Source organism: Sus scrofa, chromosome 6 (assembly GCF_000003025.6).
Source record: "Sus scrofa isolate TJ Tabasco breed Duroc chromosome 6, Sscrofa11.1, whole genome shotgun sequence".
NCBI lineage: Eukaryota > Metazoa > Chordata > Mammalia > Artiodactyla > Suidae > Sus > Sus scrofa.
This window is the reverse complement of record NC_010448.4, coordinates 44,540,261-44,668,390: the sequence shown is the minus strand read 5'-3', so window position 1 is coordinate 44,668,390 and position 128,130 is coordinate 44,540,261. Positions and strand designations below refer to the sequence as shown.

At 53.8% G+C, this 128,130-nt stretch overlaps 6 protein-coding genes and 1 long non-coding RNA gene across 15 annotated transcripts; 3 read left to right on the top strand and 4 right to left on the bottom strand.

Annotated features, from left to right (window-relative positions):
* LGI4 (leucine rich repeat LGI family member 4) lies at positions 4,517-12,770 on the top strand. Its single transcript, XM_021097157.1, is given in 10 exon segments — positions 4,517-5,316; positions 5,319-5,337; positions 5,704-5,775; positions 6,037-6,108; positions 7,388-7,459; positions 7,582-7,653; positions 7,890-8,059; positions 10,260-10,424; positions 10,514-11,019; positions 11,789-12,770. Coding segments are annotated over 10 exon segments (1,623 nt in total). The 5' UTR covers positions 4,517-5,156; the 3' UTR covers positions 12,104-12,770.
* On the bottom strand, positions 14,014-20,620 carry FXYD3 (FXYD domain containing ion transport regulator 3). 3 transcript variants are annotated; one of them, XM_005664469.3, is made up of 8 exons: positions 20,468-20,620; positions 17,443-17,602; positions 15,896-15,928; positions 15,755-15,778; positions 14,827-14,901; positions 14,707-14,743; positions 14,341-14,378; positions 14,014-14,220 (listed from the first exon to the last, which is right to left on the bottom strand). In XM_005664469.3, exons 2-8 carry the CDS (start codon positions 17,480-17,482, stop codon positions 14,201-14,203), a joined length of 267 nt encoding a protein of 88 aa, XP_005664526.2. In that variant the 5' UTR covers positions 17,483-17,602; positions 20,468-20,620; the 3' UTR covers positions 14,014-14,200.
* HPN (hepsin) lies at positions 40,347-60,315 on the bottom strand. 4 transcript variants are annotated; one of them, XM_021097151.1, is made up of 14 exons: positions 60,247-60,315; positions 59,541-59,943; positions 58,920-58,989; positions 52,599-52,700; positions 52,469-52,510; positions 46,352-46,481; positions 46,154-46,276; positions 45,966-46,006; positions 45,572-45,737; positions 45,280-45,470; positions 41,787-41,882; positions 41,452-41,594; positions 41,113-41,277; positions 40,347-40,692 (listed from the first exon to the last, which is right to left on the bottom strand). In XM_021097151.1, the coding sequence occupies exons 3-14, from the start codon at positions 58,933-58,935 to the stop codon at positions 40,654-40,656; spliced, it is 1,254 nt and encodes a 417-aa protein (XP_020952810.1). In that variant the 5' UTR covers positions 58,936-58,989; positions 59,541-59,943; positions 60,247-60,315; the 3' UTR covers positions 40,347-40,653. The 4 variants fall into 4 exon arrangements, with proteins under 4 accessions (XP_020952810.1, XP_020952809.1, XP_020952808.1 ...); XM_021097150.1 differs by lacking the exon at positions 60,247-60,315 and having other exon boundaries at positions 46,154-46,481; positions 59,541-59,723; XM_021097149.1 differs by lacking the exons at positions 58,920-58,989; positions 59,541-59,943; positions 60,247-60,315 and adding an exon at positions 52,799-53,578.
* On the top strand, positions 58,996-64,899 carry LOC110261282. The gene is made up of 3 exons (XR_002345329.1): positions 58,996-59,146; positions 63,878-64,010; positions 64,688-64,899. It is a non-coding gene; the product is annotated as an uncharacterized LOC110261282 (long non-coding RNA).
* On the bottom strand, positions 60,903-70,930 carry SCN1B (sodium voltage-gated channel beta subunit 1). 2 transcript variants are annotated; one of them, XM_021097212.1, is made up of 6 exons: positions 70,528-70,930; positions 68,703-68,869; positions 67,509-67,749; positions 62,204-62,345; positions 61,636-61,707; positions 60,903-61,544 (listed from the first exon to the last, which is right to left on the bottom strand). In XM_021097212.1, exons 1-5 carry the CDS (start codon positions 70,565-70,567, stop codon positions 61,641-61,643), a joined length of 657 nt encoding a protein of 218 aa, XP_020952871.1. In that variant the 5' UTR covers positions 70,568-70,930; the 3' UTR covers positions 60,903-61,544; positions 61,636-61,640. The 2 variants fall into 2 exon arrangements, with proteins under 2 accessions (XP_020952871.1, XP_020952870.1); XM_021097211.1 differs by lacking the exon at positions 70,528-70,930 and adding an exon at positions 69,727-70,144.
* GRAMD1A (GRAM domain containing 1A) lies at positions 74,223-94,502 on the bottom strand. The gene is given in 23 exon segments (XM_005664473.3): positions 74,223-74,679; positions 76,647-76,767; positions 76,850-76,957; positions 77,296-77,307; positions 78,081-78,168; positions 78,278-78,451; positions 78,541-78,603; positions 78,606-78,643; positions 79,278-79,420; positions 79,507-79,625; positions 81,431-81,445; positions 81,448-81,573; positions 82,731-82,929; positions 83,424-83,527; positions 83,530-83,573; positions 83,733-83,845; positions 86,442-86,522; positions 87,274-87,369; positions 87,467-87,570; positions 87,698-87,782; positions 88,208-88,228; positions 88,317-88,527; positions 94,336-94,502. Coding segments are annotated over 23 exon segments (2,166 nt in total). The 5' UTR covers positions 94,344-94,502; the 3' UTR covers positions 74,223-74,586.
* Positions 94,339-109,024, top strand: LOC102159288 (translation initiation factor IF-2-like). Of its 3 annotated transcripts, none has more exons than XR_001309060.2 (4): positions 94,339-94,701; positions 95,296-95,622; positions 102,939-103,021; positions 107,456-109,024. XR_001309060.2 is itself a non-coding variant. In XM_013998299.2 (4 exons), exons 1-3 carry the CDS (start codon positions 94,346-94,348, stop codon positions 102,981-102,983), a joined length of 510 nt encoding a protein of 169 aa, XP_013853753.2. In that variant the 5' UTR covers positions 94,339-94,345; the 3' UTR covers positions 102,984-103,021; positions 107,456-108,126. The 3 variants fall into 3 exon arrangements, 2 of the variants coding, with proteins under 2 accessions (XP_013853753.2, XP_020952883.1); XM_013998299.2 differs by lacking the exon at positions 95,296-95,622 and adding an exon at positions 99,168-99,276 and having other exon boundaries at positions 107,456-108,126; XM_021097224.1 differs by lacking the exon at positions 95,296-95,622 and having other exon boundaries at positions 107,456-108,126.

The following is a 128,130-nucleotide window of genomic DNA, read 5'->3' as shown; positions in this document are numbered from 1 at the left end:
AGTGAGGAGAACGGGGAAAAAAATCCCCTTTGCCTGTCTCTGGGTGACATCTTTCAACAGTGGACAACACCAGGCGAGTGACAGGAGGCCCAGGCCAGCAGGGCTGAGAGACCCAAGGCAGATGCCTGGGGCCGGGGCGCACTCACGCATACATGCACGCGCGCACAGTGGGGCTGGAGTGGAGACAACACCCACTCCCCAAACTTCTGGTTGGAGCAGGACTCAGGGTGGAGCCACAGGCACACAGTACTCCTCATCTGGGCCTCCCGGGGCCCCCAAACAAGGACGCAGCCCGAGCTACACACGTGAGTGTCCAAACCGCACACCCAGCCAGGGTGCACACGCAGCCACAGGCGAAAGGAGGAGCTGCACCCACACTCCCACCCCTGGGGGAGCCCCAACGACCCAAACACACACCCTTCCTCTTGGGTCTGGCCTGCCTGGGCGCCACTTCTGCTCCCAAAATAGGCTCCCGGCCAGGCCAGGGGTGAGGCCTGGAGGGGAGGGGGGGACGCTCACCCCAGTCAGGCTGTCCCCTGCTGGAAGAAGGCCCCCAAACGGCCGGCTGGACCCCCTGGCCCTGAGCTGGACGCGCCGCCCTCAGCGGTGTCCCCTCCCAGCCCCACCCCACCCCTCCCCTCCCCAGCCAGCAGCTGTAACTGGAGCCGGGCTGGAGGGGGGCCAGGGGGCGGCCCCCAGCCCAGACCGCCCTGGCCCGCTAGGTTAACTCTCTCAGCTCAGACGGAGGAACGGAGGAACGGAGCGGCAGCCGCCCGCCTTGGGGCAAAGCTGGGGAAAGGAGGTGCCTGCGGGGAGGGCTGGACTGCAGGCGCACGCACACACACTCGCACACACACTCACACACACGCTCACACCAGTCTGAGCACACCTCAGAGAGCTTAGGAGCTGGGGAGGGAGGGTGCACGTCAATGATTTTCTGCACTGTTCCCTGGAGACGGGCCCAGCCAGGGCTTAAGGTCGCCCAGCCCGAGAGCCTAGGAGTCCACCGACCCCTGATCCCAGGGTTCTGCGGACCCTTGTCAGCAGCACAAGGCCGTTCAGAGGGGCATTTCAGTGTGGGCATTTGTTGTCTGCTGCTGACTGTGAAGGCCCCGGAGTTGTATGCCACACACACACACACACACACACACACAGAAACCCAAAGACCCAGAAACACAGGCGCAAAACATGACAGATACATGTATGCACATACGTACAAACTCAGAATAACCCCCCCATAGAGAAATCCAAAGACACACATATACCAGCAATTCTTATACCTGTCACAAAACACCAGGATAAACGCATTTGTGTACACACACAACACTCACATATTCATTCAGCTGGATGCCTGTACAGAAACACGATCAAAGACACAGCCACATAACTGTCCACTCTTAGAAAGAGTCACAAAGATACATACCCTCGTGAGGACAATACTAACATCTATACAGAAACCGACACACACACACACTACACTTAAATACATTCAAAGGCATAGACACAGCCAGCACTGTTGCACAATCTCAGCCAAGTAAAGACACACAGACTGTATATTATTTTTCCAGACACACACACACACACACACACATTTGTGTGGGCTCACAGAGAAGCCGAAACACTGTCAAAACACAGCCATCCAAACATCCAACCACACTATGGTTTCATAACCACACACACACACACACACACACACACACACACGCTAGTGTCACACCCTCATGCACAGGCAAAGAGGCACACAGCTGGCCACGGACTTGCAGTCATAGGCCTACACATTGTATCCACACTGACACCACCAAACATGCTGATGTGTTTGGCCCATAATCTCCCCATCCTTGAGCCCATGTGGCCCCCAGAACCCCCTGGAGGACAATACACCTAGCGTCCTCATGGGTGGCCGAGGTTCACAGGTACAGGTGACAGAGAAATCGGGGATCCACCCTGAGATCTGCCACTTCCGGTTGTGAGACCATGCGCAGCCCAAGGGACCTCTCTATGCCTTGGTTTCCCATCCTATAAAATGGAGAAATCACTAAGGTCCTACCTGTCACCCTGGGCCAGGCTCAGAGGTCTCTGAACCCGACATTGTCTTATGATTAACTCCCTTTGAGAGATACACAAGGTTTAGCAAGTGGAGAGAATGCTCCCATGGGCCCCCTAGTGGTTGAAGCCAGAAACTGCCCCCAGCTGAAAGAGCCAGGCCCAGTCTCCAGGCTCTGTAGGGCACAGACCCAGGGCAGGTGGACACACTCACACTCAGGCACAGGCAGCCTGGACACACACACACCACACACACACACACACGCTTGTGCCTGTGGCCTCAGAGGCCTTGAGAGCCTCCCCATCCCTGTCTGAGCCTGCCCCTCAAGACCCTGTACCCCAGGGTCACCAGCAATCCCCAGTTAATGATAACCCTGATGTTTATGTAGCCCTGGGGAGGGGTGATGGAGGAGCAGGAGGTGAGCATGGAGGGGGTGCCTGGGCAGCTCCAGCCAGTGCTTGGCTTCCTCCCCTCTTAGAGCCAGCTGCTCCAGAGTGGAGAGGCCAGGCCACTTTCTAGCTGGGTGATGGGCAATGACTTATCCTCTCTGTGGCTCAGTTTCTCCTCCTGTAAAATGGAGATAATAATAGTATTCAGCACAGAGGCAGGTTGGGATGCTTATCTGAAATGACTTGTGGAAAACATTTAGAACAAAGCCTGACACACAGTAAGTGACAAAATAACTAACTAACTAAATAAAGAAAGAAAGAAATAAAGGGGTAGCTGTTATCATCATTGTCCTTATCACCCACATAAACAGCAGGGAGAATCCTGCTGGCCTGGCACTCTGTGAGTATGGATTTAGGCCTGTCTGCCTCTCTTCTGTGTCCCTGGCCCTAAACGCTTTATCCATCTTTTCAAAGACTCTGTAAAGCAGTTTATCATCCCTGCTTTACAGCTGAGGCAATCAAGACCCAAAGGGCCTTGCTCAAAACTCAGAGCCATTCAGGTGCAGAACACGCACCTGGATCCAGAATCTACCCCCGGCTGTGGGGCCCCCACCATGCTCTGAACCCCCAAGCAGGGGGCCTTGCCTCCCTCTTCTCACTGAGTTCTCTACACGTCTGAAAAGCGAGTCCCGCGACTGCCCCATTTGACAGATGGGCAAACTGAGGGTCAGGACCCAGATCTTGGTGCTGTTAAGCCCCTGGTCCTCCCTGTGTTCTGGGTGTGTGCAGCAGTGCCAAGAGGGGCTGTGTGTGTTCCTTAGAGGCAGCGGAGAATGGGTAAGTTTCTTCCTTTCTCTCTCTCTTTTTTTTTTGTTTGTCTTTTTAGGGCTGCATCCTTGGCATATGGAGGTTCCCAGACTAGGGGTCAAATAGGAGCTGCAGCTGCCAGCCTACACCACAGCCACAGCAACATGGGATCCAAGCCATGTCTGCCACCTACACCAGAGCTTGCAGCAATGCTGGATCCTTAACCCAATAAAGGAGGCCAGGAATCAAGCCTGCGTCCTCATGGATACGTGTCGGGTTTGTTACCATTGAGCCACGACGGAAACTCCTATTTTTTCTTTCTTTTTTCTTGGCTGCATCCATGGCATATGGCCGTTCCCTGGGACAGTGATCAAACCTGCAACACAGCAGCAATCCGAGCCTCTGTAGTGACAACATCGGATCCTTAACCTGCTGCACCCCAAGAGAACTCCCAGAGCGTGGGTCAGTTCAGATCCACCCAGTGTCATGAAGCAAATTGTTTAACTTTTTCCTGCTTCTGTTTTCCCATCTGTAAGTGGAGATTAGTAGCACTCCTCCCCTCACCGGGTTGCTGGGACATCTAAGTAAATTCAAGTCAAGACTGGTGCACCTTGAGTGCTCAGTGACTATTATCGCTGCTATTTCAGGTGGGGGAACATATGCCATTTATTTATTTTTCTTATTGAGTGGGCAGAATCTAGCCAAATTGCTCAAAGCTTAGTCTAAATGGAAACAACCAATCTCTCTGGCTTCTGATCTCCAAAGGAGGAGTACAAAGTCCTGCGGAGAGGCTTCGTGGGCTTGAGCCTCGGCCCTGGCCTTGCTCGGGTGGCCTCGATCTCAAATGACCTCCTCAGGTATTCTTGGAGGGCCGTAGGGAGGTCAGCAGACGCTGGTAGGTGAACGTTAGGACAGGGCGTGTGCAGAGTCAGGCATCAGCATCATCCTTTTTTCCTTGGGTTGGCTCCCTCCCCCCAGTGGGTGCCAGGCACCCAAGGGGTTAATTGCGGGAGCCTGCGGGAGGCTGTGGATTCGGGCAGGGCCGCTGCCCTGCCGAGGATCGCCAGCAGAGGGAGCAGCTGGCCCTGAGCTCGTCCCTTCAAGCCTCCAGAAGAGAGCCCACCACACCCTCCAGAAGCCGGGGGAGGGGGCTGACTGGGAGGGGCCAAGACGGCTCCAGCCTTTAGTGGTCTCTCCTCCCGCACCCCTCCTGCCGCAGAACCAGCGGGTCCCCACCCTGGTGACTACCTCCTCACACTCCGTGAGTGGGGCGGAGTGGCGGATCTGGGGAGGGGGCTGGCGGGGAGGAGCCGGGGCAGCTCCAGCCCTCAGTGGCCCCTCCCCGCCCAGGGGGCCCTCTTGGCCCCTTCCCCAGGGCTGCGCTTCCTATGGCCTCTGACCCCCCTCCTCCTCCTCACCCGGCTTTGCCGGGAGCACCCGGTGCCCAGCGAGTCCCTTTCCCAAACCTCCTGGGAGAAGAGACGTGGGAGGAGGGGAAGAAACTTCCAAGGAGTGGGGCGGGGGTAGGGAGACAGAAATAAAGACACCAGACAGAGGGAGACACACTCACACACACAGAAACAGAGGCCAACAGACAGAGACAGACAGAAAGAAACAGGAAAAGAGACAGAGACAGCGAGACAATTCAGAGAGAAATAGAGACAGAAAGTGGGGAACAGATGAACTCTTGGGAGTCAGAGATTTAAAAAAAAAAAGTGGAGAGAGATTGACAGATAGGGAAAGAGAAATAAACGAAATAAACAGAAGATTAGACACCAAAGAGGAAGAGAGACGGACTGAAGTGAGGCCGAGAGGGAGGAGAGAGAAGCCGGGTGGAGCGTGCCAGCTGGCGTCAAGGAGGGTCGCCTGGCCTGGGAGATGTAGTGGCTGCCATCTGGGGGCGGGGGGCAGGGGGCATGGGAGGGGCAGGCCTGCTGCTGCTGCTGCTGCTGCTGCTGCTGGCTGGGGTGGGGGCGGGGGAGGCCTGGAGACCCCCAAAGGGAAAGTGTCCTCTGAGATGTTCCTGCTCCAAAGACAGCGCCCTGTGCGAGGGCTCCCCGGACCTGCCGGAGAGCTTCTCCCCACTCTGCTGTCGCTGTGAGTGTCAGGCCCTCTAGGGCCCAAGGCTGGGGAAGGGAGGCCCATTGGGACCTTGGGAGGTGGGCAGCAAAGGATGTCGGGAAGCCTGGCAAGGGGGCTGCTGGGATCTGGCAGGGAGTGGGGATTCCAAAGGGCCGGGGCCACATGGGGGCCTGGGAGCGGGGCGAGCTGGGGGGTGGACTGAGCACTGCCAGGACCCTTGCCGAGCAAGAAGGGCAAGTGCCCATCTCCCCTGGGGTGCAAGGAAAGCCATGTACCTGGGGTCAGGTGGCAGGGCAGGGTCCCCCGCACAGGAGGTGGCTCTGGATGGGACTGGCGCACTGGAGCGGTTTTCTCCTCACCCACCATTGCCCACGTCCCCAGCTCACTCGTTAGGACTGGAGTCACCCAGCTGAAGGCCGGCAGTTTCCTGAGGGTCCCGTCACTGCACCTGCTGTGAGTGGAGCCGGCTGAGTGATGACTCGCTCGAGGGAATGGGGGTCCACGCACTGCATGGGGAGTGTGTGTGCACACGTGCGTATGAGCATCTGTGAGAGCGTCTGGGTCATGCACACACTCACACTGCTTCTGTGTGTGTGTGTGTGTGTGTGTGTGTGTGTGAGACGGTGCCCTTGTGGGCCGGGGGTGGGGGCAAAGTCAAAATGGCAGATTGGGAGCAGTGACTCTGGGAACATGTCTTTCTTGCTTCCTTGCCAGCCTCTTCACCTCCAACTCCTTCTCCGTGATTGAGGACGATGCGTTTGCAGGCCTGTCCCACCTGCAGTACCTGTGAGTGAGGCCAGGGAATGGGGGCAGGAATGGGGGCCTGGGAGAGGCAGGAGGGGCCCCTCTGCAGCCGTGGGGAGGAAGTGTCAGGACAGGGGACCGTCCTGGAGGAGCAGGAGGCCTGGCCTCTTAAGCGGGGTCAGCCTTCCTGCTCAGGGATGTGATCTCAGCCTGCTCCACTGCCCTCCTGGTTTCAAGATTCTCTAAGGGCCTGGATAACCATGACTATTTCTGGTCCTACTTGACTTGCAGGAGGCCAGGGAGGGTACAAAGAGGCCAGAGATAAGGAAGTGTTTCACACTGAGAGCTAACAACGGAGTTACATGGTGGTGGTGGTGGTGATGGCGCTACTGAGGGTGGCGCTGGTGATGACAGTATGTGACCTCGGTGTCGATGCTAACAGTTGTCCTGTCGCAGCCACTCACGGGGAAGTGGTGGCGTCTAGAGGATGATGGAGTGGGGATGATTTTGATAAAATTGGCGACCCCAGCCACGATGGTGCTCTCGGTGATACAAATGATGAAGCTTGAAGGGATGGTGTTCGTGACAATTATCAGCATTGTGGGCACTGGGGATTACGGTGTTGGTGTTGGTGATGGTTCGGGATAAGATATTGGCATTGGTGTGATGGTGGTGGTGTTGGCATGGGGTGTGGCTGTGCTGATGGAGGTATTCGGATGTGTGGAAATTGCGGCAGGAGTGGTGCCGATGGTGGGTGAAGATGTGCGTGCTGGGGGTGACGGTGATGCTATTGGCATTGGCTGTGCTGGAGTTGGTGCTGATGCCGGTGCTGATGGCGGCGGTGATTTTGGTGTTGCTTGTGGAGGCTGTGTTCTTGGTGAGGCTCACTGGTGTTGCTGGTGTGGGGGTTGGTCATGACGGTGTTGGCGTTGGTATGGATGAGAGGAATGGGTGGTGACGGCAGCGTGGGCAGATGTGATAAGGGCAGTTACTGGCACTGGGGTTAATGCCAGAGGTAGAGGCATGGGTGTTGTCCAGAGGATGATGGTGGAGGTGTTGGTAATATTGGTACTAGTGCTAGTGTGGGTGGCCGTGGCGGTGACAATGACTGCAGGGTCAGGTTCCGGGCTCCTGGGATTGGAGGCTGGGGCCTTGGGGAGGAGGGGTTCTTAGGAGGTGTTCCCTGGGATTCTGCAAGGTGTCAGGGTAGAATTCCGCTCTTTCCAGGGGCCTATGGCTTCCATGGGGTGCATTGCCCCAGGCACCCGGGGGCCACAGCAGGGAACTGGGGCGTCCCTCTGACCCCATCTTCCCTCCACAGCTTTATCGAGGACAACGAGATTGGCTCCATCTCCAAGAACGCGCTCAGAGGACTTCGCTCACTCACTCACCTGTGCGTGCCCGGAAGGCTTCAGCCTCCGCCGCCCTGCGCCCCGCGCCCCGCGCCCATCACCCCAGCACACGGCGGGTCCTGGGAGCGGCTGCTGATGGTCCCTGCTTCTCCCCCTGCACCAGGAGCCTCGCCAATAACCATCTCGAGACGCTGCCCAGATACCTGTTCCGAGGCCTGGAGACCCTGATTCATGTGTGAGGCTCAAGGGGGCTGGGAAGGTGGGCGGGGGGTGGAGGGAGCAATGTTTGGGGGGAGGGGACATCTGAGCCCACTTTCCGTTGGCACAAATGACTGACTGCGATGGTTCTTATGTATTTTCCACACCCCTAGTGGGGCCCTATCCTGAATCCCTGCCTTGGGAGGGGTGGGGAGCGTGGCCTCCAGGGGGTGGAAGCCGGGTCGCAGCCCCCTCCCCGGCCTCTTGCCCCAGGGACCTCCGCGGGAACCCGTTCCAGTGTGACTGCCGCGTCCTCTGGCTGCTGCAGTGGATACCCACCGTGAACGCCAGCGTGGGCACTGGGGCCTGTGCCGGCCCCACCGCCCTGGCCCACATGCAGCTCCACCACCTCGACCCCAAGACGTTCAAGTGCAGAGCCATAGGTGGGGGCTTTCCCGGCGGGGTGGGAGGGACCGCAGGGGTTCCCAGAAGAAGGCGGGCCAGCAGGGAAAGGCTCCCAAGGCTGAGGGGCTCCCCTCCCTCTCTGCTCTGTCGTTTCCGGGCTGTGAGTCTTCTGAGCAAGCAGCATCGCCCCCCTGAGCCTCAGTTTTCTTATCTGTAAATGGGGGTAATAGGCGTTCCTGTTGTGTGGCTTAGCAGTTAAGAACCCGACTGGTATCCATAAGGACGCAGGTTCGATCCCTGGCTTCGCTTGGTGGGTTAAGGATCCGGCGTTGCCGTGAGCTGTGGTGTAGGTCACAGACTCCGCTCGGATCCCTCGTTGCTGGGGCTCTGGTGTAGGCCGGTGCCTACAGCTCCCATTAGACCCCGAGCCTGAGAACCTCCATATGCCGTGGGTGCGGCCTTCGAGAAAGGCAAAAAAAAAAAAAAAACTTCCCATGATCATTTTGCCTTTCCACAAATGTATTTTGGTACCTTTATGGATACTGGGCCAAGCAGAGAGCGCGGGAGTGATGAAGACAGCCCTGGGTCTTGCCCTCATGGGGCCCACAGCCAGAGAGAGGCAGGCAGAGAGGGGCAGCCTGGAATGATGAGGCCGGGATGCTCGGAGCACAGAGTGGTCAGGGCCGGGATGGCGGACGGTTTCCAGAACTGCAGGAGCCTGGAGCAGAGGAGAGGGCAGGCGCAGCGGGAGGGTCAGGGAGGAGGGGACATTCGCGTTCCAGCCTGAAGGCCGTTACTAATGTCATTGTCATCCACATGTAAGACTTGTTTGGGGCTGTGGGACTCAGAACAAGGCAATTTAATGAGGGGCCACATTCAACACACACTCACTGAGGCCCCCTCGGTCCCTAGCCCTGTCTGTGACCGAGATCACCCTGGCCTTGGCCTCTCGGGGTTGTGGTGCTTGGGGTGGGGAGACAGACATTAAATCACACACTGCAGCAATAAATACAGGGTACACACTGTGATCAGCACAGGGGGCGAAGACAGAGATGGGGGCAGTCCTACCTCTCGAAGAGGTGGCGTTGGATGTGGATTTGGCTAAGTGGAGGACAGAGAAAGGGGACAGCATGTGCCGTGACCCGAGGCAGCACAGAGCTTGTCCTGACTGCAGATCAAAGGGAGGCAGGTCTGGCGTGGGGGCCTGGGGACGGCAAGGACACAGATGAGGCAGAAGGCGCGAGGACCTCCTCTGCAGGACTCTTGAAAGCCACTGAGAAGAGAGCCGACTTTATCCGGAGGGCTGTGGGAAGCCATAGAGGGTTTTGAGCAGGGAGTGACATGATTTGATGGCCATTTTTACAAGATCCCCTTCGGAGGGGCATCCTTAGTGGTTTGGGTCATGGCTTCAACCCTGGTCCCTAGAAACAGGGCCTGGCATGTAGAGTGAAGTATTGTGACCTGGAGTCCCCTGCGGGGTTCTACCACCACCACACTGGGCGGTGTGGGTGCACCATGACCATAAGTGCTAAGTGTCTGACACCAAGAGGCTCTGAGTACCGTGACTTAAATAATGCAGAAGGGGCTGAGGGGAGCAATCCAGGCCGGCGGGGCAGCCCTTGGGTATTATCCTGCTTCCCATGGTTGCAACCCAACTGTGGCCCGTCCATCTGGCAGTTTGCAAGGAGAAGGGGAGAGGGACCAAGTCCAGGATAAGCTGTCTTTCCACAAGCAAGGCAAGCATTACAACCATCACTCTGCTTTTGTCCCACTGGGAACATGATCTGGTCAGGGCCACACCGGACCTCAGAGGGCAGGGGGTGGGTGACATGGGGGCGTTCTGGGCTATCGTGGCCTCTGTCTGGGCAGCTTTGTGCCCAGCTGCAATCCTACTCATGGAAGATGGGGAAAATGGATGTGGCCGGACAGCTGGCTGCCTGTGCCTCTTAGCCTCCATTTCCTCATCTGTAAAGTGGGTATAGTAACAGACTCTACCCCGCTGGGATCTTGTGAAGTAAATGAATGAATAAATATGCTGTTTCTAAGCAATTATTTGATGATGCCATGCCGCTTAGAAAATAAAGCATTACTTAGAAAATAGTAACATCCGTAGATCAAAAGATTCAACTCTCTGTCCCTATGAGGTCATCTCATTTCAAGACATGCAAACTGAGGCTCAGTGATGCAAACTTGGGGCTCCCCTGGGCCTGCCTGACTCTCTCCCGCCCCCACCCCCAGAGCTGTCCTGGTTCCAGACCATCGCAGAGTCGGCGCTGGGCGTAGAGGCTTTCTCCTACCAGGGGGAGCCCCACATCGTCCTGGCACAGCCCTTTGCCGGCCGCTGCCTGATCCTCGCCTGGGACTACAGCCTGCAGCGCTTCCGGCTGGAGGAAGAGCTGTCTGGTAAGCCCCCTGCCACCCTCCCGCCTGCCAGGTTGCCTGCCCAGCTGGCCTGATGGGTGCCCCTCCGCTCCTGCCTCCACCCCCCACAGCGCCCTCCGTGGTGTCCTGCAAGCCGCTGGTGCTGGGCCCGCGCCTCTTCATGCTGGCCGCCCGCCTGTGGGGAGGCTCGCAGCTGTGGGCCCGGCCCGGCCCCGACCTGCGCCTGGCCCCGATGCAGGCCCTGGCTCCGCGCCGGCTGCTGCGGCCCAATGATGCCGAGCTCCTGTGGCTGGACGGGCAGCCCTGCTTTGTGGTGGCCGACGCCTCCAAGGCGGGAAGCACCACGCTGCTGTGCCGGGACGGGCCGGGCTTCTACCCGCGCCAGAGCCTGCACGCCTGGCACCGGGACACGGACGCCGAGGCCCTGGAGCTGGACGGCCGGCCCCATCTGCTGCTGGCCTCGGCCTCGCAGCGGCCGGTGCTCTTCCACTGGTTTGGGGGCCGCTTCGAGAGGCGCACGGACATCCCAGAGGCCGAGGACGTCTACGCCACCCACCACTTCCAGGCCGGCGGGGATGTGTTCCTGTGCCTGACACGCTACATCGGGGACTCCATGGTGAGGCTGGGCCCCGTCACATGGGACAGGCAGCCGCGGCCTCGAGCCAGGCCTGCCGGGCAGCTGACTCCCACTTGGGGCTGGCCTTTCAGCACTGACCCCACTGCGCACACTGGCCTCGAAACTCTGACCCGCCTCATGTGCTGATCTTGACTGAACTGACTCCAAGACTCTGATCTCTTGAGGCCAGCTGACCCCAAGCCACTCTCCATCCCCCAACAAGGTCCCTGGCCCCAAGATTCTGATTCTGTCCCCAAACTCTGACACACTCCAGCACACTCTGAACCCCCAAAGTGGATGGGCCATCCCCTCCAGCACCCCTCTCTCTGGAGTGAGGCAGGGCTCTGAGCCTAGAAGGCACTGATCAGACGGAGGTGATCCCAAGGTGTCTGCATGGGGAGCAGACTATGGGCACAGGGTGACCAGGGAGGAGGTTGCTGTGACCATCCAGGAGGGAGGTGACCATGGCTGGGCTGGAGTGTCTCCAGAGGAGATGGGAGAAATGTATACCATCATAGATACAACTGACAGATTCGGGGCTGACAGACTTTGGGTGGTGTGAGAGAAAGAGAAAGGCCCAGAATGATGCCAAGTCTGTGGCCTGAGCAGCTGGATGGTGACATTTATGAAGCTAAGAGGGCTGGGGGAGTCTGGAGACCTCCAAGCCTCTGTTTCCAAGCTGTTGGAAGTCCTCCAAAGCCCAGAGGACCCCTGACTGCAGGCCTGGCGCTTCTGGACCCCAGTCCTAGCTAGTGGTCACCCTTTGCAGGTCATGCGCTGGGATGGCTCCATGTTTCGCCTGCTACAGCAGCTTCCCTCACGTGGTGCCCACGTCTTTCAGCCACTGCTCATCGCCAAGGATCAGCTGGCTATCCTGGGCAGCGACTTCGCCTTCAGCCAGGTTTTCCGCCTTGAGCCTGATAAGGGGCTCCTTGAGCCACTGCAGGAGCTGGGGCCCCCGGCCTTGGTGGCCCCACGTGCCTTTGCCCACCTCACCATGGCCGGCAGACGCTTCCTCTTTGCTGCTTGCTTCAAGGGCCCCACACAGATCTACCAGCATCACGAGTTAGACCTCAGTGCCTGAGACTAGAGGGCACCCTGGACGAAGCTGGCAAAGGGCCAGCATGGGGAGTCCTGGGCCTCTGGACGCCCTCTTGACTGGCCTCCTGGCCCTACTCAGAGGTGACAGCTGGTCTAGTGAGCTGCTGACCACAGGCCAAGTTCGAGGCAAGAGCTGCCCTTCCAGTTTTAAACATCTCGATTGGGGGGCAGATAGCCCCTGCCCCTTCTAGGGTGACTTGGGGGGCTCAGGCTGGGGTCCCGCTGCACGGAGCCAAAACACAAAAATCATGTGGGGAAGATATGCAGAGCTCATGAAGTCTGGAAGCACCCCCCTCAACCTACTCCCACCCGTCCTGTTCCATGTTACTCAGTTTCAAATTACTGAGGAGGAGACAGCTTCCTTTCCCTTTTAAACTCAATCCGACCAATCGCTTTTAGCGCCCGCCTCTCTGACGTCAGAGTCGCTAGGCAAATTTCCCTGTCTGGCTCTCTTAACTTCCTCCGCTGCTTGTGCGCCTGCGTGTTGCCGAGGCGGAAGCGCAGCGTGCCTTCCCTCTTGCGCGTGCGCAGGAAATAGGTGGTCAAGTGAGAGTTTAGTGCCGGGGATCTTCGAGTAACTCTCACAGTCGGTGGCGAGGGCGAGGACGGAAAGTGTATGAGCTCAATAAATGCGCTGTGCACCCGCACCACTCATTGTTGTGGGGTCATTGGAAGAGGTGTGTCCTCTGGCAAGGGGGCGGCGGGGGGAGGGGGCGGAGTGGTGTCCCAGGAGCCGTATTATGGAGGGGAGGGGTTGTCCCTGGGTGCATTTCGGGTGCCCCTGGTGAGTTTTCACGAGGTTTCCAAGGAGTGCGGGCTCATGATTATGGGGGGCCTCGGGTGGGATGTTTAAGGGCTATCAGGGCAGTGTTAGGGGACAGGTTACAGGCTTATTGTTGGTCTCGTGTCTGACTTATTGGGGATATTCTGGGAGTGTTTTGACGAGTTTTAGGCATTTGTATGGCCCTTGGGGACATTTTGGAGGTCTTACTGGGTATTGGAGACTGTCTCAAGGGAGTTCAAGGCTTGTTGGAGGTTCTCACACCATGTGGCCATTAAGTATTTTTAGAGGTTTAGGGGTATTATCGGGAATAATTTAAAGATCTCACAAGGAATTTGGGGTGTGAAAAAGGACCTTTTTTTTTCCCCTATGGCCGTACCTGTGGCATATGGAAGTTTCTGGGCTAGGGGTCAAATCAGAGCTGCAGCTGAGGCAGCAACATCAAATCCGAGCCATGTCTGAGACCTACACTGCAGCTCATCACAATGCCGGATCCTCAACCCACTGAGGGAGGTCAGGAATTGAACCCGCATCCTCATGGAGACTACATCAGGTTCTTAACCTGCTGAGCCACAACAAGAACTCCCAAGAAGGGTCTTTTAGGCGCTCCCTGGTGACTTAGCAGGTTTAGTATTCTGGGTTATCACTGCTATGGCTCAGGTCACTGCTGTGGCATGGATTCAATCCCTGGCGCAGGAACTTCCGTATGCCATGGGTGCAGCCAAAGGGGGGGGGGCGTCTTTAATAATAAAGTGGAGTCTCAGGTGAGTGGGGGGTGTCATAGAGGTCTTCCTGTTATATGTTATATGCTATCTGGGTACCCCCATCATGATACGAGATCCCACATCCTAGTTTTCCCAGGATGGTCCCAGCGTCCACCTGGCTAGAGCTTCTTTTCACTCTCCAGAGGGTCCCCCATGTGGCCACTAGAGCATCAAATTGCACAGGTGGCTTTCATGGCCATGGAGGCAGAGGGCAGCCCCATGGGATCCACCAGGTCGTGAGGAAGCAGGCCTCAGCTGCCAGCTTCCATGCCAGACCCCGTGCACATCCACCTCCTCCTGGCGCCCCCAAACTCACCCTATCGCACACAGAGGGAGTCTTGAGGCTGCTTGGGCGGGAGGCAAGATATTTTAGAATGAAAATTGAATAGAGAGACCCCTCCATTGAGAGGTGAGATGGAGCCCTGGTGGTGGGGAGGGGAGGGAGCATTCCATCCTGGAGTTCAGGCCTCTGGGCAGAGCCAGGACTGGGGAAAGAGAGAGGCCCTTTCCCTGTGTTCTTTCTGCTGATCCGTCCTCAACAGTCATGGGCCGAACCTGGGAGAAGTGACCCAGTCAGCATGTGAGAGTGGATCAAGTTATTTCTCCCCGCATTAACCCCCACCCCAAACACACACACCCTGTGTTCCCCTCAGCCCCATTCTGGCCCTGTCTTACCTGGGGTGATGAGAGGGGGGGCATCCCCTGGGCGGTGGCTATGGAAAGAAAAGTGATGAGGTCTGTGTGGACCCCCGTTTTTTTCTCTCCCTCAAGGCTAGAGGGTTTTCAGCTCGCCCTGGCATAGCTTCCTGGCTAGGTTTCCATGGCAGGGTTGCACCATCCCAGAGACCAAAGCGTTTGAGGACTAGGAGCCCTCTGAAGCTTTTCATGGCTCTGAGGAGTAAACCTGGAACATCTTAGTAGCCGGATTCCTCCAGGGCAGGGCCCGGACCCCTGGCCTCTTTCTGGAGTTTTAACACTTCACCCCTGAAAGGTGTCTGTCCAGCAGGAGGACACAGGCAAGGTGCCTGGAACCCATCTTACCTGGACTTCTGGCTGAACTTGCATTTGCATTTCCCACCTGTCAGGGGACGGGACCGTCAGGGGAGGACAACCCATGGCCCTGCCCTACCCACCACCCCGCCCGCCTGCCCCTCCGCTCACTCAGGAGGATGATGATGCCAAGGGCACAGAGAGTCCCTGCGCAGATGAGCCCGCCAACTCGGAGGCTGTGCCAGTCTAGGAGAAACCCAGAGGGGGAGTTCAGTGCCAGCCCTGGCCCTCCGCATCCAAGCCCCCATCCCCTTGATAACATGCACTGGGTACCTCAGATGCAAGAAACCACCCTGGAGAGAACAGACAGCTCCCCAACCCCTCTGTGCTCACCTTCTAATTTACACAGAGAGAAGTAACAGCGGGTCAAGGAGAGAGAAGCAGTCTGAGATCAAATAAGCAGGGCCAGGGGACAGAAGGGCAGAGGGCACCTCTTTAAGGGAGAGGGGTCTGGGAAGGCCCCTCTGAGGAGCCACCTTTGAGCAGAGGCCCAAGGAGGGGAAGGAGGGAGCTTGGAGCGATGTGGAAGAAAGCGTTCCAGGCAGAGGGATGGAAGCTGGAACCATCTGGAGGCTGGGAGTGTGTCTGCTGTGCCTGAGCAACAGCGGGGAGGCCAGTGTGGCTGGAGCAGAGTCGGGCAGCAGAGCAGGAGGTGGGGGGAGAGGGCAGAGGGTTGATGAGGAACAGGTCAGGTGGGACCTGGAGGCTGCAGGGAGAGTTGGACCATTTCGCTCCCCTCCTCCAGCCCCCTTCCTCAAGTCACCCCCTCGCCCAGCAGTGGATCCGCACTCCAGCCATGGCTTCCTTCCTATGCGCATCCAACTATCTTGCAGCAGGAGACTCTTCCCAAGGATCCCGCTGGTGTGTCTCCTCCTCTTAATCCACTGTGTTCACTGTTCTGCACCCCAGTCCTCGCCCAGGGTCACCCCCCTCAGGCCCTCACGAAACCCTGGGGAGGACCCTTGGCCCAAAATAGGGATGAGGGATGGGGCGGGAGTGCAAGGGGCGGGAGTGAAAAGGGCGGGGCACAGGCTCTCACCATAGTAGAAAGGACTGTTCTTATCTGCAAGGAATGAGAAAAAAAAAAAAAAGAACATGGATTCCGGGACAAGAGCCAGGATGCAGGAATCCTGGGGGAGAATTTGGGGGTGGGACTGGGGGGGGAGTCAGTCGGACTCACCTTCTGGGTCGTTGGCATCCAAAGCAGAGAGGCCTGGGGGGCGGGGGGAGGAAGGCAAGAGCTGAGGGTGGGGCTGCAGAGCCCCGGGGGCCTCAGCAGAGGGTCCCCTGAGGGGCCTTTCCCACCTCCTCCTGAGGGCACAGGGGTCTAGCCCCAAATGAGCTGCCTCTGCACGTCCACCTTTGCAGCCTTTGCAAATGCAGGTTCCCTCACTCAGCCCCACACCTGAAACACGCTCTTAACCTGGGTGGCTTTACGGCCGCCCTTTGGTCTAGGACTTCTAGACACAGAGCGAGGGTCTCGTCAAGGTGACAGATGGCTTCAGCTCCCAGGCGAGCTCAGCCCTCATCTTCTGGTTCTGCCACATCCACGTCCCACCCGTCGGGTGTTTGCTCACCATTCCCCTTCAAGGACTCACTAATTATAAACTTAACATGCTTTCTTTAAAAATGCCACTTTCTATCACTACCCTGAATGCAACACCAGCTTCGCCTGATGTAACAAACACAGTGAAAAGCAGACAACTAGCATTGCATTCTGGCAAGAAGCAGTGGCTGCCTTTGCTCTGGGTCTAAGCCCTATTCTTTCTTTGTTAAAAGGAGATTCATATTTTTAAAAATTATATTTAAAGCACAAACACATGGTGCTTACTCTGTCCCAGGCACTATTCTTTTTCTTTTCATTGTTTCTTTATTTTTTAAATTTTGGGGCCAAAGGTACGACATATGGAAGATCCCAGGGTGGGGGTGGACTGGAGGTGCAGTTGCCAGCCAGCCAGCCACAGCCACAGCCACAGCCACAGCCACAGCCACAGCCACAGCCACATCCATGCCAGATCTGAGCCGAATCTGCGACCTACATTGCAGCTCACGGCAACACTGGATCCTTAACCCACTGAGGGAGGCCAGGGATCAGACCCACATCCTCAGGGATACTAGCTGGGCTCTTAACCCAGTGAGCCACAAGAGGAACTCCTCATAATAAAATGTTAAAGACCCGGTAGCACAGACCTGAGCCTTTTCCTTGACGTCATCAAGGGGACATCAAGACCATGACTTTCTAGCTGTGTGTGCCTCTATTGTAAGAGGTCCTCCTTTTTTTCTTTCTTTTTTTTTTTTTTTGGTCTTTTTAGGGTGGAACTTGCAGCATATGGAGGTTCCCAGTCTAGGGGTCCAATCAGAGCTATAGCTGTCAGCCTACACCACAACCACAGCAATCAGGATCTAAGCCGCGTCTGCGACCTACACCAGAGCTCTTGGCAACACCAGATCCTTAACCCAGTGAGCGAGGCCAGGGATCGAATCCGTGTCCTCATGAATACTAGTCAGGCTCACTACCACTGAGCCACAATGGGGACTCCCAGAGGTCCTCCTTTCGGAGTCCCTTGAAATCACCAGGGTGACACTTCCTATCCTTGAGGAGATGCTGACAGAGACCCACCAGCCCACGGGGGCAGCAGAAAGGAAAGCGTGACTGAGCCACACACAAGCATGGTCATCACTTGGCCAAGGGGATCAGGGGAAATCAGCCCAGGAACGGGCACTCACCTGCCAGGAGGATGAGCACGCTCAGGGCCACCTCGTGCATGTCGGTTGGAGTACTGGCCTGGAGGGGCCTGGGGGGAGGGTCCACTGGGATGTCTCTGGTTCCCAATCCCGGCTACAGCTCCCCCGGGGGGCAGAAAGGCTGGCCTAGAGACTCCCTGGGCTGAGAGATAAGGAGTGCAGTGTGGGCTGGGTGAGGGAGCCCAGCTGGAGAGGAGCAGCAATAGCAACTCCCTGGCCGTGGACTTGAGACTTTAAGTGAATCGCCCTGGCAACCAAACAAGGAAGGCATTGCCCACTGTCATCCCTGCCTTACAGATGGGGAAACTGAGGCTCCAGAAAGTGAAAGTGGGTGCTTGAGGTCACCAGGCCAGGAAGAGGATTTTTTTTTTTTTTTTTTTTTTTGGTCTTTTTGCCTTTTCTAGGGCCACACCTGTGGCATATGGAGGTTCCCAGGCTAGGGGTCTAATCGGAGCTATAGCCGCCAGCCTATGGCCAGGGCCACAGCAACGCGGAATCTGAGCCGCATCTGCAACCTACACCACAGCTCAGGGCGACACCAGATCCTTAACCCACTGAGCAAGGCCAGGGATCAACCCCAAACTCATGGTTCCTAGTCAGATTCGTTAACCACTGAGCCATGATGGGAACTCCTGGGAAGTGGAATTTAAACCAGATCTTGCTCTGTGGAGGCTGTTCCCAACTGCGACCTCTCTCAGGGCCTCAGGATGGTTTGGGAAATGGGGTGCCGGGAGCCAGGTGGCAGGAGGCCTGGTTCCGGGAGTGTCTCCCCCAGACAGCTCGGAGCCTGCCCGCCCTGCCCAGAATTTGCAGGCCTCGACTGGGCCAGGGCTGGGCACTGAGCTGGCTCCTCTGGCTGCTCAGGGCAGGATGTGGGGAGGAGAGAACTCGGTGGGGGCAGGGGAGGGAGGTGGAGGGCAGGCCTGGGAGCAGCCTCAGCTTCACCTTCTGTCCCACTCTCCCCCTGAACCCCACTGTCCCGCTTCTGCCCTCCCCCCACCCATCACTGCCCCCCACCCAGCCCCTGCCCCTATAAACTCCTCTGGCTGCAAACACTTCCTCCCTCCCCAGGTCGGCCTGCCCAGCTTGAAGAACACTCTGCTGTCCCTGTCCTGCTCCGGTATCTATGCGTCCCCTGGCCCCGCCCCGCTGCCACAGCGTTTGTTGTCCCAGTCTTGATAGCAAGAGCTAACACTTAGATCCACCCTGTGCTGGGCACTGCCAGATGGTCTTGCCAGTTTTCGTTCATGTAATCCTCCAAGAATCCCAGAGGTCATCGGTTATAGGGCCCATTTCACAGAGGACAAAACATATACCCTCCCTGGAGTTCCCGCTGTGGTGCTACGGGGACTGGTGGCGTCTCTGCAGCACTGGGACGATCCAGTGGGTCGTGGGTGCAGTGGGTTTAAGATCCCGCGTTGCCTCCGCTGCGGCCAAGGCCGAAACTGTGGCTTGGATCTGATCTCTGGCCTGGGAGCTCCATGAGCCGAAGGGCAGCCAAACAAGAAAACAACCACCACAACAAAACATATATCCTCCCTAAGCCTGGTGAAAAGCCCTTTGACCTTCCCAGCTCTGTCTCCTGTCTGCAGCCGGAGAAAGGGTCCCGTTTCACTCTCTCTCTAGCCTCTATGGAGCCCCCACCCTGCATGTCTCTGTTTCCAGCACATTCTCACAGACCCTTCCATCTCCCTGTGCCCACCCCAGATCCAGGGAATCCTCTTAGCTTCCCAGTTCATCCCACATTCCAGCCTCACGACTTTAGTTTGAGCATCCATTCCCTGCAGGAAGAGGGCGCGTAGCTTTGGGGAACACTAGTAAGGTGTTCAGGAACCCCCCCAGAACTGGGGGCGGGGGGGGAGAGCTGGAGTGGGTGTGTGGGCAGGACAGCCTAGCGGTTCCCAGCGCAGGTCCATAGAAGGACCACTTGTGGTCACAAGGGAACACGTGTGGCTTTGTCACCCCGCGATAACACTAATACCAGTAATAAGAGCTGGTGGCGATTGAGTGTTGCCCCACGCTGGGCTCTGTTCTCGGCTCTTCTCACTTATTCACACATATAATCTTCGCAGCTTGATGGGGTTGGCTCTGTGATTAGCTCACGTCGCAAGCCTGTAAACGCTATGAATCCAGCTTAATGCTGCCACCTGGAGCTCTGAGTCCCAGCACTTAAGCCTCTTTCTATGAGAGTCTCCAAGCCCCCTGGCCCATGAGGGCTCCAGGCACCCCATCCCCAGGCATTTCCCAGCATCCCCAGCACAGGGAGCACTGATGGATGGTCTCAGCTGCCCCCCCCCCCAATTTCCACACGACTGTCCGTTGGTGCGGGCTGCTGGGAGCTGGTGTCTGGACACCTGCTCTCCCCTTCCCTGTCTAGGAAGGCCCCCAGGCTGCTCCGGAACTGACTGCAGGTGGCGTGAAGGCTTGGAGAGGAAGGCAGCCTGCAGATGGAGGCTATGCCCCCCACCCCTGCTCTTACCTGAGTCCTCAACTCTGGTGTAAGCACTGTTTTCACATCCAGCCCTACTGCTTCTCTCCCATGATGGGGGCCAGGCCCTTCCGGTGTGAGCAAAATGCCTCCCTCGTGTCCCTGAAATCTCCCCACCTCCCCATTATGCAGCTCCCCCAGGAAGCCACCAGACCCTTTTCCTAGAGGGTCCTCCTGTCCCCAGTCCCTAGACAACCCAAGTCCATGAAGTCACCTACCCATCCACTCGGATCCCCAACCCAGACACTTCTCTTTACTCAGAAACAACGATCTACCCAGACCCACCAGTCTCCCAGACACCCCAGTCCCATCTGGGGCCGTACCCTCATCCCAGCGGCTTCACCCAGCCCCCTAAGAAGAGAATGATGGGGAGGGGGGGCTTTCTCTGGTCAACACCCCCAGAAAAAGACCTCGAAGGGGGAAGGCACTAGGAGTCATTAACAGGGAGCACTAGAGGGAGGGGCAGGGATAGTTTGCGGGCAGAGCCAAGAAGGGGGTGGAGGGAGGGGACCCCCTCACCTGCGTGTTCCTGGGGCTGCACAGAGGTTCCAGGTTCCAGGAGAGAGCGGGCTGGGGCTGCTAAGCCAACTCCTGCCTTTATCCGTAGCTGCCACGCCCTAAGCAAACCTGGGCAGGTAGAGAACTAGTCAGACTCCTGAAGCTCAGGGGCGCTCTCGCCCGGAGCCTGCTCTTAAAGAGACAGTCCCCCATCACCACCACCACCACCACCAGTGGGAGGGAGCATCTTCGTGTCTCCAAGGTCACAGCAGCTTAGGTGAGGCAGAAGGAGAATAGGATGAAGGCTGTAACTCTGCCTCTCCCATCTGGGGCGGGGGCTTTCTCCCATCTCCCACCCCTCAGAAGAAGGCCTGGAGGAGGAGAGGCTCCGGTCTTTCACAGGGAGCAGCAGTGGGGAAGGCCATGCCTTGGTGTCATAACCTAATTTCTTTTACTTAGATGGTGTGTTGTCCTTGGAGGAAGGATTGGTGGCCATCGTGGGGGATCTAAAGTCCTCTTCTGGGCCACTCGTTCCCGTTGACACAGTTTGAGGGTCAGCGGAAGCTGATAGGACCAAGGTCATGAGGTGGGGGCGGGGTGTAGTGGGGGATTGGGTGAGGGGGTGGGGGGTGGCTATTGGGCCTCAGACCATGACCTCTTCCCCATTGTGCCCGTCGTGGCCTAGAGAGACTGGGAACTGGTTCTCAGCACCAGGCAGACTTTCCCAGCCTGGGCTCTTCCTAAGGGTGCCAGGAGCTGGATGTCTACACCACGGGAGTGGGCGCAGGGGCTGCCCCTTACCCAGATAAGGCCATTGCACTCTGCAGGCTCCCCTCCCTGCCCTCCTCCCTCTCCTGCCCCTCCTCCTTGCGGCATTCCTTCCTTCCGGATGGGGTCTGTACAGGCCCCCACTTGGTCCCCGTTGGGGTGCCCCCTCCCCCCAATTCTGCGTTTTTTAGACAGAGGGACTTTTGTCTGGGGGCTGGATGGAGAACAAGGCGCCTTTGAGTGGCTGGCGGAGGATCGGGGTCATGGGGAGGGGCAGGGCCAGGAAAGGGGTGGCTGTGCATGGCCACCAGCTGGACTCCAGGCGACCCCCGACACCATCGCGGGGGTGGGGAGGGGGCCTGCAGGAGCCAGGCCAGAGAGAGGGTTCTAAGGGGAGTGTGGGGTGTAGGGCAGGGAAAGGCAGTTTCGAGGTCAAGGCTCTGCTGGGGGCGGTCTGCTGGGGGTGGAGAAAAAGGACCCCCCACTTCAGAGCCGGAGGGATGGGTTGGAGGGTAAAGAACATTCATCCAGATACAGCTTTCTTTATGTGAATCCCTGGGGCAACTTCTCAATCCCGGGCCTAGAAGGGAACAATGGCTCCCCCAATCCCCATTAAGGAGGGGCCTGCCAGTCCCTAAGAGGAGGGTGCTCAGGGTGGGGCCCAGTCACAGCAGGAGGTTCAGAGGGAGATAGAAACAGAGACAAGGAAGCCTGGTGGTTGAGGAGCCCAGTCCAACCGAAGGGGGTCTTTGTGTCTGGGCAGGTAGCATCTCTTGCCCAGACATTTCAAGACGGCCCTGTCCCCTTTAAGACCCCTTTGGTGGTCTTGGGGGTGGAGTGGTGTCTCCCTCTGCTGGGAAGTTCAGAAACTTCATGCATCCAAGAGCAGAGAAGGGACCAGTGCTGGGTGACTGCGCAGGATGGTCTGTCCTTCACCTGGGCCCAAGTCTGCACCCTCAGATGCCAAAGGGGTGAGGCAAGAATCATGAATGGGCAAGCAGGACAGGCATGAGACTATAAGGCATGGTGACAACTGGGCAAATAGGAAAAATATTGTCCTGTCTAAAGGGCAGCCACCAAAAAGCCTGGATCAAGTTCATGTGGACAGATATGGAAGTATTTGCCAGGTATCTGGCCATAGGAGAAAAAAGGCAGAATGTAGAGAAATACGCTACCATTTGTAAGGGGAGAAATAATGTATGTGCCGATATAAAGGAATGAAAACTCTGGAGATGGGCACCCATGTTTGCTTCTGAAGAAGGGGACTGAGAGAGGCAGGGGATGGTGTGCAAGGGAGGCTCCCCTATCATCCTACACCCTTTTGTACCTTCTGAATTTTATATCCTGCAAATATACTACTTTGAAAAAAAGTTTAAAGGAAGAATTTAAGGATAACCTCTAAACAGTTCCAGCTAATTGCTTCTATGCTTTCAATAGATGTCAGAAACCTGAATCTTTATGCAGGAGCCCCTGTATTAAAAGTTGGTTTGGGAATTCCCTGGTGGCTTAGCATGTTAAGGATCTGACGTTGTCACTCCTGTGCCTCAGGTTGCTGCTGTTAGCGTGGCCGATAAAAGGTTGGCTTGGATTTTTTTTAATTATGCAGGTCATGGGGGTTCCCATCATGGCTCAGCAGAAACCAATCTGACTATCATCCATGAGGACTCAGGTTCAATCCCTGGCCTCGCTTGGTGGGTTGAGGATCTGGCCTTGCCATGAGCTGTGGTGTAGATCGCAGACATGGCTTGGATCCGGCTGCAGCTCCGATTCAACCCTTAGCCTGGGAACCTCCATATGCCACAGGTGTGGCCCCCCAAAAAAGACATGAAATAAAATAGAAAAAAATTATCCAGGCCAAACAAAACACATCTAAGAGCCGGTTTCAGCCTGGGGGGACACCAAGTAGAGCCTTTTGCCAACTTCATTCCCTGAATCTTTAATCTGATGGGCTTGCATTTGGATAGACAGACAGTTATAAGGCTTGTACCCAACATAGGCCAACTGTGAATTCGTTCTAGGGCTGGACCAGAACATACCCCATCTGAGTGGGTGTTGGCCTGAGGCTTGGGGCCAGGAGAGGCAGGACTTGAGACCGCTGTGTGGACAGGAGCAGAGGTGGATGCTGAGACCCCAAGGAAGGTCTGCAGGGGGTGAAGTGCGTGCAGCTGATTGCATCCTGTTGGGGGTTGACTCTCTTTGGGGCGAATCTTCCAGGCTGATTTGACTTCGGTCATATTTAATGTGTCCATTTATTTATATACATATATGTGCTGTGTGTATGTTTATATATAAATATATATAATCATATTAAATGGATAACACAGCCATCTGAAATATTACATAGATTTAAAGCCATTTGAAACATTCCCCCTTCATTTTGCTTTTGAAATGATTCGTTGACGCTGAGATGGGCTGTGATTTCTCAGTATCCTGGGAATTTTTGCGAAATGAGAAAAACCAAACCTACAGATAGATTCTGAGCATCACAGCGTTTTTCAGGAATGAGGGATTGAAATACAAAAAATCAAGGCTGTGGGGTGTTAGGTAGCCACCGATTCAAAGTTTTATTAAATTGGTTTGCCACTTGCTTTTAACGTTCTTCTCTCAAGGCTGTGAGGTTTCCTCAGCTCCTGGCAGATGTTTAGGCCCTGAGTGGGCCAGCCTGGGGTGTGGGAGCCAGAGGCACCCGGATGCATGAGAAGGGGTCTGGCTGAGCTGGGGCCTCACTGTTCCAGGCAGGGGCTGAGAGCCCGGGCTGGGACACTGGAGGTGTGGTCCCAGCGCTGTTCCAGGATCCGACCTCCAGGGACACCCATGGGCAGAGGAGGTGCCTCCTGATGCTCTGTGGAGCTGCTCCCTGTGGCCTCGGAATTCAGCACCTACGGGAGAAGAGGGAGAGCTGGCAGGTCCTGCCGCTTTGCAGGGGTGGGGGGGTGGCTGTGGGCATGTCGCTATCTGCCTGACTTCCAGAAGTCACATGAGGTGCCACCCAGGGCAGCCTAGGTATAGATACCCCTTGAGATCTGCCTTCTGTGCTGCTCTGACGTCATCACCCACCAAGACAAGCCGGAAAGTTTGATTTTTATGATGAAATCTCCAGATTTTTTCTTTCTTTTTCTTTTTTGGCTGCCCCAAGGCCTATGGAATTCCAAGGCCAGGGATCAGATCTGAGCGCAGTTGTGATCTAAGCCACAGCTGAGGCAACACCAGATCCTTAAGCCACTGGACGGGCCGGGGATCAAACCTGCCTCCCAGGGCTACAGAGACACCGTCCATCCCGTTGCACCATAGCCGGAACTCCAAACTTTTTAATTTTTACTATTACTATATATATATATATATATATATATATATATTTTTTTTTTTTTTTTTTTTTTTTTTTTTGTCTTTTGTCTTTTTAGAGCTGAACCTGCGGCATGTGGAGGTTCCCAGGCTAGGGGTCAGATCAGAGTTGCAGCTGCCGGCCTACATCACAGCCACAGCAACGCCGGATCTTTAACCCACTGAGCAAGGCCAGGGATCAAACCCATCACCTCGTGGTTACTAGTTGGGTTGGTTAACCACTGAGCCACGACGGGAACTCAAATTTTTACTATTGCTATGAATCAACAGCTAAACCCATGGTGTATGGAAGTTCCTAGTCCAGGGGTGGCACGGAAGCTGTGGCAATACCGATCCTTTAAGCCACCTCGCCTTGGGCTGGGGATTGAACTCACCCCTCCTCAGCCACCTGAGCTGCTGCAGTCGGATTCTTAACCACTGCACCATCGCAGAAGCTTGAAATCTCCTGATTTTGAAATGTTGGTAACTGACTTTTCCTTTCCCTAACACTTTGGGGACCAAATGAAATGTGTCCAAAGTTGGATCAGGCCCTGGGGCCACCAGGGTAAGTCCCCACCTTAGGGACCAGGCAAGCTTCAGTCAGGCGCAGGACTCCACCTCCACCTCCCCAGTGTCACTCTGCTCCAGGCACCTCGACCTCCCCCTATTCATGGAACACTCCAGGCGAGTTTCTGCCTCAGGGCCTTTGCAACAGCTGTTCCCTCTGTCTGGGATTCTGTTCCCACACGTCAGCATGTCATTCTTTTACCATCTTTAAGTCCTGGCTCAAACCCTGCTTTCTCACCTGACCTTCCCTGACCACTGTATTTAAAAGCACATCCACCCTCTCCCTTTCTAGTCCATTCTGACTTATCTACCTTCAAAGCATATTCTAGGAAACTTATCTTTGCTTTTTTGATTATCTGCCTCCCCTGCTGACATGTCAGCTCCTCCCCTAAATTTTCCTCCCCTGAATTATGTAGAGAACAAGACCTGGCAGGCAGTGCTGCTCTAAGTATTTCTTTTTTATTTTTTCAAGGTTTTGGGGGGTTTTTTTGCTTTTTTTTTTTAGGGCCACACCCGCGGCATATGGAGGCCCAATCGGAGCTACAGCTGCTGGCCTATGCCACAGCCACAGCCACGTCTATGACCTACACCTCAGCTCCCAGCAATGCCAGATCCTTAATCCACTGAGCAAGGCCAGTGATTGAACCCATGTCCTCATGGATACTAGTTGGGTTCATTACAGCTGAGCCACAACTTCTCTTTTTTTTTTTTTTTTTTGGTTGCACCCATGGCATTCAGAAATTCTGGGACCTGGGATCGAACCTGTGCCATAGCAGTGACAACACTGGCTCCTTAACCCACTGAACTACCAGGGAACTCCTAAGTATTTCTTAAGTAATAAGAGAAAAGTGCTTTTTTTTTTTTTTTTTTCCTGTCCTTTTAGGGCTGCACCCATAGCATATGGAGTTTTCCAGGCTAGGGGTCTAATCAGAGCTCTAGCCACCAGCCTACGCCACAGCCACAGCAACACTGGATCTGAGCCACATTCCCGACCTACACCACAGCTCATGGCAATGCCAGGTCCTTAACCCACAGAGTGAGGCCAGGAATTGAACCCGAACCCTCATGGTTCCCAGTCGGATTTGTTTCCTCTGTGCCATGATGGGAACTCCAAGAAAAGTGTTTTTATCCCTCCTCTCACCATCCCAGAGGCGTTGCCAGGTGAGGCAGGGTAGTGAGGGGAGAGCTGCTGATGGGGGCAGGTGGGCAGGGGGACCACATTTGCTGAGTTTGCTCATCACTGGGGGCGGGGGCTTGGGCTGATGGCCAGGGCTCCTGAGTGTGAGTAGGAATTACAGAGACACAGGAGAGGTACTGGGGCTTTGAGCGAGGAGCCCTGCAGCCTCCGTCTCAGTCCCTGAGACAAGGATCTCAAACTGGCCGCCCCAGGGCCAACCCAACTGTGGTTCATGTTTCCTTTCGTTTCAAAGAGTGTTGCAAAAATTCATAATGGCCAACATTTAAACATCAGGATATTTCAACATAACAAGCTGCATTTTCAGCTTCTTGCGGAAGATCAGGCCTAACTGGGCCACAGTCTCCCTTGGCATGGGTCGTTGGCGAGGCAGGGCCTTGTTCTTGGGGTCATGCAGGCCCATCTTCCTCTGGTTGGAAGCTTCGTGCGAGGGGGGAGGAAGAGGGAGACCCACAGTTGCTCTGGCCCCAGGCCTGCTTCCTGTCACCAGCACAGACCCTGGACACAGGCATCCTGGGGGGGGTATCCTGGGGTGCGTGGGGGTGTGGTTCATGCAGGAAAGGTCCCCAGGACCGTCCTCCAGCGTGGGCTAGTGATCGGGGTAAAGGTACGATTACAGAAAAGCTTGGTCATATTTTGTGACTCCCTCCCTGAAAGGCTTGGACAGGCAACATCAGAAAAAACCAAGCCTTGTGAAAGGCCCGCGCATAGAGGGACAGGGCAAGCATCTGAGACGCAAGAACTCCGAAAAAAATTATAACTATAGGTAAAGATAGAGGTAAAGCAGATGAAGCAAAATACTACAAATTGGTGAATCACCCAGAAGGGTGTTTGGGTTCATTGTACTGTTTATGTAACTTTTCTGTGGTTAAAAAAAAAAAAAAAAAAAAATTTCAGGAGTTCTCACTGTGGCTCAGCAGATTAAGAACCCGATTAGCGTCCATGAGGACTCAGGTTGGCTCCCTGGCCCCTCTCGGTGGGTTAAGAATCTGGTGTTGCTGTGGCTGTGGTGTAGGTAGGTGGCTATGGCTCTGATTGGCCCCTAGCCTGGGAATCTCCATATGCTGCAGGTGCAGGCCTAAAAAGACAAGAAAAAGAAAGATGGGGAAGGAATTCTCTTGTGGCACAGTGAGCTAAGGATCTGGTGTTGTCACTGCAGCAGCTCAGTCTGCTGCTGGAGCATGGATTTGATCCCTAGCCCAGGAACTTCCACATGCTGCAGCATGGCCAAAAAAAAAAAAAAAGTGGGAAATATCAATAAAAATTATAAAGTTTACACAAAATAAGAAAACACAAGGTTAAACACAAGGTTTAAAAAAAAAAACAGCAAAAGAATGGAGGGAAAAATAAATTCAGAACTGGATTACCTAAACATTAATTAAACAGAATATTTTTCTTTTTAGAACCACACCCACGGCATATGGAAGTTCCCAGGCTAGGGATCAAATCAGTGCTGCAGCCGCCAGCCTACACCACAGCCACAGCAATGCAGGATCCAAGCCACGTCTTCGACCTACGCCACAGCCACAGCAACTCGGGATCCGGAAAGGCTCAGCGGAAAGGAATCTGACTAGCATCCATGAGGATTCAGGTTCGATCTTTGGCTTCGCTCAGTGGGTTAAGGATCTGGCATTGCCGTGAGCTGTAGTGTAGGTCACAGACATGGCTCGGATCTGACATTGCTGTGGCTGTGGCATAGGCTAGTGCTACAGCTCCAATTTGTAGCCAAGGGAGATTGTGGCCACAGCTCACAACCCTGATCCACTGAGCAAGGCCAGGAATCGAACCCACATCCTCATGGATACCAGTCGGGTTCGTTTCTGGGGCACCACAACCAGGACGCCTATGTAGAATTTTTTAATTGGACTTTGGATATCATGTATATAATAATCTATTATTTAGTATTGTTGTATGTGTAGATACAATTATTAATATATTATTAATGGTCTAATTATTGAATATTTATTGTATGTGTAGATATTTAAATATTTTCACCTTTTAGATAAAAGCCTGTGTTCTTTTTTTGCCCTCCCATGTGTCTTTCTTCTCTTCTCTCAGATCAGTTGCCAGTGCCTGACCCCTTGGTCCCCGCTCTGCCCCTCCCTAGGGTGGCACGGTGATGCCTGGGGACAGGGGGAGGGTCCCTGAGCTCCGAGGCTGAAGCTAGGGCTGGCAAGTTCCTGCTTGGCTGCAGGGGCAGGGACATGAGTCTGCAGTTCTCAGAGCTTGGCTGGCACCCGTGGCCGTGGGGAGGCACTGACCCAGCAGAGCAGCCTGCTGGCAGCCACGGCCCCTGAGATCTCAGCCTTCCCATCCCCCTTCTGCCTGCACCCTGGCATCCAGGAAGATGGTGCTGAGAGCCAACTCCACCCCCTGTACATCCCTGAGTCATTTCTCTGCTATTGCGAACTGCCTCTCTCTATTGTCAGCTAATAAGCCTGCAGTGTGCACGGCGGCAGGACTTAACCTGCTGGGCAGGCATGATTCTCCCCGTGGAGGAAACTGGCACAGAGGGGCTTGGTCACTTATTTCAGGGTCAAAGTTGGGATGCCAAAGCAGCTCGTCTGTCTCCACACCCCAGGCACTGGGGGCGGGGCGCGTTGGCAATACGGGTGAGAAAAAGACACAGGAACCCCATAACATGAGGGTCCCAAGAACAAATGGAAGGTTAGAAGAGGGAATTAGACACCAGAGAAGATTTCCAGAACCAACCATTCCTCCGCCGCCGCCCTCACCCCCGCCCCTGCCTTGGCCCAGCCTCCATCCTCTCCCTCCTGGACCATGGCACAGCCTCCTTCCTGGTCGCCCTGCCCCTGTCCCACCCCCCAGAGTCTGCTCCCCACACACAGCCCAAGGGAGCCTGTGAACCTGGGTCAGATCAGAGCCCTCCTGGCTCAGAACCCTCCTCTGCTTTTCCCCTTACTCCTGGTAAAAGCCAAGATTCTCACCAGGATACACAACCAGTAAGTCAGTCCTCTCTCTGGTCCCCCATCCCTTCTCTGAGCTTCTCATCCCCTCGCCCTCAACCCCTTGCACGGACTTCCAGCCACACTGATCTCCCTGATGCTTCTCCAACCCCCAGCCCCAGGACCTTTGCACTTGCCATTCCCTCTACTACAAACTCTTCTCACAGGTCACGTGGACCCCTCCCTCACCTCCTTTCTTCAGGGTTTTGCTCAGACATCACCTTCTTGATGCATCTTACCTTGACAGCTTGATTTAAAGCCACATCTTCCATCTGGAAACCACTTTGCCCCACCTTCTCTATTTTTTTTCTGTAGCACTAGCATATATCACCTCCCGACATACTTACATTATATTTTTCCTCCCTCCCTCGTGTCCCATTGTGTCAGCTCTGAGAGGGAGGGACCTTCCTTGCCTCTTCCATTCCCTCTGTGTCCCAGCACTGAGCACCAGGTCTGGCACATAGTAGATGCTCAGGAAATATGTGCTGAGCAAATGAATGAAAACCAATCATAAGAGTTACTCTACCCAGATGCCACAACTTATGAATCAGGTACCCCTCTTGCCTTAAGGAGATCACACTTTGGGGGCACACAGGTAACGAAGGAACTCAGAGCCACAAAGCCTGGGTTCAAATTCTGGCTCCACCTTCTTCTCACTCTGTGACCTCAGGCAAGCAACTCTTCCTTCTGGGCCTCAGTTTCCCCATCTCAACAATGGGGATAAGAATAGCACTCACCCTGCAGGGCTGCCCTTTGGATTCAATGGGGTTGTTGTGTGGGAGGCTGACAGCATGACTAATCCTGAAAGCTGGTTCCCTTCCTGGAAGGGGGTGGGGTGGGAGGGGCACGACTGTGTTTTCCAACAGCCAACAATGGAACTCTTGTAGGCAGGGGCCCTCGGGCATGGAAAACACAGCCACCCCTGTGGGTTTCAGACAAAAGTCTCAGGTCTCAGAAGGGAGGTTTTCCAGGGCATTTACATTCTTTGAAGATTGTTGCAACGAGAAATACAGGTTTGAGGATGTCAGCCCACTGGAGTGGGCCCCCTTTTTATCCGTCTCCCTACAGTGAGCAGCTGTGAGGGTTGGAGGGATCTTTCCTACACACAGCTCCTGAGGCTGGGACTAGATAGGGCCTAAGACAATTCTCTGGGTCACAAGGATTGGTTCTGTGGGGTCCCATGGAAGGGAAGCACAGAAAGTTTTTTTAGTTAATTGAAGGAAGAAAAGATTTGGACAGTGGAGAAAGGACTTTTGAGGCCTGGAAGTTGCAGTCATTTCATGACCACAAGAAAAGCCAGCCTGAGGACAAAACGAATGCTATAGAGGACTACAGACCAAGAGAAATTCTGATCCACAGAGTCTGCACCCTGATCAAGCCATGCCTGACCTCCCTCTGGAATTTTCAGCTATACAATCTAAAATTTTGACTTGTTTATGTTAGAGTTTGGTTTTGTTTTTGGCTACCCCAAGGCATATGGGATTCCTAGGCCATGACTCAGATCTGAGCCACAACTGCGACCCAGGCTGCAGATTTGGCAATGCCAGATCCCCACCATGGGGCAAGGCCGGGGATCAAACCCATGTCTCAGTGCTCCAAGACACTGCTGATCCCATTGCACCACAGTGGGAACTCCTATTTGTGTTAGTTTTCCTGTTTTTTGTGAATAAAAACAAACAAACTGATCTGAAAAATTCTGCAGACGCAGAATCACTGTACCTTCCTTAGGATATGTTACAAGATTTTTGCTTAGAGCCAGAGCATTCCTTTTAGCTTCAGCCAGTTCAAGCACCTCCAGGGGCCAATGAGTCTTACCTTGGCCAGGTCAATGCATGTCTCTATAAAAGAATCTGGGCCTCGTTCACTTGCATAGACATCTTTGAAATGGACCTGTGCTCTTTCCCAACTTTCGTTCTGGAAAAACAGCATCAGCCAAAGGAGGCAGAAGAAAGGACTTCTGAGATGAGGGAGGCGGTGGGTGCCATTTGACAGCGGGTGCCGTCAAAGCCACTGACGGCCAAGCAGGACACAGACAGAGGATTGACCGCTGGATGGGGGACCTCAAGAATGTGACATGAACTTGAAAGGAGACAAAATGGCTCAGTGGTTAAGGAATCCAACTAGGAACCATGAGGTTGCAGGTTCGATCCCTGACCTTGCTCAGTGGGTTAAGGATCCGGCGTTGCCATGAGCTGTGGTGTAGGTCACAGACGCGGCTAGGATTCCGTGCTGCTGTGGCTGTGGTGTAGGCCAACAGCTGTAGCTCCAATTTGACCCCTAGCCTGGGAACCTCCATATGCCGCAGGTGTGGCCCTAGAAAATACAAAAAAAAAAAAAAAAAAAAGCCTGTTGGGAGATCATTCAGGAGACTGGAGAGCGAGGGCCTGGAGGCAGTGAGAGACAACCCTGGTGGGTATTGGCTGTAAAGGGCATTTAAGAAGATGGGCAAGGGCAGGAGGGCGGGGAGCTTTCTTAGGACGGGGCAAATCGGAGCCTCTGGATTCAGGTGAGAAGGATCCAGTAAAAAGGTGTGGACTCAGATCAGGGGGTCCCAAACTCAAGTGTGCATCAGAATCCCCAAGAGGCTGGTTAAAACAGACTGCTGGATCCCACCCCGAGTGGTGATGGGGGTGCCACCCAAGAATTTCCCTTTTTTTTTTTTGTAAGGGCCGCACACATGGCATACAGAGGTTCCCAGGTTGAATCGGAGCTACAGCTGCCGGCCTACACCACTGACCTACCCCACAGCCACAGCCACAGCCACGCGGGATCTGAGCCATGCCTGTGACCTACACCAGAGCTCACAGCAACGCCGCCAGGGATGGAACCCTCAACCTCAGGGTTCCTTGTCAGATTTGTTTCCACTGTGGAGCTACTGGCAGCTCCAGAATTTCCATTTCAAAGGAGTTCCCAGGCGGTGCTGTGGCGGCAGGTCCGGGTCCCCTTTGAGAACCACCGATGCAGGAGAGGGAGCAGGAAGGGGGGCCGCATTCGGGAGGAGTCACAGGCGGGGCTCAGTTGGGAGCACAGACTCTCCTCTATCCCCGCTGCCTTCCAGGCAGCGGGGCCCAGCGGCAGGGAGGGCTGGGGAGGGAGGCCTCACAGAGCATTTCTGCCCGTCTTTCCCTGTGAAATGAGAATCATCACCTCCGAGAGAGGTGATTTGTTCTGAGCAGGGAGAGGAAACCGGAACTGGTCATCGTCCAGGAGAGGGGACCGGTGGAGGTACCAGGGGGCTGGCAAGATGCCTCTTCAAGTTCATGATCCCAGGCCTGAAGGTGGCCCTGGGGTGTTCAGCTGCCCAGGGGTGGGTGCAAGAGGCGAGGGGACGGGGTTCCTGTCGTGGCTCAGCGGTTAAGGAACCCAGCAAGGATCCATAAGGATGAGGGTTGGATCCCTGGCCTTGCTCAGTGCGTTAAGGACCTGGCATTGCCATGAGCTGTGGTGTATGTAGGTTGCAGATGCGCTTGGACCCCAAGTTGCTGTGGCTGTAGTGTAGGCCAGCAGCTGCAGCACCGTTTCTACCCCTAGCCTGGGAACCTCCATATGCCATGGGTGCAGCCCTAAAAAGAAAAAAAAAAAAAAAAAAAAAAAAAAAAAAGAGGAGGCCCTGGGAGACTCCATCTCTCCTGTGACTATCCGCCTGCCCCAGGTGAGCCCATCGAGCCATTTACCCTCTGCCTACCACATATCCACCTGTCCGTCTGTCCCCCTGACTTCTGTCTCATCAGCTCTTCTGTTCGTTCTTTTTGTTTTTCCATCAGCCTGACACTCTGTCCATCGACCTGTCTATGCACCTAACCATTCTATCCTCCTCTTCGTCTGTCTGTCCATCTGCCTCATGGTCTCCTCTTGTCTGTCTCTCAGTCTGCTTGTCCATACGCCCTTTGATTCTCTGCCCCCCAGTCTCTTTGACAGCCTCGGGGACTGCCAGTTCATCGGACTGTTCCTGTCACTCTTGGGGAGCCCCACCCCTGCTCTACCCTCTAGCCCAGCCCCAGCCTCACGTGCCAGCATGAGTCCTGTTGGGCCTTCGGACCTCAGCACCACGTCCTGGCCGTGGACCACCAGACACACAAGGATCTCTGGCTTTGGGGCTCCCTGACCCGGCTCCACCTCCACGCAGATGCCAGGGAGCAGGGCCAGGACAAAACAGCCAGGCTGGAGCCGCAGCTGCTATGCAGAGTATGTGCAGATGGCCCTGGCGCCCGGGTGGCAGCCTGGGGTGATGAGCAGGCACACGCTGCCACCCCACCCAGCAGCCCTTCAGCCAGAAGTGCACCCGGCCTTGATGCCCACAGTGGCCCCGGCGGCTACAGGCACTGCTCCTCCAGAAAGAGGCACCAAGGGCTGGGAAGAGAGTGGAGCTGGGGCCTGGAATCCCGGTCCTGAGAGAGGAGGGACCAACAGTCTTGTCTCCTAGGTCTGAGGATGGAATGAGCTGGAGAACCGGACCTCTGGATCCCAAAGGAGGAGGAGGCTGGGGCCTCAGGCTCCCAGTCCCCGTGGGCTTGGGTCTGGGGTAGGGGCCCACTGCCTCACCACTGTGGGCACAGTCATTAGGAACCGCAAAAGCATGGGTGTGGAAGGCCCAGACCCCTGGGACGTTGCTGGTGTCTGCCGCGCGCAGGATGTCGGGGGTCCTGGAGCCATGGTGAAGTGGTCCCTCTGCTGGCCGCTGTTGAAGCCCATCTAGGGTGTGAGTCAGGGCAGGTCAACCAGGCATCTTCTCACCTCCCTGAGGACCCGGCAGCCTCTGCTCTTTCCCCACCCTCCTGGGCCATAACACACCCGCCAGGCCACTGTGGGAGCTCTGTCAGCAGCAGATCCTCAGAGACACCATCATTCTCTGGAGGGAGGGCCCCTTCCCCAGGGGTACAGGAGAGAGGCTAGGGACACCAAGACCACCGAGGCCCCTCCAGCCCCACCAGGGCAGGGCCGTGTCCCCTCAGACCCCTATGGCCCTCCCAGCCTCCCCCCAGTCCTGTCCCCTCATCAGGTTGGGGGGGGGGCACACGTCCAGCCTCACCTTTGAGCTCCTCACTCCAGGGCACTTGTTTCTGTAGGACTAGGCGAGGGGGTTTTCTGCTAAGGGTTAGGGTCTACCCACCACAGCTGACCCTTTTCTGGAACCCCCGACCCCACACACCCACCAGCAGTACCAGAGAAGCCCCATCTTGGCCCCATGGACTGGCTGCTGCCCTGGCTTCTACCTGGAGCGGTTCGTGGATCCAGGGGGCCTAGGAAGCACCCAGGGGTCTTGGGCCAGGCCTGCAGGTGGGGGATGGGAGGGCAAGAGGAAACAGATGGCCTCTAGGATGGCTTTCCCAGTGGGCACAGTTATCACAGGCAGCCAGGGCCCAAGAGGAGCCTGAGCATGAGTCAGGGTCCCCAGGTGGATTAATCCATGCGGATGGACTGAGCGCCACTGCAGCTGGAGAGCTGATGGCACAGAGCGCTTCTCTTCCAGGACCCAAACTCCTCATGGGGAGTTTCCAGTTCTCTCCCCAGCAGGTTAAAGATGCACTCACAGGCACCCGGGACCTCAGTGAGCATGCACGGAGGGGGCTGTGGAGATGGCACCTGGGAAGCTGAAGGGACACGGAGGGATGTCTGCAAAGAATGAAGGCAGGGTGTGTGGGAGAGACTCAGAGCTGGGCATTTGGGAACCTGACTGGGGGACATACCGGCAGGAGAGCTTCCCCTGGAAAGACGAATGAGGGACAGGTGAAGGGGGCTCAGACTGCAGAACCACCCTGGCAGAGGAGGTGCAGAAGTAGGCAGTGGGGACTCCATCTTCAAAGTGGGGGTCCCCACGTCACCACTCTGTCTCCCCAAACCCAAGCTATCCCTTCACATGTTAAACCCAGGTGGAACAGAGGGGCCCCTGGCCAGGCCAATTTGCAGGCTCCTTCCCACCCCAGAAGAAGTGAAGCTGACCCTCAGCTTCCTCTCACTCTGAGCAATCCTTGGGTAAGAGCTCCCATCGTCATCCCCAGGAGGCCCCAAGAACCCAGAGACACAGCCTTCCCTGGGGGTCCAGGGAACCCCAGGGGGGCAGCCTGGTCCTCTGAGAGAGTGGTCGCCAGAGAGGGAGCAGACCGCTCAGTCCCCTCTCCTGTGATGTCCCAGTCACCATCCCAGTCCCAGCTTCGCCCCCTCAGAAGTGCCACCTTGAGCAGGTTCACAGCCCTCCTGGCTCATATGAGGATTAAACCCAGAGAGTGGCACGTGGGCTGCCAACGAGGGAATTCCAGGACCACGACGGAGGGCAGTGAAGAAGCATTCATTATTATTTTGCTAGTATTTGGTTATCTAATATGTTTTAGTGTATTGGAAAAAGTATGCCACTGCCACGTGAAGCCTACACTTTCATAAAGAGTGTTGCTCAAGGCTTGGAGTTCCTGTTGTGGTGCAGCAGAAACAAATCCAACTAGTAACCATGAGGATGCAGGTTCGATCCCCAGCCTTGCTCAGTGGGTCATGGATCTGGCGTTGCCATGAGCTATGGTGTAGGCTGACACCTGTAGCTCTGATTCCACCCCTAGCCTGGGAAATTTCCTATGCTGTGGATGTGGCCCCCAAAGCAAAAATAAATAAATAAATAAATAAATAAATAAATAAGAAGACCACATTCAGAAACATCTGAATTGGGGCAAATTCCAAAGTAACACACATAAAACTCCCAACAGTGCCTGGCACATAGTAAGTGCTCAAAAAATCTTCACGGGGAGTTTCCATTGTGGCTCAGGGGTAATGAACCCGACTCGTATCCATGAGGACATAGATCCGATCCCTGGCCCCGCTCAGTGGGATATAATCTGGCGTTGCTGTGGCTGTGGTGCAGGCCAGCAGCTGCAGCTCTGATTTGACCCCTAGCCTGGGAACCTGGGAACTTACATATGCTGCAAGTGTAGCCCTAAAAAGCAAAGAAACAAAACAAAAAACAACTTGATAAATATATCTATTATTATTATCTAGAGGTATAGCAAAGGGGCACTCTAGCCAAATGCTTGTATGCCGAAAGCTGAACATCATCATCATAAAATGAATTTCTGAGATATAAAAAAAAAGATCTGAAAATGTGTTAAAAATGTATCACTGTTACAATTTTATTACCCACAATTGCCAGGGGCAAATCTCCCAAGTTGAACACTTTAGCGAGGGACAATTTCCAGAGTTCTTCTACGATCAATAAGTTCCGGCGGCAGCTCTAAAACACAGTCCTCAGTGTTTTCACGAGCCTCCCACCGTGAGGTGAGGCTCTGTCTCTGCCTCCTCTCCTTGAGGCTGAGCAATTTGGTGACGGCTTCGACCAGAGAACAGAAAAGAAAGGAGGCTGCTGTGTAAGAGGAAGCATTCGCTGGAATACTCCCTCGGAGCCCTCGGCCACAGAGAAGCCTGCGTGTCCTGAGGCGGCCATGCTGGGAGGAAGCCCAAGCCACTCCCGGCTGAGCCCTGCTTCAGAGCCGGTCCAGTCCAGACACCGGACCGTGAGGAAAGCAGCCCCTGTTCACCACATCACTCCCTACTCCAGAGCTTTTAGCTAAGGACCTGGACATGATGGAGCAGAGTTGTCCCTGCACGTCCCCTTTTTGGAGCCACAGAATCCAGGAGTGTAATAAAATAGTTGTAACTTTACACCACAACGTTTGGGATGCTTCCTTATGCAGCAGTGGAACTGGGACAGCTGCTCAGGACATCACTGCAGTATTGATACAGTATTAGGTTTGCTGCAGAAGCTGAAATCCACCCTCTACTTGCAGCACTATGTGAACATTGACAATAATTATTTCTGAATGCAGAATTAACGGCCGTCACAATCATTGCTAATTAGGGTGGCAATTTACTTGCAGCATAACTCTGGTGGAAAAATAACTGTACATTTCTCCCTCAGCTTGACTGGGAGAATGCCAACTTACGAACCCCATATGGAGTTTTCCATTCCGAGTTACATCCAGGAGGCTTTCTATATTTGAAAGCGAATATTCAGATATAAACATTCACTATGAACGCAAAGCCTTGCTTGTATTCCTGAGATGGTTACATAAATTAGAAAAGATGGGCCAAATGCTTCTGGCTCGGAGATACCCAGCAATGACATGGAAGAAAGAGTTTTGATATTCGATCTTTCTGAAGACCAAAATCCACGTAGAGCTTCTAAGCAAGGCTGTGATCCTTATTATTATTTGTCTAGTGTCTGAGTGGTCCTTGTGTGTGTGGCAAGGTTAGAGGGAGCAGGAGGAGAAACAGAGGCCCACCCAGCCCTGTCCAACCAGAGACTAGTGAATGGCTGTGAGTGACTCACAATCCCCCACCCCAAGAGCAATAATTCAGGCAGAACACAGAGTGGCCTCCTCATTAACACCTTCCCAGCCGATCTTGGCTTTCTTTTTGGCCACACCTGAGGCATGCGGAAGTTCTCAGGCCAGGAATTAAATCCAAGCCACAGCAGTTACCCATGCCACAGTAGTGACAACACCAGGTCCTTAACTGCTAGGCCACCAGGGAACTCCCTATTGGCTTTTTTTTTTTTTTTTTTTTTTTTTTAGGGCCACACCTGCAGCATATGGAAGTTCCCAGGCTAGGGGTTGAATCAGAGCTGCAGCTGTTGGCCTACACCACAGCCACAGCAATGCCAGATCTGAGCAACGTCAACGTCTGTGACCTATACCACAGCTCCCAGCAACGCCAGGTCCTTATCCCACTGAGCGAGGCCAGAGATAGAACCCACATCCTCATGGATACTAGGAAGACTTGTTTTCACTGAGCCACAATGGGAACCCAGGTTTTTTTTTGAGAAGTCTCTTGATTTTTATTTTTTAAAAAAATTTTTGGAGTTCCCATCGTGGCTCAGTGGTTAATGAACCTGACTAGGAACCATAAGGTTGCAGGTTCGATCCCTGGCCTCGCTCAGTGGGTTAAGGATCTGTCTTTGCCGTGAGCTGTGGTGTAGGTTTTGCAGACGGGGCTTAGATCCCGTGTTGCTGTGGCTGCGGTGTAGCCTGGTGGCTACAGCTCTGAGTAGACCCCTAGCCTGGGAACCTCCATATGCCATGGGTGCAGCCCTAGAAAAGACAAAAAATTTTTTTTAATTAAAGTATAGTTGATTTTGGAGTTCCCGTCGTGGCGCAGTGGTTAACGAATCCGACTAGGAACCATGAGGTCGCGGGTTCGGCCCTGCCCTTGCTCAGTGGGTTAACGATCCGGCGTTGCTGTGAGCTGTGGTGTAGGTTGCAGACGCGGCTCGGATCCCGCGTTGCTGTGGCTCTGGCGTAGGCTGGTGGCTACAGCTCCGATTCGACCCTAGCCTGGGAACCTCCATATGCTGCGGGAGCGGCCCAAGAAATAACAACAACAACAACAACAACAACAAAAGACAAAAAAGACAAAAAAAAAAAAAAGTATAGTTGATTTACAATGTGGTGTCAATTTCTACTGTATGACAAAGAGACCCATTCAAATATATATATAACTTCTTTTTCTTATATCATCTTTCATCATGTTCTATCACAAGACATCAGACATAGTTCCCTGTGCTATACAATAGGAGCCCTATTGGCTTTTTTTTTTTTTTTTTTTTTTTTTTTGCTTTACAGGGCCGCACTTGTGACACATGGAGGTTCCCAAGGGTTGAATCGGAGCTGCAGCTACCAGCCTGCAACACAGCCACAGCCACACCAGATCCAAGCCGCACCTGCAACCTACACCACAGCTCACGGCAACGCCAGTTCTTAACCCACTGAGTGAGGCCAGGGATTGAACCTGTGTCCTCATGGATACTAGTCAGATTCGTTAACCGCTGAGCCATGACAGGAACTCCAGGTGCTGTATTTTTTTTTTCAGCTGACAATAATGCAAAATTTGACAGTCCCATCCACATAACAATTCATTTCTAATAAAACAATGTGCGAGTCAAGTCTTGAAGTAGATCTCCAACACAGCGCAGAACTGCACAGCCCATGCAGGCGGTTGTAAGACTGAGTGGAGATATGCAGCTGGGGAGTTCCTTATGGACAAAGCCATGGTGGAGACCCCCAAATCCTAGGGGACTTGTCCAGGGAGGGATGCTTGGAGCACTTTCTATACAGACAGTCTGTACAGTAGTCAAAGGCGCTTCCTGTGTCTGTTTATATTTTAAAAAATTGCTCCGGGGCTTGTAGTGGATGGACAACACGTTATAATTTTCATTACTGGAAGTCGGGAAACAGGCACCTGGTGGGCTTCCTGTGGAGCATCAGGTGTCCAGCCACACCTGGACCACAGGAGCCAGGAAACACCTTCACTTCTTGTAGTTTAGGGGGGCAGTGGTGCCCCCTGGTGGCCAAGAGAGTCCCCACAAGATCTGCAGATGCTCTGGCCCAGATGAAGAGATGGGAGTAGGGGTCTCAGGTATGTTCACAGGGCCTGGCTCTTTTGCCTCCACCCGGCAGGGCCTTGCTTCCTGTATTGATCCATGGTGGATGTCTTTTTTTTTTTTTTTTTTTTTTTTCTCACTGGGCATTTTTTTTCTGGAAACAGGACCTCATTTTCCTTTGAGGAATGTAATGCATATAGTCCTTGAGGCTCAAACCTCCGCCCCACCCCAGGCACAGGTGCATAGAGATTTGATGAGGGATGAGCACGTGACCCAAATCTGTCCAATGAGATCCAGGCCCAGGACTTTTTTTTTTTGGCTGTAGATAAGCAACAAGAAGGGAAGAAGCAACCTTTTTCCACTGGGGCTGCTAAGTGGTCTGTGGCATCTAACTCTAGAGTGTGAGTGGGTTGGGAGGACCTCTCTGACTCTGGTTGTGGGGCGCCCTGCTTGAAACGAGACTGACACAGAGAAAAGCAGATGTGAGCGAGGAAATGAGGCACAGTTCTGATGAAAATATGTGAGCAGCTGGATCCAGCAGTACCTGAAGCCAGAGGTGTCAGGGCATGTCCAATTAAATGAACCAATTAAGATCTTTTCTCTTAAGCCAACAGGAACTGGAGGATCACAATCCCTGCCTGATGTGTGCCGGGCCTTAATGGCTCTCTTCCCTCCCCAAAAAACGTCCTCATTTGCCGCTATACCTTTGCAAACCCAGAGACCATGTTAATCAAAACCATCTTTATTATTTAAAGAGCATCCTGTCATCAGGGGCACTAGATAGGGGCCCCCAGATGGCAGAACAATATTTACATGGGGGTCAGGAGGGTGAGGCTCGGGTGATGCCAGGGCTGAGTGGGCCCGCCACTGTGGAAGAGAGGACCTTGGAGGGAGGGTATCCTTGGACCTGTGGGCTGGGCCCAAGAAGAAAAATGTTCTATCCCAGGCCCAGGGTGAACCCCATCATGAGGGGCTGGAGCCACCTGGATCAGCTTGGGCCCTGGAGGCGAGCGCAGCGAGCAGAAGCCGCAGGTCAGAGCTGGGTCACCATGCCGCTGGCTTCGGAGTGAGTCTGGGGAGAGACAACTACGGGCTTCTGAGGTCTGACAGGCTTCCCCCTAAAGGCCCATGGCTGACCTCCCCTTCCCAGGAGCCCTCTGAAATGCACCTGTCTTTCAAGCCGGAGCATAGGTTTCCAGAAAACCCTGCCTCCCTTTCTCCCTTATTGATTTATTTTAGGGCTACACTTGTGGCATATGGAAGCTCCCAGGCTAGGGGTTGAATTGGAGCTGCAACTGCCAGCCTACACCACAGGTGGAAGCAACTTTGGATCCTTAACCCACTGAGTGAGACCGGGGATCAAACTAATATCCATCTTCATGGCTATTAGTTGGGTTCTTAACCCACTGAGCCACAGTGGGAACTCCCCCCTTTCTTGCTTGGTGTCCCAAACCCTCCTGCCCTCTGGCTCCCATCTGGACTCAAGTTTCACCTTTATGGCCTGGAAGATCCACTCCCGGAAGTCACTGACTTTGGTGTAGACGCCTGGCTTTTGGGCCAGGGCACAGCCGGTGCCCCAGCTCACGATGCCACACAGCCGCCAGCGTGGCGTCCGAGAGATGCTGTCCTCACACACGAAGGGGCCACCACTGTCACCCTGGTGGGGGAAGGAAGGCCAGGCTGGAGGCTGACACAGTTGGCCTGGAGGCCTCCCTGGAGGGCCATCGGCTGAGAGCCCTCCGGCCCTGAGATAGGGAGCCCAACCGCCCACTGCCCTGGGTCTCCATCCTTGGAGAGGCCAGGGACAGGCCTGCCCCACACAGTCCCTCACCTGGCAGGCGTCAATGCCACCCTCAGGGTAGCCGGCACAGAACATCTTGGGCTTGATCTGGTTTCCGTAGAAGTCGGGGCCATTGCAGACATCATTGCTGATTATGGGGACTCGGGCCTCCTGGAGCACCCCAGCCTGTTGGCCTGGGGGTGTGTGGGCAAGGCTGGCCGAAGCTGGGGAGCATGCACACCTCCCTCCCCTCCTGGTGCCCACCCGGGCTCCTCAGTGTCCCTACACCCTCAGGACAAGAGGCATTCAAGCCACCCGACCGCCCTTCCCCAGCCTGGTTCAGAATCTCCCTAAGGGTGGCTTCACAGGCAGAGGACAGGACTCACCGTAGTACTGCGTGTTGCCCCAGCCTGTCACCGTGCAGATCTTGCCGTCCACCAGGGCTTGGCCGGCAGCCGGGAGGCACACGGGCTGGATGTATTCTGTGGGAGAGACCACGCCAGTCCCGGCCCACCCCACCTGGCACAAACGTCCGTCCGGCAGCCTCCAGGGCCCCTGGCCCGTTTCCTCTGTTCTTTTGCAACAACCACAGCCGAAGCTGCCTTCTCCTGAGAGCTCACAAAGTACTAGGTACCTTCCTGGGGCAGTTCCTTTAATAGCCCATCAGCCTAGCAGAGTTCCCGGGTGGCTCAGCCGGTTGAGGATCTGGCATTGTCACTGCAGTGGCTTGGGTTGCTGTGGTGGGGCAGCTTCAGTCCCTAGTCTGGGAACTTCCACATACCTTGGGTGTAGCTAAAAAAAAAAAAAAAAAAAAAAAAAAAAAAGAGGAGTTCCCGTCGTGGCACAGTGGTTAAGGAATCGGGCTAGGAACCATGAGGTTGTGGGTTCGGTCCCTGCCCTTGCTCAGTGGATTAAGGATCCAGCGTTGCCGTGAGCTGTGGTGTAGGTTGCAGACGAGGCTCGGAGCCCGCGTTGCTGTGTCTCTGGTGTAGGCTGGCGGCTACAGCTCCGATTAGAACCCTAGCCTGGGAACCTCCATATGCCGCGGGAGCGGCCCAAGAAATAGCAAAAAAGACAAAAAAATAATAATAATTATAAAAAAATTTTAAAAAAATTAAAAATAAAAAAAAGAGAGCGAGAGAAAGGAAGGAGGGAGGGAGGGAGGGAAGAAAGAAAGAAAAAGGAAGGAAGGAAGGAAGGAAGGAGGGAGAAAACAAACCACAACCAAATATCCCCTCAGCCCAGGAGATGGGAGCTATTATTACCCCGTTTAAAGACAGGGAAATAAGGCCCCGTCACTTCTCCAAAGTTTCAGAATGAGCCAATGACAAAGCCAGAATTTGAACCCAGGTTGGCTCAATTTCCAAGCCTGTGGGGCTGCCCCTGCCAAGAGGGTGCCTCTGTGAGAAATCAAAAAGCCACCCTGTCCTGAGATATTGACTTCCACCTGTCAGAAAATGCCAATAAACATGCCAGTCTGTCCTGTTCCCAGTAAGAGGGGCGTCCCGGAGACAGGACATCCTTGTATGATGCACAACCCACCCACACAAGCGGCCCTGGCAGCCCAGCCTGCTGCCTGCCTGCTGGTGACTTCATCTGCCTGGGCTCAGAGATCCCAGGTGGGAAATGAAAATAACCATCTCCCCCCAGAGGTGTATCTTGAGAAATCGATGAGGCGGGGCACAGCATGCCTGGCTGATGGGAAACGCTCACGTAATTAGTAAGAGTAATAAACAACAATAGCAATGGTCGTTCATATTAACTGAGTGTTGGCATTGCTCTGGGCTCCTGACTCAGATTAACCCTTTCCATCATCTCAGTCATCTTCAAACGTCCTTAGAAAGATGAGAGACACTGAGGCACGGAGAGGCGAAGCCACATGCCCAACGTGGCAGAGCTGGCCTTGTTTGGTTCTAAAGAAAAACATGTACCACCCCCTTAAATGGAAAACCAGGAATCATGGATGATTAAGAAGAAAATAACCAGAAAAATCAGTATAATGCAAACCACAAAATGGTACCGACTCCCCTGGCAGCACAGCTGGGGGGCTTACAGGCATGGGTTCCAGCGTCAGGTGGCCTGAGCTCAAATCTTTGTCATTTGCCAGTTGGGGGCATTACTTACCTTCTCTGTGTTGGCACCTCTCCCCCTTGGGGGAAAACAGGATCATTAGAGAACCCACTCTTCCGGGGCTGCTGTGACAGCGAAATGCGTGCGTGCTGGGGACAGGCTGAGCGCGGTAGCTGCACACAGGGGGCGTGTGCAAGTGTCGGTGGTCATCCTATCACCGTTATTATTGTATTTTTCATCATTATTATTATCATACCACTGCCCGCGGAAGGCTCACCATCATCACTATTATTATTTTTTTAATATCTATTTATTTATTTAGTCTTTTCAGGCCCACACCTGCGGCATATGGAAGTTCCCAGGCTGGAGTCTAATCAAAGCTACAGCTGCCGGCCTACACCACAGCCACAGCCACACCGGATCCGAGCTGCGTCTGCGACCTACACCATGGCTCACAGCAATGCCGGATCCTTAATCCACTGAGCGAGGCCAGGAATCGAACCTGCATCCTCATGGATACTAGTCAGATTCGTTTCTGCTGAGCCACGACGGGAACTCCTTTTTTTGTTTTTGCTTTTGGTGTAGCCTTTGATTATTTTTATTACTCACTACTACTACGCTGTGGTTTTCCAAAAGCTGAAGCCCCACCGCCTGCTCTTTGACCAAAAGGCATGTGTTGGGCAGAAGTCCAAGATACATCGGCACCCAGGTGAGTTTTTCCTCATTGAGAACGAGGAAATACTCTGGAGAACTGTGGAAGGAATAACCACGGACTTCCTGACTCGTTCATATACTTTCCTTTTTCTTTCTTTCTTTCTTTTTGGTAACAGCTTTCCTGAACTAGAATTCACATATGTTCACCCACTTAAAGTGTACAGTGGTTTTTAGAGGGGTTTTAGGTACAGGCGTGCACCTGTCTTGCTGTAGGAACGTGCCACCACCACCACAACTAATTTTTAGGACAGTTTCGCCCTCTTCTTTACCTACGACCTCTCAATGTCCCCAGGCCGGCCCCACCTCCAGGGAACCATTAATAAACCATCTAACTCTACAGGTTTGCCTCTTCCAGACACGTCATATAAACGGAATCATGGAGCGTGTGGCTCTGTGCCCGATTTCTTTTGTAGCACATTGTGGCCCAGGGTCATCCACTGTGTAACCTGAATCAGCACTTCATTCCTTTTTATGGCCTGTTACCATTCCACCGGGTGGATCTAACACACTTTGTTTATTCCGCGTGTCAGATGGTAGACATCTGGGGTGTCTCCATCTTTTTTTTTTTTTCTTTTTTCTGTCTTTTGTCTTTTTAGGGCTGCACCCACCGGCATGTGGAAGTTCCCAGGCTAGGGGTCTAATCAGAGCTACAGCCGCCGGCCTAGGCCACAGCTCACAGCAACACTGGATCCTTAACCCACTGAGCGAGGCCAGGGATCGAACCTGCAACCTCACGGTTCCTAGTCGGATTCGTTTCCGCTGCGCCACGACGGGAACTCCCTCCATCTTTTTCCTACTGCAAATAATGCAGCAATGAACACTGCGTGCTAGTTTTTGTGTGGCTATGGGTCTTCATTTCGTTGGGGTGTGTCTAGGAGCGGATTGCTGGGCCGAATGATAACTTGTGCTTAAATATTTGAAGAATCGCCGCATGATTTTCCCGAATGGCTGCACCAATGGTTCCCAGCCGATGAATGCCCAGCCTGTACCTCTCGAGATGGTTTCCCTCACCATCACGGATTCCCAAGCCCCAGCCCCTCCTCTGTCGTCCTGGCCCCGGGAGTCCCCAAGGCCAAGGATCGGTCCCTGAGTTACCTGTGAGGACCAGGGAGCTGGAGAGGTGGACCAGGGCGATATCATTGCTGTTCTCCTCGCTGTTGGGGTCTCGAAAGGGGAGATAGTCCCCATGGTAGATCACCGCCTGCACCCCCATCTGCAGGCCGTGGGGTGAGGTCTGGGCCACAGCACCGGCGAATACTCGCCATCGAGACAGGACCCGGTTCCGCCTACCAGGGATAGGAGGGGAGGGTGGCCGCCTGCCTGGGCACAACCTCCCCTACCTCGCCACTCCCCTACCTCCCCCCTTGGTGCCGTGGGGGGTACTCACTCGGGGAAGCAGTGGGCGGCTGTCAGCACCCAGTCTTTGGAGAGCAGGGATCCCCCACAGAGGTGTGCTCCGTCGTAGCGAAGACTGACTTGCCACGGCCACCGGCCCAGGCTGGTGTCCTGACCGCCCACAATGCGATCCACGGGCAGCTTCCTATGGCCGCAGTCTGTGGGAGGCGGGTGGTCAGGGGCAGGCGGAGGCCTGGACCCACTGCCCCAGGTGGCTCTGAGAGGTCATGGCCCACTCTGGGGAGAGGGAGGGGACACAACCCTAGCCTCAGGGGTCTGCGGGAACAGGGGTCTGAGGAGACACAGCCCCATCCTTGGGGACCTAGGGGGACATGACCCTGCCTTGGGGGGGTCTCAGAAGAGGGCTCTGAGTTACAGGGTCTCACCTTGGCATGTGGTTGCCAGGAAATGGCCCCTGGGACAGTCGCTGTGAGAGAGGCAGGGATGGAGACGCAGAGAGAGACAAAGAGAGGCCAATTAAGAGGGGTAAGAGGCCCAGGGGAGCACGGCTGTGGGTGCCCGGAAGGCCTTGGGGCCCGCGGTGTGCGCCCTGCCTGCCCACCGCCCTCCTCACCACACGGAGAGGACCTCAAGCAGCCTCCGGGCCTGCGGCAGCCTCCCCTCATCCACACAGAAGAAGCCCGACGTGCCGTTGGCGCCCGCAGTCCGCACATCCAGCTCTGAGTGGGTCAGTGACCTGGGCGGGGCAGGGGTCAGGCCTGCAGCCCCCCGCCCTCCCGGCCCCCCCCCGCCCCCAGGGGCACCCCAGTACCTGAGGAAGCCCATCTCCTCGCAGCTGAGCCCTGCCACCCTGGCGTTGGAGCGCGAGGAGCACAGCAGGCGCCACGTGCCCTCCGTCTCATCAAACACGGTGAGCCGAGAATCCCCGGGGCCGACCTGCACTGCAGGGCGACAGGACAACCGCCTGGGTCACCTACCCGCCAGAGCCCTCCCCGCCTGGTCTCCCTCCTCGGGGGTCTAGCCTTGAATCCCTGCAGGCCTGATCAGCGTGCCCGGGGGCCCCCCTCATTTGTGACAGCTTCTGGTCAAGTCCAATCAAAGATCCGGGGCCCTGGGACCAGCTGCCCGGCCAGGAACCAGGGGACTTTCTCCTGCCTCGTGGATTCCTAAGCTGGTTGCCCCTGAGCTGGAAATCTAGAACTTTTCCGGAACATTTGGAAAGAGGGGAAGGGTTTAAAGCAAGCTCCCAGGAGAACGGATCTCCTGGGGCCCATCTGTGCCCCCAGGAGGGAAAAATAAGCCAACATGGGGTAAACTAAGAGATTTCTGATAAGATGTTTAAAGGCCCTTGATGGAGTCAAGCTGGAAGAACCTCCAAAATTGCTGCTGACATCAGTTACTCATTTCCCTTTTTGTTTAGCCAGTTTCTTCATTTTTCCTTTTGTCTTCTGCAGCCAAAAGACTCCTGACTAAACTAACACACTGCCAATTCTTTTTTCTTCTTTTTAGGGCCACACCTGCAGCATATGGAATTTCCCAGACCAGGGGTCGAATTGGAGCTGCAGCAGCCAGCCTACAGCCACAGCAATGCCAGATCCAAGCCGCGCCTGCGACCCATGCCACCACTTGAGGCAACCCCGGATACTTAACCCACTGAGCAAGGCCAGGGATTGAACCTGCATCCTCACGGATACTATGTCAGGTTCTTAACCCCCTGAGCCACAACAGGAACTCCACACTGCCAAAATATTTAAATAGACTTCCTATGGTCTTAAAAAAAAAAAAAAAAAAAAAAAAAAAAGAATAACTATCTTTTTCATCAGGACTCTCAGAGCCTTGAATACACACTAAATTGCACGATAATTCTGCAAGCAGAGATGCAGGATTCATTCAGCCATTCATTCAACAAGAGTTAACTAGACACAAACTCCAGGGCCAGTCCTATGTGGAATGATGCTGGGGACAAAAAGATGACCAAAACAGCCCTGGACTATGTCTGCAGCCATAGTCCAAGCCAAAGTCTGCAGGTGGGGGAGACAGAGAGCAATTAAAAAAAAAAAGTCACCCACATGAGCAAACACCTCATCACAAGCTGGAGAAGGGGTGGGGCGGAGACACACAGCCAGGCTGGAGGGAGCTGAGAGGGCATTCCTCGTGCATGGGGCTTATTGTGTTGGGAAGGGATGCTCCCTTCAGCCCCTCGCACGTGGCCAGAGGACCCTTGACCACGCCTGAGCCAGGTCACAGCCCTTAGGCGTATTTATTTACATTTAGCAAACACTCAGCATGTGCCAGGTTCTATTTTGGGCAGGGAACAGATCAGACAAAATCCCCAGCTCTGGGGAGCTTGAAGCCAGTAGGTGAGCTGGATCACAACAGGGACGGAGGAGTGAAATAGACGGTGTGTCATAAAAGAAGAAGTGGCCAGGGAGAGAAATCGAACTTGACAGAGGCAGGGGAGGGCTGGCACGGGGTGGGGGGCAGGGGAGGTTGCCCTTTCCAACAGGTAGGCAGGGAACGCTTCCCTGAGAAGGTGGTGTGCAGCCACCTGAAGGAGGTGAGAAGGAGGTGAGGGAACAGAGAACTAGGCCGAGGGAACTGCAAGGGCAAGGATCCCAAGGTTGCTCGGGGTGGGGGTGGGGGGTTGAGGATCAGTGAAGAGGCTGGAGCAGAGTGGGGGAGGGGATCGGACATGGAAGACAAGACTAGACCGAACCAGGACTTTTTTTTTTTTTTTTGTCTTTTTGCCTTTTCTAGGGCCGCTTCTGTGGCATATGAAGACTCCCAGGCTAGGGGTCCAATCAGAGCTGTAGCCACCGGCCTACGCCAGAGCCACAGCAAACGCGGGATCCGAGCCGCGTCTGCGACCTACACCACAGCTCACGGCAACGCTGGATCCTTAACCCACTGAGCAAGGCTAGGGATCGAACCCTCAACCTCATGGTTCCTAGTCGGATTCGTTTCCACTGAGCCACGATGGGAACTCCCAAATTCTTATTTTTAAATGACTTCTTGATGCTCCAGAAATGTGATTTCCAGAAAGCATAAGGCTTCAGAAAAGATGGTCACTTTATGGATGTATTTAGAGGGAGGAGCAGAGGGAGGTAGCAGGGAATAGCGAAAGCCCCCTCCAAGTTTTTTTAAAGCTACATTCTGGGCCATTTTTTTCTCCTTTTAAACTCTTTATTTTCATTTGTATTATTTTCAGCAATGCAAAAAGTATGTTTTGGGTCACCTGGTTTGCTTACCAAATCGCCTGATCTATTTAGAGGTGTGAACATCCCAGAAAAGTGAGGTGGGGAATATCGTTTCTGGGTTGTTTTTGTTTGTTCGTTTTGTAACTTCCCCGAGATTTTGAAAAACCCAAGTATAATGGAAGCGCAAGGTACCAGGGTCGGGCAGAGCCAGGTCTGAATCATGGCCTGGTTCCTTTCCAGCTGGAGGCCCAGGACAAGTTGGTTCAGCTCAGCCATTTGTCCCCATGCTTATTTATTAAGCCAAGATTTCCTGTGCGCCTACTATGCGCCAGACACTGTCTGGGGTAGGGAAACAAAATGCGCTGCCCTCCTGAAATTCACCTGGGGTAAAGTTTTCCCCCAGGGGCGGCAGGATGGCTATGGGTGGGGGGAGCATGGAGTCTGGGGACAGAAAGGTCCTGCTCAGAAAAGTTAAAGCCTGTGTGAAAACACACAAAAAGGGGAGTTCCTTTTGTGGCTCAGTGGTTAACGATCCCTGCTAGGATCCATGAGGATGTGGGTTCGATCCCTGGCCTCACGCAGTGGGTTAAGGATCAGGCGTTGCCGTGAGCTATGGTGTAGGTTGCAGATGTGGCTCGGATCCCAAGTTGCTGGGGCTGTGGTGTAGGCTGGCAGCTGCAGCTCTGATTTGACCCCTGGCCTGGGAACTCCCATATGCCTCTGGCTCAGCCCTAAAAAGAAAAGAAAAGAAAAGAAAAGACACAAAAAGCCACTGATACTCAGAGAGGGCAGGGCAGGTGTGAGTCTTAGCTTGGCCAGCAGGGACGGTGCTGCCTCGGGTGTGAGCAGGGAAGAGGGGCTGAGCAAAGGTTGTGGTGCCAGGAGGCATGAGAGCAGCCCATGGACTGGAGCCTGAGGGGCGCTGGAAGCTAGCAGGAGGTGAGAGTAGAGAGGGGCCTGCACCCTAGCAGCCTCGGAGCCCCCAGGAGTTGGGATTTTTAGCCCAATGCAAGTGGGGAGCCATGGAGGGCCCGCCAGCAGGCACATCACCCTCCTGCCCAGCCATCTATTCTACGTACAGACTCAGGCAGGTCAGTTCACTTCACTGGGCCTCAGTGTCCCCCATCTGCAAAATGGGGGTGATGAGCAGAGCCCCACATCACAGGGCTCTTGTGCAGAGGCTTGCACCTGGACCTGGTGTAGGTGGTCCCTATGGCCACTCACTGGGCTATATCTTGAGACACTATAGAATATAGCAGTTCAGCACAAGAGCTGGATCTAAGCTGCCTGGATTCTGATCCCAGCGACCTGGAGCAAGTCACCTCATCTTTTCACACCTCGTTTCCCCACATTAAAATGGCCTGTGGAGGAGTTCCCGTTGTGGCACAGTGGTTAACGAATTCGACTAGGAACCATGAGGTTGCGGGTTCGATCCCTGGCCTTGCTCTGTGGGTTAAGGATCTGGCATTGCCGTGAGCTGTGGTGTAGGTTGCAGACGCGGCTCGGATCCCACGTTGCTGTGGCTCTGGCGTAGGCTGGCGGCTACAGCTCCGATTAGACCCCTAGCCTGGGAACCTCCATGTGCCATGGGAGTGGCCCAAGAAATGGCAAAAAGGCAAAAAAAAAAAAAAAAAAAAAAAAGATGGGCTGTGGTGAGGCTTTAATGGATTAACACCTGCCCAGAGGCCCATGCCTGGCACAGGTAATTCTCTCTAAGTGACCTTGCTGTTGACTTTGCTGGCCTGGATGTTCACTTCTTCTCCTAATGCGAGCCGAGTCCTTGATGAAATTAGATGAGGCTCATGGGAGTGAAAAAAGCATCCCATCACCCAATTTCCCTTTTCTTTCTCTCTTTTTTCTTTTTCTTTTTAGGGCTGCACCTGCAACATATAGAGGTTCCAAGGCTAGGGGTGGGATCAGCGCTGTAGTGGCCAGCCTACGCCACAGCCACAGCAATGCCAGATCCGAGCGGCATCCATGACCTACACCGCACCTCACAGCAACACCAGATCCTTAACCCGCTGAGCGAGGCCAGGATCAAACCTACATCCTCACAGACACTGTGTCGGGTTCTTAACCCGCTGCGCCACAACGGGAACTCCCCAACTTTGTTTTTCTTCCTGCTGCCCTGGGCCATGGAACAGCTGCTTGCAGTGGGCCTTTGGGAAGATTCGCTCATTCATTCCATCCTCAGCATCTGCATCTATTTATTTGTTTTGGCTGCAGCGTGCAGTAGCTTGACATGGGATCTCAGTTCCCAGAACCGGATTGAACCCTGGTGGCATCGATGAAAGCACCAAGTCCTAACCACCAGACCGCCAGGAAACTCCCTGCATCTCTTTATTAGTGTGACTGTTCCTTGCCTCCTGCCTGCAGACACATCACTACCAGCCAAGTCCAAGAGCTACCCCTCGCCCCATCAATGACCAGCTGCGTGTCCTTCTGGTGCTCTGTCCACATCTGCAAATGGGGCCAATAACCACAGCCACCTCCAAGCAGAGCTGGAAAGGTTGGCTGAATTCACAAGGCACCTCCCAGACACATTTTTTTTTTTTTTTTTGTCTTTTGTCTTTTGTTGTTGTTGTTGCTATTTCTTGGGCCGCTCCCGCGGCATATGGAGGTTCCCAGGCTAGGGATTGAATCAGAGCTGTAGCCACCGGCCTACGCCAGAGCCACAGCAACGCGTGATCCGAGCCTACACCACAGCTCACGGCAACGCCGGATCGTTAACCCACTGAGCAAGGGCAGGAACCGAACCCGAAACCTCATGGTTCCTAGTCGGATTCGTTAACCACTGCGCCACGACGGGAACTCCCTCTCAGACACATTTTGACCACGTCCTGCAATAAGAAACACATTTTTACATTCTGAGGTAGCCCTGAACTTCTGTTTCCTCAGGTGAACAATAGCCTTGCTCTAAGCCTCAATTTCCCCATCTGTCAAATCGAGAGAATGAGTCCCACCTTCATAAAAGCAAAAGAAAAGATTTCAAAATTTTTCTTATTGAGAGAGATGCACACTGATTTTTTTTTTCTTTTTCCACGCTGGAAACACATGGAACTTCCCAGGTCAGGGACTGAACCTGCACCACACAGCAGCGTCCAGAGCCACAGAGGTGAGAACACAGAAGCCTTAACCCGCTAGGCCATCAGAGAATTCCCTGATATTTTTTAATTGATTCTGTTTCATACCTTTTAGTTTTATTCTTTTTTTCATACTTTTTTAAAATGTGATTCTCAACTCATTCATTTCATGATGCCCTAATGGATAACACAGAGTCTGAAAAACACGGGGTTAGACAGATTAAGCGCTTACAGCACCACCTGTCCAGGGCAGGCCCTCAACATCAGTGCATGAGCACCCCAGCATTCCTGCAGGCATTCTTACATTCATTCAAAAAAATCCCTTCATTGAGGAGTTCCAGTTGTGGCTCAGTGGGTTAAGGACCTGACATTGTCTCTGTGAGGATGCAGGTTCCATCCCTGGCCTGTCTCAGTGGGTTAAGGATCCAGTGTCGCCATAAGCTGCAGTACAGGTCGCAGATGCAGCTTGAATATGGTGTTGCCATGGCTGTGGCAGAGGCTGGCAGCTGCAGCTCTGATTGGACCCCCTGGCCGAGAAACCGCAGGTGTGGCCATCAAAAGAAAAGCAAAGAAAATCTCTTCCTTGGGTTCCCACCAGGTACGGGTTTCCTCCAGGGCTCAGAGAGGGAGCCAGACTGCTCTGCTCACCTGGATACAGCGGCTCCTGATCACTCCTGAGTAGAACGGTCACTGCAGAGAAGGCAGAGGTGAGGGCAGGCAGGCTGGGGGCCGCAGGGGGCAGGGGAAGGTGGAGGCGCAGGGGTCCGTCCACGCTCACCAATGGCCCAGGACGCTGCCCCAATGCCTGTCAGGAGCAGCACGGTCCCCACAGTGAGAGCTGCCACCTTGGGTCCGGAGCAGCATGACACAGGCTGGCCACCTGCAAGAGACACCATGCTGGGGCCACTGCCAGATCTGTCCTCTCCACAGCCGGATCTGGGCCCCGGGCCAGCTCCGCCCTGCCCCCCCAGGGCTCACGGAGCACGCCTGAGTCTGCCATGCCCGGGCCCAGTTTCCTGTCCGTCCCCTGCGGCAAGGACAACCAGGTGTCCAGCCCCCCAAGGGTTCCAGCTGGGAAGGGGCGTGGCTGGGCCAGCTGCCACCCTCCCTGCCTGCATTCCTGGCACTTAGGACACGTTCTCCTCCCAATGACGCTGCGCTTCTGAGTCTCCTTCATCACCCTGCGCCCTGTTTTCTTGGACCTCTTCCTTCTGCTAACTTTCCCAGAGCTTCTTGGAATGACCCTTGACCTTTGCCCTCTTGACAGCTCTCCTCCCTGCTTTTTGGCATTTCCTACGGCCTTGTTTCTTTCTGCTGTTCCGGACTCTCTGGCCCTGGGAACTCCGTCCCAAGACCAGAACCCGCTCAAAGGATCCAGCGTCAAGGTCAAAGTGGCCCCTGAAGGCTGAGAATCTACATTTGGAAATTCGCCGTCCTCACTGAAAATCATGTGTTTTAGGTACTTGCCTGGGACCCTGGGCAGGTGGCATCCTCTCTTTGAGCCTCAGCCTCCTCATCTATTGAAGGAGCATCCACCTAGCACTCACCTCTAGAAATAACACTCGGAAGTTCTTTTCAGTAATAATAATAGCCATACGCTTATCAGATGCTTCAGGTGCCAAGTGCTGCTCTGAATGCATTAACGTATCCAGTCCTTATCTCCATTAAGATTCCCATACTTCAGGCAGGGAACACGGAGGCTCAGAGAAGTGAAGTCACCTGCCCAAGGTGACTCAGCCAGGAAGTGGCAGCGGAGTCCTGAACCCTGGGCAGATCTGGCTCTGGGGCCCAAGAGTGCAACTGCTGAGCCATGTGGTGCTCCCCACACTGTGGTGCCTGGCATATAGCAAGTTCTCAATAAACACTTTTTTTTTTTTGGTCTTTTTAGGGCCATACCCACCAATAGAAGTTCCCAGGGTAGGGGTTGAATTAGAGCTGCAGCTGCTGGCCTACACCACAGCCACAGCAACGTAGGATCCTTAACCCACTGAGTGAGGGCAGGGATCGAACCCATGTCCTCATGGATACCAGTTGGGTTCATTACCACTGAGCCACAACAGGAACTCCAATCAACACTTTTAAATCTTTGGAGCTATGTGGTCCTGGGCAGCTCCCTGTACCTCTCTGGGCCTCAGTTTTCTCATCAGTAAAATGGGGCTTTATTCATTCATTGTCCTATGGAGCATTCACTGTGTACCTGGCACCCTTCTAGGCTCTAGGGATAAGTCCCCAAACAAGACAGATGAGATGCTGGCTCTCAGGAAGCTCACATTCTCATGTGCGGAGGGGAAACCTAAGCAAGTAAACAAATAAATGAATGAGATAACATCCAGATTGTGGCAAAATCTATAAAGAAAATAATGCAGGGAGTTTCCATCATGGCTCAGCAGTTAACAAACCCGACTAGCATTCATGAGGACACAGGTTTGATTCCTGGCCTCAATCAGTGGGTTAAGGATTCAGCGTTGCTGTGAGCTGTGGCATAGGCCAGCAGCGACAGCTCGGATCGACCCCTAGCCTGGGAACCTCCATATGCCTCAGGTGCGGCCCTGAACATACACAAACACACACACAAAAGACAAAAAAAAAAAAAAAAAAAAAAGAATGCAGGTTGGGGGCAGCAGGTGTTCTGTGGGTGATCAGGGAGGCCCCCTACCCCCAAATCAAGAAGTGACTCTTGAGCTGAGAGTTGAAGGGTGAGGCCGGCCAAGCACAGAGCTCCCATGAGGGCACGGCGGGCAGAGAGCACAGCATAGGCAAAGGCCTTGGGGCAAGAATAAGCATGACGGGTTAGAGGGCAAGAGAGGCCACTGATGCGGCCGGAATGGCATGAGCTTGGAGCAGTCAGTGGGACCAGGGCTGGGGCCAGCTGGGGAGGCCTGGCAGCCCACAGAGAAGAGGGATTTTATTCCCAGTGCAACAGGAGCCCTGGGGCCAAAAAGCCAACCCTTTCGCTAGGGATCGTGGGAAGACCAAAGAGAAGAGACAGCTGAAAGCCTTTGCCGGGCCTGGCACGCGCCTGACCGCCCTTGGCATCTGCGAGGCCCTCCCAGCTCTCCAGTCTGTGTCATGGCAGTATGGTCGATGGGCACAGGGCCAGCCCAGCACCCAGGACGGAGCAGGGAGCAGCCCAGGATCTTCCTGGGAGGATGACTGTCTGAGTGTCTTAAGAATATGAGAGCCCAGCCATTGCCTTCACGGCACTCCTCCGTCCAGAGAGGGCCCAGGGGGCCAGGCCTGCCCAGTCCCTGCTGGCTGACCCCACCCTGTCTCCCTGAGGAGGGCCTCTCAGTCCCCGTCCCCCAATCATTTTCCTGGTTCCAGTGGGAGTCCTGGCTCCCCAGGCTGTCAGGCTGGTCCTAATTCCTTTCTTTCTTTTTTTTCCTTTCTCTTCCTCTTTTTTTCTTTTTAGGGCCCACCTGGGGCATATGGAGGTTCCCAGGCTAGGGGTCGAATCGGAACTGTATCTGCCAGCCCACACCACAGCCACAGCAACGCCAGATCCGAGCTGCTTCTGTGACCTACACCACAGCTCATGACAACACCAGATCCTTAACCCACTGAGCGAGGCCAGGGATGGAAGCCACATCATCATGGATACTAGGTGGGTTCTTAACCCGCTGAGCCGCAATGGGAAATCCCTGGTTCCTTTGTTTTCAGATGTGCCTGAGCTTTGGGTCACTCGGACCCAGCCTAGAGGCTCTGGTGCGTCTTCTGGGGTGGGAAGCATTGCCAGCCTGTGTCTCTTAGGGAGAGAGGAGAACTTGTTCCAAGCCCCGGGTTCGGGGGGCTTCAGGCAACCCCCAAGAGGTGCCTCCGGTGGGACCAAAAGCATCTTCATTCTGGGTCCCTCACTGTGTATCTTTGCCGAGGCAGGAAACGTCCTCTCTGTGTGCGAGGCAGCATCTTTGTGTGATTCCTTGGGGCAGTGGGGCTCCGTAAGCTGGGACTCCCCAGCTTCTCCTTGAGGCTCTTCTCTCTGCTCCTCCAGGGGGTGAAGCTGCCCTGGGCTTCTCACAGGACAGTTCTGCCCCACCATCTGCCTGCAAATCCCTCTCAAATGATGTCTTCGGCTCTTTGTCTCTAAAATTCCACCCAATCGACAGCTCCATGTCTGTCCTCAACACGCCCAATTCCAGCTTCCTGAACAAAAATCTCTCCCCTGAATTCTTTTTTTTTTTTTTTTTGGTCTTTTTAGGGCCACACCTGTAGCATATGGAGGTTCCTAGGCTAAGGGTTGAATCAGAGCTACAGCTGCCAGCCTACACCACAGCTACAGCAACTTGGGATTCCTAACCCACTGAGTGAGGCCAGAGATTGAACCTGCATCCTCATGGATACTAGTTGGGTTCTTAACCTTCTGAGCTACAGTGGGAACTCTTCTCCTCCCCTGACTTCTGAGCTACTGCCTGCAACTGATCCTCCTCCTCTTCCACCTCCTGACCCTCCACACACTCCCTGAAATCTGGGGTTCAAACCCCCTCCCTCTCGTGCATCCCCACTTCCGTCTGTCTCACCCACCTCCACAGCCTGCTCCCCTTTTCTGTCCCCAGCCCTAGACTCCCCTTAGTCCCAGATCAGGGCTCCTGCAGCCTCTTAGATGCCTTGCTCTCGAATCCCCTAGGTCCTTCACCCTCCCAGGTCCCACACTGGCCTCAGTGTCTCCTCAAGTCCCCAGGTTCCGCCTCCGAGGTCCTCATCCGCAGGACTGTCCCTCGTCTGCAGGATGCCTCCCTCCCCCCACAGCTACAGGCCTGAGTGTCTCCTGTCCTCTCTCCCCCCGCCCTGCCCCCTGCCCCATCCAACCCCAGGCTCAGTCTCCCCCTCTGGCTCAGCCTCAACATGGAAGCCTGGGAAGGTCTTCCTAAACACCAAAGCCAGCCTGTCCCTTCTGTACCTAGAACCCTCTGTGACTCCCCACTGCCCCCAGGACCGAGTCTAAGGCCCTCAGCCCCCTGCAGCCCTTCTAGGATATGAGCATGGCTATTAGAAATTTGGGGGTTGAATCTGTTTCCCCAAGTTCCCAGACAGCATGTGGGTCCTTATCAGACAAATGATGGAGCTTCCAAAAAGCAACCCAAACCACAGGACTCGTCAAATCCAACTTAGAAAAGAGAAACAGAGAATAACCACCAGCGCCATCTTGTGGAGAGACCCAGAATTGCCCACGCATCAGCCTGCTTCTACCAAAATGAGCGCTAACAGACCCTGGTCCAGCACGCACCCTCATCACCCTCGCAGCTCCATTTCCAGATTTACTTTCAGAAACACCAAATTATCTGCGTGCCACTGCACACCCGGCAGATGTCACCCTCTAGCAGTTAGCTTTGCCCTTCCCTCTGCCTGTCCCTCCCTTCTCATCCTGAGTGTCAACTCAGATAACACCCCCTTGGATTCTAAGTCCCCAGGGCGCACCAGGAACCAGGCGTCGGGCATACTTTAACACAGATGGTACCACAGACATGAGCACAACTGTGGCCATGACGGCTCTCAGAAGTGCACCCAACCCGAGCCCTGTCCCTGTTTCCCGAAGTCCTTGCAATGAGGAACTTATCGTTATCACCATCCCTGACTTACAGATGAGGAAAGGAGGCCCAGAGAGGTGCAGCCACCAACCCTGGGTCACCCAGCAAGTAATCACAGCACCAAGTCTGTCGAGGTGTGACATGACAGCAGGGCATCCCCCCAAGCCCAAGCCCAAGCTGCCCCAGGGGTGCCCTGTTCTCTCTGTCCCAGGCCAGTCTCTGGCCATCCTTCTGCGCATGCTCTTGCTTCTCTTCCCTGGTTCATTCCCCCATGGGCCCCAGGCCTGGTGACCCCCTTCAGGGCGCTCCAGGAAGGAATGGTCCTGAAGATGCCGGACCTGCCCTCCTGCTCAGCAAGGGCTCAGTGCCTTCTCCTGAGCCCCTGGGAGCCTGGGTTCCCTCTGGGCCACCGCAGAATGGGCTGGGGTCTGATTTGCTGTCTGTGCTGAGATTCGAGGAGGAGGCCAGTGGTCCTCGCCCATCATGTCAGCCAAGACACTCAGTGCTTCCTGCCTTTCATGGCACCTAAATCCTCACCCCTCCCTGTGACGTGGCCTCTAGTACTGTCTCCATTGCACAGGGGAAGGAATGAGGCCCAGAGAGGGTAAGATGCTTGCTGGGGGCCTCACAGCTACTGCCTGGGACGGGACGAACCCAGCTAGCCTGGTTCCAGGAAGAAGAGTGGGAGTCTGCCCCAGATGGGGAACGGGGAGAGGCTCCCCGTCATGAGGCCCGTCCAGCTGGCTCCTGAGCTTGGAGGAGGTCAAAGGGAGCCAGGCTGCCCTCTCCCCACCCCCGCCAGGGGCTTCCGTGAGCTCTCAAGTGCCTGCCACCCCTGGGGCGGTTTCTGTTGTCTCTTCCCTCTCCATCCATCCAGGCTGAGTCCAAAGTCCTCGCTCTGCTCTTTTGCCCGCCATGTGAGGAGGTGGGAGGAACATCTGGAATCGGTGGGGGTCTTGGGTCCCTGGGACTCCGAGTTGGCCGACCATGACAGCTCGGGTACACCGTGTGTGTCTTACACGCGGAGCGCCACGCTGGTGCCTCGTGTGTGTTCCATGCTCCCAACAACCTCACGCAGATGGGTAGGAAGGTAGCATGAGAATCCAGGCTTGACCCGGTGCAGGGGGCGCGGGGGTTGAGCTGAAGCCCAGAGGAAAGATGGCACTGTCACAAGATCCCATGGTAAAAAGCGGCAGAAGCAGATTGCAAAGCAGGCCGTCTATGGGACTCCTGAATCCGTGTCCTTGACCATGACAACTAGTCTCCCCACTTTGGCCCCCGGTAGAGAGAGGACAAGTCCACTGAGAAGCCACTGGGGGATGAGGGGAAACTGAGACAAGGAGCCAGGAAGGGCATGGGGGGTGGCGGGGAGGCAGGAGGTGGCACAGCCCCACGGAAAATTGGGTTAATGGTTAATCAGATGGCGGAGGCTTCAGAGGGGGTGGGGATGGGGGATGGGCCCAGGAGGGGTGCCGGAGAGAGGGGGTTCCAGGGGGCGGAGGGCTGGGGAAGAGAGCACACAGGGAGGGGAGTCAGCAGCGCCGGAGCGGGGGCTCCGGGAAAGGGGGACTCACCCTCTTTCTCCGCCATGTCACGGCCTCTAGTTAATGATCCCCCGGCTGACCTCCTGGGCCGGGGCGGGACCTGTGGGGAGATGAGGGGGGAGGCAGGGCCTGGGGGTGCCCGGCCCAGCCCCTGTGCCCCCAGTCCCAGGCGCCCATCCAGGGAGGCTGGAGGGCCTGGGCCCCGGCCAGAGCACACCATGATCACGGTTGCAGATTGGGCTGGGTTCAAGGATGGGGTCAGTGTCTGACCAGCGGCTGGGGTGGGGGGGGACATCTGGGTTTACGGGGCTGGGGGACCCCATGCCTGGGCCTGAGTGGGGAGGGGACGAAGGGGCTGAACTCTTGGATTTCAGGGAGGAGCTCCCTGGGTCCTGGGGAGAGGGAGGTTTGGGGGCCAGGACGCCGTATGGGGGTGGGGGGTGGGCTTAGGGGCCTGGACTCCAGGGTTTGAGGGAGGACTGGTCCCCGATCCTGGAGTCTGAAGAAGAGGGGGCTGGAACTCTGAGAGGAGAGAGGTCAGTCCACTCTTGGGGTTCCCTGGGATCCCCTCTCCTGGGAGATGGACACTCGGTCGGATGGGGGTGCAGGACCCATGTTCTGGGGACTGGAGGCGAGGACCCTGGTCCTTACCCTGGGGTCCGGCGGGTGGGGGCAGAGCTGAGACACGGTGCCGGTTTTAGGGGTCAGTCTCCAGGCCTGGGCAGGAGCATGGTGGCCCCGCAGCGGCGGAGGCCCCGGAGGCAGAGGCAGCGGGCGGCAGTGGCGGCGGCGTGGGGCCTGCTAGGCCTGGTTGCCTACCTGAGGAGGAGGGGGCTGGGCCGGAGGCGGGGGAAGGGGCGGGGAGGGGCAGGGCAAAGGGATTGGCAGTGCTGGAGGCCACCTGGCTGGTGGGGCAGGGTTTGCAGGGGCCGGACCAGGCTGGCCGGGCCACCTGCTTCCTCCGGCCTGGAGGGGGCCCAGGTGTGCTGGTCTGAGGGGAGGTGGAGCAGGGACAGGCCGGGCCTGAGGGCCGTGAGTCTGGGGAGACAGCAGGCTGGGGGTGTGCATGAGGACAGAAGACAGGAGATATGAAGCCAAAGACAGAGCATCAGCTGGAGGGACCCAGCTGCCCCAAGCCCACCCTGCCTCCATCCCTTCTCCTGCCACCTCCCCAGCCCCCGCTCCACCCCAGCTCAGGCCGAACACCTTCCTTGTCCATCCCTGTCCCTTCCAGCACCCCAGCCCTTGCCCCAGACCCCTCCTACACTCCAGCCGCAGCCCCTTCCAGGGTCCCCCAGCCCAGCCCCAGCCCCAGCTCCCCTCTCCCCCAGCCCCTGCCCCCCAGCTGCTTTCCTACAAGTCACGGGGGCTGGTTTGCTTTGGCAGCTTCTGTGCTGCCCGCAGCAGTGACCTCTGGAGCTGGGAAGCCCTAGATGGGGGTGGGGGGATGGGGACTTGGCCCGGAAAGGGCAGCACTGAGGGCTGAGGCCCAGGCCAAGTGGCCGGAAGTGTCCGGAGGCCGAGACACACTGTCCCGCCAGCAGCCAAGCGTCATCCACGTCAGACCCCAGGGTCAGATAAACACCCAGACACACAAGGGTCATCAGCAGACACCTGCCTGTGGACAGCCGTGCACCCAAACACAGTCAGACCCCCGCTGCTCACCCCAGATGGGCAGCCCCTGCATAACCGGGCCTACCCGCTCGTCCCACGCTCCTGCTCCACTCAGCGCCACAGCCTCCCACAGGGGGACACGCTAGCACAGCCTTGGCGCTGCCCAGCCTCCGGTCTCCCTCTCTCTCCATTCGTAGCCTCCTTTCCCCTTCCCTCTCCCTCACCACTGTCCCCCCTACCCCACGACCCCCCACCCGCACCCCGGCAACCTCTGGCTACAAATCCACCTCCTTGGCTCCTGTCTGGCTCCCCGGAAACCCTTGGTCCCCGCTAATGACTCCCCCAAACCCTTGAACTTGGAGGGAGTGGAGAAGGTGACTGGGCTCACGAGCAAGACTATGAGTCAAGTCCAAGAATCTTTATTCCATGAACAAAACTACTTGTGTAAAGAGAGACGAGGCTGAATGGGCCCCTTTCTAGGTGGCCACAATCCAAGGCTGGTGAGAGAGGGCGGGTTGGGCTGGGGCAAGAGTGCATCACAGGGAGAGGAGACCCCAGGTCCAGCCAGAGGAAGCAGGGAGGGAAGTGTCGCTGGGGGTCGGAGTGGGTCCCAGAACCCCCTGCCCGGAGCCAGTCCAGCCCAACGCCAGCCCCGCTGGGCTGGGAGGGGGCGGGGGAGGGGCGGGCCCCAGTAGTGCATGTCTGAAGCGGCCAGTGTGTGCAAATCAGCAAGAAGGAGGGGTGCGGAGCCGCTGCCCCCACCTCACCGCCCCCCCTCCCAAACAGGCAGCAGAAGCAGGGGTGGGGGCAGCGGCAGTATTGCTTTACCCATCATGCATGGCGCGGGTGGGCGATGGGGCAGGAGGAGGAAGGCTGGATTGGGGTGCGAGCCAAGCCCCCCACCCCCTCCCACCCTGGAGGCTCTGGTGGCAGGACTCTGAGGCTTGTGGAGGCCCAGGAATGGCCAACCCCCATTGGGGGCAGGCTGTGCCCGGATGTTCCCCGTTAGGGCTGGCTCTTCCTTGAGGCGGAGCCTGGGGCCTAAAGGTGAGGGAGAGACAGGGCATCAGGTACCTAAGAGCTGACACTTCCCGGGCCCTCCAGGCCCTGCCCGCCCACCCACCCACCTTACCGGGGCTATTCGGCCACCTGGACGCCCGTACAGTTCTCTTTGCTTTCTGAGGTGATGGCCAGGTATTCCGAGCTGTGGGGGCAAAGGCCAGGTGTACAGCGACCCCAGCATGAGTCTGGCCCACCCCGCCCCAGAGACTGAGGAGGGTTGAGGTCTCTGTCCCAGGCTTGCAGGGAGTCAGAGAGAGGAGGGGGCTGCAGGCTGGACCCTAGGGATCTGAAAGAAGCCCAGGCTTGGGGCCTGGAGTCCTGAGTCCATGGGGGCAGGGACGGGGGGCTCAGACTCGTGGGTCCCGGGGGAAAAAAAGGGCTGGGGCCTGGAGACCTGCATCTTTGAGGCAGAGGACGCGAGGTCTGAACCCTTGGTCCCGAAAGAAGTGGGGGCTCCGACACCCAGGGGGAGGGGCTGGGACCAGGGCCTCGTCCCATCCCCGCCACCAAGCGCTCAGGGCTGGCAGATGGCGCCCTGGGCTGCTCCCCTGCCCGCCTCCCCCCTCGTCCTGGGGTCACCTCTGGGAAGCACGGGGTGCTCTGGGCTGCCTCTCCCCCTCCTCGGCGACCCCACTCACGCGTTCTCTTGCGCAGCAGCCTCCGTGGCGGCAGCGATCTTCTTGTAGCAGTAAACCATCTCCGCCACGAGCCATATGGTCAACACCACAATAAGCACATACATCATGATCTCAGACACGATGGACGCCATGTCTCTGTTGGCTGCAGGGACCAGGCAGGGTCAGGCGGTCCCCCGCGTGTGCCGCGAGCTTGCTGTGTGAGCTCGGGCAAGTGGCTTGACCTCCCTGGGCCTAGTCTGCACATGAGGCTTCCCTAGAGTCATTGCTATTGTGATTCTTGGTTTTGTTGTTGTTGTTGTTGTTGTTGTTTTCTCTTCAGGGCTGCACCCATGGCATATGGAAGTTCCCAGGCTAGGGGGTCAAATGGAAGCTGCAAATGCCAGCCTACACCACAGCCACAGCAACACCTGATCCAAGCAGCATCTACAACCTACACCATGGCTCATGGCAATGCTGGATCCTTAACCCACTGAGGGAGGCCAGGGATCGAACCCGCATCCTCATGGATACTAGTCAGGCTAGTTAACCACCGAGCCACAATGGGAAGGAACTCCTGTTACTGTGATTCTTAATAACGAGCCTTAAATGGGCTCCGGGATCACCCTCCACCTGCCTCCTTGTGTAACTTGAGTGTGTCTCTGTGTCGTTCAGGGGATTGCATGTGCCCCAGAGTTGTAGCTCTGCAACAAGAAGGCTCAGGTTTAAATCCTGGCCCTGCTACGTGCCAGCTGTGTGCCCTTGGGCAAGTGACTCAACCTCTCTGAGTCTCAGTTTCCCCATCTGTAAAAGGTTGATAATCACAATATCTCCCTCGTGGGCGTGTTGTGAGAATTAATGAAGCTTTGAAAGTCCTCAGAATAGTGCCTGACACAGAGCTAGCACTTGATGCATATGTGCTATTATTACTGTTATTATTGGGGCAGTTTGGCACAGTAGTTAAAAGCAGGGACTCTGGGGCCAAATTGTCAGGGTTCAAGTCTTATCTCTGCCTCTTACTAGCTGTGTGACCTCAGGCAAATGACTCCACCTCTCTGGACCTCTATTCCCATTCTGTCAAATAAGGATGATCCTCCTGCCTTCCCACCAGGCTGCTAGGAAGAGGAAGCGAGTTTACATCTGTAATGTGCGTGGTTCCGCCCACCTAAGTGCTGGCTATTCACTGATGTTTTCCAGAAACCCGCTAGCACTTCCGCAGCCCTGGCTCTTGACAAGGCCAGCTTCCTTTCACCGAGCCTAAATTTAAACCGTAAAGGGAACATGTGCAGCCAGGGGACCAGAGTGGAAGGCCACTGTGGCGTCCTTGGCCGGATGTCGCAGGTGTCCACGCTGCCCTCCCTGGCCCTCTCCTCCTGGACGGCCGGGATCTCATTTTCCCCGCTGTCCTCACACGGTCTTCCTCCCCCCGGGAGTGGGCACTTGCTGCTGCTCCACCTGGTGCAGATGGCACCCAGGCTTTCTGGGCCACGGCGAGGCGGGTGTCGGGCTGGCTGCTTCTCCCCTGCTTGCCTGCAGGAGGAGGAGGAGCGGGGGACGGGGTGCCACACCTCGTCTGCTGGTGTGTTCTTCCACCCCGAAGATACCAGGGGCCTTAGGTGGGGGATGCGTGCTCGCAGCCAGGCCCCGTGCTGAGGTCTTTATCTGAGCATCTCCCTGACTCTCCGAAACAACCCCCAGGATAGAGACAGTCCAGGCTTCCCACGTCCGCTGACCTCCAGAAGCACACTGAGTCGGACACACGTTGGATAAAGCTCAGGCATCGCGGAATTCGCATCCCTGTTTCTAGAACTCAACGTCCAAAGGGATTCAGGTAATCTCATATCTCCTGCGCTCCCCATCAGATGAGGAGAGTGGCAGGCACAGCTCTCTAGCCCATTTTCCGGACAAGGTCACTGAGGCCCAGAGAGGGGAAGGATGCACAGCCAGGACTGCCCTCAGAGCAGGAGTCAACCCCGGGTGTAAGTGACCGCAGCTCTGAGCACTCATCTGCTCTGCAAACAGCCAGGGAGGGACTTGGAAACAGCTTCGAGGTGTCAAGTGCCGTCTCCATCGACCCACGCAGACACCTCAGGAGGCAGGACTGTCGTTCCCCCACCTTGCAGATGAGGAACCGAGGCAGAGGGGTCACACAGGGGCAGGGGCACCTTCTCCAGGGAGATTTTTGATTTCTTCAAAACCCCCAAATCAGAGCTCCCATTGTGGCACGGCAGAAACGAATCTGACTAGAAACCATGAGGTTGCAGGTTCAATCCCTGGCCTCACTTAGTGGGTTAAGGATCCAGCATTGCCGTGAGCTGCAGTATAGGTCACAGACACGGTTCGGATCCTGTGTTGCTGTGGCCGTGGTGTAGGCCAGGAACTGCATCTCGGATTCGACACTTAGCCTGGGAACCTCCATATGCTGTGGGTATGGCCCTAAAAAGCCAAAAAGAAGAACAACAACAAAACCCCATATCTTCTGAGTGCTTCACCTCTCCGCCCACACAGGCAGCCCGCAGATCTGAAGCCCCAGCCCGCACCTCTGCAGACTGGATATCCCACCAGCCTCAGATACCGCCTCACCTCAACACACCCAGGAGTTTCCGTCATGGCTCAGCAGTAACGAACCCAACTAGTATCCATGAGGACGCGGGTTCCATCCCTGGCCTTGATCAATGGTTCAAGGATCTAGCGTTGCTGTGAGCTGTGGTGTAGGTCGAAGACGTGGCTTGGATCCTGGGTTGCTGTGGCTGTGGTGTAGGCCAGCAGCTGTAGCTCCAATTTGACCCCTAGCTTGGGAACTTCCACATGCTGCAAGTGCATTTAAAAAAAAATAACAAAAAACCACCTCCCCCCTCATACTGGGTGTGTCCACATACAGTTTGCTCTCTCCTGTCCCCAGCTTCCAATCTCACTCCTGGTGGGGGACCCCAGGTGCTTCCTACCACCTTTGGCACCCCTGCCGGTCAGTGAAGGCCTCACCACCAGCACCCACCCATTTGAAAATGACTCAGTCCATGGCTGAGTCCCTGGCTGAGGGGTCATTACCAGGAGGCAATAGAGACTGTTGAAACTGCAGTAAGGCAGTGGATTATGATAAAAAGGAATATGGCAAGGCCTGTGATGCCAACAGTACAAGAATATCCTTAGGAATGAAGGAAATACTGCAGAGTGATGCATAGTGTTAAAAATACCACAGTACAATTCAGAATGGATAAGCAATGCGGTCTCACTCTATAGCCCAGGGAACTATACCCAATCTCTTGGGATAGAATATGATGGAAGATATCATGAGAAAAAGAATGTACAGATGTATGCCTGGGTCACTGTGCTGTTCAGCAGAAATTGGCACACCATTGTAAATCCACCATACTTTAATTATTAAAAAAGTAAAAAAAAAATTACAGTATGATGTGTAATGATGAATATATTATAGTATACCAAGCAAAAATTTTAAAACCACAATATGATTGAGAATATTGCAAAATACGATAGCATGGTTGGTAATGATACAAAATAGGATAGTATGGTTGATAAGATTAAAAATACCCTCATATGATGGATTACGCTAAAAAATACTGTCCTATGTTTGCTAGTGGGAAAACAGTATATTTACTGTGAGTATATGCTACACGCTCTAGCATAACATAAAATACTACTACTACAGTGGGTACTGTTTTAAAAAATTCTATAATATGGTGGATAAAAACCACTGGGATATGGTGGGTGATGCAGAAAACAGAGATTCTGAGAAGAGAGCAGAAAGAGCTCTATGTTCTGATAAATATAGGAACAGCGGCTGTGGGACATAGTATAATGTGGTAGATGATGTTTAAAAAGAGAGGCTCTATGGGTCACGGGCGAGCCTAAGCCCGAGAACAGATGCAGAGGGCGTGGTGAGCAAGGGCCGAGCCACAAGATGGAAAGAACCTGGGTGCCTGAAGGGCATCACGGAGCCTCCCAGCCTCCCGACCCTTCACTGCAGCACAGATTTGGGCAACAGGACTGACGCACATTTTAAGCCACAGCATTTAGGGGTGTCTCTGTTACAGCCACTGCACTGTCCCCTCACCCACATGGGCAGAGCTCCGCCATCATGGCCCCCACCCAGCATGGCCACCTACACCAAAGAGTTGCTCAGACATGTCTCCTGAGTTAAATGCTGCTGGGTCACTTTGATAATAAATGTAAAAATGCTAATTAGCAAAAGAAACCCAGAGGCTCTGGCTGACAGCATGGGATGGAGAAATCATGCCAAGAACAAAAACAACAGTCACATGGGCTTGCCTGGGTTCAAATCCAGGTCCCAGCTCTGTGACCCTGGCCACATGCTCTTACTGTCCTGAGCCTGTTTCCCCATCTGAAATATGGGGAAGAGCCTCCATCCCCAAGAGCAGGTGGGAGGATTCAGGGGTGGGGACTTCACATAAGGTGCCGAGGCCAATACCCATCTTGTGGAGTGGGGGGGACAACACGCAGTGCCCATGAGGATGTGTGTGTGTGCGCGCTGCAGGCTCTGCAGGACTCACTTGCCGTGCTCTTTGGTGGCCCAAAGTCTGGGATCTCTCCCTGACTCTCTAAGCCAATCGGCCACAGAGCCTGGAAAATTCCAATTTACACCCAATCAGAAGATGGTTCAGGGAAGGGGTCCAAGGCAGTGAAGCCAGAATGATGAAATGATTCCACAACACCCTAGATCTTTGCTGCACAGAATGGCCCTAGACCTGCAGCCTTGGCCTCGCCTGCGAGCTTGCTGGAAACGAATCCTGGGCCCGCCCCGGACCTGCTGAGTCAGGATCGGCACATCAGCAAGACTGCGAGGTGGTTCATACACAGAGTGGAATTTGAGGACACACTCCCATCTCCGCCCCATGTAAGAGGGAGGCAGGGCTGAGGCTCCTGGATGATCAGAAGCAGCACCATCATTGCCCCTGTGTACTGGGGCCCAGATGTGACAGGCAGGCCAGCAGCTGACACCCAGCAGCTCTCTTACTCCTCACCACCTCCCTGTGACATAGGAAGGGTTCCAACAACGCCCTGAGAGGGAGAGGCTACTACCATGCTGTTTCCTACAGGAAACAGAGACAGGGAGGCACCTGCTGGAAGTCGCACAGCACAGGTGGCAGAGCTGAGCTCAGCACCCAGCACTTCCTCGGAAGAGGCCCGCCATGACCTCTCCGTGGCTGAAGGGAAACAGCGGCCCAAGCTGGAGTCCAGGACGGAGGTGCTGCTCCCCGAGTTGCCCAGGCTCAGAGCCAGCGCATCCCCTACCTGCCATCTGTCCCTCCATCTGGCTGCTGCAGGGGGGGCGCAGAGGGGGCTGACTCACCTTTGTCCACCACCTCCAGGTGGATCTTTTTGACGACGCTGGTGTTGTGCTCATAGTTGTCAAAGAAGAGCAGGCGGTACACGTGGCACTCGTAGTCGCCTGAGTGGTTGTAGGTGACGTTGGTGATGAAGATGGACAGATCCTGCAGGTCCTTGGTGCCCCGGCTGCCATTCCACACCACGCGGCCCTCGAAGCGCTCGTCCTCCTCCAGCTGCAGCACCTCGTTCTCATAGCGCAGGATCTGGGGGCATCGGGGCAGGGTCACGACCAGGCGCCCCCCGCCCCCGCTCCCCCCAGCACGCCCAGACCTCAATCCACTCTGTTCGCCACCCTGACACACACAGAAAGATGGACACATGCGTGGGCTTAGGTGCTGTAATCTCAGGCAGGCAGGATCACGCCCGGGCCTGAGCCCTGACACACACAGGCTCACACACGCGTTCCTCACTTGTCCTCTGGAGCCCCCATCCCTCCTTCCTACCCTTCACTCTGGCCGTTCTTCCCTGGCCACCAGACAACCTCTGCAGGCAGGGAGAGAGGCAGCCTGACCTCAACTCTCCAGCAGGCCCTAAAAGGGTACGCTGCCCCCTCACGACACATGGCGAAAAGGAGGTTGGAAAAGTGGTTCCCACCTGTGATGACCACCTGAGACATTTTTGCTGGTACTAAATAATTCCAGTGACATTTACGTGGTGCCAACCAGGTGCCAGATGCCGGGCACAGGAACTCAATCAGTCCTGACACAGATCTCAGAGCTAGGGACCACCCCCGCCCCTGCACAGAAGAGGAAACTGAGGTTGAGAGAGGCTCAAGGACTTGCCCAGGATCATCAGCTGGTCAGGGCTGAAGCTGGAATTCGAATCCAGGTCATCAATAATAGCACATTACTTTATATTTCTTTTCTGGCCACCCTGTGGCATCGAAGTTCCCTGGCCAGGGATCAGATCCAAGCTGTAGTTGTGACCTAAGCCACAGCTGCATCAGTGCTGGATCCTTGGCCCACTGTGCCGGGCTGGGGATCGAACCTGAGTCCCAGCGCTCCCAAGACGCTGCTGATCCCATTGGGCCACAGCCGGAACTCCAGCAACAGCGCTTTATTAAAAGCCAACAAGAAACCCCTCCCGGAACCCTGCCCCCCACCTACTCCTACACAGATGCCCACCCTCTACACACCCGTGCCAGGCGCCCACGCACCTTGACAAACTCCTCGGTGCCCTTCTGGCGGAAAGTCCACTCTGTGAAGGTCTCAGCATTGGTCTCGCTGCGGCGCTTGCAGGAGATGCACAGAATTTTGAAGGTCATCCCGTACACGGCCTCGGTCTCTGAGTCCACCTCCACACAGCCCCCCCAGGCTGAGGACACTGCGGGGACAGCAGGCTCAGGTCGAGCCGGGGCACCCATCGCCCTCGGCATTGCCAGGCTCGCTGGCTGTTGGTTCTCGGGCCCCTTGGCAACCATCTGTTTCCCCTCATTCAGGATCAGAAGTGGACAGAACCAGACACTAAGCCTGGCCCTGCCACCCATGGCCTGCCCTCACTCTTCCTGAGCCTCAGTTTTCCCCCCGGGGAATGGTGAGGGAAGCCATCATCTTTGCTTCTGGAGGTTGCTGGGCAGGTTCTTTAAGGTACGTAAGGCACCAGTTGGGGGCCTGGCACACAGGACACCCCCAAATCAGTAGAGCCCTTACTGTGGTCAGTGGCTCAGTCTTTGCTACCTAAGTACCCCTTCTTCGGAAGGCCACCTGCTCATGGTGCTGCAGGAGCTGGGTAGTGGGACCTGAATTCCTGCTGTGTTAGAAATTCAAGGTGGCAGCGTGTGAGCTCTGTCATGACTGCTCTTGCAAAACCAGCCAGCCCCAGAGAAATGGGTTAGGAGAGGGCAAGACCTCACAGGAGAAGGTGGACACAGGAACCATCATGGACCCACACTCCAGCCCTGCTCCCCAGCTTCTGTGCCATCCACCCCCTCCCCAACTTCTCCTGCCTCTGTCCCCTCTGCTCCCAGGCTCCTCACTTCCTGATGCCAATCCTCCTATTCGCTTCTTGAAACCCTCTGAGCTCTTTCCTGCCACAGGGCCTTTGCACACCCCCTGGATTTCAGTCCCTTTGAGTCCCTCCTCCACATTTTCACCTGCCACCTCCTTCCTGCCTCCTTCCCCTCATTAGCTAAGGCTGTGTCTCTCCAGCTCGGGGGCTTTTTCTTTGTCCCCGATTCTTACCTCTCTCAATCTTGGGGGTTTCTGCCCTCCTCCTCTGCGGTCTCTTTCCATCTCCTTGAGTGACTTTGTCTCTGCTCCCCTTCTTTATCTCTCCTAGGGGTCTCTCTGAAGGTCCCACCACTTTGGGTCCTTTGCTCAGGCTCAGACCCCCCTCTCTGGCCTCTCCACCTCTCTCTCCACCTTCCCTGCCCTTTTTAAACTCCATGTCTCCCTGGGTCTCTGTCTCTGCCTCTCAAGTTTTTCTCTGCCCTCCGTTCTGCTCTTCTTAACTCTCTCTCCTCAGTCTCTCTCTCTCTCTCCTCTTACACTCGGCATCCCTCTCGCGGTCTCCCGCTTACTTCCATCTCCCCGGTCTCCCAGCGGAGCACTCAGGAGTACTTCTGTGTCTCTCACCTCTTCCCTTCCATCTCTCCCTGACTCTCCGTCGCTGCGTTCCAAGGTCCCGGCGCCGCCTTCCCACAGCCGCCCCCCGCCCCCAACCTCCCGCGGCTGTGGGTGTCACATTGCAGCCTGCGGGGCTCTGGGAGCAGCTGACTCCGCGTTTCCTCGCCCCCGGCTGGGTGCCCGCAGCCGCCGAGCTGTGCCGGCCTGGCCCCCGCCCGCTCGCGCCCACCCGCACCTCCGCGCCCTCCTTAGCTCCGCTCCCCACGCGCACAACTTCTGAAGCCGACTTAGCCGGGCCGGGGGACCGGCGGGGACAGGGCGGCCCTCGTCCGCGGCCCGAAGTCCGGAGCGAGAATCCTGCCGCCCGGCCAGTGCCCTGGCGGTGCCCCTGGCCGCGCGCGGCCCCCGTGCACTCACCCAGTGCCGCGCCGACCAGGAAGGCCAGCAGCGTCCCCATGGCTGCGCTGCGCCCCCCTCCCGGGCCGCCGGTATTAATAGCGGGGCGAGAGGCGACGGGACCCGGCGGCGGTTAGAATGTCCCCGGGAGCGCGCGGGCGCAGCAGCTGCGGCTCTGGGACCAGCGAGGGGGGAGGAGGGGGGGCGCGGCCCCCCCGCTCCGGTTACCGCCGGGGGCCCAGCCCCGGGGCCCGGCGTCCGGGCATCCCCGCCGCGCGGGCGGCCGCCGCTGCTCGGGCTGCTACGCTGGCGCGCGCAGCCGGGCACATCCGCCAGGTGAGCGGACCCCGGCCCCGCTCCGGCTCGGGCGCGCTAGGGCGCGGGCCGCGGTCTCCTGCGCACTGCAGCGGCGGCGGCGGCGGCGGACACGGGAGGGAGGAGGGAGAGGGAGGGGGCGGGATGAATCACCGCGGGGGGAGGGCGCGGCTGCCCAGCCTTTGCCGCAGCGGCCCGGGAGGCGCCCGCTGCACCGGCCTCTCCCGGTGGCGCAGGGACCGCGGCTTCTGGGAGTAGGGCGCAGGGTCTGGGTGTCCGAGCCTTCCAGACTCTGAGGACCCCCAGCATCGGGGTCTGCGAAAAGTCACCCCCAGAGTCACAAGAGGACTTGGAGGGCGGCTTGAGGACAGGGTTTCAGACTTCGAAATTATGGAGGTCGTCCTCTTGGGATCTTGAGGGGAACTTGCCTGGGACCTCCAAGTGACACCCCCCCCCCGCGCCCAGATCCCTGGCACCCGAGCCTGGAGGTCACTGTGTGGGAACCCGAGTGGGCACGGGGCGGCGTGGGGGGCGGGGGCGGTGTCAGGCTTGGGCGGCTTCGTACTCCAGGCTCCTCCCCAGCAGGAGGGACACCCGAGATCCAAACCACAGGCTGCTCTAGGGACCTGGCGTGCCAGGTTTCAAGAGGGGGGCCTTTCACGACCCCCTGCTCTCTTTGTCTCTGACATCATCTTCTACTCCTCTCCCCGCCCCCTCCTCCCTCCCCCCTCCTCCCTCCCCACCGCTCTCCTAGCCCCTGCTGTTCCCAGCACACCGAGCACATCCCCACCTCCGGGCCTCCTCCCTTGCTCTCCTCTGCTTGGACCGTTCTTCCCCGAGGTGACCCAAGGACTCACGTCCTCTCCTCCTGCAGCTCTTGGCGCCAATGTCACCTTCATCAGGCCTTCTGTCCATTCAGGACCAACGGGCCCTCACCCTCCCTGACTTGACCTCTTTTACTAGTTTTGTTTTTTGTGGGTTTTTTTTTTTTTCCCTTTTTTTTCCCCACAGCAGTTGTCACTACCTGACATTATTTTCATCCTTATACAGCGTCTCTGCTCGTTGCTTGTCTCTCCAGCCCTGGAAAACAGACTCCCCGAGGGTCAGGACAAGGTCCTGTGCACCACTTCGTCACCAGCACCTTCATGGGAGGGGCTCCCTACCTATTGTCAAATGAATAAATAACTGCGATGCTGGAGCCCTTCGGATATGCTGGATCCACTTCTACCTCCCCAGACATTTGCAGCAAGTGCTATTATTATCTGCCTTTTACAGACCAGGAAACTGAGGCTGAGAGGTCACACGGCAGGCCTCAGGTGTCTCTGGAATCCTGCCAGGCAACGGCGGGAGTTTGTCTACTAAATGGAGAGGATGCGGGTGGGGGCTCTGGCTCAGGACCAGGGCGGGAGTGAGACTTTTGGCTGAGGGTCGTTTCTTAGGTCCTGACCTCCAGTTCTAGGTGGGGTGAAGTTCAAGAATCCCCCCAGCCCAGGCTTGCCAGGCAAAAGGAACCAAGAGCGATGCTGACCCCGGGGGCAGAGGGAGAGGAAGCCAGGGACACCGGACACTTTTGTGGTCTGAGATTTTGTGCCAGCACCACCTGGGCTGTGAAATTCCTCTACAGAAAATAACTCTCTTGCTGTTCCGAGCCCTCCCTCTTGTGGGGGTGGCAGGCAGAGGCACAGTGAGGACAGGCCTTAGGCACCAGGTCGGGGCACCTGGTGATAGCAACAAACTCACGTTCCCTGAGCACCTACTATGAGCTGGGTGCTGTTCTAAGCCCTTCACTAATATTAAATAGCATTTAACTCTTCCTACAAGGTGGGTGTTACTATTATGCCCCTTTTACAGGTATGGGAAACTGAGGCTCAAGGATGGGTTACTTGCCGTGATCACATAGCTGGAGGATAGGAGAGGCTGGCTTTGCCTTTTGCCACTTGTGCACCATCCTGCTCCTATCCAGCCCCTCTCCTCGTCCTCTACCCTAAGCCATCAGTTAAGATCCTTACAGCCTAGCTGTGATTTGTCTCTTTACCCCTCACTCACTCCAGAACCAGCACAGGGCTTGAGTGAGACAGATTTGGGCTCTGTCTGGACCAGAGACCTTGCCTCTAGGCCCATTTCTGCTTTGGTAAGACGGGTCCAGATGGCCTCCACCTGCACAGGTTAGTGTGGGGTCCTGAAAGAGGCCCTTGCATCTAAATGTGTGGACACCAGGGGCTGGGCCTTGCCTCCCTGCTGAGTGGCCCCAGGCATGTAACTACCTGTTTCTGTCTCATGGAGTCAGGTATTAATTTCATTAGAATCAAATGGACCTCAGACCTTGGCACAGAGCCTGGTGTATCCTTGGTGCTGCTCACGACAGGACCTCCTTTTTTCTCCCTGCAGTGTTTCTGCCATCGGAGTAACATTTACTGAATACTTACACTGGGCCACCCTTATGAACTCCTTGTAAAGTGGTTCTCGAGTCCTTGGACCATCGGTATGCGCATCGCCTGGGAACTTGTTGGAAGTGTGAAGTCTGCTTCCCTCTGCCTCCTGCTTTTTTTGGCCACCCCACAGCATGTGGAGTTTTCAGGCCAGGGATCAGATCCAAAGCCGCAGTTGGGGACCTATGCCACAGCTGTGGCAATGCTGGATCCTTAACCCACTGTGCCAGGCTGGGGATTGAACCTGCGTCCTGGCGCTGCAGAGGCACCGCTGATCCCGCTGCACCACAGCAGAAACTCTGGCTGTCTGCTTTTTATTTTTTAATTTTTATTTATTTATTTTTTTTTGCGATTTAGGGCCACACCTGTGGCATATGTAGGTTCCCAGGCTAGGGGTGAATGGGAACTACAGCTGCCAGCCTACATAGCAGCCACAGCAATGCAGGATCCAAGCTGCATCTGCAACCTGCACCACAGCTCATGGCAACGCTGGATCCTTAACCCACTGAACAAGGCCAGGGATCAAACATGCAACCTCATGGTTACCAGTCGGATTTGTTTCTGCTGCGCCATGTCAGAACTCCCTTGGCAATCTGCTTTTTAAGGAGGTTCTAATGCAGCTCAAGTTCAAGAACGACTCACTTCTAACAAACCTGGGAGGCAGGTGCTCTTCTCACACACATGGTACAGAAAAGAAAACTCAAGCTCAGAGAGGTTGACCTGTTCCAGGCGAAATGCCTGCTAAGTACCAGAGGGAGGACTGAACCCAGGCCACTGGCCACTGGTCTGTCCCTGGAACCCCCACACTGGAACTTAATGGTGCAAAGCTTGGAAAGGTGCCAGGGACTTCCAATCACGTCAGTGACTGTGGCCCCAGAAAATGGAGGACCCCCCCACCCCCTGCCTCGATGGGATCTGAGTACAATGGGAGGCTCCCACCCGCTCCCAGGGCCCCACAAGCACATCCACAGCCACTTGCGACCCTTTATTGGGGCTCTGTTAACCCCAAATAAATATAATACATTAAACCCAGAGCTGAGGGAGTTGTGCACCCCGGGAGGCATCCCCCCGAACCCAAGCCGGGCAAAATAAGTTAGCAAGGGGCCTGCCGAAGGCCGGGCCAGCTCCCTGGCGAGGCAGGTGATGGCAGCTGGGCTCACGCACGCTGGTCTAAAGTGCATCTCGGTTCTGTGGTCCCCGTGTCTGCGTGGCCCCTGGCCGGGCCACTAGGAGGGGTGGGTGGGAGGCTCCCGGCGCTCACACCGGTCCAGCAGTGGCCACCGAGCCTCTGTGTCCATCTGTCCATTTGGAGGGATGGCCTCGTGGCCGGGTGTCCTCAGGAGAAGCTGTCGTCAGGCTGTGGCTGGGAATCGAAGGGAGGGTCTGAGACGGCGATGCCTTGATGCAGCTTCTCTAGTGAGAACTTCATCTGTGGGAAGAGGCGGGCAGGGTTGGGGTGAGCACTCCTGATGCACCCCCACCCCCATTCTGCAACTGAAGAACTGGGGAAGGTCCAGAGAGGCCAAGGTCATCCTGTAATGAGAGCAGGGCCATCCCGCACCCAGTCTGACTTCTCACGGGCAGCAGGTGGAAGGGGCCCAGATGGCCTGGGTTCAAGTTCTGGCTCTGCTACTTACTGGGTAACCTTGGATGAGCCCTTGGCCTGCCCAGGCCCCTTGGTAAAATACCTGCTTCACAGGATCATTTCAGGGACCTGATGGGTGAGCACCTAAGACCTGGCACACAGGAGGTGCTCAATGCACGTTAGCTATTCTTTTTTTTTTTGTCTTTTTAGGGCCACACCCACAGCATATGGAGGTTCCCAGCTAGGTGTTGAATTGGAGCTACAGCTGCCAGCCTACACCACAGCCATAGCAACACCAGATCCCAGCGGTATCTATGACCTTCACCACAGCTCATGGCAACGCCGGATCCTTAACCCACTGAGCGAGGCCTGGGATGGAACCGGCGTCCTCATGGATGCCAGTCAGATTCGTTTCTGCTGCGCCAGGATAGGAACTCACATTAGCTGTTCTTACTCCCTGCCGTGCAACTTTGGGAACGCCTCTACCTCAGCATTCCTGCCTATCAGGTGGGGGTGACAAGAGCATCCCCCACAGAGGCTGGCGATAAGAAACAAATCACTTGGTCATTTTAGCTCTTAGAACAGCCTGGCTCAACTGGTGTCTGCTATTAGCATTATTCTGTGCAGTCAGTCCTGTGCTCTTGGCAAAATTTGGATGAGCAGTGCCTCTGCACACCAGGACCCAAGTTCAGTCCCCAGCCCGGGGAAAATAATCAGAATTTCACTCAGGATGAGAAGGCCCTGACCTCCCTCTCTGGGCGATGGGACCCCAGCCTCGATGCCCCCTCTACTGTGCCCTGCACAGCCCTTCTCAGCATAAGCATCTCCCTCTGAGCATGATTTTGGGTGCAAGGAGGCCCCTAAAGATGGGCCTCAGCATTAGGGGCCCTAGTGACCAGAAGCGATCTTCACCATCATCCACCCATGTGGGCTCTGATGCCCCTGGGCAGCCAGACAATGCCCGATGCTCCCCAGCGCCCCATACCCCAGTGCCCGGTGTCTGTGCTGACCTGTCCCCACACTTGCGGAGCAGGTGCTTTGCGGGATCGCTCTAATAACAGCGAACACTGATCGGGTGTCTACCTGCACCGGGCACTACTCGCTGCTAACTCCTTGAATCCACATAGCGGCCTCTGAGGTAACATCGATTCTTATCCCATTTACAGAGGAGGATGCCAAGGCCCCAGTGGTGAAGTCACTTGCACAAGGTCACCTGTCAGAATCTGAACCTGGCCTTCTGCACTGATGCTGCCATCAAACTATGGGGCGGGGGGGTCAACCCCTTCCAGAGATAAGATCACAATAACCTTTGGAGAACCTCTTTCCCACCCTCATGTGACCCCTTAGTCACCTTGTAGGTGGGGAGGGGTTCAGGAACCAAGCCTTGTCTACTATGGCTGATGTGACTGGTTCGGGGAGAGGCTTGTGATTCCAGCAGCCAGTAAGAATGAGCGCTTTCCTTTGGATGTTACCCTGGAGCTGCAGGTACCATTTGGGTCCTCTTGGGGGAAAGGATGCCCAAATCAAAGCCAACCGTGGGGGTGGACAAGTCAAGAGATGGTACGAGGAACTGATTCTTACTACCATTGAGGGGCTGGATCCAGCCGTGCCTGAAGTCAGAGATCCCTGGACTTTTTCCCCAGGATGAGAACCAACAAATTCTTTCTTTCACCCTGCTGATTTCTTCCTGCAACCCTGGGAGGCAGGGACTGTGGAAGACCCCCTCATTGAACAGAGAAAGAAAGCGAGGCCCAGATGCATCTGCCACAGCTTGGGATCTGAAGACACGATCCCACAACCCCAGACCGCACCTCGTCCAGGAGCTCCACGGAAGCCCTCAGGATCTGCCTCCACTTGTGCACCTCGACACTGTGGAACTGCTTTTGCAGGGCCAGGATCTCCGCCCACTCCGTGGCCGTCTGGGGGAACTTGCTGTGGGGATACAGGGTCTGAGTGGGGTCTTGGCCTCCCCCTACCTTCCCAAGCTCCCAAGCCCCTCGGGCTGCCCACTTACCCCTTGGCCAGGGCCAGACTATGCCAGGACTCGAAAGTGTGGGCCGTCCTCTCCAGGGACCAGAGGCGGTAAAAGAGGAGGACGTTGAGGGCGATGAGGACAATGAGGCTGGGGGCAGAGGACAGAAGGCAGGAGTCAGGACACCGAGGTTCCCACAAGTCAGGCACCCACACCACGACTCCTTGAAGGGGCACCATGACAACCCCTCTTTTCAGAGGAGGAAACTAAGACTCAGAGAGGGTGAGTGACAAGTCTAGAATCACACAGTCCATAAGCAGCAAAGTCAGGGTTCAAGCCCAGGCCTATCTGATGCCCACGCCTTTAACTGCCACTCTAGGCCACCTCGCTGGGGGAGCCAGGGTCACAGAGCAGGGAGAGGGGCCTGCAGCTGGGGGGGGGGCGGTGGTGAGACACAAGGTAAGGGGAGGGCGGAGGCTGGACCCTACCTCACACAGATCCTGCGGAGGCAGAGAAGGGAGACAGAAGATGAGAGCCGCCCAGCCCATCCTGGCCACCCCGACCCCCGACCCCTGACCCTGGCAGCTCCACACAGCCTCTCACTGGGCTGCAGCTGAGAGCTGCTGCACGTATGCCCAGGCTCTCAGTGCCATTTCCCCTGAGCATCCTGCCCCAGGCCTCGGTGGAGTCTGTCGTCTGCCTCAGCCCTCTGGGCTCTCAGCTCCAAGTCTCCGCTTTCCTGGGAAGCCCTCCCTGACGGCCCACCTGCCCGGCCTGGAGGAAGCTTTCTCCAGCCTCCCTCGGCTTCCCGGTCCCCGCCCTGTCCCCTCGGCGGTGTTTCCTCATCACAACCCCATGCCTCTGTGCCGGGGCTGTCTCCTGGGCTGCTGGTCACTCTGCCTGGGCCCAGAAAACCTGAATGAAGTACGGAGGTGACATCGCTCCTTTTGCATCCCTCTCCTGGTTCCCCTAATTTCCCCTCCCTTGGGGACCCGCTCCTCCAGTGCCCTGGGCGACATCAGCCCCTGTGATGTCCCCCCAGACCCCCCAGGGTGCCCCTCTCCCTGCAGGGCAGACCTCTCTCTCTGTGACAGGCGGAGCAGAGCACCGGGTGAGTGCATCTCAAACATCGCCTCCTCTAATCCTTGCTACAGGGCGAGCCCACGCTCCCAGGGGAGCAGAGGCCCAGAGAGGCCAAGCACTTGCCCAAGGTCACACAGCCAAGGTGCAGGTCCAGGCCTATGTGACCCCAAACCCCGGCCCCCTTACTCACACGATGCTGATGAGAACCAGGGCGCTGGGGATGCCTGCCCCAGGCCCCTGGTCCATGGACGGTTCCGAGAAGCGAGAGCTGAGGGAGCCTGCAGGGAGACACCTCAGTCAGACGGACTCATCCCAGCTCACAGCCCCCCGACCCAGGGCCCCCAGCTCCTGCCCCCTGCCGCAGCCAGGCCTCCTGACAGAACCCACCTGAGGTGTGCATGCCAGGCCGGGCACAGGGGTCAGGGTCCGGGTGCTGGGGCCCGTCACCGTGACCCCTCCAGCTCAGGGGCCGCTTCCGCCTGCGCAGGCCAGACAGCAAGCCCCGGGCATCCTTCCCGCCCTCCTCCAGAGAGAGATTCTCAGCCTTGGCGAGCTCTCGCTCTGCGGACACAAGAGAAGAGGGCTCTGCCTGTCTGCACCCGGCCGGGCCGTGACCCTGGCCGCACCCTGGCCGCGCCTCGGACCCCTACCCAGGTGGTGGAAGTAATCCTCGATGCCGCTCCACGAGTTCTTCTCGATGAGAGACTTCACAGGCTCCAGGGCTGCTTCCGGTAGCGGATCTCAGAGGACACTCTGGGGTCAGGGAGATGGGGCGAGGGGGTCAGAGTCTGGGACAGGCAGTCTGGGACCGTCTTGCCATCCCAGTTCCTGGGGGCTGCCTTCCCTCCCTAAATTCAGAGGGGGCCTGGTATCACTCACAGACAAAAGACACCCCCAAGGGTGTCCTGTGATCCCCACTCACTAACCCCTTCACCCAACTCAGTCCCCCCACTCAGCCCGCAGCCCCTTCTCTGTCCACTTTCACCACTTTGGCAAGTCCCCTGCCTGAAGTGCTACCCCAGCGCTGCCCACCCAAACTGCCATCCCAGGCCCCACCGCACCCTTGAACCCCTTCCATCTCGCTGCAGTATCTGGCTCCATGTGGGGTCTAAGAGACACCTCCTCATGGCCCACTGAGCTCCTGATCTTCGGCCAAACCCTCCCCTCCCCACCTTCCCATCCCAGCCGGCGGCAGCTCCCTCCTTCTGTAGCTCAGGCCAGACCCCTTGGGGTGTTCCTGGCTTCTGCTGTCCACCAGGGTGGCGACCAACATTGTGCAGCTGACTCGGGTCGAGAAGAGGGGAGGGGGCTGGGACCACCAGGGCAGAGCAGGGCAGGGCTGGGGGAGGCTGGGGACGGGGGGTGGCGGGACCAAGCCCCTGCTCACCGGAGCCGGGCCTTGTTCCGGGCCAGGCCCAGGATGCAGTAGCGGTGGGCAGTGTAGAAGTAGTCCTGGTAGGGGATGCCCTGCGTCAGCACCTCCGAGTCCACCACACACCCGCCCGCCTGAGGGCCGCGCCGGAACAGCGTCTGCAGGGTTCAGAGAGGAGCGGGGAGTCAGCGCCGTCCCCAACCCCACCGGCCACACCACCCAGCGGCCGCCCCACCCGGCACACCTGTGTCTCCACCACAGAGGCGCTCTTGGGTCCCAGAGGGTTGTTGATGGGGATGGTGTAGGTCAGCACTCGGCGCTGGTGGCACTTGCTGTCCCCACTCCAGGGGCTCAGGGTCACGTCTGGGGGAGGGAGGGGCAGAAAGGAGACACCGTTCTCTAGTCCTGGGCCCACAGACGTTAGGAGACTCAGCTTCGTCGGAGGGTCCCGGTTGTCTGGGGGCTTGCCCACCCCTCCTCCTCATCCCCACCCTCCTTCTGGATGCCTCAAATGCCAGATACTGAGGACCCTCAGAGCTGGGGCCGCTCTCCTGCCTACTCGCTCAGCCCTCATGGGCCATCTCATCGGCTCCAGCAGCCAACCTCCCCTCTCTCTCTCTCTCTCTCTCTTTTTTTTTTTTTGCTTTCTAGGGCCGCTCCTGCAGCATATGGAAGTTCCCAGGCTAGGGGTCGAATCAGAGCTGTAGCTGCCGGCCCACACCACAGCCACGCCAGATCCAAGCCACGTCTGCGACCTCCACCACAGCTCATGGCAACGTTGGATCCTTAACCCACTGAGCGAGGCCAGGGATTGAACCTTCATCCTCACGGATGCCAGTCAGATTTGTTTCTGCCGAGCCACGACGGGAAGTACCCCCAGTCTCCTCTCTTTACTAGTCCTGGCTTCTCGTCTGAGCCTCAGACCTACGGTCGTACAACCTTGTGAACACCTGCCCCTGGAAGTCTAAGTCCCCAGGACCCTTCACACTCACTGAGCTCCATGCTAGCCTCAGCATCTCCCCTCCTCTTTGGGCCTCATCTCAGGGGTGACCCCACCATCCTCCAGGCTCCCCGCAGAGCCCTGGGCCTTGTCCTGGACCGCCCCTCCCCATCTATTCACTGACCACGGGAACAGTGCCCTGCTTCAGCCCATCCTTGCCTGGCCCTGTCTGGTCTCTCCAGCCTCCCCATGAACGCCTAGTCTCCACCTCTGGTCCAGGGATAGCTTCTTAAAGCCAAATCTGACTCTGTCCCTCTCCTGCCCACAACACTCCATGGCTCCCCAGTACCCCAGACAGATACTGAGTTCCTGTCTAGTCTCTCCAGAATATAAGCATAATACGGGGGACATACATGCTCCCAACACAAGACAGCCTTACTCATTCTGCAAGGGATTCTGCATGGTTCGCTGTCATCAGTACAGGGAAAGAAACAGAAAAACTACCATCTGACGAGCCCCTCCCCTACTTGAATCTCTTTTGCAGCTTCTCATGCTCCCTGCTGTCCCCAGCCCTTCCGCCAGCCCTGATGCTGCTGGTTTCCAGCCCTTCCGCCGCCCTGATGCTAAGGCGTCCCCTCTCCACACCCACCAGCCCCCAGGGGCTTCCCTTAGGGCCTCTGCAGGTACCCTCTCCTCTTCCCTGCCTGCTCCGCTTTCCCTGGAAAAATTCCTCTTTTGGGCCATGGTTTCAATTTCACATCCTTCCAGCCGCCTTTCCTGACACCCCCCCCCCGCCCCCGCCCAGATCATAGCTACTCCTCGCCATACACACTTACTGGGTATCAATTTACTGTCATTTTCACTAGATCTGGGAGTTTGTCTGTCCTGGTCTCTGGCAACAGAGTGAGCACGAAATGTGTGCTCGTTAATGCATATTGATTAAATGCGCACTATCTGCTACTGTATTAACTCATTTAGTTCTCATGAGACCCCGACAGGGCAGGAACTACAATCACACCCGAATTACACAGAAGAAGTGGAGGCACAGAGGCTCTGCAGTGGGCCCAAAGCCCCTCAGCGAGCACGAGGCGGAGCCCCTCTGGGCTGAGGGGTGGAGGGGCTGCTTTTAACTCCCCCACCGGCCCCACCTGGTCTGCACCAGGGCCCCTGCCCGTCTCCTCCCCGCCCCACCCCCACCCCCTGCACCCGGGTGACCTCGGCCCCTGACCTGTGAACTTGCATGCTGCAGGAAGCCCTGCAGGAAGGGCGAGTCCGAGAAGAGCATCTGCTGGAGCCGCTCGGCACCCACGTGGAAGACGGAGTTGATGAGGAGCCGGCCAGAGAGGTCCGGAAGCAGGGCCGCCAGGTCGGCTGGCGACAGAGAAGGACAGGGGATGAGGCTGCCTGCGTTGTCCCCCTGTTTCCCTCTGGATAATGTCTCCTCCCCACTCCCAGGCCTTTCGGGTGGCTGGGCAGCCCTGTCCTCCTTTCCTCCTTCCTTTTTTTTTTTTTTTTTTTTTTTTTCCCACTTTTTAGGGCTGCACCCATGGCATATGGAAGTTTTCAGGCTAGGGAATCAGAGCTGCAGCTGCAGGCCTAGGCCACGCCACAGCCACAGCATCGCCAGAACCTCAACCCACTGAGCGGGGCCAGGATCAAACTCAGGTCCTCATGGATACTAGTTGGGATCTCAACCCACTGAGCCACAACAGGAACTCCCCTCCTTTCCTCCTGGACCAGAGCAGACACTGACACAGAGCCAGCTACTCGGCCCTTCCACCATGAGGATGGCTTTATGGTGGGCTCGTGTCCCAGCCAACAATCAGAGCCACCAAGATCAGTTCAAGGTGGAGCACACACCTAGGCCCACACTCTTGCAGTCGCAGTGACGCCAGGGGTGGGCATGCTGCAGTTTTCATCCACAGTGATGGGCTCAGGGGTGTGTGTGGGTGTGTGTGACCCAGGCCAGGCTATCAGCCACTGTGATGGCCTCAGGGGGGCGCTCATTCTCCAATCAGAGTCAACTCCTGGGCCAGGGCTGGGGCCTCCCTACCCTCCCAGGGTAGAAGTTACCGGAGAAGGAAGTTGGCGGAGACAAAATGGAAATAATGATGACGATGCTGGCGGTGGAAATAAGAGCCAACACTTACTAACCGGCCCAAGCACTTTGCATATATTAACCCATCTAATTCTCTGAAGGACAACTCTATGAAATGGGTACTATTATTGCTAATCCCGTTTTGCAGATGAGGAACATGAGGCTCAGAGAGGCTGAGTCATTTGCCCAAGTCGCACAGCTAGGGAGCGGTGTGGCCAGGCCTGGAGGCCCGGCAAGCCCAGCAATGCTCCCATCCACTCTGCTGAGGGGCCTGCAGAGCAGAGCTAAACGTGGGCAGATTGCTAACAGTGCCATTTGGGCACCTGACACCCCCCCCCCATGTTTAGGTCCCCTGAGCCCGCTCATCTCTTGGCAGAGCCCATCTGAGTCTTTCATAACCAAAGCAAATGAACTGGGCCACCAGCCTCACCTTCCTCCCCTGTGGATGAGGAGGAGTTACTTGTGTCCGTCAACAGCTCCTCACTGGGCAGCAGGTCCAAGGTGCCCAGGGAGGTGGGCCCATCAGGTGGGGCGGGCTCCGCATTGGGGGGTTCAGCCACCGGGGTCACTGTCTGGCTGGAGGAGGCGTCAGGCTGGCTGTCCGTCGGCTCCTCCTTGTCCTCCTCTGCCTGCAGAGAAAAGCTTCATCCAGCCTTGTCCAACCTCATCCCCGCCTGAGGGCTTGTGTCCATATCCATCGGGAAGTTTTGGGAGCGCAGGAAAACCAGTGCTGGGGAGGTCGTGTGCGGATTCGGGCTCCCGGGGCTACGAGGGGCCCGGGGCCCCCAGGCAAGGGCTCCTCTCAGCCTCTACCAGGCCTGTCTGGGATGCCTGGGCTAGAAGGTTTCTTATGACTGTCCTGTCTATCATCTGTCTCCTACCTCATCCATCCATCCCTCCATCCCTCTCTTCTCACCCTTTCCATCTGTCCACCCGTCCCCATCTTTGCCTGTCCTCCTTTCTCCCTACTGGTCCTTATTTTCCTTGCCCATATTTCCAGCTCCATCCCATCCCTCCATCCACCCACCCCTCCATCCACCTCTCTCTCTCCAGTCCCTCCCTGTTCCCCCCAGTCTGTCAGTCTGTCCCTCTCCCCGACACCACCCAGCACCCTCCTGCTCACCCCGTGGTCTGCATCGCTGCTGGCCCGGGAAAGGTTGGGGGTGATGCGGCCACGGCGCGAACCTGCCGGGCTTGGCTCCTGGCTGCGGTCAGCTGCCCCCGAGGGGTGATGTCGCTCAGGGCGATTACATCTCCCACTTCCTTGGGGCTCCTAGGGAGAAAGAGACAGGGTGGGACCGCTGTGTCTGTGAGACCTCCTGGTCTTCTAGACTTTGTACACCCGCCTCAGTCCACCCAGAACCGGAGCTCTGCACACAACCCCTTCCCGTCTCCCCCGACCCCTGGAACCGGCTGCTAAGCATCAACTCACCCTAGACCATTCAGCTGCAAGGGGCAGACATAGTCCTCATCCTCACTGGTAAGGCCCAGCTCTGAGCCGTAGCACTGATGCACCAGGTGCCAGAGCTCGCGGGGACTCAGCGTCTGGGCAGACAGGATGTCAGGTTGGCCCCCACCTTCTCAGGGTCAGAGCCCTTCCCACCAGGCCCCACCAGCCTTCAGCCTCAGCAGTTCCCCTGGTGTCCACAAGGGGGCAGCTTGACCTACACGCAGAGCCCAGACGCCCCCCACCCCTTCCCCCTCAGGTCCTCCCAGTACTTCCGCAGGTTAAAGTTTCCAGTCTTAACAGAGAATATGAGGCCCACGGTGGAGCTGTCACATGCTTGAGTTCACCTCGGGGGTTCCAACCCAGCCCAACCAACTCCAGAGCCTATGTTCCCACCCTCCACGCTGTGCTGCCCCCAGCTATTTTCCCAGGTGTCCTCAGAAGCCACCCACGGCCAGAGTGGCTGGATGACGCTGATCAGATAGTAATAACAGCAGCAGCAGCAGCAGCTGACATCATTCACTGCGTTGTTACCATATGCCAGGCATTCTCCTAACCCTTTCTGTGTCCAACAATTCTATAAAGTAGGTGCTAATATTGTCATTTTAAGATAAGGATGCAGAGGCATAGAGGTGGGTAATGTCCTCCAATTAGGAAGAGGGGTGTTGAGATGTGATCCCAGGGGGCTGGTCCAGCCCTGGAGCTAACCACTGGACCCCACTGCCTCCCAAGAGCTGCCATTACTTATTCGGGGCTCAGCTCTCAGGCTGCAAATGAGGGATGGTCCCCATCTGACCAATGGGGTGCCGTGACTTGCACTCAGGCATAGGGCTGAATTTCAATCCAGCATTTTGGCTGCCTTTGCCCTTGCCCTGCCCTCAGTGCAGATTCGGACACTGCCTTCTGAAATAAGTCAGTACCTGTCTGCTTCAACAGTTACCTGGTTGGGTTTTCAGCTACTTACAGCTGAATGCATCCTACATAAACTCATGGAACCACAGTGGGCATTTCAGGGTTGGCCCAGAATTCACTATCAAAATAAGTATAATCTCAAATCCCTTACTCAAAATCTTTGGGATAAGATTTGAGTCAATATTAAGAAATATATAGGAGTTCCTGTCGTGGCACAGTGGAAGCGAATCTGACTAGGAACTATGAGGCTGCAGGTTTGATCCTTGGCCTCGCTCAGTGGGTTCAGGATCCGGCGTTGCCATGAGCTGTGGTGTGGGTCGCAGACGGGGCTCGGATCTGGTGTTGCTGTGGCTGTGATGTAAGCCGGTGACTACAGCTCCAATTAGACTCCTAGCCTGGGAACTTCCATATGCCGCGAGTGTGGCCCTAAAAAGCAAAAAGAAAAAAAAAAAGAAAGAAAGAAATGTATGGATTTAAGAAAGATAATAGAGTGTCTATACTGTAATAAAGCACCAATAACATCCATATTATATTTAGTATCCAGTAGGTACAGTGTGTATCAGAGGTTTTCAAAGTGTGGTCCAAGGATCTCTGGGGGTCCCCTAGACCCTCTCAGGAAATCCATGTGGTCAAAATTATTGCCATAGGTATGGTAAGAGTTATTAGTAATAAAAGATGTTACTTGCCTTTTTCACTTTTATTCTCTCACGAGTATACAGTGCGGTTTTTGAGAGACTATGTGATATTATCATTCTGATGACTAATGCATCTTGTGTATCTTGTGTTCAAAAACTTCCCAGCTTCCCAGTTTCAGTATCTACTACCATATGTATGGATAGATACACCCCACTTAACAAAAGCTCTTTGGAGTCTATTCTAAAGAGTGTAACGGATGCCGAAAACGATAAAATTTGAGATGCACAAGCCTATTTTATGCTGGATACTACAAGTTTATGTGGAATCGCAATGATTTTTACCCCAGTCATACGCATTAGTGTGTTTTCATTCTGAAACACATGAAGAGTCACATTCATTGAGTAAATAGAGACCTGTGTTATTCAAGAAGCACATGTGGCCGTTTAAGTTGAAATTAATTAAAAATGAAATTAAATTAAAAATGCAGATCCTCAGTCACACTAGCCACATTTCAAGGGTTCAGCAGGCACCAGGAGCACCCTTCCATCACGGCACAAAGTTCCATGAGACAGTGCTGATGGGACTACAAATAGGCATGTTAACTCAGGTCAGGTTTTGCTGCCAAACGTTTCCCCAAATCTCCCAATTTTCAGAGCATGTATTTTATCTTATTTGCTTTTTAGGGTCGAACCCATGGCATGTGGAAGTTTCCAGGCTAGGGGTCGAATCGGAGTTGTAGCTGCCAGCCGACACCACAGCCACAGCAACGTGGGATCCGAGCCGTATCTGCAACCTGCACCGCAACTCATGGCAACTCCGGACCCTTAACCCACTGAGCAAGGCTAGGGATTGAACCCGCATCCTCATGGATACTAGTTGGATTCATTTCCACTGCACCACAGTGAAAACTCCCTTCAGAGCATTTCTGATCTGCAGGTGGTGACTAAGGGGCCGTGGGGACGCGTTTCCTGTGGGCAGGGTCTGGCACTGGAGCCTATGGAGGAAGCTACAGGTGTGTTGGGTCTGGTGCCCATGGAGAGGAGCTGGAGGGGTCCTCCATCAAGACCCCCGAGTCCCGGCACCCCTGACTCCATAGTCGCCCCCAGCCCAGCCCCTAACCCTGTGCCCAGGACTCCACAGGCCCACCTTTTCAAGTAGCGCGTTCTGCCAGAGGCGGAAGATGAGGAGGAAGCAGCGGTCTCGGGCCCCGAAGGAGGTGAAGAAGTGCTGCAGGAGAGAGAGGGGTGTGAGGAGGGAGAGGCGAGGCCGAGGAGGAGGAGGCTGCCCCACCCTCCCCCCGGCCCCGTGCACACTGTGTTCCCAGCTCTCCATCCCCAGATGGCCACTCACTCCTCCTTACACTCAGTCCACTGGATCTCTGTCCTGTGCCCAGCCCAGCAGAGGACAGCCCTGGAGTCACCATGACTAGGAGACAGCCCCTGGCCCCGGCCCCGAGGCATTGGCCCCGAGGCACACAGTCCAGGGCAGGAGGTGGGGTCAGCCCAGAGTGGCTGGGTGGCTCAGGGAAGCCCAGGGCACTTTCCCAGTCTCCCATACCCCAACGGACCCACTTTGGCCAATAAAAAGCAAAGGGAGGCTGTGAAGTCCTCCCTCCCCATTTCCTTCTCTTGTCCTGTCTGGGCCACCAGTGTGAGGCAGCCGTCTGGGACCCCAAGGTGACAGTCATGATAGAAAGGAGTATCAGGGAAGGCTTCCTGGAGGAGGCCTCTGAACTGATAGACTTTTTCTATGAATACTATGAACAGCTGTGTGAGGGGACAGACTGACTGTAGGGCCTGAGATAAGAGTGGGCGCAGGGGTCCGGCTCGGGGGACGACGGGAGCGGGGGCTGGGAGAATAAAGAGGAAGGGAAGGCTGAGGCACTGGGTCCCTTGTGGGGCCCTGGGGAGCAGGGAGGAGCGAGGAGCCAGTTAAGCTCAGGGGCCACAGGGCCCCTGTGAGCTGGCCGGCCGCCCACCTTCTCGCTCTCTGTGCAGATCTGGATGGCGTTGGGGATCAGCTTGGCCGTCTTTTCCTTCTTCAGACACGTCACTTCCTTCAACTGGATGGAAATCTGAGGACGACAGGCAGGTCAGGAGGGGCCAGGGCCAGGCGCCACCCCCCACCCCGCCCCGGGGCCCTCCCTGCCTCCCGGTGGGTGGCCGGCTCACTGTGGTCTCCCAGCGGAAGATGTTGCTGTAGAAGCAGATCCAGTTCTCGGAGAGATAGAGGCGGCCCTGGAGGAGGATCTCGCGCTGCAAGGCACAGGAGTAATCTGAGGCGGCCGAGGGGAGAGACGGCAGACACCCGAGTCACACGGCCATCCTGGCCAGGCCGCCACACACAGGGAGGGCCAGGAGGGCAGTGCGGGGAGCTCGGGCTCTGGCTTGCGGGAGACTCACCCACAATGAGGCGTTCGGCCTCAGGGAGTTTGCTGAACAGTTTCCGGAAGTCCTCGTTCCGCTGTTTGTATGTGGGGCTCAGCATCTGGGGAAGTTTGGGAGGTGAGGACCCGGACCCCTCATTCCGTCCCACAAAGCTCCTAGCACCCCCCAGTGTCCTCGGCCTGGGACAGGCTCTCTGAGGCTTCAGGGTCTAGCTCCCTTCTGGCTCCCACTGCCTGTCACCCAAGGGAAACCACGATGAGAGCTGCACAAGCCGGGCCCTGGGCCACGTACCCACCAGCATCACAGACTCAGTGAATGTTCCCTTCAGTCTTGCAAGGTCGGAATGGTTTCTCAAGGAGAGAGAAGCCCAGAGGGGTTAAGCAACTCACTCAAGGTCACCCCGCATCTAAGAAGCCACACAGGATGGGATCCCCACAGGTCTGCCCCAGCACCCACTCCTTGATCCTGCAGCCCCTGACCCCTCCCTCTGACCCCTCCAGCAAGACCCCCTGCCGAGACACTTACATTGTACCAGCTCTGCATCTTCTGCAAGGGAAAGGAATGGAGTCAGAATGAGCCCCTGGACCCCCCTGCCCTTCCACCTCTCTCCCCACCCACCTGCACTTGCACCAACCTTGCTGTTGCGGATGAAATTCCGGCTGCCCAGGCTCTGGGTGCTGGGCGTCCCGGGCACCCCGCCCTTCTCTGAGGAGCTGTCTGACCCCTTCTCCACCATGGTGCTTGGTTCTGGCTCAGGCGGGGGTCGGCTTGGGGGCAAGAGCTGGAGCCGCTTACGGAGAGACGGGGAGCTGCTTGGCGTGCTCCGGCCGGAGTGGGGAGTGGTGCTGCAGGGGAGAGAAAGAGGGGGTGTCACAGCGAAATGCAGGCTCAGGCGTGAGGACAGGCCTTTGGGGGGCACCCATCAGTCCATTGATCCCCACCGCTCCACCCCCACTCCACTTCCTAGCATTGAGACCCAGAGTGGGTTCCCTGAGTCCCTGTGCCTCAGTTAGTTCGTCTGTAATCCAGGGGTGAGAGATACATGTCCTCGTTTGGTTGTTTGGAGAGTTAAACAAATCAATGCACGTCGAGTGCTTCTAATAGAGCCTGGCACATAGTGAGCTCTCAATAACACTTGCTGTTTTTAAAATTAACTCATTAATTCATGCAAACAATAACTATTTATTGAACAACCACTTCCCATTCACTCACTAATCGGGTAGTGAGTCCCATCCACAATGTCCATTCTCTCCTTGCCTTTTTTTTTTTTTTTTTTTTTGGGCCGCACCTGCGACATATGGAGGTTCCCAGGCTAGGGGTCGAATCAGAACTGTAGCCACTGGCCTACACCACAGCCAGAGCAACACAGGATCTGAGCCATGTCTGCGACCTACACCACAGCTCACAGCAACACCAGATCCTTAACCCACTGAGCGAGGCCAGGGATCGAACCTGCATCCTCATGGATGCCAGTCAGATTCATTTCCGCTGAGCCACGACGGGAACTCCTGCCCATTACTTCCTATCTTGCCCACTTCCCCTGCCCCGGTGCCCGGGCCCAGCCTCCCTCCTCTCCCTCCTGGACATCTCAGCAGCCTCTTCTCTGGTCAGGCCAGGGCCCTCCTGGTTGTGCCCCCCACCCCCACCCCTGGCAGGTATAATTCACTCTAGGTGAAAGCAAGCTCCTCCCCTTGGAGCCCAGGCCCTGGTGTGGTCCCTGTGACCCCATTCACTCTAACCATCCCTGGCTCCTTTCATCCCTAAAGCTCACCACCTGTGTTCCCGCCTCAAGGCCTCTGCACCTGCCGTTCCCTCTGGCTGGAATGTCCTTCCACAGCCCCAGCGTCACAAGCTCATCTTATTCAGCTCCACTGTTCCTCCTCCCCAGCTGGCGTCCCCCCCCCCAGCCCCAGGCTCCCCTCACACTCGTCTCGTCCTGTTCACTTATTCGGCTTGTTTAATGTCTGTCCCAGACTGTGAACACCAGGTCTTGGTTGCCCCTGTGTCCCCAGGACCCCAAGCTGTACCTGGCACATGCTCAACTCTCAATTAGCATTGCTGACTACGGGAATCATCCGTGCTGGCTGGAGCTGGACGCATCAGAGACCAGACAGTGGGCCCACCTTGGGGAATAAGCCTTCCGGTGGGGAGGCAGATGCTGAACAAACAGAACCCCAAAGGACTGAACAAATTAGTGCGGACTCTGTATCAGGACTACAGCAAGCTCTCCATATGTTGAATTTTATTATTCTTCACACACCCTGTGCATTTCAAACTATTACCACTCTTTAAAGAGGAAGAAATTGAGGCCCAAGGCAACACACAGCTGTTATAATTCAAGGCAGGACTCCAATGAGGCAGCCGGGGGGTGGGGGTGGGGGGCCTCTATCTACCCTGGGGCGGAGGGGGGAGTCCCTCAACCACTCTGTCTCTAAGCTCTTTCTTTTTTTTTTTTGGTCTTTTTGTCTTTCTAGGGCTGCACCCAAGGCATATGGAGGTTCCCAGGCCAAGGGTCTAATCAGAGCTACAGCTGCCGACCTACACCACAGCCACAGCAACGCCAGATCTTTGTCCCACTGAGCGAGGCCAGGGATCGAACCCGCAACCTCATGGTTCCTAGTCAGATTCGTTTCCGCTGCACCACGATGGGAACTCCTCTTGTCGCTAAGCTTTAGCACATGCTGTTCCCTCTGTCCAGAATGTCCTTTTTCTTTGGTGCCTAGCAAATTCTTCTGCAGCCTTTGGGACTCTTGTTCATACACCCCCTCCCTCCTGGACGCTGCCTCCTTTCTGCAGGTCCCCGCCATCCCCTGGCAGTCCCCACCCCATCCCTAACCACTCCGACCACAGTGGACTACCCTGGGCTGCAGCTGACTGATGACAGCTCCACTTCCCCCACAGGCCTGTGAGCTCCCCAACAGCAAGCCTTGGTGTGGCCCTGGTCACCATACCATGACCCAGTATTGCTCAGGATGGGGCCCAAGGTAGGAGCTTTTGTCATCCTTGTGAAATGACCTCGTGGAGTAACAGAAATATGTAAACGAGACGCAGCTTGGATCCTGTGTTGCTGTGGCTCTGGCGTAGGCTGGCAGCTACAGCTCCGATTAGACCCCTAGCCTGGGAACCTTCATATGCCAAGGGAGCGGCCCAAGAAATGGCAAAAAGACAAAAAAAAGAAAAGAAAGAAAGAAAAGAAATACGTAAACGAAATAGATGGTGACCTGGGCCACCACCACTCGCCCCAGTGTCTCGCAGCTGCCTTCTCCCAGGTACCCGTGCTTCCATCCCTGGCCCTGGCCCCCTCTGTCTGTCTGCTCCCCACCTGCCACGGAGGGAGCCGGTGAACAGCCCAGTCAGGCCAGCCGCCCCCTGGTGAGCCCTCCCCTGGTGGCACCTCCCTCTAGCTAAGAGGCCAGGGCTGGACCCTCTCATCACCCCCACCCAATCTCCCCCAGCCTCTGCCTTGGCTGTTTGCCCTGTCCAAACTTCCTTCCTCCCCGGTGGAGCACACAGCCCTGTCACCACCCGCACACCTGCAGCCAAGGTGCCACATTGACCCTGACAGGCACTGCACCAACACTTTAGCCTGGAGTCTGCTGCCCCAACTGCCCCCAAACTCCAGACATTCACGCCTTAAGTGCGTATGGAGCACCCACCCTGCACCAGGAACTGGGGACACAGAAGTGGGCAAAACGTTTGCAACGTCTACTCGGGGGACTCGACACTCGGGTTGGGGAACAGCGCTATCGGTAAGAGAACATGCGAATGACTGAGGGGTGAAGATCCCTCGGACCCCAGTCAGGGCTATGAAGCAGCATGGCTCACAGGAGCAGCACCAGCAGTGCCAGGAAGTTGTGAGAAAGGCAGTCTGGGACTCAGAGCAGCCCTCTCTCCGATCGGGAAGTCGGGGAGGGGCCCGGGAGTGTCTACTGCATGTTCCAGGCTGAGGACCTCAGAGATAAAGGAGGGCTGAGTGGGTGGGGGTGGGGTGGTGCGTGGGGCGCACTTGCACTGAGCCCGGAGAACAAGGCGCAGATCTGGCGGAGGGCCAGGGAAGGCTGTTTTAGGGGTAAGAACAGTGCGTCCAGGACAGGACTGAGCTTGGCAGCTCTGAGAAGGAGCCAGGCGGCCAGTGGGGCTGGAGAAGGAGGAGAGGCGGGCACAGCCCCGCCCTGTGGGCCCCAGGCAGGAGCTTAGGCTTCACCCTGAGGGTCCTGGTGAGCTCAGGAAGGGTCCTGAAAGAGGGTCAGTCCTCCCCTGCCTCGTCTTCCTGTCCCTGCGGCCACAGATCTAGGGAAGGGTGCCTGAGGACAAGTGTGACACACACAGGGCACGGCCTGCGCCCCTGGATCTTGCTCCTTGGCAGGACAAAGAGGAAGTGTTCAAGCCTGACAGCCCCGAGGCTGCCCAACTAGGCAGGCCGCGGTAGAGGAAAGGGAGGAGCCCAGCCCCACACGGTGACATAGCTGGAGGACCGTTATGGGGGCAGGGACTTGGAAGGGAAAGCGGTTTTGCCACTGCGCACACCTCACCTCCGGCTTCCTGGGCCTAGACAGGCTGAGAGCTCCCTCTGGCCAGAAAGGGACAGAGGCACACACAGGTGTGCACAAAAGGAAACTTCAACAGGGGTCACACACAGCCCATGTCACAGGCAAACGACCGTTCCCTACAGTTTTAAGTCTCCCCCACCCCCCAGCAGCATCACAGGTATATTAAAGGCACACACAAAGCCACAGCATCCAAGCACAATTACCCACACACACCTGCAGGGCTACAAGTGTGCTACAGCCACCCACAAAGTCCCAGAAGTCACACACACACACACACACACAAACACGCGCACGCGTGCGCGCGCAGCTGCAAAGGATCCCGGGAACAGAAATCCAGGGAAAGTCCCAGGTAAGTTACATTCACACATACAGACACAAGAAAGTCGCAGACAACTGAAGGCACGTGACATTCCTAGAGTCACCGAGAGAGCCACGCAGGGAAAGAAAAGGACAGAGGACCCCGGCTAACCTGTGCACAAGCCAGGGAAATTAAGTCTAGGGTCAGCTCAGCTCTCATGGTGTTCCCCCATACGGGGGGGGGGAAGAGGAGCAAAGGCCTGCCCTTCCGTGGCGAGGGGTGGACATATCAGCTTCTGTCGCCCTGATACTCAGTCATGAAGGACTCAGGAATAATGCAGCTCCAGGAGGCTGTGGACACACCTCAACAATGCAAGGACCAGGTATTGAAATCACGTGCGGAACATGCTTTATAAACCATAACACGGGAGCAATGTCACTTATTATTGCTCCAAAGAGTCAAGGGTACACCCAAGGTCTCAGCAGGGAGGGTCCCAAGCCCACTAAGAGCCACAAGGGGTCTCTCTCTCTCTTACTTTGCACACACACAAAGCCCCAGAGGGTACCAGCTGCTCACATGGAAGCCCAGGCACACTCAACAATGTCACAAAGGGACACAGACAGGAACATTCACACAAAGATAGAATCAGAAGCAGATTATAGGCACAGCCCCAGGGGTTTCAATCATACCCACCAAGTCCTGGATGCACAAAGACACACACAAGTGACTTGGGTTTGCACACAGAGCTAATAGATGCAGAGGTAAATTACAGGCACACACAGAGCAGAGGGTCACAGCAGCAAACGCAGCCCCAGACACGTATGCACACATACACTATAAAGTCACAACTGAACACACAGGCAACTTACAGTGAGTGACACGTGGAACCACAGATGGAATCTGAGATAAATTCACACATTCACACATGCACACACGGCCAAGAAGGATCACAACCATCCTCACACTAGGAGACTTAGACATATGTTCACACATTCCAAAGTCACAATCAGACACGCATAGGTCTGACCAGATGAGCTACACTGCACACGGACATACAACCACAGGTCACAGCCACGCGGAGCCCCAGACACACACCATAGTCACAATCAGACACACACAGGGAGCTTACAGGAACACATGGAGCCACAATGGAATTGGAACTAAATCACACACAGAGCTAAAGAGGATCACAGCTGCCTGCTCGCTAGGACCTCAGATGGCATCCACACTTCCAAGACACCTACAACTGAAAACACTCTGGGCCCAGACAAGTAGGTCAATTCCCTACCCACGACCCCAGAGAATCTCAGGCACCAGGTCTGTGGCCACGCAGAAGGCCCCTCCCCAGCAGCTCCGAGACTCGCGACAGACAAGGATGGCCGGAGGGGGCCCAGACCCAGAGAGGCTGCCCCTGGGCCTGCCCGGCCTCCGGAGCCTGGAAGCCGGGGCCGGCGGGGACTTGTCTCTGCCCTGCCTCCACCGCAGGCCCGACGACCGGTCGGCCTCGCGCCCACCTCTCGCCTCCCAGGCAGGGACGAAGCAGGGCTGGGGGCGCTTCCCGCAGGCCGCACTCCCGGCAGGAAGAGACTTGGATCCCCGGTCCCAGCCCCGCCAGCCGGCGCATCGCGCCCGGGCAGTGACGTGCCGGCCTCCCAGCGGTCAGCGGCCGGCCCCCGAGCACACCCCTGCCCACCCCCTAAGCCTCCCTCCCCACGGCCGGCAGCGGTGCACAACTCCCGGACATCGGCTGCGGCCCCCCCACCCCGCCCAGCCCCCGCACCTCCCCCCCCCCCGGCGGTCCTTACTCGAACATGGATGCGGCGCGGCGGGCGCCCAGCCGCAGGGCAGGGCCGGGCCCGGCGGAGCGGGACTGGGCTGCGCTGGGCGTCCCCGCGGGGCAGGCGCCTCGCCCTGGTCGGCCGCCGCCCCCACCCGACCCGCGACCCGCGACCCGCCGCCCGCAGCCCCGCACAAAAGACCGGGGCCGCCGGAGGCCGCCGCAGCGTCAGCTCCCCCTTCCTCCCCGCCCCGTCGCGTCACCGCGCCGCCCCCCGCCCGCCCGCGGGAGGGAGGGGAGGGACCGGCCGAGGCGGGGAGGGGCGGCGGGGCCTAGCCGGAGAGTCCGGTACCGGGAGGGAGGAAGGGACCGAAGGGAGGCGGGAGAGCAGGAGGTGAGAGCCAGAGGGACACAGCCGGGGTTGGAGAGGTGGCCGAGGCGACGGAGGGACGGCAGGGACAGAGCGAGGCCCCCAGGGAGAGGGAGGCAGGAGGAGGATCAGAGATGGAGGGACCGGGCGCTGGGGCAGGAAGAGACACACATTGAGAGGGGAGGCTGGGATGCCAGAGACCCGGAGAGAACAAGAGAGAGGAAGAGAAAAAGAGAGACAGCGGATCTAAGGAGAGAGATGAGAAATGGACCCGGGGCGGAGGGGCACAAGGCGGGGGCGCAGAAAGAGGACAACACAGACTTAATTAAAACAAAACATCGCCATGGCAGCTAGCTGTCCGCCCAGGCCCTTCCCGCTCCCCTGGTACCCGGAAAAGGGTCCTCTGGCCCCTGTTGAGACTGGCTGGGCGCTCTCGGCATCCCCACCCCCCACCCCGGGGGGAACCTGAGAGGTGGGGCGGAGCTGGGGGTGGGATGGAGATTGGGGAAACGGAGGTGTTGGGGCTGTGGGTACCTGGGGAACCGCAGCTGGCGGGAAGTGGGCGGGACCCTAAGACGCCTCCCTCTCCTCATCTCTGAGGCCCTGCTGTCCTCTCAGGGAGGCCCAGCGCCTCGATCTCTGGGGACCCCCTCTTGGGCCCAGCCTAAGTTAAAATCCAGCCTTCCTGGCCCTTATCTGTGCTGTGACGTCGGGCAAGTCCTGCAAATCCCACTAACTCTGTGGTCAGAGCTCTCCCACCTGACAGTGGGGGTCAGGGGCAGCCCTGTTACAGAAAAGGAAGCCGGGCCTCAAAGCTGGGAAGTAACTCACCACTGAGGTCACGTTGCTGGACGTCAAATGGACGCAACCCTCCTTTGATGCCATGAGCTGCGCCTGTCTGGCAGTGGCCGCCTGAGTCTGCAGTGTCCTGGACTCCTTGTGCCTGTGAGTGAGTCCTGCCCCACAGCTCCTGAGCACAGGTGCCCCTGCATGGAGCCTTCTCACCACCCCTCTCCAGACAGGCTGTTCCTGCCTCTTGGAAAACCTCCATTCCCACAGCTCTCCCACCCTTACACCCCCTCCCTTCCCCCCAAACCCACCAGCTTCTCCTTTTTGGTGGACAGCAGGCCCCAAACTTCAGCTCTTCTTGACCTTCTCTTTCCCTCACACCCACATCCAGTCTCTCAGAAACCCAGTGGGCTGAGCCCACAAAATCTATGCAGAATGGAAGCCCTCCTCCCCCATCGCCCCCAGCCTGGCCCAGCCTCCATCCCCTCCTGGACCATCACACTGCCTCCTCCCTGGTCTCCCTGCTTCAGTCCAGGCCTCCTACAGTCTGCTTCCCACACACAGCCCCAGGGAGTCCGTGAAATGGTGTCAGGTCAGGGCCCTCCTGGCCAGCTCTCTCCTGGGACTCCATGTCCCTCCAGCTAGAAGGAAAGTCCTCCTCTTAGTGTCAAGGCCCTGCTCTAACTTCTTCAGCCCACTCTCACTTCTCTCGACCACTGCCTCTAGCTACCCTGCTGGTCCTCTAACTCCTCCGACACATTCCTGCCCCTGGGCCTTTGTACTGGCTCTCCCTCTGCAGGGACGCTCTTCCCCCAGTTCTTCCTGTGACTGCCATTTACCCTCAGTTATCTCAGGGGGATCTCAGAGAGGCCCTCCTTCCACCATCTCCCTGTCTCACTGCACTCTCTCTTTGCCTGTTTCTTCTCTGGATGTACTTTAAAATGTCTAATTAGGAAAAATTTATTTCAAACAGGAAAAAGTACAACAGTTCCCCCCAGCCATATTGAATAGATGTGGACCTTTTGGCATTCTTGCTTCAGGTCCTTTTTTTTTTTTTTTTTAAGAAATGGGGAAGTTCCTGTTGTGGCTCAGCAGGTTAAGAACCCGACTAGAATCCATGAGGATGGGTTCGATCCCTGGCCTCTCAGTGGGTTAAGGATCCGGTGTTGCTGTGACCTGTGGTATAGGTTGCAGATGCAGCTTGGATCCCGCATTTTGCTGTAGCTGTGGCATCGGCCAGTGGCTACAGCTCTGATTTGACCCCTAGCCTGAGAACCTCCATACGCTTCAGGTGCTGCCCTAAAAAGACAAAAAAAAAAAAAAAAAAGATTTTCTTTTAAATTCCCGGGTGGGGGCAGGGGTAAATTGGGAGTTTGGGATGAACAAATACAGATTACTATATAGAAAAAAAAAACAGCAAGGACCTACTCTATAGCACAGGGAACTGTGCTCGATTTCTCGTAATCCCCTATAATGGGGAAAAAAATCTGAAAAAAAATTAGATATGTATATGTGTACATATAACTGAATCACTTTGCTATACACCTGAAACAAACAGAATTTTGTAAATCAACTATACTTCAATTTAAAGAAATTTTCAGAAAACTAAACTAGAATTTGTTGGCTGGCAATTATTGACATAGTATTTGCATTGTATCTACAGCTATGTACATAGCATTTACATTGCATTCGATCTTAGAAGTAATCTAGTGATAAAGTCTACAAAGAGGATGTGAGTGTTATATGCAAATACTACCTCATTTTCTATGAGACATCTGCACAGTTTGGTGTCCACAGGGGTCTTGGAATAGCCCCCATAGATACCAAGGGACAACCGTGTATGTCATGTCACAAAATTTACAGGAAGCCACACTCATTCAGTGCCTCATACACTTTTATTTTCTTCTGATCTTTTTCTTTCCTTTTTTTTTGTTTTTTTTTAACACTATGCTCTTTTCAATTCTCTCCTGGTTCTATTTGGGAAAAAGTGCTGGTGGCAGGGCACTCCATTGGTTTCGTGGCCCTTAAATGGGTCATGACCCACAGTTTGAAAAACACTGAGCAGGTGTTTGCCTCAGGTCTTGATAAGCAGCGCTCAGCCTGGTTATCCCAACACATATTCCCAGTTACGGTTTTTATCTGTGCATCTGTTTCACAGTTTCCAGCCAGGCCCCCGTGGAGCTTAGGCCACATCCTAAATGACCTTCAGCCCCCCACCTGGACAGTGAGAGCCACAGGGAACCCACCCCCGAGCATAACCCCTAGAGAGAACCCCTTTCCCATCCCACCGCCTCCATCTGACCTGTCCTGGGGTGAACTCTCCGGGTCTTGGGTCCTCGGCAGCTGCAGGCGCTGTGGAGGTGGGGTGCAGGGGGGTGACTCCTCATCACTGGCTGGTGTTATCTGAATGGAGGGCACCTCCAGGAGCCTTTGGGACTTAGGGGCCAGGCCCTCGGCCCTGCCACCCTGTGGCTGCCAGCTCTGCCCCTCAGCTGGGGGGACAGGTGAGTCCTGGGCACTGCCGTCCGGGGCTGGTGGGGGCAGGCAAGGCAGCAGAGGCAGAAGCTCAGCCATGGAGAGGGCTCTGCCTGCCCAGTTGGGGGTCTTAGACAATGGTGTGATCTCTGGGGGAGAAAAAAAAAAGAGGTGAAGGGGAGAGTTCCTGTGCAAGCCCCCCATCACCTCCGCCTGCTGCACCACTGATGGTTCAGAGCCCGGCGGGTGTCAGAGAGGTCGGGGTGGGGTCCCCACCTCTGCAACATCCTCCTTCGTGACCCTGAACCTCAAGTTCCTCTTCTGGAAACTGGAGAGAGATCCTGATGACAACAGCCTAGAGGGGCTGGCCAGTGCCAGGGAGCTCTGACAGCGGAGGCTCCAGCCCCAGGCCCGGCACAGAAGTGGGCAGGGAACGTCCCTTCATGCCCCTGGATGGGGTGTGTTTTTTCCTGAGTATTCACCAAAGCCAAGGCCAGGCTTTTCTCTATATCCATCTCCACCCCCCTCCTCACCCAAGGCCAGGAAGGAGCCAGGCCCGAGTGGGCGCCAGAGGCCACAGGGCTGAGTTACAATGGCTGAGCAAGTGGAGAAGAGAGGCCAAATCCAGGATTTCCCTTCCTTGTTTGCTCAGCAATTACCCCTCCCAAGACAAACAAAGGGAGGGAGCCAGGCCCGTTCCTGAGGTTTGCCTGGGTCTGGGGAGATAGTGGCGTCCAGTCCTCAGAGCAGAACTTGGGCCCCAGCTGCTGGGGGAAGAGGGAAGCAGGGCCCATGGAACCCAGAGAGAGTGTCCTCTGGTTTGGGAAGACTTGAACCTCACAGGCCAGGCCTGGACCCCGGAATCCTTCCCAGGCACCCCTACCTTATGGCTTCCACCTCCTTCTGTCCTCGCGGTGTTTGCTGGGACTTCCAGGGGAAGGGGCAGGTGACTAGGCCCTTTTCAACCCTCCCCCCTACCCCGGGGCGGGTGGGGAGTCCTGGCCAGGCCAGGGAGTCATGACCTTGCCAGCCAGAATAGCACTGCCGGCTGGAGTCATGTTCCCCTCTGGCCAGCTGTTCCTGGGAGAAAGGATGGGTGGGGGCGGGGGGCCCTTCCCTCCTCAGCCTGGGGAGGAAGGGGCTGCCCTCACCCCAGGCCTCCACTTCTCCATCTCTCCTGTCGCCCGGCCCACCACAGTGTAGCTTCTGTTCCCTCTTCTCCCCAGAACTGCTCCTCCAAGCTCAGAGATCCACCCCCCTCGCCCCCAGCTGGCCAAGGCTGAGCCTTTCTCATCCTCACCTTCCAGTCCTGCTCTTAGAGGCCCGAACCTTCAGGTGGGTTCTCTTAGCGCTCAAGGGCACCCCACCGACGGCTCCATCTCACTTTTGTGCACGACTCTGTCTGCTCCACCTGGTCTGTAAAGAGCTGGCATTTCCCATGGCTTAGGTCTGGGCACTTTTCCAATATATTACATAATAATGGACACATGCTAAAGGATGTCTGTATCCCAGTTGTGAGTTTTGTTGTGGTCTCTGCACGCAGATAGAAAAAGAATTTTCCAGATTTAAACCAAAGTGTAGAAAGACAAGTTTATTGACACAAGAGATGCTGTTAACACAGTGGGTCAACTTCCTTGATAATCAGGGAGGGCTGACTCTGGGCACGTGGTCGAGTCTGTTTTTACAGCCCAAAGACAAAGGCGTGTGAGGAGTAGTCTTGCCATGCATTTGTTGACCTGCTGATTGGCTGGGGAAGAATGGGGTCTTCTGACACACTTGCTGATTGGTTGGGGAACAATGGGGTCTTTGGATATACTTGCTGGTTGGTTGGGAGCATATGTTGCTCCTCTAGGGGCGGGCTGAGGAGTGGGCTACATACCTTTCCTAGCAGGAGGCAGGAAGGAGTAGGCCAGGTGGCTGGGGTGGGGAGTTCTCAGGAACGACTAACAGCTACAATGATTCAGGTGGGCTGATAAGGGTCTGGCAATTCTTATCTCAGCTGGAGGCTTTTTGAGTTTTATTTCCTTGAAGAAGCCTCGAAGTCCCACAAGTTTAACAAGAAAGAAAACCCCATAACTCACCCCCCCTCCACACACACACAGCCAATTTGAGAGCCAGCACATCACTGCGAGTGCCCCTGGGACTGGCTTACCCAACCCTGGCCTCCCTTCCAGAAGTCCTCATCCCCTCTTATTTGTCAGGGATCATTCCTAAACATCAGATCGGTCTGCATTCCTAAACATTTTAATATTTAGTTTTCCAATGAAATTAAAAAAAAGTGGGCAGAAGATCTAATCTCCAAAGGAGACATACAGATGGCCAAAAGGCACCTGCAAAGATGCTCAACATCGGTAATTATTAGAGAAATGCTGATCAAAATTACATTAACCTCAAAAGGGCCATCCTCGAAAAGTCTACAACAGTAAGTGCTGAAGAGGGTGTGGAGAAAAGGGAACCCTCCTACATGGTTGGTGGGAATGTAAATTGGTACAGTCACTCTGGAGAACAGTATGGAGAGTCCCCAAAAAACCTAAACATAGAACGACCATATGATCCAGTAATCCTACTCCTGGGCATATATCTGGAGGAAAAAAACATAATTTAAAAAGATACATGCAGGTGTTCCCATTGTGGCTCAGCAGTAATGAACCCAACCAGGATTCATGAGGACTTGGGTTCCGTCCCTGGCCTTGCTTGGTGGGTTAAGGATCCAGCATTGCCGTGAGCTGTGGTGTAGGTCCTAGATGCGGTTCGGATCCAGTGTTGCTGTGGCTGTGGTATAGGCCTTCACTACAGCTCTGATTCAACCCCTAGCCTGGGAACTTCCATATGCTGCAGGTGTGGGCCCCCCCAAAAAAAGGAAGAAAAGAAAAGATATATGTACCCCAGTATTCATAGCAGCACTATTTACAATAGCCAAGACATGGAAGCAACCTAAATGCCATCCACAGATGAAGGATAAATAAGATGTGGTATATTTATACAACGGAATACTACTCAGCTGTAAAAACTATTGTAGATAAATTCCACTATTAATTTACTGATTATGTTGATGGCTATTTGAGGCATTCCCAGTTTGGACCACTAAAAATAGTGCTGCCGTGAACATTCTTTTCCATGTGTCTTTGTGTTCCTCTCTGTCACACATCAAGTATCTATTTATCCATCCATTCACCCATCCACTCATCCATGGGTCTTTCAGAGAGCTTCACTGGTCCATTTGTCTAACCCTGTGCAAAAACTACACTATCCTATCCAGTGTTGCTGTAGCAATGGCAGCTCTGGCTTGGATTTGATCCCTGGCCAGGGAAATTTCATATGCAATAGGGGCAGCTGAAAAAGAAAAAGGAAAAAAAGCAATTTACACCATCCTACTTATATACACCTAATTATCATATATATACACACACACCTATATATATAAACCTATATAAACAGACATATACACTATGTTAATACATAAATACTATATCCACATATACACACATATGTAATATGTATATGTGATTTTACAACTAGTCTTGGTGTCTGGGATCAAAGCCTTCCCATTTTGCTCTTCTTTAAGAGTCTCTTGGCTCTTCATGTTAGAGGTTTTCCTCAAATGCGCATGATCCTTACCTGTCAGTGCGTATTTAGAAGTGGGGTCCAGCCTGTGGTTTAACAACTGAGGGGGCTGTGGAAGATTGAAATAAGAAATATGTTTTGCAGAAAAACATCAAGAGCTCTATTTAGGACAACTCGTCAGCGATACCTGTGCAAGCTCCCAATGGACAGGTCCAGTGGGCAGCTGGCAGACAGAGATCAGGGCTGGCCCTGGGAGTCCCCAGCATCGGATGGTGATCACCCACCCCAAGACCCTCCCCTCCCCTGGAGCATCTTTTCCCAGAACCCACCCTTCTCTTCCTACACAAGATTACTGTCTTCAGGAAGCATGGAAGAGTTCCCACTATGGTGCAATGGAATCAGAAGCATTTTTGCAGCTGGGCTAGGACCCCAGCCCAGCACAGTGGGTTAAGGATCTGGTGTTACTGCAGCTGTAGTGTAGGCTGTAGGCTGCAACTGCGGTTCAGATCTGATCCCTGGCCCAGGAACTCCATATGCTTCGGGGCAACCAAAAAATAAATAAATAAATAAAATAATAATAGTAGTAATAATAATAAATATATATATATAGAGAGAGAGAGAGAAAGAGAGCTTGATTCAGATTCTGTCTTCGAGAGTTGAGTGACATGGGGGACTTGGGCTTACAGTCAGAGTTGTCTTCTGTTTTTTGTTTTTTGTTTTTGTTTTTTTTTTTGGCAGAGCCCACAGTGCAGAGAAGTTCTGGGGCCAGGGATTGAACCTGAGCCACAGCAGCCACCCGGGCCACCGTGGTGACAATGCCCGATCCTTAACCCTCTGCACCACAAGGGAACTCGTGTTATCTTTACCTTTTCTGATCTTTGACGTTGCCGACAGACCTCTGAGGGAAGTTCATGGCTGGCATTAGGACTCTGGAGAGAAGGCTCATTAGAACCTAATGTCCCTGGAAGCTCAGGAAGGGTTAGTGTGTGGACATGCAGTCTTGAACAGAGCAGGGCCACCTAAGAACACTTCACATGAACTCATCCCACCCCCCATCTGGTGAAAATCCCCAGGTTTTCCCGTCTGAAAACCTCTGTGGGTTGAAAACCACCTGCCTCTTATTCCACTATTTCCACCCTCCTCACATTCAAGAGAGTAGCAGAGCCATGAAACTCCTCTCTAGTGTCTCCTCCCAGCCGGGGTGGGCGTGAGTTGAGGGGTGAGGCGGCGGTGGGGCGCGGGGGGTGGGGTGGGGGTGAAGTGTCCCAGATTGGGCACCATTTCTGTAGCATTTTTCCACAGCGAAGAGTGGATGCAACAGATAGAGTCTGTGCTGACTTCCTTTTTCTCCTCCGGTGCTGGTGCTCAAGAGAGTGTGGGCTTGTGTATTTCTGACACATAATCAGTGATAATGTGCTATTTGCCCTCCACAGATGCTTCAAGATTTCCTGGCTGCATCTGTTTCCAACGAACTGTGACTTCTGGTTTCTTCTCTGAGTGTATCTGTATGGACCTGGTAAGTTTTGACTTCTTACCCAGTCTCCCCCACACTCTCTGTATATGTAAGGCTCTCCCCGCAACCCCCAAGTGTGTCTGATTTTAACAAATCCCTTCCCACATCCTCCACCCTGGAAAGTCCCAAATTATCTGCTGTTCTTCCCTTCAGGCTTCTGTTTGCATATTGAAGAGTGTCCCTTTGGGCTAGGCTGACCTCCTCTTCTACCAAACAGATGCTGAGAAAACAGGTGCTAACTGGTTGTCTGTGGGGTGGTCCTTCCCGGACCACCCTCCTCCTGGACCTCCCACACAGAGGTGCCATTGGGACGTCTGTTTCTCGTGAACTTCTGCTTTGTCTCACCACCTTCTGGGCCAAAATGTTGGTGCTTTGCTCAGAACAAAGACACTCAGTCCAAGACCATTTCCTGCTCTTAAACTTGGGGCTCTCTGGGAAAGAAGGAAGCGTGGCGGACCTTGAGTTTCCAAGAAATGGGCGCCACGACAAGGACAGGGCAGGAGAGATGAACATGGATTTTTTTCGCATTTTCCTCAAGAATTGAATTTGCATTAAGAACTTGGCCTCCCAGGGTTTCCTTCCTTCTCCCCAGCACCTTAGTGTCCTGTTTTCGCCAATTTCATGTATTTACTGCCACCCTAAAAACTGCCAGGAGGGGGAGCTCCTGCTGTGGCGCAACGGGATCCACAGCCTGGGGAGTTCTGGAACCACAGGTTTGATCCCCGTTCCAGCATAGTGGATTACGGATCCGGTATTGCCTTAAGGATCCGGTGTTGCTGTATGCCATGGGGCGGCAAAAAAAAAAAAAAAAAAAAAAAAAAAAAGAGAGAGAGAGAGAAAAGAAAAAAACACACCAGGAGTAGTCTAAGAAAGGATGGCTTGTTCTAAAATGTAAAGCATCATATTTCCACCCCACCCCCCGCCCCCCGCCCCGAACATTTGGCAGGACTTGTCAGGACCAACCATAACGTTTTATGTAGCAAATAACTATTTTGGAGGGCTCTCCAAAGCCCAGTGGAACTTCCGTTCCGTATTTCACCTGGACTGGGAAATCTTCAAGGAAACTTCTAGATATCGGAGGATTCATTTCAGCAGTGACTGGGGAGAGCCTTTTGATAAACTGCAGTGATTTTCTAGGCTGTCTCCCCTCCCACGGACATACGCACTGACAGCTGTCTGTCTAGAAAACGGGAATTAAGTCACAGATAAACAGACATGGTCCCTGAGGTCAATGAGCTTCTAGCCCTTATCTGTGAAGTGTGGAAAATGATCCACCTCCAAGGGTTTTGAGAGAATCTAATGAGTTAATATAAGCAAAATGTGGGTTTGAGCACACAGCGATGGCCCAATTATTGCTTTAGCTATTATTTTATGTTTCTGGGTGGGAGGGTGTTTGAATGAGCATGTATAGCTCATAATTTCAACAACCACACTGCACGAGATGCTGGAAACCAGATGGTGGGGAAACACAGCTAGAAGTATAAGAATTCTAGGATGTCGGGCCTCTCCCCGCATTGGTTTTGTTTAGCTCTGGGTGTTTTTCCACATCACTTATTAGGCAAATCTTTAAATGAGAAGGCGATGCTTGCTTGCTTGCAAAGAGACCAAAGGGAGGAAGTGGAAAGATTTCATTTGGCTCCACCATCAGACCAGTGAGAAGGAGAGCCCTCCAAACAGGTCCACTTTAATACGGCTATTTTTTTTTCCTATTTTATATATCAGAATTACACATATTTTTGCTTTTATTTAAAAAAATATTTTTAAAAATAGCCAAGACATGGAAGCAACCTATCTGTCGACAGAGGAATGGATAAAAAAGATGTGGTAGGAGTTTCCATCGTGGCGCAGCGGAAATGAATCCAACCAGGAACCATGAGGTTGCGGGTTCGATGCCGGGCCTCGCTCAGTGGCTTAAGGACCCAGCGTTGCCGTGAGCTGTGGTGTAGGTCGAGGATGTGACTCGGATCCTGTGTTGCTGCGGCTGTGGTGTAGGCTGGTAGCTGCAGCTCTGATTAGACCCCTAGCCTGGGAATCTCCATATGCTGCGGGTACGGCCCTAAAAAGACAAAAAAAAAGACCAAAAAAAAAAAAAAAAAAAAGATGTGGTATGTCTATAAATGGAATATTAGCCATAAAAAAGAATGAAATAATGCCATTTGCAGCAGCATGGATGGACCTAGGGGTCATCATACTGAGTGAAGTAAGCCAGACAGAGAAAGACAATAGACTCACAGACATAGAAAAGAAACTTATGGGTACCTAAGGGAAAAGAAAGGCAAAGGGATAAATTAGGAGTTTACAATTAACATATACACACTATATATAAAATAGATAATCGACAAGAGCCTACTGTATAGCACAGGGAGCTATATGCAGTATTTTGTAATAACCTATAAGGGGAAAGAATCTGAAAAAAATGTGCATATATATATATGTATATGCACATACATATACACATACATACATATATATATATATATCTGAATCACTGTGCAGTATACCTGAAACTAACATGACATTGTAAATCAACTATACTTCAATTAAAAAACTCATATATATATGCTCCCTGATGGCTCAGCGGGTTAAGGATGTGGTGGTGTCATTGCTGTGGCTCAGGTTTGATACCTGGCCCAGGAATTTCCGCATGCCACAGGCACAGCCCAAATAAATATATACAAATACACATGCATATAATCTTTTTAAAAAATTTAAGTATGGCTAACTTCATTTCTTTAATTACTTTTTGGCTGCACTCACAGCATGCAGAAGTTCCAGGGCCAGGGTCAAACCCACGCCATAGCAGCCACCCAAGTCACAGCAGGGACAACATCAGGTCCTTAACCCACTGAGCCACCAGAGAATTCCAAGGATGGCTCACTTTAATAGGAAACAACTGGCCTAGCCCCTGCAAGCCTGAGAAAAGGAAGGGCAGCAGTATGGGGAACTGGCTGGCAGAGCAGAGGAGGCACAGGCCGCTTAAGGAGCAGGTGTCTCTACACAGAAACCACACACACTGCGCCCAGTGAGCTCGCAGATACACACTGACAAGCCTGCTTGGGCCACCCTCAATTCTTGTACCCTTGACCCTTGAGTAAACACTCTCTGTTCTCAGTCATTCTCAACAATAGAATCATTAAAGAAATTGTGATAGAGCCATAAAATATAATACTATGTGGCAATGAAAAATGAGTAAACTGGAGTTCCCTGGTGGCTCATCAGGTTAAAGATCTAGCATTGTCACTGCTATGGTGTGGGTTCAATCCCTGGCCCAGGAAATTCTGCATGTTGTGGGCACAGCCAAAAAAAAAAAAACAAAACAAAAAACAAACAAACAAAAAATGAGCAGACTATCACCACAAGCATCAACGTAGATGCATTTCCATTAATATGAAGTCCAAGAACAGCTAAAACTAATCCATGGGGCTACAGGTCAGAATAATTCTTCCCTCTAAGGGGTAATGACTGGGAGAGACATGGGAGCTTTTGAGGTGTTGGACAGATTCTATATTTTCATGTGCACTGGGTGGTATGCGTGGGAAACATTACTTTGCTGTATATTTAAGATTTACGCACACTGGCGTTCCCATCGTGGCTCAGTGGAGACAAACCAAACTAGTATCCATGAGGATTCTGGGTTAATCCTGGCCCTGCTCAATGGGTTAAGGATCCCGCATTGCTGCGAGCTGTGGTGTAGGTCACAGACGCAGCTCGGATCCGGCATTGCTGTGGCTGTGGTGTAGGCTGGCACCTGCAGCTCCAATTCAACCCCTAGTCTGGGAACTTCATGTGCCAGAGATGTGGCCCTAAAAAAGGAAAAAGAAAGAAAAGAAAAGAAAAAGATTTATGCACATTACTATATGTATGTTTACCTCAACAGTTTAAAAGGTAAAGTTTTAGGCGTTCCCATCGTGGCTCAGTGGAAAGGAACCCAACTAGTATCCATGAGGACTTGGGTTTGATCCCTGGCCAACTCAGTGGGTTAAGGATCCGGCATTGCCTCGAGCTGTGGTGTAGATCGCAGATGTGGCTCAGATCCAGCATTGCTGTGGCTGTGGTGTAGGCCGGCAGCTGCATCTCTGATCAGACCCCTAGCCTGGGAACGTCCATGTGCCACAGGTGCGGCCTTAAAAAGACAAAAAAAAAAAAAAAAAAAAAAAAAAGGAAAGCTTTAGTGTCATCAACATTAAACTTACTTTAACAGCTTTACTGGAGCATAACTGATGTGTGAGACACTGCACTTATTTCAGCACATGATTTGATGCTATTGACACACATACAGAATCCCGAAACCATCTCTACCACCAAGCTGACTGACATAGGCCTCAGCTCCCAGAGCTTCCCTCCTGCCCTCTACACCCTCCCCTCTTCCCCACAACATTAACGTTTTTATGTTTAAAATATTTACAAATAAAATTACTGTTCAATGCTTTCTTTCAGGCATCACGCCAAACTAGCAGCAACTTAGAAGCATGCATGCCGTCTCCACTTCCGACGTAACTACAGGGGACTCGGAAAGCCCAGACCTGAGGGGCAGGGCTGCGGATGTGACGAAAGCCAAGTGGGTCTAGGGGGAGATCAAGGAACCAGCATCTCAGGCTGAGCCCACAAAGCACCAGAGGCTCCTCCTGACGGGCAAAGGGCAGTCGCTTGACTGGAATAGGAAGCGTGGGATGTACCGTCTGGAAGCTGGAACTTTCCTGGAGCTGGCTGGCACTGAAGTCGGGGATAGGAAGCCGCCTGTAAGGAGCTTTTGGGGTGTATTGTGAGGGCTTTCCTGCTGCCACTCCTGGCTGCTGGGGCAAAGGCAGCTTGAACAGCTCCAACATGCGTGCAGCTCTCTGCGTGAGGAACTGCACGGGAACCCAGGGAGATTTCCTGGTAGCAGAAACAAAAGCCTCCCCACACTGTCCGCAACACGCACTCGCACGCACACGCACAGGCACTCGCACACGCACACACCCCTCTTCCGTCGGTGGGCATGAAGAGCTCCTCTCACTCATGGGTCAGAGGTAACTAGAAGAGGAGCACATGCTGACGAATTTAGAATATATGTACGTGTGTATATGAATTTAGAATACACACACACACACACACACACACACACAAACTTATTTCCAAAATAGAAAGAGACTCACAGACAAAGAAAACAAACTTACCAAAGGCAAAAGGGAGGAACAAATTAGGAGATTGGTTTTAACACACACACACACTATTATATATAAAATAGATAACCAGGGAGTTCCTGTTGTGGCTCAATGGTTTAAGCACCCAGCGTACTCTCTGTGAGATGCAAGTTCAATCCCTGACTTCACTCAGTGGGTTAAGGATCCAGCATTGCCGCCAGCTGTGGCGTAGGTTGCAGAGGCAACTCAGATCCCTTGTTGCTGTAACTGTGGCATGGGCTGGCAGCTTCAGCTTTGATTCAACCCCTAGCCTGGGAACTTCCATATGCCACAGGTGTGGCCCTAAAAAGGAAAAAATAAAAATAAAAAAATAAAATAAAGTGGATAACCAACAAGGACCTACTGTATAGTACAGGGTACTGTACTCAATATTTTGTAATAATCTATAAGGGAAAAGATTCTGAAAAAAAATATATATATTCTTTTTACATATATAGAAAATGTTTTCTATATATTTTCACTGTGCTGTACTCCTGAAACTAACACAACATTATATATCAACTTAAATTCAATTTTTAAAAAAATTGTAATTAAAAAAGAGAAATCTTAGGAGTTCCCTGGTGGCTCAGCAGGTTAAGGATTCTGCATTGTTGTGGCTGTGGCTCGGGTTGCTGCTTTGGCATGGGTTCGATCCCTGGCCCTGGAAGTTCTGCATGCCTCAGAGGCAGCCAAAAAAGAGAGAGAGAGAAATGTTGCAAGAAAAACCCCACAACTGAAAAGTAGGAGGGGCTGGCAGAGCATGAAGCACAGTTGTTAAAATATGATAATAGTACAGCAGAACATCAGTTCTAAAAGTTTCCAGAAAGGGAAAAAAAAAAAAAAAGTTAAAGGATCATAGTTGGAAGGACATTGGAAATATGAAACAAATGCTACTTAGCTTAAACGTCTATCAACTAGCAGCCAACTGGAAACAGGGTTAGACATTTTCAGACATAGAATATCTCAGAAAACAACCTTCCAAGCACTCTTTGTCAGGGAGCTCCTGGAAGATATTTCCACTAAAAAAAGGAGGGAGTAGGAGTTCCTGTTGTGGCTCAGTGGAACCTGAGTAGCTAGTATCCATGAGGACGCGGGTTCGATCCTTGGCCTCTCTCAGTGGGTTAAGGATCTGGTGTCGCCATGCGCTGTGATATAGGTCGAAGACTTGGCTGTGGCATAGGCTGGCGGCTACCGTTCCGATTAGACCCCTAGCCTGGGAACCTCCATATGCCACAGGTGTAGCCCTAAAAAGATAAAAATAAAAAATAAAAAAAGGAGTGGAGGGAGTAAACCAGAAGAGAGAAAATAGGGAAATCAATGTAACAAGATGGGGAAGCGAAGTCCCAGCATGAGGATTTAGCAGCCCCTTAAACAAGCACCCAGTTCAGGAGTTCCCACTGTGGCTCAGCGGGGTAAGAACCTGACATAGTGTCAATGAGGATGATGTTTCAGTCCCTGGCCTCGCTCACACCCAGTGGGTTAAGGATCCAGCATAGGTCACAGATGCGGCTCTGATCTGGTGTTGCAGTGGTTGTGGCTATGGTGCAGACATACCACGTTCGACCCCTAGCCCGGCAACTTCATACGCCAAAGTTTCAGCCTAAAAAGTAAAAAAGGGTAGCTTGTCTGGGAGCTGTGGACCTAGGCCATGGGCCTCAGAACACTGTGACAGGACAGAAAAACACAGTCAGAACCCACCCTGTCACACCCGTCCTACACCTCACATGTCTGCAGGAGAAGAGCTGTTTGGGACTCAGGAAGGAGAAGGGTGTCTAGCCCAGAGGGGTAAGGACGCGTGACGGAAGGAAGGGGCGACAGGAAGGAAGAACTTCGTTGAAAGAGTCAACATCCGGGGGCTCGGTGAATTCTCCAAACAACAGGACAGCCTTTCATTTGAGCAGGAAATACATCCAGACGTTAACCTTTTTTTGGCTGCACCTGGGGTGTGTGCAAGTTCCCAGGCCAGGGATCGAACCCAAGCCACTGCAGCGACAATGCTGTCTCCTTAACCCACGGCACCACAGGGGAAGCTTCTGACTTCTTTTTCCCTCTCAGCTCCCCAGAGAGAGCTCCGATAGGAGGGTGGGCCGTTACGTGAGGAGGTGAAACCGACTCGTTTCCCTTGGTGCTGGCAGTGCTTCTACCTCCACCATCCTTTGCAGCTCTTGCTTCATAGGTTAGACCCCCGCCCCACCACCCCACCTGCACACCCAAGGCTGGATTAATAATCTGCGTCTGCCTCTTCCCATCACAGATTTAAGTTCTCAAATCCCTTCACTTCCTTTGTGATTCATTCATTCCACAAATATTTCATAAAAGCACCAGCGATGCAGTGGGAAAAAAAGTTCTTTGCATTGAAGAAACACACAACGAAATCCTTATCATCACTGCTGGCGTGTTTTGCAAACATATTCCACACCTGGTGAGTCTTCTGTGGAAAATGAGAAGTCACCGAAATCGGTGGACAGGAGGTAGGAGAGAAACGGAAACTTCCAGAATAACAAAACAAACCTTCTGCTTGGGGGAGGAGAATGGAGAAGGAAGTATTTGTTCAAAATCCCCAGAAAAGGAGTTCCCTCTGTGGCTCAGTGGTTAACGAATCTGACTAGGAACCATGAGGACAAGGGTTTGATCCCTGGCCTTGCTCAGTGGGTTAAGGATCTGGCATTGCCGTGAGCTGTGGTGTAGGTCACAGATGCGCCTTGGATCCCACATTGCTGTGGCTGTGGTATAGGCTGGCAGCTGTAGCTTCCATTCTGCCCCTAGGCTGGGAGCCTCCATATGCCGTGGGAGCAGCCCTAGAAAAGGCAAAAAGACAAAAAAAAAAAAAAAAAAAAAAAAATCCCCAGAAAGGTTTCCCAACAGTGGGGAAAAAAAGGTTAGCGAGCTGGATATTGCCACATTCTGGAAATAGCACTTAGAAAATCAGAAAAGTTAGGAAAGCCAATTTCTTGTTCTAATTCTGACTGACTCATCCTGCAATTTTCAGCATTATCTATGTACCTCTCAGCTTTCCACTACTTTACTGGTTAACCTACTCTAACCTGACACAGATGGGTTTTGTGAAAATGAAATAATGCACATGAAAGTGCATTGGATTGTAAAGCACTACATAAATGAGGAAGGATACATTTTTTGGGGTTTTGTTTTTTGTTGTTTGGGGTTTTTTTTGGTTTTTTTAGGGCCGCATCTCCAGCATATTGAAGTTCCCCGGCCAGGGGTCGAATCAGATTTGTAGCTGCCAGCCTACACCATAGCCACAGCCACGCAGGATCCAAGCCACATCTGCGACCTACACCTCAGTGCTCGGCAACACAGAATCCTTTCATCCACTGAGTGAGGCCAGGGATAGAACCTGCGTTCTCATGGATCCTAGGTGGGTTCGTTCCCACTGAGCCACGATGGGAACTCACTGGATAAATATTTTTAAAAGTCCATTCTAACACTGCTAAGTTCCTCTGTCCTCAGGCACCTTCTTTCTTGAAGTTCAGCTCACTGTTTCCACCACCAGCCAGGGGTCTGCCCAGGTTACCATAAACGTTGCAGAGGGTGCTTCATTGAGCAAACACGCTGCAGGAGAGAATCAACACATTTCCTGCTCCCAAGGAGCCTCCGGTGGAGCTCAGGAGGCACCATCACTGGTCTGGAGCATCATCACTAAGCATGGTTGGGGGCGGCGCAGAATTTCTGCCTGAGAAGCAGGTGTCGACCTGTGTCTTTGAAGCACTTTGAAAACACTGCTTCACATTTTACATTTTCATGTTGCCCAGACTTCACTAGAGCCTGAAGGACCCTGAGGTCTAGCGTCTTGCATTCCAGGAGATCCCTGAGGGTGGGGCTATATATCCTTCTCAAGTGTCTACACCCTGGGGAAGCACAGCCCACACACATTCTTACAGGGTGGAACAAGCTACACTCATAGCTCTTGGCTGCACATTAAAATCCTCAGGGGTACTTTTAGCAGTCCAGACTCCAGGACCTTTATAATCAGAATCAGAATTCTTGCCAGAGAGGGGGTGCCCTTGCATCAAGGGATTTTTAAACTGCTGGGGTGATTCTAACCTGCAGCCAAGGTTGAGAAGCATTGAGCTGGAGTGCCCCCAAACTTCAGTGTGCACACGAATTGCCTGGATCTTGACAAAATGCAGTTTTGATTCAGCAGGTCTGGGTTTGGGGCCTGAGATTCTGCTTTTCTAACAAATTCCCAGGTAATAACTGTTTTTGCTTCTGGTAATTGGACCAAGGTGGCAGAAGGAGGCTGGAACTCTAGCACAGCTGGAACTCTTACGCCCTCTGGTGGTCAGAGCCTCCCTAGCAGCACCCCGCTGAGAAGAATGGATGTTGGAAACGCGCCTGCAGAGATAGAATTTCTGGAGTTTTTCAGATTCTTCCCCAGAGCCCGACCACTAACATCTTCATTTCAGCTGTGAACACAAGCCTGCCTAGACTACTCGCCCTGGACTCCTGACTTACGAAACCATAAAGTGATAAATGGGTATTGTTGAAGCTGCTAAATTTGGGTAATATGTTATGCAGCAATACAAAACTAATACCGGAAGCTTTATAAGCTTTACAATAATAGCAGGCCAAATGAGAATTCCAGGCCCACAGGCAGATAGATTCTGGACTAGAGAAGAGACATTCCTAACTTCCAACCAGTGGCGTAAGAGGCAGAAAGGATAGTACTTCTCATTTATCAAGATTATATCTGCTGCCAGGAGTTCCCTTGTGGCACTCTGGGTTAAGGATCCAGCCTTGTCAATGCAGCAGCTCTGTTGCTGCTGTAGCAAGGGTCCCTGGCCTGGGAACTTCCACATGCCGCAGGTGCATCCAAAAAAAAAATTATATCTGCTGTCTTATTTCTTCATGACTGCACACTTCTTTTCACTTTATGACGTCAGCTGTCATTGACACTCATGAAAACTTAAGGATGGAGAAGGGCTAGTTTGCTCTCTGTGACAGATGGTATTTTTCCAAAAATGAATCCTATCTCATGTGCCCCTCTTCTGATAAGATTCTGATGTTTCTCTGTCAAGATATGGGATCTAAGTTCCTTCGCTTGAATCTAGCAGACCTGAGACTCTGGCAGGGGTAATGCTAGGTGACTTTCAAAGCTAAGTCATAACAGGTGACACACCCAGATGGCTTGCTCTCTCAGGATGCTCCTGGCATCATGAACCCAAGCCCCATGCTGTGAGGAAGCCCAAGCAGCCACCTAGAAGCTACTCCTACACCCTTGCAGGAGTCCTGGCACCAACTGAGACACGAGAGTGAGAGAGACTTCAGAAGATTCCCACTCCCTGCCTTCAAGTCACTCCAGACATAAACTGCTCTAAGTCCTGTCCAAATTGCTGATCTGGAAGCAAAATAAATGTTGTTTTAAACCACTAAATTTTAGCTTATTGTTATGTGGCAATAGGTGACTGAAACACTGGCAGACTCTCTCCTGAGGACAACACGCTGGGTTTGACTGAGTGTCGGAGTGGGCATGAACCTGATTTTGATTCAGTACAAGTGAGTTACCTGTTTTTCATTTGTTACTTTTTTTTTTCTTTTCACAGGGGAACCTGTGGCATATGGAAGTTTCCAGGATAGGGGTTGAATACACCACAGCCACAGCAACACGGGATCTGAGCCGAGTCTGCCACCTACACCACAGCTCTGCGCAACACAAGATCCTTAACCCACTGAGCAAGGCCAGAGATCGAACCCTCATCCCCATGGATACTAGTCGGGTTCGTTACCACTGTGCCACAAAGGGAATCCTTACTCTCTTGAAGGCTGAGCCTGTGCCCACCCCCAACCCCCACAGCAGGGTTCTTCCCTGAGGGTGCCAGCCTGGTAGACACAGTAGTTCAGTTCCACACTGGCCCTCTGGCTTCTTTTCGGGTGTCTGTACCTGGGTTTGCCAAGCCTAGCTTGGAACACTTGGCGCCATGCCTCGCCCCTACGAATCTTCTCCCCGAGAACCTGGGTCAGTTCTGTCTGGATCATGGAAAGCCTCAGATGACACCCGCTTTGCCTGTGAATGTTGCAAATGTGTGCGTTGCCCCTCTGGGCCAGGCTGAGCCCAGACTCTGCAGAACATGTGGCTTCCTCAGGATATACGGGTCCTTCCTGCAGCAGGAAGAACCATTTCCTCCCAGTCACCAACTTTCTCTCATTTGATTTCCTGCCTCTTGTTCTCAGGCTGTTTTGAACCAGGATTCCTGGGTCCAAGCCATGTTTTTGCTTCTCCATGTTGGAATCTGAGATGTCTTCCCCAGTGCAGTTGATTGAGGAATTCGTTTTTTTGTTTGTTTGTTTGTTGGTCTTTTTAGGGCCACACCCACAGCATATGGAGGTTCCTAGGCTAGGAGTCAAATTGAAGCTGTCGCCCCTGGCCTATGCCACAGCCATAGCCACGCCAGATCCGAGCAGCGTCTGCGACCTACACCAGAGTCAGATCCTTAACCTACTGAGCAAGGCCAGGGATTGAACCTGCATCCTCATGGTTACAAGTCAGATTCATTTCCACTGAGCCACGACAGGAACTCCCTGATTGAGTAATTCTTGATTGGAGGGGACCAGAGGGCAGGGGGAGCAGAAGTGGATTTCTGGGCAGAGTCTTGTTGGAAGAACAATCTGAAGCAGAAGAGTGAAAGTTGGGGCCACCCTGGGTATTTCTGCCTGGTTGCCCAGCCACCCCATCTGCTCTCACATCTACTTATTTATATCATGTGACAAAGTGAGTTGTTTTTCTTACCTTCATATCCCCAAATCTTTCGTCTCCACATATTACCTTTTTTTTTTTTTTTTTTTTAGGGCTGAAACTGTGGCATATGGAAGTTCCCAGGCCAGGGGTCGGATCAGAGCTGTAGCCACAGCCACGCAGGATCTGCACCGCATCTGTGACCTACACCACAGCTCACAGCAACACCTGATCCTTAACCCACAGAGCAAGGCCAGGGATCAAACCCGTTTCCTCAGGGATACTAGTCGGGTTTGTTACAGCTGAGCCACGACATGAAATCCCGACCTTGACACTTTTGAAGAAAGAAATACCTCTTTGGTCTTCATCCTTGTCTCTGGCCCAGAGCTCCTAAAACCCTTGGAACGTCCTGTGCTGAGGGTGATAGAGATGTGTTTTGTTATGTTAATGAGGTAATTTTGGACTATGCTAATGGGGGCTGGTTGCCAGAACAACCAGACACGAAATTAAGTAATTAGCTGTTAGAACTTTCAGTTCCACCCCCACAACCTCTGGGGGTGGTGGGGGAGGAGCTGGAGGTTGAATCAATCATTAATGGCCAAGAATGTAATTACCTAGGCCTAAGTAATGAAGCCTCCATACAAACCTAAAGAGAGGGGTTTCGGAGGGCTTCTGGGTTGGGGAACACTTGCCGGGGTCCTGGAGGGTCTGTGCTCTTTCCCCACACCTCGCTCTGCATCACTTCCATCAGGCTGTTCCAGACTTAACATCCTTTTATAAACCAGTGATCTAGTAAGTGAATGTTTCCGAGTCCTGAGAGCTGCTCTAGCAAATGAACCCAAAGAGGGAGGTTGTTGGAACTTGCATTCTATAGCCAGAGGTTCAGATGCCCAGGTGACAGAGGAGTTCCCACTGTGGCTTAATGGGGATCAGCGGCATCTCTGGAGCGCTGGGACACAGCAGGTTTGATTCCCAGCATGGTGGGTTAAGGATCCGGAGTTGCCATAGCTCCTGCATAGGTCGCACCTGTGGCTGGGATCTGATCCCAGCCCAGGATACCAGGAACTCCATATGGGAGTGGGGGTGGGGCGGCCAGGCATCTTAAGTGGAGGAGGGGAGGGGAGGGGGAAGAGAGGGGAGAGGGAAAGGAGGGAGAGGGAGGGGAGAGGGAGGAGGACTGAATCCTTAATTTGTGGAATCTGACACTATCTCTGTGTAACTGGTGTCTGACTTGAGTTAAATCGTAGGACCTCCAGCTGCTGTTTTGCAGAGGTGGTGGTGGGGAACCACCCCCATACATCGCGACTGCTGATCAGATCCATCACAAGTATTTTGTAGAATGTCCCTCACTTTGTTTTTGTTTGTTTGTTTGTTTGATGGTGGCACCAGTGGCATGTGGAAGTTCCCAGATCAGGGACTGAATCCAAGCTGCAGCTGTGACCTATGCTGCAGCTGCAGCAACGTCAGAACTTCTAATCCATCTAATCCATCGTGCCCAGCCAAGGGGTTGAATCCGTGCCTCCGCAGTGACCCAAGCCGCTGAGGTCTGGTTCTTAACCCACTTCACCACAGCGGGAACTCCCACTCAATTTGTGCTTGTATGATGTTTTCTCACAATGAGATTGAGGTTTCACTTGCCTCAGGATTGCTGTTAGGCCCTTCTTGGTGCTTCATAGCGGTGGTGGGGGGCGGGGCATCCTGTTAATGTGACATTAACTTGTGACCTTGATTACTGGCTTAAGGTGGTATCTCTCACATTTTTTTTACTGTAAAGTTCTTATTTTAAATCATAAATGTCCTATAAATCTATTTTCTTCACAAGCTCAGGCACATAATAGGTGCACAAAAAAAGACTGCAAAGGCCTGAGAATTCATTTCTTAGACCCCACCTCCAGTCTCCCCTCACATCCCCCTTCTGACATTGAGGGAAGGAATCTGGGTAGTTAATACAACTGACTTTTTGTTTGTTTGTTTCTTTTTAGGGCCGAACCCCAGACATATGGAAGCTCCCCCTCTAGGGCTGGAATTGGAGGTACAGCTGCCAACCTATACCACAGCCACAGCAATGCCATAACTGAGCCGTGTCTGCGACCTATGACACAGCTTACGGCAACACCAGATTCTTAACCCACTGAGTGAGGCCAGGGATCGATCTCGTGTCCTCATGGATACTAGTCAGGTTCATAACCTGCTGGGCCACAATGGGAACTCCTGATAGAGTTGATTTATTTTTCAGACCGAAGGTCTCAGCCGCCTGGCTTAAGGCTCTTGGGAGGGGATTTCTGGAGCAGCCCCTCCAACTGCACCTACAGCGCCTCCCAACACCTACCACCTTCCTCCTAACAGGCTGGAGTGGGACTCAGTGGCTGCCCCAATTGTTGGTGCCACTGAGGCCAAGAAAGATGGCATTGGGTCCTGTCTGTCAGTTAAGGAGCCTGAGAGGACCAGTGTGGCTATGGGAGGCTGGGAAGACACGAGGAAGGGGACTTCCAAATAAGTCCCTCTGGAACACATCTACCAAAGCCCCCTCTCCACAGTACGCAGGTGCATCCTAATTCCATCCTTCCTGCTCTTATTTCAGTGGTGCCTTAACTACCCATCAATTGTCTGGTCCTTTTATCCCCTCATGTGCCCCTCCCTCCATCCTCCTGATACCCATTTTATTCACACGTGCTCTCGGTAAAGAGGCATCGAGCACCCGCTGCTTGCTGTTAGGGTACAAAGGGGAATGAGACACCCCAGGTCTTTGCCCTGATGGAGCTCAGGGCGGAGAGACATGGGAGACACTCTGGGTTAACCTCCCACAGGTGGTGAACAGTTACAGACTGTGATGAAGAAGGAGCCAGCAGGGTGAGTAACACCCAGTGGGTGTGGAGGCTTCCTCAAAGAACTGGGGAGGTGGCTGGCTCAGGAATTCCAGCAGGAGAGGAGGGTGGCCTGGACCACCACCGTCCATGGAGGATGCAGAATATGCCCGGCTTGGGCCCGGGCCCCGCCCATGGGAACAGAGTGGGAGGTAGGAGCATCTTGAGGACAGTGGGCTCTGGCAATTGCATGTACACCCCCAGCCTGCAGAGGTCCCCCCATACGAGTGGTGCCTGATACTGAAATGTTGGGGTTCCCCAGGGCTCTGCCCTGGCTCGGAAAGGACTTAAAATGGGGACCCCATTCCCAGTACCTAGAATCAAGCTCCTAGACTTGCTGGGCTGTCCTTCGTGGGGCTGGGCCAAAGTTGCCTCTCAATCTGTTATCTTCTGGGCTTCAAAGTCTCAGTGTGGGAGTTTCCATCATGGCTCAGTGGGTTATGAATCCAACTAGTATCCGAGAGGATTTCGGTTCGATCCCTGGCCCCGCTCCGTGGGTTAAGGATCTGGCATTGCCATGAGCTGTGGTGTAGGTCACAGGTGCGGCTCGGATCGGGCGTGGCTGTGGTTGTGGTGTCAACCAGCAGCTGCAGCTCTGATTTAACCCGTAGCCTGGAAACTTCCATAATGCCGCATGTGTGGCCTTAAAAAGCAAATACACACACAAGAACACGAAGTCTCTGCGTGCCTTCTTTGTGTTGGCTCTCTCTCCCGCTCTCCACGCCTCAGTTCTCTCTTCTCACGTCTCTCTTCCTGACCAATGGGAGCTGCGGGAGAAGGAATAGATTTGGAGGAAAATGCTGACGCGGAGAGGGCTGTGAGGTAGCCCCTGGGGATACAGGCTGAGGGGGCAGGGAAGGAAGACCTGGGAGGGGGCGCGATATAACTGGAAATCAGGAGCAAACGCATGATATAGAAATTTAGGGTGGGGGAGGGGAGACGAATGAACTCATCTGAGGGGGTAGACAGACAAGAGGCACCATGACCGTGCAGTCGGGACCTCATAGTTAGAGTTTGGGAGAGGAGAGAAGGGCAGGGAGATTACTACTGGGGGACAGTATCAACCCAGGACTGGTTAAAAGAGGTGAGACGGCGAGGGAGGAAAACAAGGAGAATGTGATGCCCAAGAAGGTAGGTAAGGGGGGGCGGAGAAAGCCCTTTGGGTCAAATGCTGCTCGAAGATTGAGTAACACACACCCATTCATCACATCACTCATCCGGTCAGTTATCTAGACCTTCCCATCCATCCAAATTTCCATGACTCGATAGGATCATTATTTTTTAATTATGACTCTTTTACTATTATTATTATTTTTGTCTTTTTAGGGCCATACCCACGGCCTATGGAGGTTCCCAGGCTAGGAGTCAAATTGGAGCTGCAGCTGCCGGCCACAGCCACAGCCACAGCAATGCCAGATCCAAGCGGCATCTGTGACCCACACCACAGCTCACGGAAACGCTGGATGCTTTAACCCACTTAGCAAGGCCGGGAATCAGACCTGTGTCCTCATGGATACTAGTCAGGTTTGTTAACCACTGAGCCACAAAGGGAATTCCTTAATTATGAATTTTTTAAATCATGAATTTACTTAGTTTTCATCAATTTATTTATTTATTTTTGTCTTTTTACCTTTTCCTTTTTTTTTTTTTCTAATTTTTTGTTTGTTTGTTTGTTTGTCTTTTATTGCCATTTCTTAGGCCACTCCTGCAGCATATGGAGGTTCCCAGGCTAGGGGTCTAATCAGAGCTGTAGTCATCAGCCTACGCCAGAGCCACAGCAACTTGGGATCCGAGCCTCGTCTGCGACCTACACCACAGCTCATAACAACGCTGGATCCTTAACCCACTGAGCAAGGGGAGGGATCTGAACCCGCAAACCTCATGGTTCCTAGTCGGATTCATTAACGACTGCACCATGACGGGAACTCCTAGTTTTCATCAATTTAATCCTCACACTGGGGAGTTCTCTTGTTAAGGATCAGGCATCATCATTGCAGTGGCTCAGGAAGCTGCTGTGGCATGGGTTTGATCCCTGGCCCGGGAACTTCCACCTGCCGTGGGCACAGCCAAAAAAAACAAAACAAAACAAAACAGAAAAGTTTTATTGAAGCCATATTGTGTCTTGGCATTGAGCTAAGATCTGGGGTGATATCAACAAATGAAATACATCCTTTGTGTCAAATGAACTAATGTAATGAAATATTTCTCAGGAGTTCCCTGGTGGTCTAGCGGTTAGGATTTGGTGCCTTCACTGCTGCAACCTGGGTTCCATCCCTGTTCTGGAACTAAGATCCTACCTCAAGCCACTGCATGCCATAGCCAAAAAAAAAAAAAAGAAAAGAAAAGAAAAGAAAAAGAAATATTTTTCGTTGTGTTTAGTGTGAATTGAGTGCTTTATCATGAGCAAAGCCTTTTAAGTTATTATTTTCACAAAGGCAATAAATTATCTAACCCCCTCCTACCAGCCCTGCTTTACAGTTTAAGAATCTGGAGCAGAGAGAAATTAGGAGACCAAGCCAATGTCACAGCTGATATTCAAACTGTGAATTCAAAGCAGACCTATGAGATTCAAAAGCCCTATTCTTATGTTGCTCTCCAGTGCCGGAGAACAACTTGGCCTTGACTCAATCTGGATGACCCATGCACTCCAGGCTTGGACCCAGACCTGAACAGAAGCCATCCCACCCAGGGAACCAAACCAGGACGGGGAGACAGAGTTGTTCCTGTGTATTTTTCTCTTACCCACGTAAACAGAGAAGAACAGAGAATGCTGCTCATACCCAGTTCTGCCAGGACTAACCTGCTGCTCACCAACAGTGCACTCCGTGCTTCAGGCAGAGGAAATGAAGATGATAACAGGATGCTCTGTGCTTTGGACAAGAAGTCCCCTGAGGGAGTTAGATGTATATCTTGGGAAGAATTTTAATGACCCCAGAGTCTTGCATCTTCCTAAATATAGAAAAGCACTAAAATCATTAACTTGAGTTATCTGATCTTTGTAACTATCAGTAATCTTTTATCAAGATGTATGCTTCACTGCATGTATTCCCTACCTAAAAATCACGTATAAACTGGCTTCTCCCCCTTCCTCCTCAGAACAGTCCCCTCAGAGCTACTGAGAGTCTCTCTCCTGGCTCTAGTCCTCAGTAAGTTCCCTGAATAAAACTTAACACACAGCTCTCACACTGCGCGTTTTTCTCTCACTTGATACCCACTTTCCACCCCAGCTGCTGGAGTCCATGCTTCTCCAGTTGGCACGACCTCCTTTAGGTCGGCTCCAGGTGGATGACATTCAAGAAGTCTGTTGTACTGTAAGCGGAACTGAAGGACAGAGAAAGGAGACACCAAGGCTTTTTCCCAGGAAGCAGCATTTCTTTGTGCCCGCACGGGCTCAGCGAATTAGTATCCGGAGGCTGAGCCCCAAATGCAGCGGGGCGCCGCCTTACATACCCCGCTTGTTCTTTCCGCTGCTTCTAAGTTTCTCTGTGCCCCTTATCAGGTATAAATTTCAGGCAGACCACTATAGATGCGCCCGTGCTCAAGGATATGGGTTGTGCTACATTACTACAGAACTACGCATGCGTGTACAGATGTTGGAGGTGCTGCATGTCTCCTCTTTGATCTGGGAGGGCACGGCCTCCTCCCACTACAGTACCTGTCAATAAATTCCAGCAATATACATACTTTTTAATTTGGTGGATTAAACATAAAAGCTTATGCATAGTAAAGGAAACCATAAACAAAATGAAAAGTCAACATATAGACTGGGAGAAAATATTTGCAAATGATGCTACTGACAAGGGATTTTAGTATAGAGTACATAATTTGTTCATTTCCTTCCCAGTTCAGTTTTTTTTTTTTTTTTCTTTTCTTTACAGCAGCACTTGCAGCACAAGGAAGTTCCCAGGCTAGGGGTCAAATCAGAACTGCAGCTGAGGCCTACACTACAGCAATAGCAACATCGAGTCCAAGCCTCATCTGTGTGCCAGCTGATGGCAATGCCAGATTCTTAACCCACGGAGCGAGGCCAGGGATCGAACCTGCATCCTCACATCAGGTCCTTAAGCCACTGAGCCACGATGGGAACTCTGATTAATTTCTAAACTATACCAACAGTACACACAGCTTAATATTAAAAAAAATAAACAACCCAATCAAAAAATGGGCAGGAGACCTAAAGAGACATTTCTCTGAAGAAGACATACAGATGGCTAACAAACACATGAAAAGATGCTCAACACTGCTAATTATCAGAGAAGCGCAAATCAAAACTACAGTGAGGAAATAATACAATTTGCAGCAACTTGGATGGACCTAAAATGACCATACCAAGTGAAGTAAATCAGAAAGACAAATTCCATGACATCACTTTTATGAGAAATCTAAACTATGATACAGGTGGTTTTATTTACAAAACAAAAAAACAGACTCACAGACATAGAAAACAGACTTACGGCTACCAAAGGGGGGAAAGGGGGAGAGATAAATTAAGAGTTTGGGATTAGCAAATACAAACTACTATATATGAAATAGATAAAAAATAAGATCCTACTGTACATACATCACAGCAAACTGTATTCAATATCTTGTAATAACTTACAATGAAAAAATATGAAAAAGAATATATATGTATAACTGAATCACTTCTTTGTACACCAGAATCTAATGCAACCTTGTCAATCAACTATACTTCAACAGAAACAACAACAGGAATTCCCTGTGGCTCAGCAGGTTAAGGCTCTGGCATCGTCACTGCAGCGGATTGAGTTATTGCCGGTGGTTCGGGTTCTGTCCCTGACCTGGGAATTTCCACATGCTGCAGACATGGAAAAAAAAAAAAAAAGCCCAACAACAAGAGCTAAACAAAAACCTTGGTCTCAATCTGATTTACATGTTATAATAAAAGCTTTCCCTAACCCACGAGAAAAACAGGAATTTTCTACACAGCTTGGATTAGTTTTAGGGGCATGTTCTCCAGGGTTTTCAGACCTTCACCAATTAGTCCAGCATCTTGTTGGTCCTAGAGATGTCTCCTTATAATCCAAAGAGGGCAGATGGGTCAGAGTCCTTGAAGGTTACAGTGAAATCTAAATATACCCAGGGCTTAGCACAGAACTAAGGGAACTGGAGACAAGCTTTTGGATCCCACTCCTAGTCTTCCCATCTAAAACAGGCTCGTCCAATTTTCCAGAGTGCAGAAAACAAAGCAGAGCATTGGTTTCTAACTATAGGCACTGCTTAGACAGTATCTGGAATGCTTACTTGGGTCTAACTCTAGCTGCCCATATGGTCTCTGCTTTAAGTACTTACTTGGCTCACAGGTTTCCATGTGGAACTAAGAGGGGCTGTTCACCAACATCCTCTTAATTGGAAAATCCTCTTCTCCCTGAGATCCATGCCTTAGCACTGCACTGTGAGGATACAAAAATCTGCTAAACTGAAATCTGCACCGTGTAAATTCATGGCTCTTCAATTCAAATGACTCAAGCATTCAGCGCATCCTCATTCACATTGCTGACTCACTTTGGGCAAAAGGAATAACCCACGTAGGACACATCTGGGAAGAAGAGCCTTGAAGGGTGCCTCCCCAAACTGACCCAGTACTCAACAACCCAAGACTGTCTATGGTCTCACCATCTATCATTCGTGGATTCCTTGACAAGGGGCTTCTTTTTTTTTTTTGTCTTTTTGCTATTTCTTGGGCCTCTCCTGCGACACATGGAAGTTCCCAGGCTAGGGGTCTAATCAGAGCTGTAGCCACCGGCCTACACCACAGCCACAGCAACGCGGGATCTGAGCCGCGTCTGCCACCTACACCACCGCTCACCATAATGCCGGATTCTTAACACATAGAGCAAGGCCAGGGATGGAACCACATCCTCATGGATCCTAGTCGGGCCCTTTACCTCTGAGCCACATCAGGAACTTCCTTAGCCTCGCTTTAGATGCTATAGCTGAAGCCTTCCGTTCCTGTCTTCAAGCAGTTGCAGCAACAGCAAAATTGGTTCAAGCTACAGCTGACCTTCTGCTGGGTCATACCCGGAAATGTATGTACCCTATGCAGCCCAAATCCTCTTCTAAGTGAAACACCTCGCTTCTCTTGAGATCCCTGGGCTTTCTTCTTACATTGCTCTCCCCTGTGCAGCATCTTAACCCTGCTGCCCTTCTTCCTGTCTTAACTGAAGGACAACCACAGACTGCACTGTGGCCACCTGCATTCAACCCTTGCTCATCCAGACCTTTCAGAGGTTCCCCTTGCAAACCCAGAACTCACCCTTTTTGGTTTTTTGTTTGTTGTTTTTATTAAAGTATAGTTGATTTACAATGTCACGCCAATTTCTGCTGTACAGCAAAGTGACTCAGAATACATATCTATTCTTTTTTAAATCTTATTTGCCATCATGGTCTCAGGAGATTGGATATAGTTTCCTGTGCTGTACAGTAGGACCTCATTGCTTATCCATTCTAAATGTCATAGTTTACATCTGCTAAACCCATATTCCTAGTCCATTCCACTCCCTCTCCACTCCCCCTTGGCAACCACAAGTCTGTTTTCTCTGTCTCTAAGTCTGTTTCTGTTTGGTAGATAGGTTGATTTGTGACATATTTTAAATTCCACAGATAAGTGATATTGTATGGTATTTGTCTTTCTCTTTCTGACTTATTTCACTTAGTAGGATAGTTTCTAGTTCTATCCATGTTGCTGCAAATAGCATTATTTAGTTCTTTTTTAATGGCGGAGTAGTATTCCATTGTACATATGTACCCACGTCTTCTTAACCCATTCATCTGTTGATGGACATTTAGATTGATTCCATGTCTTGGCTATTGTGAATAGTGCTGCTACAAACATAGGGGTGCATGTACCTTTTTGAATTATAGTTTTGTCCAGATATATGCCCAGGAGTGGGATTGCTGGATCATATATGATAGTTCTATTTTTAGTTTTCTGAGGACACGCCGTACTGTTCTCCACAGGGGTTGTACCAATTTACATTCCCACCAACAGTGCAGAAGTGTTCCTTTTTCTCCATACCCTCTCCAGCATTTGTTACTTGTAGATTTATTAATGATGGCCATTCTGACCAGTGTGAGGTGGTACCTCATTGTAGTTTTGATTTGCATTTCTCAAATCATTAGCAATGGTGAACAAATTTTCAAGTCCCTACTGGCCATCCATATGTCTTCTTTGGAGAAATGTTTGTGAAGGTCTTCTGCCCGTTTTTAAAATTTGTTCGCTTGTCTTTTTGTTGTTGAGTTATATCAGTTGTTTGTATGACCCTCTTTGTTGATGGATCTTATCTCCACACCTCAGAAGAAACATTCCAGGCAGGTTATGCTATTACAGATTTCCAAAGCCCTGTGGAGTATAAGTCATTGCCTGATATGGAATCATCCTGGAGAGCAGAACTTATATTGTCACACAAGCCTGCTCTTCATTAAAAATAAGAGAATTAACATCTGCAAAAGGTAGCGGATATGCTTTTGAGTCGGTACCTGACTGGTACGTTAGAGAAAGCTGGAGGGGGCGGGTATGACTACAAGTGGAACCCCAATTACAAATGGAAACAGACGATTGGTCACTTAGAGGATTTATAATTGCTGAAAGATGTGGACACGTTTTTAAAAAGAAGCTCATATGGACAATAAGATCCCAAAGCAAAGAGGGAACTTTTTAGCTGATAAACACGCTAGGCTAGCAGCTCCTAGGTCTGCCCCAATGAGAGAATATGAAAGCTACTCTGCCTACCACCTGGCCCTCTAAGAAAGGAAATGAAAACTCCCCAGTTCAAAGCTCCTAAGACTAAAAAGCAGATTGGAAACATCTGGATGCTTTAGTCATCCAGATAAACTTCGGAGACATCCAGATGGTTTTTTGGCCTCTCCTCCAACCGCTGTCTGAAATTTAATCTATGGCTTGCACAAAATCTGAAAGAAAAACTAGATCAGAGCCTCAGTTGGCTTCAGTGAGGAAGTTTTACTCCTTTCCTGGAACAAACAGTATCCTTTGGCTTCATCTGCCAAAAACAGATGGCAAAGGTGGGGCAAGGAAGAGGGCCACCTTCAGCAGGACTCCTTCTCCACTGGCCATTCCATTTTATTTGGTTCCCTATGTCTTATCGTTATAAATATGTCCTTATCATTATTCACATATCTTTCATTGGATCAAAGCTTTCCCATATAAGAGTGCCACCATCACTGCGGTTGATAAATTTCTGCTGGAGCGATTCTTCTCCACCTATGAAATCCACGTGCCCTGTCTGATTGACAATTCAATCTAAAATTGCATGCTTGGAGTTCCCCATTGGCACAGCTGGTTAAGGATCTGGCATTGCCATTGCTGTGACTCAGGTTGCTGCTGTGCCACGGGTTTGATCCCTGGCCTTGGGATCTTCTACATGCCATGGGCGTGGCCAAATAAATAAATACAAATAAAATAAAATAAAATAGCATAATTTAAGGAAAAAAAATTTTTAACTAAACAAAAAAAATCTAAAGTTGCAAAACTCTCCAGGGAACTTGCCTTCCATGGTTCAAGGCTTTACCTTCAGCTTTGATAACTCTCATCCACACCAACAAGGCCACATCAACTCTTCTTCTGTGAGAATGTCACACATGGCATGGGCTATAGAAAATTCCAGCTGGGTCAGTTCAGACACTCTCAACTATTAAAATGAACTCATTCACTTATCAATTTATCCATACTTAGCACCAGATTAGTGTTGTTTTTCCTCCTGTCCTCCACGGAAACTAGTCCACATATAGAAATTGGAGGATTGGGGAGTTCCCATTGTGGCTCAGTGGTAACAAACCCAACTAGTATCCATGAGGACTCAGGTTTGATCCCTGGTCTCGCCCAGTGGTGTAGGTCGCAGACGCAGCTCAGATCTGGCGTGGCTGTGGCTGTGGCATAGGCCGGCAGCCGTAGCTCCAATTTGACCCCTAGGCTGGGAGCCTCCTTAAAATTGGAAAATTGGTTCTCTGGAAATGACACTATCAAAGATTAACCTTGAACCTCATTGAAAGGATTCATATCTGCAAGTCCCAATTCCCCTTATTGTTAACTCCAAGAGAGCCCTGATTTATTTTTTATTGGTAATAGACTTAATATTTTTTAGAATAGCTTTAGATTTGCAGGAAAAAAAAAAAAAAGAGCAGATAGTATGGAGGGTTCTTCTACACCTCTTTTCTACACACGTAATATCTTTTTTTTTTTGGCCATTCTCCCAGCACATGGAAGTTCCCAGGCCGGGGATCAAATCCAGCCAGAGCAGTATACAGCCACTGCAGTGACAATGTCAGATCCTTAACTCGCAGCAGGACAAGGGAACTTCATAACATCTCTGTTACAAGCTACATTTGTTACATCGAATGAACCAATATGGATACATTATTTTTTGGTTTGTTTGTTTTTTGCTTTTTAGGGCCGCACCTACAGCATATGGAAATTCGCAGGCTGGGAGTCGAAGCAGAGCTACAGCTGCTGGCCTACACCACAGCTCACAGCAAGGCCCATCCCTAATCCACTGAGCAAGGCCAGGGATCAAACCTGCATCCTCATGGATACTGGTCAGGTTCATGTCTACTGAGCCACAACTGGGAACTCCCAATACATTATTTTTAACCAATGCCCAAAATTTACTCAGATTGATTTTGGAGAGACAGCAGAGAGTGACAGCTTGGAGCAGGATCTTAATTCTCTGCTTAGGAATTGAACCTGGGCAGCCTAATTGGAAACCAGGAGTTCTAGCCCCTAGGCTAGCTAGAGGCTAAAATCAGAACAGCCCTGATTCTTGCCCTGGTTAGGGTTCGATCCCTGGCCTGGGTAATTCCAGGTGCCCTGTTGAAAGCAAGAATGTTTCAAGGAGGCAAAGACTGTAAAAACAGATAAAAAGTTTATTGTTAGCAACAGAGCATAACATGCAGGAGAGCACAGAGAGAAGTAGTCTATTTATCTAAGGCAGAAGCGAAGCAGTAATACACACCCAAAGCAGGAGTCGGAGTGCGGGTGTCCCCCTCAATGAGGCGTGCCCAGAGAGGTGAGTTAAACCACTTATATAGGACAGTTCTTCCAGGTCTTTCTTTTCCTTTGGCCAATTGTCTTGTTTTATCTTTCACACCTGATCAGACCCAGGGCCCTCTCCATCTGTGTGCGCAGTTTAGGCCAAGATGGATTCTAAGGCAAGGCATGGCGGGAAGGTTATCAGACTTATTATGGCCTGGTAGCCCTTCCCTTTCTGACCCAGAGGGGGTCTCTCTGCACATGTGTAGTTGCCATCTCCCTGACCCCAGAAATGGGAAGTATGTGACCTCTTGGTTTTTTGCCCAAGAAGGGCTTAGGTCCTCTTTTGGATTCTGTCATGAGCATCGTTCGACAAGTCAAAGAAGACAAGT

Bases quoted from the DNA above. Each gene is read 5' to 3' on its own strand.
- HPN (XM_021097148.1), bottom strand. From the start codon at position 53,270: ATGATTTTCAGTGAGGACGGCGAATTTCCAAATGTAGATTCTCAGCCT. The intron at 52,511-52,598 runs GTGAGCGTGGAC...CCTTCTCTGCAG, and splicing joins GGCAGCGTCCTGGGCCATTG to TGACCGTTCTACTCAGGAGT. The intron at 40,693-41,112 runs GTGAAACTTGAG...GTCTCTCCCCAG, and splicing joins GGATCTTCCAGGCCATAAAG to ACTCACTCCGAAGCCAGCGG.
- FXYD3 (XM_005664469.3), bottom strand. From the start codon at position 17,482: ATGCACGAGGTGGCCCTGAGCGTGCTCATCCTCCTGGCAG. The intron at 15,779-15,895 runs GTGAGTCCGACT...CATTCCTTGCAG, and splicing joins GGATGCCAACGACCCAGAAG to ATAAGAACAGTCCTTTCTAC. The intron at 14,379-14,706 runs GTAAGATGGGTT...TTCTTTCCATAG, and splicing joins AAGTTCAGCCAGAAGTCCAG to CCACCGCCCAGGGGATGCCC.
- SCN1B (XM_021097211.1), bottom strand. From the start codon at position 69,931: ATGGAGTTTAAAAAGGGCAGGGAAGGTGGAGAGAGAGGTGGAGAGGCC. The intron at 68,870-69,726 runs GTAAGAATCGGG...CTGTCCCCGCAG, and splicing joins AACCCCCAAGATTGAGAGAG to TGTCCTCAGCCTGGGGGGGC. The intron at 61,708-62,203 runs GTGAGTGGGGTC...TTGCCCCCACAG, and splicing joins GCTGCTGCGCAAGAGAACGC to CTCGGAATACCTGGCCATCA.
- LOC102159288 (XM_013998299.2), top strand. From the start codon at position 94,346: ATGCGGCGCGGCGGGCGCCCAGCCGCAGGGCAGGGCCGGGCCCGGCGG. The intron at 94,702-99,167 runs GTGAGAGCCAGA...TCTTCTCCCCAG, and splicing joins GGGAGGCGGGAGAGCAGGAG to AACTGCTCCTCCAAGCTCAG. The intron at 99,277-102,938 runs GTGGGTTCTCTT...TGCCCTCCACAG, and splicing joins TTAGAGGCCCGAACCTTCAG to ATGCTTCAAGATTTCCTGGC.